General features: G+C 52.9%; 6 protein-coding genes and 2 non-coding genes across 8 annotated transcripts in view; 2 read left to right on the top strand and 6 right to left on the bottom strand.

Annotated features, from left to right (window-relative positions):
• The window catches only part of CRX (cone-rod homeobox), a 3,399-nt gene extending 3,152 nt beyond the window's left edge, over positions 1–247 (bottom strand). Inside the window, exon 1 of the mRNA XM_068992851.1 lies at positions 148–247. Coding sequence (XP_068848952.1) covers positions 148–247 — 100 coding nt within the window. The remainder of the gene's footprint in view (positions 1–147) is intronic.
• A 25,943-nt stretch (positions 248–26,190) lies between these two features.
• Positions 26,191–27,701, top strand: LOC138096847 (tetrapeptide repeat homeobox protein 2-like). The gene is given in 4 exon segments (XM_068993100.1): positions 26,191–26,215; positions 26,671–26,840; positions 27,316–27,429; positions 27,432–27,701. Coding segments are annotated over 4 exon segments (579 nt in total).
• A 10,718-nt stretch (positions 27,702–38,419) lies between these two features.
• On the bottom strand, positions 38,420–42,410 carry SELENOW (selenoprotein W). Its single transcript, XM_068992800.1, has 6 exons — positions 42,326–42,410; positions 40,564–40,588; positions 40,392–40,445; positions 40,130–40,204; positions 39,929–40,027; positions 38,420–38,781 (listed from the first exon to the last, which is right to left on the bottom strand). Exons 1-5 carry the CDS (start codon positions 42,352–42,354, stop codon positions 39,947–39,949), a joined length of 264 nt encoding a protein of 87 aa, XP_068848901.1. The 5' UTR covers positions 42,355–42,410; the 3' UTR covers positions 38,420–38,781; positions 39,929–39,946.
• Positions 42,411–54,736: 12,326 nt separating this feature from the next.
• On the top strand, positions 54,737–54,808 carry TRNAM-CAU (transfer RNA methionine (anticodon CAU)). The gene has a single exon. It is a non-coding gene; the product is annotated as a tRNA-Met (tRNA).
• A 5,254-nt stretch (positions 54,809–60,062) lies between these two features.
• NOP53 (NOP53 ribosome biogenesis factor) lies at positions 60,063–68,146 on the bottom strand. The gene is made up of 12 exons (XM_068992358.1): positions 67,923–68,146; positions 67,428–67,492; positions 65,712–65,820; positions 64,920–65,119; positions 64,481–64,551; positions 63,340–63,435; positions 62,096–62,200; positions 61,796–61,996; positions 61,279–61,454; positions 60,986–61,052; positions 60,215–60,291; positions 60,063–60,123 (listed from the first exon to the last, which is right to left on the bottom strand). The coding sequence occupies exons 1-12, from the start codon at positions 68,144–68,146 to the stop codon at positions 60,063–60,065; spliced, it is 1,452 nt and encodes a 483-aa protein (XP_068848459.1).
• LOC138097247 (small nucleolar RNA SNORD23) lies at positions 60,838–60,948 on the bottom strand. The gene has a single exon (XR_011146453.1). It is a non-coding gene; the product is annotated as a small nucleolar RNA SNORD23 (small nucleolar RNA).
• A 1,705-nt stretch (positions 68,147–69,851) lies between the features above and the next one.
• EHD2 (EH domain containing 2) lies at positions 69,852–88,475 on the bottom strand. The gene is made up of 6 exons (XM_068991917.1): positions 88,383–88,475; positions 85,713–86,171; positions 85,093–85,190; positions 80,254–80,666; positions 74,561–74,725; positions 69,852–71,627 (listed from the first exon to the last, which is right to left on the bottom strand). The coding sequence occupies exons 2-6, from the start codon at positions 86,114–86,116 to the stop codon at positions 71,076–71,078; spliced, it is 1,632 nt and encodes a 543-aa protein (XP_068848018.1). The 5' UTR covers positions 86,117–86,171; positions 88,383–88,475; the 3' UTR covers positions 69,852–71,075.
• A 5,486-nt stretch (positions 88,476–93,961) lies between these two features.
• On the bottom strand, positions 93,962–117,309 carry BICRA (BRD4 interacting chromatin remodeling complex associated protein). The gene is made up of 14 exons (XM_068992715.1): positions 117,255–117,309; positions 115,301–115,346; positions 115,162–115,204; positions 113,007–113,072; positions 109,173–111,137; positions 108,446–108,622; positions 99,959–100,609; positions 99,609–99,789; positions 99,199–99,308; positions 98,098–98,159; positions 96,860–97,008; positions 96,655–96,749; positions 96,343–96,445; positions 93,962–95,862 (listed from the first exon to the last, which is right to left on the bottom strand). Exons 2-14 carry the CDS (start codon positions 115,339–115,341, stop codon positions 94,742–94,744), a joined length of 4,764 nt encoding a protein of 1,587 aa, XP_068848816.1. The 5' UTR covers positions 115,342–115,346; positions 117,255–117,309; the 3' UTR covers positions 93,962–94,741.
• Positions 117,310–140,755: the final 23,446 nt, after the last annotated feature.

The raw sequence follows: 140,755 nt of genomic DNA, 5'->3' as shown, positions 1-140,755 counted from the left end.
CTTTGCATTTACAGATGAGCCCGTTTGGCCGGTGTATGGCCCTGATGTCACCCTTGTAAGTACCCATCCGCTTCCTGAGGGCAAGGGACCCCAGAAGGTGGGGGCCAGCTGGGGGTGGGGTGGGGCGGGGAGGACGACTGTACTCACTTGGGTAGGACACAGCTGGGTGCATCAGATCCACACTGGGGCCACTCAGGGCCAAGGCGTTGACGGAATAGTGGGGCCCCGGGTTCATATACGCCATCATGATCTTCGGGGATGCTGGGGCCCAGGTCAGGGGGCCTGCGAGAAAAGGATGGGTGCTCACAAACTCCCCAGTTCATCACCGCCTCAGTCTCTTCCTAGATATGTTACCTTGGGCAACTTATCCCCCCAGTCTGTGCCTGGGTTTCCTCACCTATAAAACAGCCCTCTGCTTAAGGTCATCAAAGCGTCCCTGGGACTCTGTAAAGCCAAGATCAAAAGCTGTAAGGAGCATTCTAAATGTAAGCTCCTATTCCTACTCTATCCTTTGAAAGATCTTCTGACCAACTCCCTTGTCCAAGACCTTTCCCCCACCCTGTGTGTTAGTGTTAGTCACTCAGTCGTGTCCGGCTCTTCACAACACGTGGACTGTAGCCCTCCAAGCTCCTCTGTCCATGGGATTGTCCAGGCAAGAACACTAGAGCGGGTTGCCGTGGCCTTCTCCAGGGGATCTTCCCAACCCCTAGGACCTCAAAAAAGACGTTCAGCCTCACACAGAATCATGACAAGTAGGGAAACTGGTTGTCTCAGTCTGCCGGGGATGGAGAGCTTTCTAGGGATATGGGATTTCAGTGACAAATCTGAAAACTCCCAGACAAATCGGGATGGTTAGTGACCCCAAGGGAGTCACAGTCAAATGACAGCAAGTAATGATCTCCCATGACTATTTTTGACCCATCAAGTTGGCAAAGATCAAAGAGGCTTGGTAACTCCAGGGCTGGCCTCAGAATAGGCTTCTAGTGTCAGACGGGCGACAGTGTGGATGGAACAAACTGCAAACATTTATCAAAGAAAAACGCCGTCTCTCCTTGGTCCCAGGCATTCGCCTTCAAGGTGCCTCGGCCACCTCATCAGAAGATGGGAATGAACAATACGGCTTACATCTTTAGGTTGATGTGAGGGTCAAATGAATTATTGTGCATCTGATACTTAAAATAGCACCTGACGCGCAGCAAATGCTACAAGCCTGTGGCGGTGATCATTATCTGCAAGCAGACGTTTGCAGAGACTTTACGCTCGGATGCTTCTTATTGGAGTATAGTTCCCTTACAATGTCGTGTTAGTTTCTGGTACGCAGCAAAGTGATTCAGTTCTGTATTTCTTTCACGTTAGTTTTCACTACAGGTTATCACCAGAGCGTGAATAGAGTTCCCTGTGCCATACAGTAGGTCTTTGCTGTTTCTCTCCTTTATATATCATAGTGCGTTTCTGTCAATCCCAAACTCCTAATTTACCCCTCCCCACCCAAGCTAGGAGTTTTAATGCAGCATATTTATAATTGCCGCAATGTGGAAGCAACCCTATACGTCCACCAAAGGAGACATAGTAAGTAAGTTATGGAATTTAAGTAAGTTATGTTACGATTATGGCGCATCCGGGCAAGAGAGTACTATAAAGTCATTAAAAACTATAATTCTCTGTGAATGGACTTGAAGCGACCTCTAGTATATAGTTAAGGAAAGCTTATCCTGGGACTTCCCAGGGTGGTCCAGTGGTTAAGAATCCACCTTCCGATGCAGGGGATGTGGGTTCGATCCCTGGTCGGGGAACTAAGATCCCACATGCTGTGGGGCAGGGCAGCCTGAGCCCCTCAGCTACTGAGGTCACGTGCTCTGGAGCCAGTGGGCTGCAACTAAAACCCAGCACAGCCAAATAAACAAATTTTTAAAAAAGATTGCCCTAAACTTAGCAATGAGACAAATGGATGACAGCAAGTCGCTTCCTGGTTATCTAGACAACCAAGCCAAGCATTAGCTCCTTTTCTAGAGGACTGGACCCTTGTTCAGTTGATTCTTCACTACTGACTAGGATCCGGACACTGACAAGTTCAATGGCAACTTTCAGATGTTTGGTTGGCCATGATTTGTCTCTGGTTAGAAAGGATAACCTCAGGGCTAGTTTTGCTGCCTGTAGAACTTGGACTAGTTTTGTACCTAACCTGACCAGCTCTTTTCAGCACACGTTTTCTGAGTAACAGTATTAACCTCTCTTCCTTGAATTATCCGTGGAAACAGCCAGTTCAAGACTTAAATCTTTGTTTTTGGCTTATTACATGTGCCTAAGAGTCAGGTTTTTTAATTTTTTTATTACATTTTGGCAATATGGGGGTGTGTGTCTGTGTGTTAAATATCATATTTTACCAAGCTATGGGCTTCCCTGGTGACTCAGCGGTAAAAGAATCAGCCGGCTAATGCAGGAGACACAGGTTCAACCCCTGGGTGGGGAAGATCCCCTGGAGGAGGAAATGGCAGCCCACTCCAGTAATCTTGCCTGGAGAATCCCATGGACAGAGGAGCCTGGCGGGCTACGGTCCATGGGGTTGCAGAGAGTCGGACACGACTGAAGCAACTGAGCACAGCATATGTACATATATTTACGCATTCCTATTGCATAGAACATTCCCAAGAAGGACACAATATACAGTAACAGTGGCTGCCTCTGAGGAGCTGTGTTGTATCCATATCTTGTTTTACAGCTTGGATTACTTTTTAACCACGTGTGTGTAAATTGCCCTTTCAACAACAAAACCAACAATACCACCTATTTAAAAGAGAGAGAGACATTCTCCAGGGCTCCCTATCGCCCTAGTTAAGAAGACCTCAGGAGACCTCTCAGCCTCTCCAGAAACTTCCAATAACTGTTCTGGGCTAGGAATGCCTCTCTCTCAGCCCAAAACTCCCTCTCACCAGCGAACTAACCCCTTCTCCTCCTCCAGGACACAGCTCAAACATAATTTCCCAGGAGAGCCAGCCCACACCCTAAACAGGATGTCACACACACACACACACACACACACACACACACACACACACACACACACTTTCTCCTGATCTTCAGGAATCACACGTACTAAATACGACATATTTATAAGTATGTTTGCCTGTCTGTCTCCCCTGATCCAGCTACCTGAGGATGGAGACTAGGAACATTTTAGTCCCCAATAAATATTTGTAAAATAAATAAACGCTTACAGTTGGATAGTGTTTATGTGAGCGCCCACCTCATCCTTCTCTCACTGCCCTGTCCTTCTCAACCCTCATTTGCGAGAGTTTCATTTATCATAAATTGAAGCTCTGCTGTCCACTCAGCAAATATTTTCTGAAAATAAATCATGCTCTAAGGTCTAGGGAGACAATAAGAAATAAGACACACAGCATCTCTGCTCTCACGGGATTGAAATTTGAGGTTCTAATCAGGGAAACAAACATCGAACAAGGAAATAGGCTTTTCTTAAGAAACTCAAAATGCTTCCAGAGAGTTTCAAGAACTCCAAGGAAAATTAAATGGGGTAGTAAGAAATTAAAAGACGCTTGCTCCTTGGAAGGAAAGCTGTGACAAACCCAGACAGCGTGTTCAAAAGCAGAGACATCACTTTGCCAACGAAGGTCCACGTAGTCAAAGCTACGGATTTTCTGGCAGTTATGTACAGATGTGAGAGTTTGGGCCATAAAGAAGGCTGAGTTGCTTTCAAACTGTGTTGCTAGAGAAGATTCTTGAGAGTCCCTTGGACAGCAAGGAGATCAAATGAGTCAATCCTAAAGGGAATCAACCCTGAATATTCATTGAAAGAGCTAATGCTGAAGCTGAAGCTCCCATACTTTGGCCACCTGGTGAGAAGAACCAGCTCACTGGAAAAAACCCCGATGCTGGGAAAGATTGAAGGCAGGAGGAGAAAGGGAAGACAGAGAATGAGATGGTTGGATGGCATCACCGACTGTCATGAGTTTGAGCAAGCTCCATGAGATGGTGAAGGACAGGGAAGCCTGGCGTGCTGCAGTCCATGGGGCCACAAAGAATCAGACACGACTTAGTGATTGAACAACGAACAACAAAATAAGAGAGTGATGGGGTTTGAGGTGAGGGTGAGTCGCCTGATTTAGGTGAATGATCAGGGAAGTCAGATGTCAATCAGGGCTGCCGTCACTTGAAGGCTTGACTGAAGCTGCACAGTCAGATTCTTTGAGGTTCATTCCTATGGGTGTTAGCAGGAGGCTTCAGTTCTTGCCACACAGACCTCACCACAGGACTGCTCAAGCATGCTCTGGGGAAGCATGATCAGGGAAGACCTCTCTCTAAGGAGGCGACTTTGGGGCTGCAAAACGAAGGACTCTGCACCCGCTGTGAGAGGATCTCGGGGCAGAGGTCTCTAGGCAGAGGGAGCAGCAGGTGCAAAGGGCTGGAGGCTGGAATCGTTTCATCTCGTGGGAGGAGAACCAAGGTGTCCAGCGCTACTGGGGCAGAGTGATCGGGATGGAAAGTGGACTAAGAGCGGGTGGGACCTGATAGAAAGGTCTCGGGGATGCTCGGTGTTGATACTAATCATAAAAGTAGAAGTAACACATCAATCCTAAGAATCAAGAGGAGTCCTAGGTAATGACTGGTATTTACACCCTAGAGGTGTCCCTCCCACGGAGCAGGGCTGCGTGTGCAACCAATGAGATATTGCGGAGATGACAGTGTGACCTCTGAGGCCGGCCCTCTCTCTCTCTAGCAAAGCAGCTGTTGTGCCGAACATGCTTGCACAATCCTGTGGCGAGGTCTGTACGGCAAGAACTGAGGCCTCCTGCCGACAGCCGTGGGAATGAACCCCCAGGAATCTGACTGTCCAGCCTCAGTCAAGCCTTCAAGTGACGGCAGCCCTGATTGACATCCGACTACAACAGAAGGAGAGACCCTGAGCCGGAATCATCCAGTGATGCTGTCCCTGGATTCCTGTGACCTCAGAAACTTTTACCCATTGTTCAGTCACAGTTGTGTTCTACTCTTTGTGGCCCCATGGACTGTAGCACACCAGGCTTCCCTGTCCTTCACCATCTCCCAGAGATTGCTCGAACTCATGTCCATTGAGTCAGTGATGCCATCCAACCATCTCGTGCTCTGTCACCCCCTTTCTCCTCCTCCCTTCAATCTCTCCCAGCATCAGGGTCTTTTCCAGTGAGTCAGCTCTTCCCATCAGGTGGCCAAAGGACTGGAGCTTCAGCTTCAACATCAGTCCTTCCCATGAATAATCAAGGTTTATTTCCTTTAGGAAACTACACAACATCATAAGTATGTATTTGTTTTAAGCTGCTAGGTTTGGGGTTAACTCATTACACAGCCACAGATAACTAATACACAAGACTTCCCAATGCAACATGGCACTGAGTCCTCAGCCCAAGCCTGGGTCGTAGAGACAGTATTACTATTATGTTCATATTTTATCACTGAGAACATCTGCAGACTCAGGTGCTGGGACTTGCCTGGGTCACTCAGGCTGTGAGTGGGGACCACCCTCCTGGAGGCCCTGTTCTCCCAGTTCCCAGCCTGGGTCCCCTCTGCCACCTTCCTTTCCTCCAAGGACTGATGATATTTCATCAGACCCTCACGAGAAAAGGGAAACAGGGAGCCTGCTGAACTTGCCCTGTAGGGACAATTTGCAGAGCTTGGAACAAAAGCATCCATTTCTAGGGCTTCCCTGGTAGTACAGTTGGATAGCAATCTGCCTGCCAATGCAAGAGACACAGGTTCGATCCCTGATCTGGGAAGATTCTACATGCCTTGGAGCAATCAAGCCCGTGAGTCACAGCTACTGAGACTGCCTGCCCCAGAGCTTGTGCTTCAAATCAAGAGAAATCACTGCAGTGAGAAGCTCATGCATCTCTACAAAGAGTAGCCCCTGCTCACCGAAGCTAAAGAGAGCCTGCACAGCAAAGAAGACCAAGAGCAACCAAAAAGAAATAAGTAATTTTTTTTTAAAAATCCATTTCTACTGTCTTCACCAGGGAATCTGCATCGAGTTGCCCGGCTGATGGGTTGGTCTTCCAGGAAAGCCTTGATCTCTCTCCCTGGGAGGATCCCATTCTACAGGCAGGAAACCTGAGTCAAGCAGCTGATAATGATAATGACCTCCAAGGTCAAGGGTTTGCCCACTCTACAGATCATCCCATAAGCAAGCGTGTGGTGGACAAGATGGCAGCAAAGAATAGTAAGAACATAAGTGATGTCAGACACCCACTGAAGCCCTTCTCTGGGTTTGGCAGCTAGATGAGGCGGTCGATGATAGACCTTCCGGGATTTCTCTCCTCCAAACAGGCTTTGTGTGTCCAACCTCCAAGAGCACAGACAACAACCACAGTGTCCATCTTTCACTGAGAATTTGCAGTGAGCCTGACAGCAACCCTTTATCATCCTGCCAGGTGAATTTCAAGGCAGTGATGTTTCATAGTCCCAAATGGTAGAGCTGGGAAGATCACTGTTCTTGCCCTGGGGACCAACCAGTGGTGCCTGAGGCTGTTGCTCAGGGCTCCTGGGGTTCAGCAGCTCTGAGGCCAGACTCCCACCTGAGCAGGTGCTCGGACAGGTGAGGTCTGAAGGCTCACACCACCTTGTGGGTTGTCCTGAAGATAATCTATGGGTGGAGAAACCAACCAAGCCTTGGGGAAGGAAGGTGCCTGCCCCCGGACAGGCAGAAAGTCCTCCATCCATTAGGACCTCCAGTTGGAATCCCCAGCTGCTCTGGAACAAGATCTCCAGGAACAATAAGCCAGTGAAATTGTCCCACGGGGTAGGTCTTATTGTCACCTCCATTCCACAGAGGAGGACACCGAGGCTCCAAGAAGCAGAGTCCCGGGTCCCATCACACACGCCAGCAGCAGAAACAGCACCCTCCCCCCCAGCCTGTGCCCTCCCGACCACCAAGCTACACGACCTCAGGATGCTCCCCACAGCCCCCTGTGGAGCTCACATGCCCGTTTCTCAGATGAGGAAACTGAGGCTGAAGGGGGTTCTGTCCATTTCTGAGGACACACAGGGGTGAGTGGAACAGTCAGGAATAAAACCCAGATATCTTTGATCTCAGAGCATTGCCTTGTCCCCCAAAAAATGCTCAGGACCCCCCCAAAGTGGGATGAGGCCAGCCCTCTCCCCTGCACTCACAACAAGCCCAGGTCTGAGACATGAGCTTCCCATGGCTCATCTGACTGGATCACGACAATAACTTGTCATTGTCCCCACTTTGCAGATGAGGAAACTGAGGCTCCGAGTGACCTCACCACAGACCCACATGGCTCGACCTCAGTCTGAGCAAGACCTACACCCCAGCTTTGTTGGACCTCTGCAGCCCGCACTGGCTCGGTCACCCAAGAGACAAGGAGCTGACCTTGTTATGTGGCAGCCTGGATGGGAGGGGAGTTTGGCGGAGAACGGATACATGTGTGTGCAGGGCTGAGTCCCTTTGCTCTCCACCTGAAACTATCACAACATTGTTGATCAGCTATACTCCAATACAAAATAAAAAGTTTAAACATTAAAAAAGAGAGGAGAATCTGGGGGTTGTGCTCACCACCCAGGATTGGATGTGGGGAAAGCCAGAGCCTCAGGGGACAGCGAGGTCCCCAAATAATCAATTTGCCCCCATTTCATCCCCAAACTATCGCATCCCCAGCCCTCTGGGGTAGCCTCCTAGACTCCCCTTCCTCCTTCCTGCTGCAGCCACAAAACCTCACCGCTCGGTGTACGTGTCTCTCCGATTCTGTTTCACTCATCCATCCATCCATCTATTCCACAAATTCTCAGGCATCCCAACCACACGGCAGGCACTGGGAGGAAATCAGGGTTCACTGGGGGAGACGGGCGGTGAGTAGACGAACGCACACATGAAGAGGGAGTTTCAGGCTGTGCTAAGCTGCAAAGAACAAGGGGATGTACCAAGGAGTTGCCTTCAGGCTGTGAAAAGCACCCAACCCTGGGAGCTGGCGGGCTTGGTCATGTCACCTCCCCAACAAGCCGCCCCTGAAGGAGCCTGCGTGCCGTGGGCCAGCTTCTCCTGTCCACCCTCCTGCCCCCGGCTGCCATATTTCCCCAAACGTCAGGACAGACACTCTGATCCCTGTATGATCATCCAGCCAACATCATACACCCCAGCTCCTCAACCCTGGGCCAGACCCAGAAAACACAGCCATGAATAAAATTAACCCATGCCCTGAGCCCTCCTCTCCCCTCTCTCGCCCCCACTTCCTCCATCCCCTTTCCTCGGCTGCTCCTGCGGACACTCACCTTCAGAGAGTGGGGACGGGGCTCTCCTGGGGGGCCCGGGGATAGAGTCATCAGACAGCAGGGGCTGAAGGAAACGGGTCCCCTCACATGGGGAGATTTTAAGCCCTGGCTGGGAGTGATGTCATCTGCCGTGGCCTGGATCTCGGAGGGTAATCCTGGCCCCCGGTGGGGGGGACCCGACTGGGCGCCAGGAGGTGACATTGGCGGGGAGGGGGAGGGGCGCCCGTCTGCCTAATCCCCTCCCTTCCTCCCCCTCCCCGCCCCCCTCAACCATGACATCTTGGCAATTAGGGCTGATGGGGATGGGAGGCCCCAGCACTCTGGGACCAGGAGCCTGTACTCCTCAGGGAAGTCCTTCCTTAGGTCTAACTGGAGTCCCTCGAGCTTTGGCTGTTGTTCCATCAAAGAGGAAGGAGAGCAAGGTGGGGTGTTCTGAGAGATCATTTGAGAAATGAGGGGCGCGGGGCTTTCCGGCTCCCTCTCCTGGGTCGTCCTTTCTCTCCCCAGCAGTCTATCTGTCCACTAAGTCATCTCTGCATGGCCCCGTTGTTTCCTGCTCTGCCTCAATTTCCCTTTTTTCTTCTTTGCCTCGGCTTCCGTCACTTGTTGCTGTTCAGTTGCTCAGTCGTGTCTGACTCTTTGTGACCCCGTGGACCGCAGCATGCCAGGCTTCCCAGTTCTTCACCATCTCCCGGAGTTTGCTCAAACTCATGTCCATTGAGCCAGTGATGCCATCCAACCATCTCTACAGCTCTTTGATATCAACTTCTCCCATTTCCTCTCCCCCGACCCCCACTCTCTCTACCTGTATCATCTCCATCTCTATGTGTCCCTCCCTTCCTCCATGCCCTTCGTCTTTGCTTGGGATTTCCGTGCCTCCATTTCTTTTTGCTCTGACCCTCAAGGCTCCTGCCAGTCTGCCTTGAGTACCCGCTCTCTCAGTCTTCAGCGCTGGGGCCCTCTGGTCCTGTCTTCATTGATTCGTCTGTCTGTCTTGGGCCCTCTTGCCGTCTCTCTCATTCTCTCTCTCTGAGTCCCTGTTCCCATTTTGATTTTGGTCTCTGTCCTTGTCTCTGTGTCTACAAGCATATGGGCTTCCCGAGTGGCTCAGATGGGAAAGATTCTACCTGCAAGGCGGGAAACCCAGGTTCAATCCCTGGGTGGGAAAGATTCCCTGGAGAAAGGAATGGCAATCCACTGCAGTATTCTTGCCTGGAGAATTCCATGGACAGAGGAGCCTGGCTACAGTCCATGGGGTTGCAAAGAGTCAGACACGGCTGAGCAACACACACACACACACACACACACACACACACACACACACACACACACACACTTGCCTCTCTTGACTCCAGTCTCTCCCCCACCCCACCAGTACCTCTGTCCTTTATCCAACCTCTTAAACTTCAATTTCTGTTCTTGTTTCTCTCTCGTCCCTGTCTCTTCCTCTGATTCTTGCTTTCTTTCTCTCTAGTTCCCCCTCCATTTCTTTCTCCCTATCTTGATACCTTTCTTGATCTGTACTTCTGACTCTCCTCGTTTCTGCCTCTGAATTTTCTCCTCTCTGTCCTTTTCTGGGTGTGTGTGTGTGTGTGTGTGTGTGTGTGTCTCTCTCTCTGGATATAAATATCTCCCTGAGCTCCTGACCCCACGCAGGTCTGTTTTCCATCCCAATGTATTCCAGCACCTACCTATGTGCGTGCGTGAGATCTCAGTAATCCCGCCTTGTGGCTGGGTCATTGTGTCTCACCATAAGGGGCCCTTTCTTCCTTCACCCCCCCACCAACCCCCTGCCAGGAGAGATTAAGGCCAGCAGCCTGGCTGGGGAATCAGGACCCGTCTCATTAGCTTGAGCCAGGGGTGACAGGGAGAGAGGGAGGGGCCACCTGACCCTCACTGACCGGCTGAAAGGCTGCTGATGGGAGGACCCAGTCCTGTGACAGACCCTCCTGGCCCACCGGAGAGGAGAAAGAAAGCTGGTCATCAGAGAGAGGAAGAAAGAACAGGTCCTCGGGGACTGCCCTGGAGGTCCAGGGCTCAAGAATCTGTGCTTCCACCATAGGGGGCACATGTTCGATCCCTGGTCTGGGAACTAAGATCCCACACAAGGGGCTTCCCTGGTGATTCAGTGATGGAGAATCCACCTGTCAGTGCAGGAGACACAGTTCAATCCCTCGTCCGGGAAAATCCCGGAGCAACTAAGCCCATCCGCCACGACTACTGAGCCTGCGCTCGAGTTCACGCTCCACAGCAAGGGAAGTCCAAGCATGGCAACTAAAGAAAGGCCCTCGCAGCAACAGAGACCCAGCACAGCTCAATTAATTATTAGTTTTCTTTAAAGATCCCATATGGAAAAAAAAAAAAAAAGGAACAAGTCCTCAAAAGCCCCCAGGAGAAGGTGTCAGCTCCTTTTTATCACTTTCCCCAAATTTTCCCACCCAGAGTCCCACCAGGCTGGGTAGGTGTGGGCAGGTGGGTTTCAGGTCACGGAGGTGGTTCCGGGATGTCAATTAAGCTGAGTCTAAACCCAGGCTACTCCTCCCCTGAGGCAAATAGCTTTCTTTTCTCATCTACACCCAGAAGAAAACGTTGGCAATCAGCCTTGCCTTCTCCCTTTTTTCCTCAGCATACCCCTCCTCCTCACACACAGCTCAGATCCACCCATAAATCCTGTCATCTCTTCTTTCAACTAACTCTCCAGCTAAAAATTACAAAACACTGCTGGGAGAAAGGAAATAAGACTCAAGTCACTAGTGATATATGGGCTTCCCTAGTGGCTCAGATGGAGAAGGCAATGGCACCCCACTCCGGTACTCTTGCCTGGAAAATCCCATGGACGGAGGAGCCTGGTGGGCTGAGGTCCATGGGGTCGCTGAGGGTCGGAAACGACTGAGCGACTTCACTTTGACTTTTCACTTTCATGCATTGGAGAAGGAAATGGCAACCCACTCCAGTGTTCTTGCCTGGAGAATCACAGGGATGGGGGAGCCTGGTGGGCTGCCATCTATGGGGTCGCACAGAGTCGGACACGACTGGAGTGACTTAGCAGCAGCAGTGGCTCAAATGATAAAGAATCTGCCTGCAATGCAGAGGACCCAGGTTCGATCCCTGAGTTGGGAAGATCCCTGGGAGAGGGGGAATGGCAACCCCCTCCAGTATTCTTGCCTGGAGAATCTCACGGACAGAGAAGCCTGGTGGGCTACCCTCCATGGGGTCCCAAAGAGTTGGACACGACTAAGTGACTAACACACATGCCAGGAATCACAAAGATCAAAGATATATTTCTTGGGACTTACTTCTCTGGTGGTCCAGTGGCTATAGTCAGCCATATGGTCGACATATGGTGACATATAGTCTGCCCTCCTAGAAAAAAAGGAGAAATATTTTCTTGACCTCAAGAAGCAGGCAAAGATTTCTTGACTGGGACACGGACAGCAGTAACCATAGGGGTGGGAGAAGGGAGGGAGGTTCGAGAGGGAGGAAAGATGTACACCTGTGGTTGGTGGATGTATGGCAGAAACCAGCACAATATGGTAAAGCAGCTGTCTTCCAATTTAAAAAATCTTTTTAAAAATTAGACTTAATTAGAATGGGGAACTTCTACCCTTCAAAAAACTTCAAGTTAAAGAAAATCCTAGCTACAGTCTGTTAGAAGATATTTGCAAAACCTTATAGCTGGCAAAGAACGTGTATCCAGAATACATAAGGAAGATTCCAACTCAGTAATAAAATAGCTGAAAGAGATCCTGCACAAAATATATACAAATGGCCAATAAAGGCACAAAGATATTCTTTGTCATTGGAGAAACACACACACACACCTGGAGATGCTACACATAACCACCAAAATGGTAACAAAGAAAAAAGATCAACACCACAAATGTTGGTGAGGTTGGGGAACAACTGGGAACTCTTGTACTTTCTGGTGGGAATGGCATGGTCCCACATTGGAGTACGACTTAGCTGTTTTCTATAAAGATGAGTTATTTTAACCTCATAAGTAATTTTAACCTCATACCTCTTAAGAGGCATTTATCCAAAAGAATGAAAACATATGTCTACCATAAGACTTGTACAGAAGTGTTCATGGAAGCTTTTTTCATGTCCCAAGTCCCAAATGGAAAACAGCCAAATGCCTTACTGAGCTGTAAAAGAACAGAGTGTGACACAGCCATGCGATGGAATATTACTCAGCAATGAAAAAGGAACTATCTGCTACACGTACAACATCACCGATGATTCACAAACTCTTCTGTTGGGTGAAAGAAGCCAAACACAATATATGTATTTATTTGGCTGCACCTTATCTTATTATGGCACAAAGGATCTTTAATGGCTGCATACAAACTCTTAGTTGCAAGATCTAGTTCCCTAACCAGAAATCAAACCCCTGTCCCCTGGATTGGTAGTATAGAGTCTTAGCCACTGGACTACCAGGGAAATCCCCAAAATATATCCTTAACCTTTGTCATTCCTGGCATGTGTTAAGTCACTTCAGTTCAGTTCAGTTCAGTTCAGTCGCTCAGTTGTGTCCGACTCTTTGCGACCTCATGAATCCCAGCATGCCAGGCCTCCCTGTCCATCACCAACTCCCGGAGTTCACTCAAACTCATGTGCATCAAGTCAGTGATGCCACCCAGCCATCTCATCCTCTGTCGTCCCCTTCTCCTCCTGCCCACAATTCCTCCCAGCATCTGGGTCTTTTCCAATGAGTCAACTCTTCACATGAGGTGGCCAAAGTATTGGAGTTTCAGCCTTGGCATCAGTTCTTCCCATGAACACCCAGGACTGGTCTCCTTTAGGATGGACTGGTTGGATTTCCTTGCAGTCCAAGGGACTCTCAAGAGTCTCTCCAACACCACAGTTCAAAAGCATCAATTCTTCAGCGCTCAGCTTTCTTCACAGTCCAACTCTCACATCCATACATGACCACTGGAAAACCCATAGCCTTGACTAGATGGACCTTTGTTGGCAAAGTAATATCTCTGCTTTTTAATATGCTACCTAGGTTGGTCATAACTTTCCCTCCAAGGAATAAGTGTATTTTAATTTCATGGCTGCAGTCACAATCTGCAGTGATTTTGGAGCCCAGAAAATTAAAGTCTGACATTGTTTCCACTGTTTCCCCATCTATTTCCTATGAAATGATGGGACCAGATGCCATGATCTTAGTTTTCTGAATGTTGAGCTTATATGTTGAGCTTTATGTTGAGCTTTATGCCAACTTTTTCACTCTCCTCTTTCTCTTTCATCAAGAGGCTTTTTAGTTCCTCTTCATTTTCTGCCATAAGGGTGGTGTCATCTGCATATCTGAGATTATTGATATTTCTCCTGGCAATCTTGATTCCAGCTCATGTCCAACTCTTTGGGACCCCATGGAGTGTAGCCCACCAGGCTTGTCTGTCCGTGGGAATCTCCAGACAAGGATACTGGAGTGGGTTGCCATTCCCTTCTCCAAGGGATCTTCCCAACCCAGGGATCGAACCTGGGTCCTCTACATTGCAGGCAGATTTTTTACCATCTGAGTCACTAGGGAAGCCTATTCCCTGGAGCTCCTAAAACCTTTAGGATTTCTTGTGAGGAGATAAATCAATATGTCTTTTGTTATGTTAATGAGACACCCTTCAGAAAGCCTTAGGTGACTCAAGGATGGACTGATTGCCTGGGGAACCAATCTTGGGATTAAAGGATTAAAATTTCAGTCCCTTCCACCTCACTCCCACTCTCCACCCAACTACCCCCTCCTGGGAGGTAAAAAGAGCTAGAGATTGAGGTCAACTGCCAATGACCAAGGATTTCATCAATCATGCCTATATAATGAAACATCCATACAGCCCCACAGGATGGGGTTCCAAGAGCTTAACAGTTGGTGAACTAGGATACAACTTTGTGCTGCGAGAGTGAAAGTGTTAGTCCCTTCAGTCATGTCTGACTCTCTGAGACCCCATGGACTGTAGCCTGCCAGGTTCCTCTGTCCATGGAATTCTCCAGGCAAGAATACTGGAGTGGGTTGCCGTTGCCTTCTCCAAGGGATCTTCCCAGCCCAGGGATCAAACCTAGGTCTCCTGCATTGCAGGCAGATTCTTTACCTTTTGAGCCACCAGGGTTGCAGATTCCAAACCCCAGAATACAGAGGACAGAAGCTCCTGTGCTTGGGAGCCTTTGATCTCATCATCTGTCCAGTCATGGGCATGTCCAACTCTCTGTGATCCCGTGGACTACAGGCTCCTCTCTCTTCCACCATCTCCCGAAGTTTGCTCAAATTCACATCCATCGAGTTGGTGATGCTATCTAACTATCTCTTCCTTTACTGCATCTGGCCGTTAAAATCCTTTTATAATAAAGTGATAATTTAGCGAGTGTTTTCCAGGGTTCTGTGAGCCCACTCTAGCAAATTAATGAAATCCAAGGAGGGGATCATGGGAATATCCAATTTATGACTGGTTGGTCGGGGGCACAGGTGACTATCTGGACTTGAGATTGATGTCTGAAAGGAAGGAGGAGGGCAGCCCTGTGAGATGAGACTTAACCTCCGGCATCTGACCCTGTCTCTAGGTAAGTAGCGTCAGAACTGAGTTCCTTGCTTGGTAATGTTGGAAGACACACTCTGAGCTGTATAATTTCAAAGTTCAAGAACAAAATATCTGATTTTTAAAAAGAAGAATAAAATTGAATTGCCAGGAGACTTATGAAGAACAAAAACTGAAACAAAAAATTCATTATCATTTAGTCATTAAGGAAATTAACCCTAAAATCACAGTTGCTACTGCTACTGCTAAGTCACTTCAGTCGTGTCCGACTCTGTGCGACGCCTTAAATGGCAGCCTACCAGGCTCCCCCGTCCCTGGGATTCTCCAGGCAAGAACACTGGAGTGAGTTGCCATTTCCTTCTCCAATGCATAAAAGTGAAAAGTCAAAGTGAAGTCGCTCAGTCGTGTCCAACCCTCAGTGACCCCATGGACTGCAGCCTACCAGGCTCCTCCGTCCATGGGATTTTCCAAGCAAGAGTACTGGAGTAGGGTGCCATTGCCTTCTCCGAAAATCACAATAAACGACCAATAATCCTTCCCCAAAAAGAGAGAAAAAACAAAAAAAATTTTTTTTTATCAGAAAATCACTTCCAGGGCTGGCACATGTGTGGATAGAGAATGGAGAGTGACTGGTTCGTGGACACAGACAGGATTTCTTCGGGGGATGATTAAAACATTCTGAAATTAGATCATGGTGATGGTTGCACAATCTTGAGAAAATTCTATAGAAACACCACTAACGTGTATGCTCTCAATGGGAATTTTATGGTATGTAAATTTGATCTCAAATTTTTTTAAAAAAAGCAGAAAAAGCAGTTGCCTGGAGAGGAAGCACTGATGGCAAACTGGCCTGAGGAAACTTTGGGGAGGCTACAGACGTTCTACATCGTGACAGCAAGCCAAGAGTAAGCCTTTGTCAAAATCTGTCAAGCTAATCACTTAAAATATATGCATTTTCTTGTACGTGCATTGTGCCTTGGGACTTCCCTGGCGGTCCAGTGGCTAAGACTCTGCTCTCCCAGTGCAGGGGACCCAGGTTCAATCCCTGGTCAGAGAACTAAGATCCCGCATGCCGCAAAGAAGACTGAAGATCCCCTGTGCCACAACCAATACCCAGTGGAGCCACAAAAATGTGCACGTGTGTTTAGTCGCTCAGCCATGTCCGACTCTTTCCCACCCCATGGACTGTAGCCCACCAGGCTCCTCTGCCCATGGGTTCTCCAGGCAAGAATACTGGAGTGGGTTGCCAAGCCCTCCTCCAGGGGATCTTCCCAACCCAGGGATCGAACCCAGGCCTTTTGCATTGCAGGTGATTTTTTTACCATCTAAGCCACCAGGGAAGCCCAATAATTTTTTAAATTGTGACTTGACTTAAAAAAAATTAATAATATTGGAGGGAAATAGTATCTCCAATCTAACTTTTTCTCACTACGTGGACTACTTGTAGCCTAGACAAGGAAGACTGCAGAAGCTTCTTTTTGCAGCCCTATAGCCCCAGCCTCCATCAGTTCTCTGCTCAGGATCACTATTAGAAGACAATCCACCCTGTGCCCATCTCTGTGTGGACAGGCTCCTAACCACTCACTGCCCCCCACCTCCACCCTCCCTGGCTATTCTTTCTGTCCTTGCAGTTAGCCAAGCACAAGGAAGGAGCCCAGAAGGCGAGAGGGGCACCCACGAGAGACAGGGTCTCAGGACAGCTGGCGGTGAAGAGCAAGTTCAGTTCAGTCGCTCAGTCGTGCCCGACCCCATGAACCACAGCACACCAGGCCTCCCTGTCCATCACCAACTCCCGGAGTCCACAGAGAAGCTGAGGGAGAGTAAAGGACTGAGAGATACAGCGAGATAGAGGAGAGCTACAAAGAGGGAATAAATATCCACTCATGACAATGATGGAACGACCAAGACAGAGAGACACGAAAGAGGAAGAATCTTGGTGTTTGTCAAGGAACGTCAAGGGCCCAGGGCTGCAGTGGGAGGGAAGAGGTTAGACCGTGGGGGTGGCCCCAGGTCGTGTGAGACGCTGCAGGACCCTTGCTTCAGGTCACTGATGGGTTTCAGCCTTGGCTCAACCACACGCCTGAGGGCTCCTCACACCTGCATCCCTTTAGCTGCCTAACACATTCAGGCCACTTTATTTCCTGCAAAACTCTTACCACTGCCTTTGGGTGTAGTACTTCCTGCCTGTCCAGGGGCAGGCGCCTTCCCCCGCCCCCCGCCCCCAGGCTTGGTTTCTCCAGCTGTAGATCATCTCCAGGACAACCCACAAGATGGGTGTGAGCCTCCAGACCTCACCTGTCCAAGCACCTGCTCAGGTGGGAGCCTGGACCCAGAGCTGCTGAACCGCAGGAGCCCCAAGCAACAGCCTCAGCCTCAGCTGGTTGGTCCCCAGGGCAAGGACGGTGATCTCCCTGGCTCCACTATTTGGGACTATGAAACATCATTGCCTTGAATTTCACCCAGGTTGCAGAAGACTTAGACAGGCACTTCAAAAATGAACTAGCAAACGGCTCGTGAACTCACTACACAGGGAGATGGAAATTAACACCTCACCATGATGCCTCTATGTCCCCTCAGGATGGCTAAAAGGGAAAGCTGACAATAATGTGTGTTAAATAAAGACATATATGAGTGTACTATTACATATATCATAATTCTACATTATAGATCACTTGAGATAGTAAAAATACACTTATACATTTGCATGTGTGTGTATGCACATATGTGTGTGCGTGTATATATATGTATATAAAATATTCTTTGGGCCCAATAGTGATGGCAGAGCTTGTGCTGCTGGACTAGGTCCTAAGGACATTAACTCTGTTATGAGTAGACCATAAGGATACCCAAGGCTCCCAAACGATGGGACCCCAGAGGAACATAGGAAAAGGGCTCAATCAACCCAGTTTTCTCAGGACTGTCCCAGTTTAGAAGGCTCAGTGGTAGAGAACCCACCTGTCAATGCAGAAGACCTGGGTTCCACCCCTGAGTTGGGAAGACCCCCGGAGAAGGAAATGGCAACCCGCTCTAGTATCCTTGCCTAGAGAATCCCATGGACAGAGGAGCCTGGTGGGCTACAGTCCTTGGGATCGCAAAGAGCTGGACATGACTGAGCGCACATGCAGTTTAACATGGGAAGCCCCACATACTGGGAACCCGAGCCCAGTCAAATGGGGAGGACTGCTCCCCTCACCGACCAAACTCTTTGGATAGACGAGCTGGACTCTCCATACTGGCGTGTACACTGGACAGACTGTCAGCTTCAGAGATGAGAATTATCAACTTAGGTCTTCAGAGGAGGAAACCTGAGATGCAGAGGAGAGACTTGTCCGGAGACACACAGCTAATAGTGAAGCAAAACAATATTTGGGCCAAGGTTTCTTTGCCCATCGAAACCAATGCCCTTGAGTGCATTGCTACCCCTGACTCATTCTCAACGGGATGTTCAAGAGGAAACAGACACGACCCACGACCTCACCAGCTTTTCAAAGTTACCGAGGACTCAGGAAGCTTGGTTATATCAGTTGCTATTTATTGTATTCAAAGTTAAAATGGAGGTATTTTTTTAATATTTCTAATTTTTAAAAATGTATTTTAAATTCCGTATTTTTTTTTTTAATTGAATGCTTTCCTTGAAAAATCCCAACACTACAAGGTACCTCGTGTCTTGAGGTGAACCTCAGGGCTCTGCAGAAAACTGCTGGCAGGTGAGACCCTTCCAGAACATTGTCTGATCAGGAGCCCTAGGTCATCTCGGAGAGCCCTGGTCAGACACACCCAGAGTCCCTCACTTGCACTTCCTTTCCCCATCTCTAGAACTCCCTGTGACTCCCAGGGGGACAGAGAGGAGAAAGAGGGTAGGAAATCAGAAGTTGCAAGATAAATTTTTTCCATCAACCAAGTTGGCCCCCTCCTAACCCTTTCGATGCTGTTGCCCAAACAGCCAGGGAGTGCGCATGCGCGCGCCGGCCGGCTCACCCCTTCTCTCCAGGGGGCTCCTCGGCGCCTCTGACGCCCTCCTGCGGCCGCCCTGGCCCCTAGGTCTCCCCACAGCTGGTCCTCTGACCCTGGCCTGGTCCCATTGGAGCATTAGCAAATGCTCCAATCCTCTTAAGGCCAGGCCGGCCTCAGCAGAGCCGAGAGAGAATTAGATCAAATTTGCGGGGGGAGTGGACCTTCATGTGATGGGCTGGGGGGAGGGGAGTGCACAGACCGTAGGGATAGAGAGAACAGTCCTGCTTGTTTCAGCTTCCGCGAGGAGGTCTGAGGCGTCTCACACACTGAGAGCCCCCGCAAGAGGAGACTCGGGTGTGGGGGAGCGGGGGTTTGGGGGGACAGAGGGACGGGGCAGGGGCACCTGGGAGCCGAGGTATCTTACTCCCCACGCCCGGAAGAGCCTGACGCTTCTGTCTGCGTCTTCACGCCATCTCGCCTCTCTTTAAGGATTTTAGTGTCTCTTCTGGAATCCTTAATTCTTGGCACGTGTGTTTTTACGGGACAGATATTGACAGCCTTTGGGCTGCCCTCAGACGCTCCCCACCACCACCTCCCCAGCCTCCCACCCCCACCCCCAGTGCCCGCCTTCGCGTTCCAGCCGGAGGGACAATGGTTAGACTCACAAGGTTTTCCAGAACAGGGCAGCAGGCAGCCCCTGAGGGCAAGCCCTTTCTCCTTTAGCATCTGATGAACACTCTGGGCTTCCTTCCCGAGGCTACCAAGCTGCAGACAGCCCCAGGAGCTCACGGGTTCCATACCCCCTATTCTTTCCAGAACCTTCTGAATGGGGCAAGGATGAGACCTCCTGGGGGGAACAGAAACAGTGGAGGCAGAAACCTGCCTGGTCAAGGAGCCAATGTCAGGTTCCACTCTTCCCAGATGCTTGACACTTGGCTGGGAATTGTCACAACCCTCCCCCCACCAGATTAGACCCCAGGCTTGTTATGCCTGCCGGCTCCCTCCCTTCCAAGCTCTGAGCTCACAGGTGACTTCTTTTGCTATGATTCTTTGAGTAGTTCTGCCTTGTAAAGCCACTTCAAACAGGGAATGCTCCCATTCAACTCTGCTTTCAGGTTTCTTGGAACCTCTGCCTGCCTTTCCATCAGTCAGTATGTCCCCCTGTTTCATGTATGTTTCACGTGTTTCTGTTTAAGGACATGTACAGTTGATTCTTGCACACTGAGCACACAGCCAGCAGCTCTGTAATTTACACGGGAAGGAAGCTTACCTCGAACATGTATTTGCTCAGCGGGACACGTCACTGCCTTCCGGAAAGGAACAGAAAACAATTCAGCACTGTGCTTGGGAGTATTTTAAACAGTAAGATCGGGACTTCCCTGATGGTCCAGTGGTTAAGACTCCTCGCTTCCAATGCAAGGGGTACGGGTTCAGTCCCCAGTTGGGTAACTAAGATCCCACATGCTTTGTGTCACAGCAAAAAAGTAAATAAATGGAAAAATAAATGGTGAAATCACCAACAAAAAGCACCAAAGTACCATATGACTCAGCAATTCCGCTCCTAGGTATATATCCAAAAGAACTGAGAGCAAAGACTTAAACATCGTGTCCTTAGTTCAAGCACTCTTTACAAGAGCCAAGCGCTAGAAACAACCCAAGGGCCCGTCAACAGATGAGTGGAGAAACAGAATGCAACACATACATGTATATAATGGAATATTATCCAGCCATAAGAAGGAATACAATTCTGATACACACCACAACATAACAGAACCCCGAAGACAGTCTGCTTAGTGAAATGAGCCAGACACAGAAGGAAAAAATAGTGTACAATTCCACTTAGAGGAGGTAACTGGAGCTTTCAGAGAGAGGCAAAGTACTGCAAAGGTCACCAGAGGCTGGGGGAAGGGGGAGAGTGTGTGTTTAATGGGTCCAGAGTCTCTGTCATGATGATATAGGTATAGGGAGTAGTGATGGTTACACACTGTGAATGTGTTTACTGAACTCTGTACTTGTGCTGTGCTGTGCTAGGTCGCTCAGTCATGTCCAACTCTTTGCAGTCCCATGGACTGCAGCTGCCAGGCTCCTCTGTCCATGCGGATTCTCCAGGCAAGAATACTGGAGTGGGTTGCCATGCCCTCCTCCAGGGGATCTTCCCAACCCAGGGATTGAACCCAGGTCTCCCGCATTGCAGGCAGATTCTTTACCATCTGAGCCACCAGAAAAGCCCAATGGAATGGGTAGCCTATCCCTCCTCCAGAGGATCTTCCCGACCCAGGAGTCGAACTGGGGTTTCCTGCATTGCAGGCCAATTCTTTACCAGCTGAGCTACCAGGGAAGTCCAGACTACATGCTTACAAATGGTTAAAACAATATTATATTATAAAATCTTACCATGATTTTTAAAAGCACCAAAATATTCCCCCCAACGCGGCCCAAACAGACCTCAAAAAGGGCACTTGTTTATAGCACAAGAGCTGAGACAAGAAGGCAGAGTGTCCCTGTATTCCTGGTCAGCTGCGAGCACGTGAGGGTGGCTCCTTGAATTTTTCACAGCTCTGCGCTTGTCTGCAAATAACTAGAAACACGCTGGACTCCTCCTTTGGCTGTTGCGAAGCAATTTTACCCAGTAGGCAAACTGGCAAATAGGGAATCTGCAAATAGTGAGGATGGACTGTATTTCAAAAATGAAAGAAGAGGCAGAGAGCAATGTTTAGAGAAGTTCTAGAAGGTAGAGATCAAAACCCTGGCCCCCATCTCTCCATCTCCCCAGCCTTGTCCTCCAAGCCCAGATTGCTCTTTTAATGTTGCCTTAAGTGGCGCTAGGAGTAAAGAACCTGCCTGCCAAGCAGGAGACATAAGAGACTTGGGTTCCATCCCTGGGTTGGGAAGATGCCCTGGAGGAGGGTGTGGCAACCCACTCCAGTATTCTTGCCTAGAGAATCCCATGGACACAGGAGCCGGGCGGGTTACAGTTCATAGGATCACAAAGAGTCGGACACGACTGAAGTGACTTAGCATGCGCTCATTGCAGAGAGCCGGAGAGGTCTCTCAATGAGCGTCTCTCGGGCAGGAGGCAGAGATGGAGCAACCCTACAGGAAGGGCCAGAAGCACGGCTCATCCAGAAAGGGGGCTGCAGAGATCAAGAAACTGATGGATGGGGAGAGAGCCATTGTTTCGGTTCTGATTGGACCAAAAATGAAAGTAATAACTTTTCCCTCTTAGCACCAATGTTTACCGACTCCTTTCCCATCTCTGTCTCTTCCGTCCAAGGAGGAACCTTCAGGAACGCTTCCTTCCTCCAGCTGTTCCTGGATGGGCTCTGCCCTCTGGGCTTCCATCCAGCCCAGAGATAAATGAGGTCAGAGAAACAGAAGGCAAGGCATCCACGTGGCCTGAGGCAGCACCCAGAGCCAGAAACTAGCCTTGTTTCCCTGCTTGCCAATTAAAAAATAAGAGCCATTAAGAAGTAGAAAAGAGAAAAAAATGAACACAGCCTCTGGATACTTGATTTTGCTGTGTTTTGGGGGTTTTTTTGCTTTTGGCCACCTCATGCGAAAAGTTAACTCATTGGAAAAGACTGATGCTAGGAGGGATTGGGGGCAGGAGAAAGGGATGACAGAGGATGAGATGGCTGGATGGCATCACTGACTCAACGGACATGAGTTTGGGTGAACTCTGGGAGTTGGTGATGGACAGGGAGGCCTGGCGTGCTGCAATTCATGGGGTCGCAAAGAGTCGGACACGACTGAGCTACTGAACTGAACTGAACTGAATGCAAATATATTATGGATATATATATAGTATGTGCTTATTGAATGTATACATTCTCAGAAGTGAACAGTGTGCTGAGACATCGCGTGCATGCTCAGTAGTTCAGTCGTGTCCGACTCTTTGCAACCCCATGGACTGTAGTCCACCAGGCTCCTCTGTCCATTGGATTTTTCAGGCAAGAAATAGGGTGGGTTGCCATTTCCTCCTCCAGGGGCTCTTCCTGACCCAGGTATCGAACCAGAGTCTCCTGTGCCTTCTGCATTGGCAAGCAGATTCTTTACCACTGAAGCACCTGGGAAGGCCCTCTGAGACGTTACTCCACGTCAAAAGCTGCATACTCATCCAGATCGCTCAGGACATTATTAGTCACCAACTTTTGAGTTTTTCTCATTCTAGACTAGGAGATTTGGGATGTTTCGGACACATTTATTTTGACAAAAGAGATACACCAGGCAAACAAAGCAAAAACTACACTGAAAATCATCAATTGTTATTAAAGGTTCTAAGCCTCATTTCTTCTGTTAATTAGCATTCCACAATCTAAAGTTACCGAGAATTATTTATTCATTCTCTTTTTCAAGGACACAAGTTGATCCAATTTGTTCAGCTGATTGATAGCTCAAGTAAACTTTTTCACGCTTGTTCACAGCTGTCAAGCACTCTCCCAGACTAGGACTGCCCTGGCGGTCCAGGGGTTAAGATTCCATGCTTCCATTGCAAGGGGTGGGCATTTGACCCCTGGTCTGGAAACTAAGATCCCACATCCCTCCCGTGGCCAAGAAAAAAATAATTCTCCCAGGAATAAATCCTTTTTGATTAAAAAAAAAAAAGAGTATTATACTCATTTGCTCCTGTTCAGTTTCACCAATTCGGTCTCCAAAATCTCCAAAAATCTTTTACCAACCTTCATTCCAGCAGCAATGAGAAAAGGCCACATTCCCCATCCCTATGTCCCACCAACTTGATCAGGCTAGTAGGCAGTAACGTTAGCATTGCATTCATGACTATATTTTTACTGATAGGTATTCACACAACATAAAATTTACCCATACAATTCAGGGTTTCTTAATTTATTCACAGAGTTGCCCATTCATCACCATAATCCGTTTCAGAACGTTTTCACCACCCGAAATAGACCAGTTAGTCCTCATTTCCCCTTCTCCCAAGTTCCTGGAAGGTGCTAATCCACCTTCTGGCCCCACGGCTTGTCTCTTCTGGACATTTCCTGTAGGTGAAACCATGCAACACGTGAGCTTTTGTGTCTGGCTTCTTTCTGAGCCGAATGTTTTCAAGGTTCATCCACGCTGTAGTATGAATCAGTACCTCATTCCTCTTTGTGGTTAAAACAATATTCCACAGTATGAATAAATGACGTTTTGTGTATTCCTCCACCGATAGATGGACATGTTTGTTTCATTTCCGCCTTTTGGTTTTTGTGAATAGGGCTTGCCATGAACATTTTCACATTCAGTGCATACATTTTCCTGAAACAGTGTCGGTGAGTTAGTCCATCTAGTTGTACTTTTATTGGCCAAATAAACTGCCACACTAGAAAATCTTTGAGGGCAGGGAAATTACTCTTCTCATCACTCCTGCTTTCCCATCACATTTGTTAGGCTTGACAGGGAAGAGTTGACAGATGACGGAACTTTTCTGTATCTAACACTAAGTAGCAATTCAAAACAATGAACTTGACCTATAATAACATTTCTGTTTTATTTATTTTTATTTTTTATTTTTTGGCACTACAGCTTGCAGGAGTCTTAGTTCCCCAACCAGGGATCAAACTCTCGCCCCCATGCAGTGGAAGGGCAGAGTCTTAACCCCTAGACGGCCAGGGAAGTCCTTGTTATATTTAATTTTGAATGTAATCTCCCATATATTTCTAGCATCCCAGACTGTGAGCCTTGTCAGTCATGTTCTCCCTTGACCCTTGACCCCTGAACTCATGAGGGTACCGCCAAAAGAGGATGGAATCACCCACTCAGGTCTCTGGACAGAACAGATGTACCATCACTGTCCACCTGATGGTCTTTGACTGAGGGTATTGGCAGCGATCACCAAGTCTGTCTCAGATGCCAACCTACACTCCCAAAGCATGGGAAAGCCCGATTCTGGTAGAAAGCTACCAGTCCCCGGCATGGTGTCTCTTCTCAGTCACTGCTCATCTAAACATCACGACGTTCCATTTCTTACCTTGAAAAAGTAGAGAGAAGGTGGCCTCCGGTTACATCCTATAGACCAAGGACATTACCACGTTTGCCCCTATTGACAGCAGCAGCAGTCTTGCTGACTAGCGTGTTCCCAGCTGCCCAAGAAGCAGAAAAGATGTCCAATTATGGCAAAAGGCTGGCGGAAAGGGAGCAGAGTAAATGTCCACTGATGGCAAAATGCCCCCATGAGCATCAAAGAGTGACATAAATCGAGAAACAAGATCTCTTTGCTTTGTTTCATGTCATATTTGATCACTTATCTGTCGCCTACCCACGATGACAATGAAAGTCCCAGGGGATGAGCATCATGAGCTGTGTTCTCCCCTGCCGACGGTCCCCCGGAGATCCAGGCACAAGCCAGAAACTCAGTATGATGCTTAGATCCAGGCCTACGCAGCCTCAGTTCAGTTTAGTCGTTCACTCGCTCCAACTCATTGCAACCCCATGGGCTGCAGCACGCCAGGCCTCCCTGTCCATCACCAACTCCCAGAGTTTACTCAAACTCATGTCCGTTGAGTCGGTGATGCCATCCAGCCATCTCATCCTCTGTCATCTCGGTTCTCCTCCTGCCCTCAGTCTCTCCCAGCATCAGGGTCTTTTCCAGAATCAGCTCTTCGCATCAGGTGGCCAAAGTATTGGAGCTTCCGCTTCAGCATCAGTCCTTCCAATGAATAGTCAGAGTTGATTTCCTTTAGGATTGACTGATTTGATCTTCTTGCTGTCCAAGGGACTCTCAATAGCCTTTTATTATTGAGCAGCTGCAAGTGAGTCCTGTCCTGGGAGGCACCAGGAACCCTCTGTATTAAGACAGCTTGGGGCCTGCTCTTCATGGATGAATGAACTGGGTCTGGTTTCCCTGTTGCATTCAGGAGCTTGGGTCCCAGGAGCCCGATTTCACACTTCTGTGGTGTTGGAGAAGACTCTTGAGAGTCCCTTGGACTGCAAGGAGATCCAATCAGTCCATCCTAAAGGAAATCAACCCTCAACATTCATTGGAAGGACTGATACTGAAGCTGAAGCTCCAATACTTTGGCCACCTGATGTGAAGAGCTGACTCACTGGAAAAGACCCAGATGCTGGGAGAGATTGAGGGCAGAGGAGAACCGGGATGACAGAGGACGAGATGGCTGGATGGCATAGATTCAATGGACATGAGTTTGAGCAAACTCTGGAGATAGTGCAGGACAGGGAAGCCTGGCAAACTGCCATCCATGGGATCTCAGAGTTGGACACGATTGAGTGACTGAACGACAACATCAAATAAAAGGATTAACCAATTATTAATGACTCTCTTGCAAGGCAGGGAGGCTGAGGGTGGGGCAAGAGAGGGTGGGTTTCAGGACCCTTAGGGTGTGCCTAAGGTGGGCATGGCATAAAACCGGGATGTCTGTCCCAGGCCTGTGAGCAGAGCCTCAGACTCCGACGGCAGAACAGCAGGAGGATGCAAGCACCCGAGTCCATCATGAGTGAGTCTGGCCTCCTGGGACTTAGTGGAGTTTGGGGGTGGAACCACATTACTGAGGGAGGGGAGCAGGGAGCCTGGTCCTCGGGGGTCCCCTGTCAGGGTGGCTCCCCCTTGGTTGGGAGACGGTAGGGGGTTGGGGAGAGCACCAAGGGTCACCAAGGAGCCTGTCCTGCCTGCCTTCCCAGGGCAGGCCCTGGAATAAGTACTCCATGGGCTGAGATCAAGCCCATTTCCAAGCTGTGCTCACTGAGCCCCAGAGAGGTGCAGGGGTTAGGGCTGGAGGGCAGACAGCCAGGCTCTGACCAACAACCTCACTCCGGATGCCCCAGGCTTCTCCTCCCGCCCTCGGGCCTGAGTCCCACCCGCTCACCTGGGTCTGGTCCAGGGAGGGGGAGGGCACCAGGCAGGCTGGGGGCTGTTCCTGGGCTGATGGGACCCTGTTTCCCCCTTGGTCAGGCCCCACGCGGAGGTCCGCGCCCCCAAACAGGAAGCGGCGGGAGCGCACAGTGTACAGCAAAGAGCAGTTGGAGGAGCTCAAAGAAGCCTTCCTGAAGAACGAGTACCCGAGCTACCAGGACCGCCTGCGCCTGGCGGCCAGGCTCCACCTGGACGAGCACAGAGTGCAGGTCTGAGCCCGCCCGCCCCGGGGCCACCCCTCCGCCCTCCCGGAGCCACCGCTGGGGACCGCGAGGCCAGAGGGGCCTGGGCTGCCCCGGGTCCCGCAGCAAGCAAGGGGTCTCCCTGCTGCGGACCCAGGGCTGGACCCCGGGTCAACCGTGTGCTGTATCACCGCGCCAGCCGCATCCGGCCTGCCTGACGCCCCCCACCGCCCCGGGTGTCCCGGTGCCCAGCCCTCAGGGCCTCTGACCCCGCGGAGCCTCTCGGGCAGACCCCTTCCTGCCCCGTGGGTGCCCAAGCCCTGCCCCTGCCCTCTGTGCCCCTTCCCGCTGCCTCCTGAACCCCAGGAGCCTCTAATTGGGTCTGGGGGGCGGAGGGAGAGGGGAGGCAGGATTCTCAGCTGGACAGCCTCACCCCTCCACCTCCCGAGCAGAGACTCACCTCTCACACCCCCTCCTCCTGGTCCCGTCTGCCCCCTCCCAGGTGTGGTTCAAGAACCGCCGGGCCCAGCGCTCCCGTCTGGAACGACAACAGGCCCAGGGTGGATACCAGAGGGCCGGCCATGCGCCCACGGACCCCGGAGCCCCCCGGACCCCCGCCCCCGCCCCGGAATCTGCTGCCGCAGCTGCGAGCCCCAGTTTCCCAGACAGCCCGGGACTCTACAGCTGCCTTCCTCCCCCCAGCCCCGCGGGGGTGCTCCCAGCGCCCGAGCCCGGCGTCTCCAGCCACCAGCCGGCCATGTGGGTCCCGGCACAGGGCGTCCACGTGTACGGCCCGGCTGCTCCAAGCCCGGCCCCGGCCCCGGCCCCGGGCTGGCCTCAGGACCCCGACGCCCCGAACTACTGCCCAGATCCTCTTCTGGTTCCTGACTGTGCCCTGATGTTCTCATCCCAGGAGCACTTTTCCGAACCCTCCTCTCCCTTGAATTCTGTGTCCCCTGTGGATGAGGACGATTTCGGCTCCCAACGGTTCACGGATTTATAGGGTCGTGGTCATCTGTCCCCGCAAAGTCCCGCAGACCCCGAGCGGCCAGAGGACGAGGGCGCTGTGAGCCTGCACGTGGCGCCCCCACGTCCGGGAAGGTGCGATGGTTTGGTCTTCACAGCTCCTTACTCTGTGCACCTCCCTTGATCCAGCCTGGGGAGGGGGTGTTTCTGTGTCACTGTGAGGCCTGAAGATCCCGGGTGGTTATTTGGGGCGCTCCTGGGAACTGCTGTCCATGGAATCGCTGCTGGCAGTTCGTGTGTGTTCCGGCTTCGTGGATGCTGCAGAACTTTCTGTGCAAGCTAGACCAACATCATTCACCCAGCCCCCCGAATGCTGAGGATTTGAGACATTTTCATCTTTGCTGATCTGCCCTCTTTCGGCTTCTTTGTAGTTTTAATACTGATCCCTCCAATGGTGCAGAAGTTAAGTAAGCTCTTCTCAGGTGTTAATTGGACATTAGGAATACTTGTAAATTGTCCTCCCCGCCCCGTCCATTTTTCTCAATTTGTTTGAATTTATATATCTATCTCTTTTGGTGGCTAAACATTTTTCCCATGTGTATTTTCTATAAGTAGAATTTTCTTGATTTTAATATTGTGTGTTTCAGTGCCCCTCGTTATCTTTCGTGATGAATTCGTGTTTTTGTTTACATCAATGGCAGACTGATACGCTGAAAAAAAATAGAATAAAAAATTTTTAAATAAATTTAAAATGATTTTTTACAAGATGGGCCCCCGTTTTCAAGTTGACATAAAAGTTTATAAACGCTGACTATTCGGGGTTTCTCTGGTGGTCCAGTGGTTAAGAATCCACCTTGCAATGCCAGGGACACCAGTCCAATACCTGGTCCAGGAAGATCCCACACGCCACAGCTACTAAGACCTGCACATCTTAGAGTTTGGTCTCTGTAACAGGAGAAGCCACCTCAATAAACTAGAGAAAGCTTACGCAGCAATGAAGACCCAGCACAGTCAAAAATAATTTTTTAAAAAACTTGACATTCAAGGCCTATGTTTTGTCAAAAGCTGAAAACAGTTTACAGAGAACAGTCTGAGATCCCCAGTCTGCTGTTTCCAGTATAGCTCAGGGGTTTCAAATGGCAACCCATTCCAGTATTCTTGCCTTGGAGAATCCCACGGACAGAGGAGTCTGGCAGGCTACAGTCCATGGGGTTGCAAAGAGTGGGATATGGATGAACGACCAACACGGGGGTTTCTGGGACAGGGGTGTGGAGGGAGGAGTTGCTCTTTTCTTCTCTAGCATTACTGCTTTTTAAAAAGTATTTGGCTGCATCCGGTCTTAGTTGGGCCATGTGGGTATTTGGCTGCATCTGGCCTTAGTTGGGCCATGTGGGTATTTGGCTGCGTCTGGTCTTAGTTGGGCCATGTGGGTATTTGGCTGCGTCTGGTCTTAGTTGGGCCATGTGGGTATTTGGCTGCACCTGGTCTTAGTTGGGCCATGTGGGTATTTGGCTGCACCTGGTCTTAGTTGGGCCATGTGGGATCGTCGCTGCTTCCTTGCAGCCATTGTAGCATGAAGGCTCAGTATTCATGGCATGCAGACTTAATTGCTTTGCAACATGTGAGGTCTTAATTTCCCAGCCAGGAATGGAACCCAAGTCCCCTGCATGTCAAGGAGGATTCTTAGCCACTGGACCACCAGGGAAGTCCCTACTGCTCTTCTCTTTCCTCTTGTTTAAGATATCTTTCATTATCACGTAAAGATAATGTCTTCTTCCCTAAAATCATAACAGTTTTAACTCCCATATTTAGGTCTTAAAACAACTAGAACTGATTGTGGATGTATGGTGTGAGGTAGGGGTTTCTTTTTTTTTTTTTCCTCATGGAATTTCATCCCAGGGGGCTCAGTGGTAAAGAACCTATCTGCCAATGCAGGAGACGCAGGTTCAGTCCCTGGGGCAGAAAGATCCCCGGGAGAAGGAAATGGCAAGCCACTCCAGTATTCTTGCCTGGGAAATCCCATGGACAGAGGAGCCTGAGGGGCTACCATCCACGGAGTCGCAAAGAGCTGGACACGACTGAGCACGCACATGGATTTTCAGTGGTCGTTTTTTGGAGAGATTGGTTAATTTGTCCTCAGTCAAGGGTCCAATCACAGATGGATTGACATCCACAAAGCCTGCATTTGGGGTCCTCGATCTCTGTAACTTTGTGCCAATTACCTGTCCCCTCTGTCTCCAGTTTCTCTGCTGCTCATCCTGACCCCTAGGTCTCCCCACAGCCAATTTTCGGGCCCCATCCTGGTCCCCTTTAGCAAATGCTCCAATCCTCTTAGGACAGGCCAGCCTCAGCAAAATAGAGTGAGAATTAGCAGGGATTTAGAGGTCCACGTGACAGACTGTGGTTTCGGGGGGGAGAGAGACAGTTGCGAGGATAGAAGGAGACCGTGTTTATCAGAGAGGCCCTGGTAGGAATGGAGATAAACACACACACACACACACACACACACAGGCCCCACAAGGAGACTGAGGGACACAGGAGAGAGATTGGAGCCAGAGGAGACATACAGAGAGGCAGAGAGGGAGAGTTAGGGGGTGGGGCAGAAAGGGAAGGGAACTGAGGCACCCCAGCCCTACTCCCTAAAAGAAAACAGACAAGGTCCCACCCACACGTGTCACTTTCCATGTGACAGCTGCTGTCCTCCATGCTCTAATATCCTTACGAAAGGTCCTTCAAGGTCAGCAACCTAATCCCTTACCTACAGGAGGTCACACCAAACATCAGAGCCTTCAACTGCCTTTCTGAGAAGACGGCGGGCGTCTAAGCTGAGCGTGAACCAGGCTGCCCAGCTGAGGACCTCAGTCCTTAACCCCTCTACTCTCTTGAGTTTTACCAAGTTTATCTGCTTCTTGGACCACTCAGAGAAAGCCATGTGGACAGCTGGACCTCTGTGAGACTTTGGGTAACAGTCATCACTGGGGGTGGGTGTGAATTACACGGAGTGTGCAATTGACACACTGGACACTAATTTACAGGAAGTGCTGAGTAAATGGGTGGTCTTATCCTACCGGGCTTCCCAGGTGGTTCTAGAGGTAAAGAATCTGCCTGCCAATGCAGGAGACTTAAGAGATTTGGGTTCCATCCTTGGATCGGGGAAGATTCCCTTGGAGGAAGACATGGTAACCCACTCCAGTATTCTTGCCTGGAGAATCCCACGGACAGCGGATCCTGGTGGGCTACAGTCCGTAGGGTCAAAAGGAGTCAGACACAACTGAAGCGAGTTAGCATGCATGCGGGCATTATTCTACCACTGAGACAGCCCCCTGACCCCCATCTCCATCTTTTCCCTCCTCTGACTCACCCATCTCCGGTCTCTCTGCCCTGTGTGCTGCCCTTCCTTCTCCCTCTCTCTGGCCTCTCTCCCACCCCTTCAGGTCCCTGGACTTCTCCCCAGCAGCTTTCCTTGGCTTTGACCTAGTCTGATTCACCACGTGCCCCAACCTCTTAGGCCAGTCAGGCCAGCATCTGCAGAATAAGGGCACAGGCACGATCAGAGGTGAGCTGAAGGGGACATGGGACTCACTGGCAGATGAAGATCAAAACTTTCTCAACCCCCGACTCACATCTTCCCGTGTTTCCTTGGTGACCAGGAGACTTCCGTTTCGGCAGTTGGTGCTGTTGGGGTCTCCGGCATTCCCCTCCCCATCGTAAGTCCCAGGGAGATGATCTCAGGAAGCAAAGATGCTGCCCAATCTCCTCTAGCCCTGATTTATCTGCCGTGACTCGGGCAGTGGACGGAGCACAGTGTAGATCACAGACATACTTGGTTGCACTTGCATTTTTATTCAAAATTTCGCTACACTTATATCCAAACTCATTCAGCTGAATATATTAAATATATACAGTTTTTGGAATGAGGTTCGTGACATTGTATGGGAGACAGGGATCAAGACCATCCCCATGGAAAAGAAATGGAAAAAAGCAAAATGGCTGTCTGGGGAGGCCTTACAAATAGCTGTGAAAAGAAGAGAAGCGAAAAGCCAAGGAGAAAAGGAAAGAGATAAGCATCTGAATGCAGAGTTCCAAAGAATAGCAAGAAGAGATAAGAAAGCCTTCTTCAGCGATCAATGCAAAGAAATAGAGGAAAACAACAGAATGGGAAAGACTAGAGAGCGCTTCAAGAAAATTAGAGATACCAAGGGAACATTTCATGCAAAGATGGGCTCGAAAAAGGACAGAAATGGTCTGGACCTAATAGAAGCAGAAGATATTAAGAAGAGGTGGCAAGAATACACAGAAGAACTGTACAAAAAAAATCTTCAGGACCAAGATAATCATGATGATGTGATCACTAATATAGAGCCAGACATCTTGGAATGTGAAGTCAAGTGGGCCTTAGAAAGCATCACTATGAACAAAGCTAGTGGAGGTGATGACATTCCAGTTGAGCTGTTTCAGATCCTGAAAGATGATGTTGTGAAAGTGCTACACTCAATATGCCAGCAAATTTGGAAAACTCAGCAGTGGCCACAGGACTGGAAAAGGTCAGTTTTCATTCCAATCCCAAAGAAAGGCAATGCCAAAGAATGCTCAAACTATCACACAATTGCACTCATCTCACATGCTAGTAAAGTAATGCTCAAAATTCTCCAAGCCAGGCTTCAGCAATACATGAACCGCGAACTCCCTGATGTTCAAGCTGGTTTTAGAAAAGGCAAAGGAATCAGAGATCAAATTGTCAACATCCGCTGGATCATGGAAAAAGCAAGAGAGTTCCAGAAAAACATCTATTTCTGCTTTGTTGACTATGCCAAAGCCTTTGACTGTGAGGATCACAATAAACTGTGGAAAATTCTGAAAGAGATGGGAATACCAGACCACCTAACCTGCCTTTTGAGAAATCTGTATGCAGGTCAGGAAGCAACAGTTAGAACTGGACATGGAACAACAGACTGGTTCCAAATAGGAAAAGGAGTACATCAAGGCTGTATATTGTCACCCTGCTTATTTAACTTACATGCAGAGTACATCATGAGAAACACCGGGTTGGAAGAAACACAAGCTGGAATCAAGATTGCCAGGAGAAATATCAATAACCTCAGATATGCAGATGGCACCACCCTTATGGCAGAAAGTGAAGAGGAACTCAAAAGCCTCTTGATGAAAGTGAAAGAGGAGAGTGAAAAAGTTGGCTTAAAGCTCAACATTCAGAAAACGAAGATCATGGCATCTGGTCCCATCATTTCATGGGAAATAGATGGGGAAACAGTGGAAACAGTGTCAGGCTTTGCTTTTTTGGGCTCCAAAATCACTGCAGATGGTGACTGCAGCCATGAAATTAAAAGACGCTTACTCCTTGGAAGAAAAGTTATGACCAACCTAGATAGTATATTCAAAAGCAGAGACATTACTTTGCCGACTAAAGTCTGTCTAGTCAAGGCTATGGTTTTTCCTGTGGTCACGTATGGATGTGAGAGTTGGACTGTGAAGAAAGCTGAGCGCCGAAGAATTGATGCTTTTAAACTGTGGTGTTGGAGAAGACTCTTGAGAGTCCCTTGGACTGCAAGGAGATCCAACCAGTCCATTCCGAAGGAGATCAGCCCTGGGATTTCTTTGGAAGGAATGATGCTAAAGCTGAAGCTCCAGTACTTTGGCCACCTCATGCGAAGAGTTGACTCATTGGAAAAGACTTTGATGCTGGGAGGGATTGGGGGCAGGAGGAGAAGGGGAGGACAGAGGATGAGATGGCTGGATGGCATCACTGACTCGATGGACGTGAGTCTGAGTGAACTCGGGAGTTGGTGATGGACAGGGAGGCCTGGCGTGCTGCTATTCATGGGGTCGCAGAGAGTCAGACACGACTGAGCGACTGAACTGAACTGGGCTGAAACAGGTTTATGAGGAGCTGATGGAATCCTAGTCCTTTGCACAGTGACTAGCGCGTACTGCTTAAAACTCTGGACAATGTTTCTTTTCTCTCTCAGTCCCTCCATACCCCTCTTGCTCACACCCTCTTCGTTTATAGCTTATCTTATTTATTCTTTAAATATGCCGCTGGTGACCATGCAAAGGGCTTCCCAGGTGGCGCTAGTAGTAAAGAGCCTGCCTGCCAATGCAGGAGACTGGGGTTCGATCCCTGGGTCAGGAAGATGCCCTGGAGGAGGCCGTGGCAACCCACTCCAGTATTCTTGCCTGGAGAATCCGCATGGACAGAGGAGCCTGGCGGGCTACCGTCCCTGGGGGGTCGCAGAGTCTGACATGACTTAGCACGCATGCATGCACAACCATGCAAATACTGCTAACCATCACAGCCAGGGAGCATGTCCTCCCTCTTAAAACGTTCCCTCTCCCTCTGTTTCTTCCCATCTCAGGTGGGAGCATCACTCACCTCTCTTTCCAGCTCCCTCTTCCTCTACCGCCCCCTACCGCCCTCCTGAGGCCGTCCTGGCCCCTGAGTCTCCCCCACAGCCGGTCCTCTGACCCTGTCCTGGTCCCATTTAGCAAATGCTCCAATCCTCTTATGCTGGGCCGGCCTCAGGAGAGCAGAGAGAGAAATTAGATCAAATTGGAGAGAGAGGGAAAGGAGTCATGTGACAGGTGACGGAGGTTGGGGAGGGGGGTTGGACAGACATGACAGGATGGACAGCTCTGGGGGCTGCCAAGATGTAACAGAAGCTCCTCCTGCTTATCTAACAGACCCTGTTAGGGACTGATGCAGAAGGACACTAAAGAAACAGGGGCAGAGGAGCGAGACCCAGAGGCAGAAGCACTGTTGATTGGAATGAGTTTCTCCCACTCATAGACATGGAGCGTCTTGACCCCTGAGGGCCTGGAGACTTTGATATCTCTCTAGATTGCTAGGAGCACAGATTATCATCTCTAAATGTCATTTCCCTCTGGGAGTAACCCGAGTTTTGGCATAAAGACTGGATCCAGGTCTGAGGCCGGAAAAATGAAGGTGAGCTGAGACCATCTTGTCACAGCAAAAGCACAAAAATGCTCTCAGAGATGATGGGGTTTCTGTCCAAACGCTGAAGAAACCCAAGGTGGGACCATTAAAGCTTCAAAAGAAGAACGTCGGCAAGCAGGTTGAAAGATGTCAAATATGTAAAAACCCATAGGTTCATAATGGTCCTCAAAAATAGAGAAAAAAGAGAGAGAGAGAGAAATTGGTTGAGGCTCTGATTTAAACATTGCCATCTTGCTACCATGAGGCATAAACCAAGCACATGAACACCCAACAAGCTAAAGAAAGGAAAACATGAAAATACAGAAAAGTTCTGGGAGACTTCCCTCGTGGTCCAGTGACTCCACTTTGCAATGCAAAGGACACCGGTTTGTCCACTGCTCCGCAAAGATCCCATATGCCACTGAGCAACAAAGCCCAAGCGCCACAACTACGGAAGCCTGTGCGCCTAGAGCCCGGGGCTCCGCAGCAAGAGAAGCCTCTGCATTGAAAAGCCCCCGTGTGCTGCAGCTAGAGAAAGCCCACCCAAAGCAAGGAAAACCCACCACAACCAATAAATAAATGCATCTTTTAAATAATAATAAAAGACTATACGTTTTCAATTCAGGGAGTGTGGGCCTGATCCCTGGTCTGGGAACTAAGATCCTGCATGCCATATGGCAAAAGAAAAAAAAGTATCAAATCACCAAGCCTAAGATGGTGATTCACTTTACAGCAAATCTCAAGGAAATGATTCTATAGTGTGCATACGGATTTCTGGTGATCCGAGGGGATGTGGGCAGCTGCAGTTCTCCAAAATGGCCACACGGTGTCGCTGTTGGAAAAGAATTCAGTGTTTCTCCCAGTTCAGGCTTCCACTGACGACCCTGCTGAATTCTTCTTGAAGACGTGAATTGTTTTGGTTAAGACATAATAGGGTCATGGTATTTTCTGTTTCTCCTCCACGCATAGGTAAAATCAAAAGGAGCCTGGTAGATATTTCCAGCGCTTACCATTTTTTCGGGCTCCCCTTCCTTTCCTGACCACCGTTCCCAGGTGGGTTCTACAGGTGGGTGCAGCCTTGTGACCATTCTAGCCAATGGGCTGCGACTAGAACTGAGACGCGTGTCACTTCCCGCCTAAGGTCTTTAAGAGCTAGTGCGTGTTTCTTTTCCCAGCCGTGCGGACTGAGGAGAAGAGAATCTCTGTCTATCTAGATCTGCACTGTCCAATAAGATAGCCACATGCCACACTTGCCACGAATTTCAATGTCAGTTGAAATAAAGTAAAATAAAAATTCCTAGTTCCAGACTTGCCTGGTGGTCCAGTGGCTAAGAATATGCCTGCCAATGCAGGGGACACAGGTTTGATCCCTGGTTCGGGAGGAGTTCACGTGCCTCGGGGCAACTAAGTCTGTGGGCCACGACTACTGCTGCTGCTGCTGCTAAGTCCTTCAGTCATGTCCGACTCTGTGCGACCCCACAGACGGCAGGACTGCTGATGCCTGCATGCCTAAAGCCCGTGCACTGCAACCAGAGAAGTAAGCGCAATGGGAAGCCTGTGCCCCACAAATGGGGAGTAGCCCCCACTCGTCACAACTAGAGAGAGCTGGAGCACAGCTATGAAGACAGCACAGCCAGAAATAAACGAATTAATTAAAAATTCAGTTCCTCAGTCACATCCACCTCCTTTCAAGCTCTGCATAACACCATGTGGCCTGTGCCCAGTGGCCACGGTGCTGGACAGATACAGAAAAATCCCATCATCACAACGTCCTACTGGATAAATGCTGCTCTAGGTCACTGACTGGGCGCAGGGAGGGCACCTGCCCTGAAGAGGGCTTTGCATGTGCCGGGTTTAACCCATTGAGATTTGCGTTTGTTTTTGTGTGTTTCCACAGAAGCATAACCCAGCCTAGCCTGACCCACTAGATTTCTTGCTTAAACAAAGGACTCGAGAGTCTTGTGTTAAATTACCCACTGGTGGCACGATGCGACGTGGCTAAACCAACGGGAGAGCTGAGGGTACCACCACGCAGGCTCCAGCAGGGTTAAGATCAAGCTTCCTGGAGTCCCAGTCCACCTACCTGGTTCAGGTCTAAACTGCCAGAATGTACTGAATTGTCAGAGTTGTTACCAGTGAAGATGAGGGAGGGCTTTCCTTCTCGTTGGTACTACTGATGGTTGTCAGGGGAGATTTTCCCAGATGACACTGGGTATGGATCCATGGAGCACAGGCGCGATCTCACGGGTCAGCATTTGGCTTAGGGGAGAAATGACTTCATTTCTGTGACTCAAGGTTTGAGAGTTCATTGGGTTAGAATTATATTTGAAATAAGTGCAGACTTTATGGCCACCAAAAGCATTCAGTTTCTTGAGGGAATTTTCTGGTGGCCCAGTGGCTACAACTTTGCGCTGCGAATGCAGGGGGCCCTGGTTTGATCCTTGGTGAGGGAACTAGATCCCACATGCTGCAACTAAGACCCGGTGCAGCCAAATAAACAATTTAAAAAAAAAAAAAAGAGTTCTTGAAAGAAAAAAAAAGTTCCTCAATTCTGAGAAAATCTAATGGTCTTCATATGACCTTCTGCCAGGAAAGTTCTTTTAAAAATCATTGCTGTTGACCCAGCTGTTCCACTCCTAGTTATCTGCCCAAAGGACCTGAGAACTGGTGCTTAAACAAAAACTTGGACACGGAAGTCCACAGAAGCACTGTTCACAGTAGCCAAGGAGTACAAACAACCTAAACGTTCAACCTAAATGTGAAATGGTGGCCCACAGAGTGCAAAATTATTCAGCCATAAAAAGGAATGATGTTCTGCTGTGTGCCAATACTCATCATGGACGCACCTTGAGAACATTATGCCAAGCGAAAGGAGCCACAGACCACACACACTGTATGGTTCCACTTTTGTGAAATCTCCCAATAGGGAAATCTACAGAAAGTGGATTAGTGGCTGCTCCAGGGCAGAGGCGGGGGGTGGGGGGGGGGTGGTGCTGGGGACCAAAGGGGTGCGTGCTCAGGACTGGAGGGGTGCTCTATAGTATAAGGGTTTCTCCTTGAGGTGGTGAAAACGTTCCAAAGTTGACCATGGTGGGACTTCCTCAAAATAAACTGAGGATTGTACAGAAGGCCATCAGTGGCCAGACTCCCCATCACTTTTACCATCTTGCCACATGATTTAAGAACGGAGCCTGTGAGACTGCCAGGCCCTCCTCAGTGTCCTGACACTGGCAGGACCACCGGGCCTCCGAAGGCCCAGGCTCAGACCTGGCGTGGTTACGTCTGCCTCACTCCACTGGCCAAAGCAAGTCATGGGATCAAACTCAGAGCTAGGAGGTGAGGACAGCTCGTCTCCAGTGCAAGGACGGTAAAGGGGGCAGGCAGGCGAGAGGAGGGGTGAGCCAGCCTAACATGCCACCCGGCACTTTCCTCCAGTCGCTGCCAGGTTACCTCCAAATGCGGGAACCAGGAACCTGCCTCACCCTGCAGGATGTACACCCGTGGCGGCTCTAGGGGGCACCCAGAGCCCACCTCCACCTTGGCTTGAGGGACCACTGGAAAGTTCAGCCCTGAGTTGGTCCTAGCTCCGCACTACCAAGCCACTAATTTCCCGGGGCGGAGACCCGCGGGAGGCCGCTGCAGGGGAAAATGGACACACGCAGACACAGGCCTGTTAACCTCATCACCATTTATTGAGTTGTGAGCTGTTGCCATCACTGCTGAAATCTGAGACTCACTCATCCTGATCCTCCTCTCGGCTTCCCCTTGAAAAGGAAGCCTGGAGCAGGACCACCCCAGACACCACAGGGTAGAAGGGAGACATGGAGGGGCGGTGGAGAAGCAGGGAGATGAGGGATGGGGAAGGCACCAGGACCAGCATGCAGGGACACACACGCACTCACACACACACGCACAGGCAAAGACCAGGGGTGTCCATCTCTGCTCCAACCGGCGGCCGTGAGAACATCAGGGAAGGACCAGGCGTCCAAGAGACATTTCAGTCCTTCCTGTCATGAAGCGTCTGCCGAGAGGGGCTGGGCCACGGGTACTGGTCTGTGTGGAGAAGAAGCAGGGAGGGGGGGGTTCAGAGGCTGGATGAAAGCGAGGTGCTTCCCTGCCTTTCATCTCTTAAGCTTTTCCTGTAATAAACTGTAACCAGGAGTGGAACAGCTCTGGTGTGTTCTGAGTCCTGCAAGAATCGCTGAGCCTGACGGGGGTTTTCGGGACTCCTGAAATTGCACTCAACTTGTGAACAAGAGTCACTCCTTCCCCTCTCTCTTTTGTATGAATCCCATCTTGGCTTATCTTAGATAAAATCATCATTGGTGGACTTCTCTAGAATCCAAGCCAACCTCATGCTGGTTTAAGCAAATGCATTTGAGTGACTGACAGTCTGGAGGTGGCAAATGGTGTGTTTCTGCAAGGGATGTGCTCCATTTAAGAATTCAAGTCCCCCCCAAAGGGGCACCCCTCCCTCCTGACAGCAACAGCCCACACATAGCCAGCTCATGCAGCCTGGGAATTATGGAATTCTTTTTTTTTCCTTTATCTTTGCCCATCTTTTTTCTCTTTTTTTTGGAATTATGCAATTCTTGGTGGGTTTTTTTTTTTTTTTTTGGTAATTTGGGGAGACTCCCTCCTTTTCAGACCTGCATAGGAAGCAAGACATTCAGATTTTTGTACTGCATTGATTCAAATTGTACTGCAGGTCCAAATTCCCACTGAAAGCAGCCTCATTCTGCTCCAGTGAGGATGATGAGAAACAGAACTCGAGGTCAAAGCATTTGAGAACCAGGTTGCTGGTGCAAAGCATGCTGGGGGCAGGGGGCTGGGTCCACAGGCTCCTGGGACAGACACTCAGTTCTAGCACACGTTGGGCAGGAACTGGCACTCAAGCTTAGAGGGAGAGTAGAAACTGCTTCCAGGATCTCAAAAGCCAGGAGCCAGAGCTTGGTTACAGACTAGGTTAGTGACCAGGACCCAGATGTAGAGTAGGCTCGGTCTGGGGCTCATCTGGAACACAGAAGCTCGAACATTGAAAATCAGGCTCAGCAGATGCTGAAAAGCAGTGCTATGGTCCAGAGAACAAAGTGGAAATTGCAACCAGTGGAATGTACTGGGCTGGAAACTAGTCCTCAGGTTTGGAGTCCATTGGGAACCAGGGATCAGTTCTGTGGCCTCGGGGCGGGGCCCCCCTCACCTCTGCCTTCAGGGCACATCAGGCCTGAGCCAAAGCGGCTTTGATGGCGGCCACCAGCTTCAGAAACTTGCTCTCCGTGTCCACGTAGCCATCGCCTCCCTGGAGGAGGGAGGACCAGGGGAGGGATGGGCTGGGACCAAGACGCCAACCCCAGTCCCAACCCCCCACTGGCCCCCAGTGACGCAGGATGGAGAGACATACCTTCTTGGAGTGGACCAGCTTTCCCGCTACGAACACTTCAAAGAAGCCGGTGACCTGGGGAGTCCCCTCGCCGCACTAGGGAGAAGGAGAGATGCTGGAGGGGCGGAGATGCCCCCTTGCGGACACCTGCTCCTTCCCAGGGAAGGGAGAACACAGTGGGGGGGGGGGGGGTAGGGGGCTGACCCAAACCACCCCCACTGCCACCAGGACTGAGGGACAGACAGGACCCAAGTCTGACTGCTTCCCCCTCCCCGAGACTCACGATGTCCAAACAGCTAGGGAACTCATCTTCTAACTTCTTCTTGAGCTGAAGATACTGGAAAGGGGTGGGTGGTCACACCAGGGTCCACAGAAGCCACATAGGTGGGCCCCCACCAAGGGCTAACCCCCCTCCCCCACTTTCCAGGGCAGCCTCTTGGGACCACATGGCTTACCTTGGGCTTGTAGCCTCAAGCGCCACTGGTGGGAGCGTGTCCGAGAGAGTGGGTCCCGGGAGAGGAGGAGGGGGACAGTGGAGATCCGGGGAGGGGAGAGAGGGGACAGTGGGGATCCGGGGAGGGGAGGGGAGAGGCAAGGCAGGCAAGGAGACAGAGGCAAATGGCGGGGAGGAAGCAGGGAGAGATGAAGAGGGACACGGATGATAGAAGGAGACAGACACTCTCAAAAGAGAGGAAAGACACGGGGCACACGGGGGCGGGGTGCAGCACAGAGATGGAGGCACACGAAGGGAGCCAGCCACACAGGAACACAGAGCAAGGGAGACAAGAGGCAGAGCGTGGGGGGCGGTGCACAGAACCGGGGGCGACGAGGAGAGAGCACACGCGCGAGGCAGAGGGGAGAGGGAGGCAAAACGGAGAGAGCCAGGTCAGGATGAGAGCTGCCCAACGACAGCAGCCCCACCCACAGCCGGTACCCAGGCCTCAGGGCAACCATTACTGCAGGATTCCCAAGGCCCTCCCATGCCTGAGGGTGAAGGATAACCGCCTCCCCGCCCGCCCTGCCCCCCCCCCCCCCCCCCCCCGCCGACTATTTCGGGACCGGAGTCTGGTGCACCGGCAAAGCGGGGGAGGGGAAGGGGAGGCGCCTCAAAATGTCACTCTACCCTCTGCTTGACTCAGCGGGCACGGACACTAACTAACGCAGTGACAGGTCTGAACCTTTCAAACCCCCAGGCAGGGACCCTCCTCCCCCGCCCAAGTGGACAGCCAGCAGACCCAGGTGCGGTACCCCTGTGATCCGCCCGTGGCCCACTCCCAGCCTCGGTTTCCGCACTTGTAGAATGGAGCTAAAACCCCTGCCCAGGGGGTTTCTGGGGAAGGAAATTCAGGGAACACGTATTTATTGAGCGCCCACAGGCCAGCATGCCTGTGCAGGCCAGTACAGTCCAAGGCGCCAGGGCTGTGACACCGCCTACGGGACAGACACTTCCTGCCGAGCACACGTTTTCACCCTTAAAGCGGGCAATTAGACCAAATGTGTAACACCCTACACACCGCACTCCCTCCGCCATAACCATTAAGACGACAACCTAGCGGGGGGGGGGGGTTCAAGAGGGAGCGGACATAGGTACACCTACGGCCAATTCACGTTGACATATGGCAGAAACCAACACAATATGGGAAAGCAATGATGCCACAATCAAAAATAAGTTTTAAAAAAATCACTCCCTCTACGGATGGGAAAAGTGGGGTAAGAAAACGAGGAGGGTTAACAGCAAAAAAGCATCCACCGTCTGGGTTTAAGTCCTTGCCCAACACAGGCCGGGACGATCTGGAACCTCCTGACTCTGGCCGGCCCCACCCGACGACCGGTCCTGGGGGAGGGGAGACCGAACCGCCCAGAGAGGTTCCTCCTGCATTACAAACCGACCCCCACCTGTTCCCCACCCTGAGCCCGGGAATCGGGGTGGGGGTGGGGGTTAAAACGACACACACGTGTCTCAGTTCTACCTTTTAGGACCTGAGACGTCTAGAATGTCACAAATTGGGGAGGGGGAGGCCAAGAAATCAACATCCTCGTTTTCCGCCTCCTCCCACGCCCACCGCACCCGCACGGAACCCTCTCCCCAGTGCAAGGCTCCCCAAGGGTCCTGCCCCCTCCCCCGCGCACCCCCGACTCCCCCAGAGCCCAGCTCCGCCGGGACAGGGCGGGGCCCGAGCGGAATTCGAAGAGGGCACCTCTGGCCCGCGTGCTCACCAATAAACTACTCGGACGACGACCGCCATAGCTCCGGACCCCGGTGCCCGCTGCAGCGCGGACTCGCGATCCGAACCCGGGCGAAGCAGGGCGAGGTCTGCGCCCCGGGCGGGGCGTGTGCACACAGGCCTAGCTCTTGGCGTTCCGCAGCGCGGACCATGCCAGGAGAGGGGGGAATGAGGAGAGGCCTCCAGAGTGGAGGCGAGAGGCACCCTGAAGCCCACCGCCCTGAGCCCCCGACGCAAATCTTACCCCAAGCTCCCTGGGAGGCCAGGGAAAACCCCGGCAGAGGGGGTCCTCAAAAGAGTCCTCTGCGCACCCCGCTCCCGGACCCCCCCTTCTCCGAGCCAGAATGGTACGGTCTCAAGGGGCGGGGGTTCAGGGCCAACAGCTGCTGGTTGCAAACGGAATTGCAACTGACCTTGCTCGTTTCGCTGGGAGGACCTTGAGGGCGGCTTGAGGGGGAAAGGGGGCCGAGTTCGTAAGGATTCGGGGTACACATGGGCGGCCCCTGAAGCTGTTTTTTTTCAATGAGCGGTCCGGGGGACCCGCTGCCTTATTAAATAAAGCCTGGCATACAAACCTGGGCGCCGCCTGATCGGCACTGAAGTTCCCCCCCCACCCCGCCCTCTCCCCGCCCCCGCCCTCTCCCCCCGCCCCCGCCCCCGCCCCCGCCCGGACCAACTCACCCACCCTTTTGCGCCTTCCAGACCTTTTTGAGGCAAGGGGGTCATGGAAAGTGCTAGAAGTTGGCAGCTGAGGTATAAGGGCTTTAGAAAGCCGATGCATCTCTCAGCCTCAGTTTTCCTCTTCCGGGCATAAATGCCTCCAGAGAATGATTACCCATTTAACAAATACCTATTGGGTACCTTGCTGCAGTCATAGGTTCTGAAGATACAGCTAAGTTCAGTCGCTCAGTCGTGTCCGACTCTTTGCAACCCCATGGACTGCAGCAGGCCAGGCTTCCCAGTCCATCACCATCTCCCAGAGCTTGTTCAAACTCATGTCCATCCATTCGGTGATGCCATCGGAAGATTCAGCAATGAAAAAATAGCCAAAGTCCCTGACCGAGGTCTTCCCGCCCCAGCTTCCGTCTCTGACCCCGTGATGCTCACCTGCCATGATCCTGATGTCTCGGGGCTCCTGGCAGACTAGGTTCAATTCCCACCCCCCATTGCTGCCAGCTGTGTGATCTCAGTGGTCTTGGGCAGGTATCAATATAACCAGCCTGTGATGCAGAGCGGTTAACATGCAGCCGGGCGTAATCAGTGTCCCATAATCAGGTGTCTTTCAGGCTCCCAGGGTGCTTAGAACAAAAACCCAAGCCTTGGGAAGTCCCTGGTGGTCCAGCGATTAGAATTCCAGGCTTTTACCGTGGTGGCAAAGGTTCAGTCCCTGGTGGGGAAACGGGGATCTCCTAAGGGGAAGCTAACATCGTGGCATCTGATCCCATCCCTTCATGGCAAATAGATGGGGAAACAGTGGAAATAGTGACAGACTTTAGTTTTTGCATGCTCCAAAATCACTGCAGATGGTGAGTGCAGCCATGAAATTAAGACGCTTGCTCCTAGGAAGAAAAGTTATGACCAACCTAGATAGCATGTTGAAAAGCAGAGATATTACTTTGCCAACAAAGGTCCATCTAGTAAAACCTATGGTTTTTCCAATAGTCATGTATGAATGTGAGAGTTGGACTATAAAGAAAGCTGAGTGCCAAAGAATTGAGGCTTTTGAACTGTGGTGCTGGAGAAGATTCTTGAGAGTCCCTTGGACAGCAAGAATATCCAACTAGTTCACCCTAAGGGAAATCAGTCTTGAATGTTCACTGGAACATTCAGACTGATGCTGAAGCTGAAACTCCAGTACTCTGGCCACCTGATGCGAAGAACTGACTCATTGGAAAAGACCCTGATGCTGGGAAAGATTGAAGGTGGGAGGAGAAGGGGGCAACAGAGGACGAGATGGTTGGATGGCATCACCGACTCAATGGACATGAGTTTGAGTAGACTCCAGGAGTTGGTGATGGATAGGGAAGACTGGCGTGCTGCAGTCCATGGGGTCGCAAAGAGTTGGACATGACTGAGCAACTGAACTGAACTGAAGGGGAAGCTTGGCCCGAAAGAAAAAGGAAAACAAAAGTGCAACAAGATAAGCCAAGACTTAGCATGCCCCGCCCCTGATTGGCCCCATTGTTCCCTTCTGGTCCCTCTCAGTGCGCTAGCCACATGGAGTCAAGATTCCACTCACCCGCCTCTGGGCCTTTGCACAGCTATTTCGACCCTTCCCTGCTGCCTAATCCTGCTCATCCTCCAGGAATCAGTTCCAACAACATATTGTAGGAGAATTTTTGTATCTTGGTAAACTGTGGCTTCTCCACATTATTAATACATCTGTTGCTGTCATTCAATCGCTAAGTCATGTGGTCAGTGTTTGTGATCCCATGGGCTGCAGCACACCAGGCTTCCCTGTCCTTCACTATCTCCCAGAATTTGCTCAAACTCATGTCCATGGAGTCGGTGATGCATCCAACCATCTGGTCGTCTGTCGCCCCCTTCTCCTGCCTTCAATCTTTCCCAGCATCAGAGTCTTTTCCACTGAGTTGGTTCATCATATCAGGTGGCCAAAGTACTGGAGCTTCAGCTTCAGCATCAGTCTTTCCAATGAATATTCAGGGTTGATTTCCTTTAGGACTGACTGGTTTGATTTCCTTGCTCTCCAAGGGACTCTCAAGAGTCTTCTCCAGCACCACAGTTCGGAAGCTTCAATCCTTCGGCGCTCTCTTTATGGTCCCTCTTTTGACCGTCTTTATGGTCCAACTCTCACATCCCTACAGGACTACTGGTCTTAGTTTGCTAATCATCACTAACATCGCTAAGCACCAGAAACTTAGTGACTTAAACCACAGACATTTATCTCATGGTTCTAGAGGCCGGAAGTCAGCAGTCAAGGTGTCAGCAGGGTTGTTTCCTCCTGAGTGCTGTGGGAAAGAATCTGCTCCCTGCTTCTCCCCTAGTTTCTGGTGTCTGACTGGCAATCTTTGGGGTTCCTTGGCTTATAAGCACATCCTCCAGTTTCTGCCTGCACGTTCACCTGACACGCTCCCGGTGCGCATGTCTGGGTCCAAGTTTCTCCAGTTTACAAGACCCAGTCATTTTAGGTTAAGGCCCGCCCTATGCCAGATGACCTCCTCGTCACTCATTACATCTGCAACAACCCTGTTTCCAAACAAGGTCACATTCTGAGCTGCTGCGGCTTAGGACTTCACAGACGAATTCTGGGTGGGAGATAATTCCAACTGTAACCAATCATTCAGAGTTACCTGACTCTATGGAGTCTGTTTTACAACTCTATAAACTGTAGGTAAGTGAAGGCAACACAAGATACATCTTCTGTTTTTGTTTGCTGGTTCGTGTTTTTTTTTTGGTGGGGAGGGGGGTTGCTGTGCCATGCAGCATGTGGGATCTTAGTCTTCCAACCAGGATGGAACTCGCGCCTCCTGCATTGGAAATTCACGGTCTCAACCACTTGATCGCCAAGGAAATTCCACGATGAATCTTCTGTAGAGGTATGCACATAAATTCTGTCTGGAAGGAAAACCCTACCTCCCTTAGGCCATTTGGTTGTTATGACGGAATACTACAGCATATATGCTTATAAACAACAGATATGTATTGCTCCCAGTTATGGAGGCTGGGAGTCCAAGATTAAGGTGCCAGCATGGTTGAATGAGGGCCTTCTCGTGTTCATGGCTGGCCCCTTCTCGCTGTGAGCTCACCAGGTGGAAGGGACTGGGGATGCCCCTGGAGCCTGTTTTCTAACAGCACTAATCCCACTCACGAGGGCTCCACCTTCATGACTTCAGCCCTTCCCAAAGACCCCACCTCCTCATACCATCATCTTTGGGGAGTAGAATTTCAACATATGAATTTGGGGGAAACACAAATTTTGAGACCATAAGACTCCCCCCCAAATGTTTTGCCTCTACTTGCATTTTTGATGCACTATCTCTGATCTATAAATGCAACTGTTTTTTTTTAATCTTTTTATTTTTTGGCCACACCCCACAGCACATGGGATCTTAGTTCCCCATCCAGGAATCGAACCTGCACCCCCTGCACTGGAGGTGCGGAGTCTTAACCACTGGACTTCTAGGGAAGTCAGTGTGTCTGTTCTTTGAGTCTCCTCTGAACCAGCTGTAACACTTCACAGGGTTAAGTGAAATCTTTAACACGTGTTCACTTTTAGATCTGTTTGAGTCTTGGTTTCCCCAAAGTCTCTCTCCCCAAAATTATCTTCTAACAATGCTGTCCTCAAGGAAGCCCAGCCACACCCCTCAGGCTGGCCAGGGTCCCTGTAGGGCTCCCCATCACTACCCCAACCACTCTGGTTGTCCCAGGTCTGACGCTCTCAAACACGCAGCAAGTGGCTGCGCACAGGGCAAATGCCCAGAGGCTGTTTTGTCGACCAGACTTGAGGCTGAGAATTTGCCAGGGGCCTGAAGAATGAAGCACCCTCTTTATGCCACCGAGAACAAAAAGGTCTCTGTCGCCAAGAAGTGGGGGATGCTGGAGGCATTAGTCATGGTTCTGGGGCTGGGAAACCATTCCTTTCATGCTCACTCTCCCTCACACACACGTGTACCCACACATACACACGCACACAAATGGTAACACACAGCGCTCACCCTCATCTGGCTAAACCACTGCACATCCAGACAAACCACAGCCCAACCAGAGACACAACACAACTCAGCACGTACCTCTATTCTGCTACACAACGACACAAAAACACCCTTCACTCTCAATACACAACAGCCCAGCCCATACCCAGCTGGGATCACATCAACACCTCCAAATGCACAACTCACAGTGACTGCCGCCTCTCCTCGGCCATGTGGTGGAACACACAACTGTACCCTGGACACACAATGACACAACACACCCATGTCCAGCCAGAGACTCAACAGCCCACTCTGAGATCCTGCTCACTGGGACCCACGATTGTATGCAGAGCACACACCACTGGCTTTGGTCATGGACGTTGATACACAACCGCACAGCTGCACACACAGGATCATTAATGCCCCCTGACGTAGGTACACGGCAACAGACAACTCCACCTGCTCCCAAGAGACAAAGGCACACAATTACACAGTAATACCATGATACACATCACCATGGCAGGGACAAGACACACAATGAGACTATACAACCACAGTGCTACCCTGGGAGGCAGACCCCGGCACACAGCAATACAACCACACACACACACGACATTAACTAACACAGTAACCCAGCCAGACTCTCACTGGGATGCATCGCGACTTGAACACCATTGCACAACCACACACCAGCCCAGGGACACACTCAGGCAGAGACACTGCAGCCCAATTACACACACACAGAAGCTCCCCCCACAGCCTTGCAGTGACCCGCACCCAAGCTCCACAGGCCTGGGGTCACAGAGTAAGCAGATGTGGTCCCCGCCTTCTGGGACTCACCTTATGGTCAAGCAGACAGACACGGGAAAACAGAAACAAACAGATTTCGAGAGGCTGTCCCGAGTGCTGGGAAGAAAAATAAAGCCAGGAAGGATGGTGGGGGGTTCTGTAAACAGATCAGGGAAGGCAGCTCTGTTACTAATAAGAGCAGCCAGCCCTTGAATATACAGTGACATAAAAGCCTCCTTCGGGCCCTAAAAGGCAGGAACTGTGATCATCCCATTTTACAGATGGGCAAACCGAGGTACTTGGCTGAGGTCACACCAGGCCTTGTCTGACTGTGGAGCCTGTGCTCTGGACCAGCTTCCTGTCAGCATGATGGATAAAAGCGGGGTGGGGAGGTGGGGCGGGGTGGGGTGGGGTGGGGACTTGTCAGGGACCTCGAAAGCTTCCCTGCTGGCTCACATGGTAAAGAAAGAATATGCCTGCAATGCTTCAGACATGGTTTCCATGCCTGAGTCCAAAAGTCCCCTGGAAAAGGGAATGGCTACCCACTCCAGTATTCTTGCCTAGAGAATCCCAAGGACAGAGGAGCCTGGCGGGTTAGTCTATGAGGTCACAAAGATGACTGAGCAACTGACACGGAAAGCTCCAAGGGGGTGAAGGAGGCCTGGACTTCTGAAAAGCCAGGAGATCCAGCCTCTGCCTCATCCCTGTCGCAGGGAAGATGCTACCCGAGGCTCTGTGTCAGGGAGGGCTTCCTGCAGGAGGAGACTTCTGAGACATAGAGGAGGGAACCTGGCAGTGGGAAGAGCAGAATCTCCCACACCCAGACCCAGCAGGGCGTCGTGCTGCACCCCACCTGCGTCTTCGCCAACAGCCCCGAGGTGCTGCACACGCAGGAGCAGGCGGCCAGTGGCAGCGACGGGAGCCGAGGTACCGGGAGCCCCGGCGGGGGTGGGGAGAAGCCCTCCATCAGGGGTGTGAGGGGGCACAGTGATCTCGGGGTGCCGCTCGCCGTCGGGGGTTACCCCCTCACACCTCCCACACTCCACCTTCCCTGGGGCTGCTGATCTGGGACCCGCAGGTCCCTGGAGCCACACCTGGCTGGGTGGCCTTGGGGGGGTTCACCCCCCTCCCCACATGGTGCTGGCTGCCCTGAGCCTGGAGCCTGGAGCCTGGAGCCTGGAGCCTGTCCCACAGCCTGAAGTATTAGCTGCTCAGTCGTGTCCGACTCTTTGCCACCCTTATGGACTGTAGCCCGCCAGGCTCCTCTAAAATCCCAGTTCATGGGATTCTCCAGGCAAGAATACCAGGGTGAGTGGCTATTTCCTTCTCCAGGGGATCTTCCAGACCCAGGGACTGAATCTGTGTCTTGCGTCTCCTGCATTGGCAGGCGGATTCTTTACCACTTGCGCCAGCTGGGAAGCCCAGCAAGCTGCCCTAGCTGTTCACAAACAAAGCTGCTCTGTACTTTCGTGTATGCACATCTTTGCATGGCCATAGGCTTTCCTCAGGAGGGGTGGTGGTGAGGAGATACCCCTCGTCCAAGGTAAGGAGCAGCGGCTGTGCTTTGCTGGAGCAGGCGTGAAGAGATACCCCACACCCAAGGTAAGAGAAACCCAAGTAAGACGGTAGGTGTTGCAAGAGGGCATCAGAGGGCAGACACGCTGAAACCATACTCACAGAAAACTATTCAATCTAATCACACTAGGACCACAGCCTTGTCTAACTCAATGAAACTAAGCCATGCCGTGGGACCACCCAAGACAGGCGGGTCATGGTGGAGAGGTCTGACAGAATGTGGTCCACTGGAGAAGGGAATGGCAAACCACTTCAGTATTCTTGCCTTGAGAACCCCATGAACAGTATGAAAAGGCAAAATGATAGGATACTGAAAGAGGAACTCCCCAGGTCAGTAGGTGCCCAATATGCTACTAGAGATCAGTGGAGAAATAACTCCAGAAAGAATGAAGGGATGGAGCCAAAGCAAAAACAATACCCAGCTGTGGATGCGACTGGTGATAGAAGCAAGGTCTGATGCTGTAAAGAGCAATATTGCCTAGGAACCTGGAATGTCAGGTCCGTGAACTGAGGCAAATTGGAAGTGGTCAAACAGGAGATGGCAAGAGTGAATGTCAAAATTCTAGGAATCAGAGAACTAAAATGGACTGGAATGGGTGGATTTAACTCAGATGACCATTATATCTACTACTGCGGGCAGGAATCCCTTAGAAGAAATGGAGTAGCCATCATGGTCAACAAAAGCATCCGAAATGCAGTACTTGGATGCAGTCTCAAAAATGACAGAATGATCTCTGTTCGTTTCCAAGGCAAACCATTCAATGTCACAGTAATCCAAGTCTATGCCCCAACCAGTAACGCTGAAGAAGCTGAAGTTGAACAGTTCTATGAAGACCTACAAGACCTTTTAGAACTAACAAACACCCCTAAAAGATATCCTTTTCATTATAGGGGACTGGAATGCAAAAGTAGGAAGTCAAGAAACACCTGGAGTAACAGGCAAATTTGGCCTTGGAATGCGGAATGAAGCAGGGCAAAGACTAATAGAGTTTTGCCAAGAAAATGCACTGGTCATAGCAAACACCCTCTTCCAACAACACAAGAGAAGACTCTACACATGGACATCACCAGATGGTCAACACTGAAATCAGATTGATCATATTCTTTGCAGCCAAAGATGGAGAAGCTCTATACAGTCAACAAAAACAAGACCAGGAGCTGACTGTGGCTCAGATCATGAATTCCTTATTGCCAAATTCAGACTTAAATTGAAGAAAGTAGGGAAAACCACTAGACCATTCAGGTATGACCTAAATCAAATCCCTTATGATTATACAGTGGAAGTGAGAAATAGATTTAAGGGACTAGATCTGATAGATAGAGTGCCTGATGAATTATGGACGGAGGTTCGTGACATTGTACAGGAGACAGGGATCAAGACCATCCCCATGCAAAGAAATGCAAAAAAAGCAAAATGGCTGTCTGGGGAGGCCTTACAAATAGCTGTGAAAAGAAGAGAAGCGAAAAGCAAAGGAGAAAAGGAAAGATATAAGCATCTGAATGCAGAGTTCCAAAGAATAGCAAGAAGAGATAAGAAAACCTTCTTCAGCAATCAATGCAAAGAAATAGAGGAAAACAAGAGAATGGGAAAGACTAGAGAGCGCTTCAAGAAAATTAGAGATACCAAGGGAACATTTCATCCAAAGAAGGGCTCAATAAAGGACAGAAATGGTATGGACCTAACAGAAGCAGAAGATATTAAGAAGAGGTGGCAAGAATACACAGAGGAACTGTACAAAAAAGATCTTCATGACACAGATAATCACGATGGTGTGATCACTCACCTAGAGCCAGACATCCTGGAATGTGAAGTAAGTGGGCCTTTAGAAAGCATCACTATGAACAAAGCTAGTGGAGGTGATGGCATTCCAGTTGAGCTATTTCAAATCCTGAAAGATGATGCTGTGAAAGTGCTGCACTCAATATGCCAGCAAATTTGGAAAACTCAGCAGTGGCCACAGGACTGGAAAAGGTCAGCTTTCATTCCAATCCCAAAGAAAGGCAATGCCAAAAAATGCTCAAACTACCACACAATTGCACTCATCTCACACTCTAGTAAAGTAATGCTCAAAATTCTCCAAGCCAGGCTTCAGCAATACTTGAACCGTGAACTTCCTGATGTTCAAGCTGATTAAATTGCCAACATCTGCTGAATCATGGAAAAAGCAAGAGAGTTCCAGAAAAACATCTATTTCTGCTTTGTTGACTATGCCAAAGCTTTTGACTGTGTGGATCACAATAAACTGTGGAAAATTCTGAAAGAGATGGGAATACCAGACCACCTGACCTGTCTCTTGAGAAACCTATATGCAGGTCAGGAAGCAACAGTTAGAACTGGACATGGAACAACAGACTGGTTCCAAATAGGAAAAGGAGTACGTCAAGGCTGTATATTGTCACCCTGCTTATTTAACTTCTATGCAGAGTACATCATGAGAAACACTGGGTTGGAAGAAACACAAGCTGGAATCAAGATTGCTGGGAGAAATATCAATAACCTCGATATGCAGATGACACCACCCTTATGGCAGAAAGTGAAGAGGAACTCAAAAGCCTCTTGATGAAAGTGAAAGAGGAGAGTGAAAAAGTTGGCTTAAAGCTCAACATTCAGAAAACGAAGATCATGGCATCTGGTCCCATCATTTCATGGGAAATAGATGGGGAAACAGTGGAAACAGTGGAAACAGTGTCAGGCTTTGCTTTTTTGGGCTCCAAAATCACTGCAGATGGTGACTGCAGCCATGAAATTAAAAGACGCTTACTCCTTGGAAGAAAAGTTATGACCAACCTAGATAGCATGTTGAAAAGCGGAGACATTACTTTGCTGACAAAGGTGCATCTAGTCACGGCTATGGTTTTTCCTGTGATCATGAATGGATGTGAGAGTTGGACTGTGAAGAAGGCTGAGTGCTGAAGAATTGATACTTTTGAACTGTGGTGTTGGAGAAGACTCTTGAGAGTCCCTGGACTGCAAGGAGATCCAAGCAGTCCATTCTGAAGGAGATCAGCCCTGGGATTTCTTTGGCAGGAATGATGCTGAAGCTGAAACTCCAGTACTTTGACCACCTCATATGAAGAGTTGACTCATTGGAAAAGACTCTGATGCTGGGAGGGATTGGGGGCAGGAGGAGAAGGGGACAACAGAGGATGAGATGGCTGGATGACATCACAGACTCGATGGACGTGAGTCTGAGTGAACTCCGGGAGTTGGTGATGGACAGGGAGGCCTGGTGTGCTGCAATTCATGGGGTTGCAAAGAGTTGGACATGACTGAGCAACTGAACTTAACTGAACTGATCTGAGGCTTTCCTCTGTCTGGCATAAATACCTAGGTGTGAAATTCCTGGGTCATAGAGGGGTATATGGTTCATTTTTTAAGGAAGCTGCCAAACTGTTGTCCATGGAGGTTGCAACATTTCATATTCCTACAAGCCGGGTGCCAGAGTTCTGGTTGCTTCATCCCCATCCTCATCCTCACCAGCATTTGGAAGACTCAGTTTTTTTTTCATTTCAACATTCCAATGGGCCTGGGGAACTATCTCATTGTGTTAATTTTGCACTTGTCGGGACTTGTCTGGTGGTTCAGTGGCTATAATTTTGAGCTCCCGATACAGGGGGCTTGTGCTTCATCCCTGGTCAGGGAACCAGGTTCCATCTGCCACATGTAACAGCTCACCTGCCACGACTAAAGATCCCCATGCCACAGTGAAGATCGAAGATCCTGCAGGTGCAACTAAGACTCGGTGCAGTCAAATAAATATAATTTTTTTTAAAGAAATGCTTTAAAAATTAAAATAAAATTGCATTTCCCCAAAGATTAATGAAGACTTTTCATGCCCTTTGTTGCCAGTCTTTTCTGATGAAGTGTCTACTTCCTCACATCTTTGGCCCATTTTTTATCGAGCTATTTCTCTTCTTATTAGATTGTAAGGATTCTTCATAGATTCCAGATACAAGTTTTTTGTCAGCTATCTGTCTTGGAAATATTTTCCCGGTCTGTGGCTTGCCTATTCACTTTTGCAACAGTGTCTTCTGAAGAGCAAAAGATTTTCATTTTGATGAAGTCCAAGGTACGTTTTTCTTTCATTATACTTCATGATTTGTGGTTATATAAGGTGTTTATCGGAGAAGGCAATGGCACCCCACTCCAGTACTCTTGCCTGGAAAATCCCATGGATGGAGGAGTCTGGCAGGCTACAGTCCATGGGGTCGCTAAGAGTCGGACACGAGTGAGCGAGTTCACTTTCACTTTTCACTTTCATGCCTTGGAGAAGGAAATGGCAACCCACTCCAGTGTTCTTGCCTGGAGAATCCCAGGGACAGAGGAACCCGGTGGGCTTCCGTCTATGGGGTCGCATAGAGTCGGACACGACTGAAGCGACTTAGCAGCAGCAAGGTCTTTATATCAAACCTATGTGTGTGCGCTCAGTCGTGTTTGACTCTTTTTGGAGTGGGTTGCCATTGTCCTCCTCCAGGGGATCTTCGCCAACCCAGGGATCAAACCGGCGTCTTCTGAGTCTCCTGCTTTGGCAGGCGGATTCTTAACCCATGAGCCTACATTTTCTTAAAGATTAATGGTTTTAGCTCTGCTTTGGGGACTTAGGCTTTCTTTTTCTTATCTGGTTTCTTGTCTCGTTATCACTGCTAGTTGGAGAGATACAGATTCAGCCTGACAGCCAGCGTCAAGGGCGGGAGGTGGGGGCAGCTGGGTCACCAGAAATAATTACTAGCATTAGAAAGGACTGCAGGCAAGATCCGCCCTCCCCTTAGATCAGGGAAACTGACTGATTTTCCTCCCCTAACCCAAAACGTTCCTAAAGCTAGGAACTGCTCTCTCTGCCTAGACTTACAAAGCAGTATGGTTTAAGCTGCTGGTGTCTGCTTCCTTTCTGGAAGTCTGGAATTTAGGTACATGCTGGGTAGACTGTGCCTATATGAACAGCCTCCCCCAAATTTTCGGGTGGGTCCTGAGTCTCTAAGGCGCTTCTCCGCGCGGAAACTTTGAATACAAGTGGCCGCATTTTCGTTGCTAGGGAAACGTGCCGGGGCAGCCCTGCTGGGAGAAGCCAGAGGCAGGAAGCTCCTCAGTGGATGCCCCGGGATTCTCCCCTTTGATCCGCTGCGTGTCCTGCTACATCTCTACGGTATCGACTATACTGTATCAACTCTATATTGACCCCTGTAGGACCTCCTAGCAAGTCGCTGAACACGGGGGTGGTTTGGAGACCCTGACTCAACTGATAACCCTGGGTCAGACCCAGATGGAGAGGGGGCGGTGCCTGAAAAAAAGTCTAAAATGCAAACTACACCATGCTGTTCGCTGTTCCATTGTGTGTGGGCTGCCAGGAATTGCTTTATTAAATTTAAATTCTAGTGCACGAAATGTTAGCAGAGTGGCGCAGCGGAAGCGTGCTGGGCCCATAACCCAGAGGTCGATGGATCGAAACCATTCTCTGCTAGCTGCAATGTTTTGGGGCTTCCCTGGTAGCTCAGCTAGCTGGTAAGGAATCTGCCTGCAGTGCAGGAAACCCCACTTGGATTCCTGGGTCGGGAAGATCCTCTGGACGAGGGATAGGCTAACCACTCCAATATTCTTGGGCTTCTCTGGTGCCTCCGTTGGTAAAGGACCCTGCCTGCAATGTGGGAGACCTGGGTTCGAACCCTCGGTTGGGAAGATCCCCTGGAGGAGGGCAGGACAACCCACTCCAGTGTTCTTGCCTGGAGAATCCCCATGGACAGAGGAGCCTGGCGGGCTGCAGTCCATGGGGTTCGCAAAGCAGTAAGTAGGGAGAGATTGGGCATTTATGGGTATTGATATAATTAATGCAGATTCCAAATGCATATTTCTAGCCCTTGAATGCTAGATTTTTATATCCAACTGCCTACTCGACACAGCCAACTGAGCGTCTAACGGGCACCAGCAATCTGAGTTTCTGATTCGCCCACACCACCTCTGGGCCCCTCTCTCTCCCGTCTTCCCCCATCTTGAAATGACAACTCCAGACCAGGCAAAAGTCCATTGGCTTCTTTGTAGGTCAGCCATTGATGGTGGATTCACTCTCAAAATGTATCCTGGGTGCACCCACCCCTCTGCACCCCGACCTGCCGGCGCTGATGGAGCCACCTCCGGGCGGGGCTCAGGGAGGCCTTGCTTTCCCTGTCTGTTCCCCACACGGCCACCAGGGGACGCCAGTCCGCACCAGCGGCCGCTCACGCCTGGCTTCCTCACCCACAGTCACCGGCGTGGACCACAGTAACTGATGTTCTGACTCCCGCTTACCTTCTGATCTTACACCCTCCTCAAGACGCTCCAACTACACTGCGCTCCTTGCTTTTCCCGGAACACGACCGACACACTGCCTCTTCAGAGGTTTTCTTTTGGGGAGGAGGGGGTTGTGGGGTTTTCCCCTTTTTCAAAAAATTGAGGTTAAATTCACATCTCATAAAACTAACCATCTTAGGCTGTAGGATTCAGTGACATTTGGTACATTCCAGATATTCTTTTTGAAACAATGATCTTGTCATCATTTGTTACGCGAAAGAATGGCGATGGGACTTATGTTTAAACTGTGGTAAAACACACCCTAATCTAACCTTCACCCTTAGAGTTAGGAAGACTTCCCTAGTGGTCGAGTGGCCAAGCTTCTGCTCTCCAATGCAGGGGGCCACGGTTCCAACCCGAGTCAGGGAACTAGATCCCACATGCCCCAACTAAGACCCTGTGCAGCCAAAGACAAATACCGTAAAAATAAATAAACTGGTCAGAGTCATACTGTGTTCTTCCCTATTTTAACAGTTCTCTTAGACCTCGAGTATATTCCCCTGATCATTAAAAATTCTCCCCAAAGACGGTGTTCTCTTAAATGGTGATGAAATATCCTATTGTGTAGACATCCCACTTGTAAAGACCCTTTCTATTGCCTACATTTGGACAGTCTAATTTCAACTGTTCCCAGTCTTCCAAACAGCACAATGACTGACATCTCTGCATTCATCAAGGCATCTTTGTCCACAATCTGAATTCCTTTGGGAAAAAAAAAATGTGGAAAAGCTGGAAAAAGTCTTAAGAAGGAAGAAGAATCCCCTGGAATCCCCCACCCAAGAGACTCTGGGGTTAGTTCAGTGAACCGCAGCGTGGATGTGGGCAGATCCTGTTTGCTTTATTCCACAAAAGAACAGAACACAAACACATCCCGGTTATTACACACGCTTCCGATCCTGGTAACGGCTGCAGAGGCTGGCCTCCCTCCCCCGAGTGGCCCGCCCACCCCACAGCCATTACCACGCTTCCTTCCATTCTGCACAGCCCTCTGACCAACCTGTCTCTACATTATGTTTTTCCCCCAAATTTCCGGCTGTTTCCTTCGGGCATGTTCCCAAGAGTGCAATCAGTGGGTCAAAAGGTAAGAACATGTATGAGCAGTCTTTGGCACGGATTGCAAGTTTCCATCCTTTTTTTTCCCTAACCATTTTTGTTTCTTCCCTAACATTATAATAGCCAACACTCCTCTAGGGCTTACTCTGTCCCAGGCCCTTTTTCTGAGCACTTTTAAGTACAGATTCCACCCTTGGAATAACCCACACTTGGAGACAAGGACTCTGGGGCACAGAGAGGTGAAGTAACCTTCACAAGGTCACACAGCTAGTAGGTAAGGGAGCTGGGATATAAAATCAGAAACTGGCTCCCAAGTCCACACTCCTAACCAGTTTAAGGCTCCTGCCTACAGGTGTTTTTTTTTTTTTTTTTTTGGCCGCACTGTCTTAGTTGCAGCATGCAAACTGTGGCATGCGGGATCTAGTTCCTGGACCCGGAACCGAAACCACGCCCCCTGTGTTGGCAGCGCAGACTCTAACCTAGGGAACCACCGCCAGCAGGTAGTGGTAAAGGATGGAGGGAAGCCCCTAGTAGCTGAAGCTTTAGAAGGCCACCTCACGGTCACTCAGCAGTATCAGTGTACTATCATTGATTCAGTCATCACCCAGCTGGTAGGTTAACTCCACTTTTATACCACAATCAGGCAGATACAGGTTCTGTGGTGCTGGAAGCTTTTTCAACCAGGGGGGCTCACTGTAGGAGAAATACCAAGTTACAAGTTCAAAAGGAGGTGTAGGGTCTTGAAGGGACTAGTGCAATTGGCCTCGAACCTAAGCTTCACCAGCATCATGCTAAATCCTAATGTACTTTCCCCCAATAACTATTAGGAAGATTTTCAGACAGTAAAGCCAAGAGTTTTCCTGGGACTGCCACCTAGATTCTACCATCACAGTTCCGAGCTTGTCTGAAGTCGAGTCTAGGTATCTATCCCTCTCTGACCTGTCCCCCGTTCCCCCTATTTATTTCAAAAGAAGTTGCAGAACACGGGGGTATCACTGCAGCTTGCAAATCGTTTAACTAGAGTTCAGCATTTTCTTTTAATGTAAAGACCGGAAGTGAAAATGTGCAGGAAGACCCACGAATGTCATCACCGACCCCCAGTTTTTGTTATTCCACACAGGTACACACACATTCCCCCAGGGCCATTAAACAGCACTTCCTGAGGACTCAGCATGTGCCCTCCGGTAGCTGGGACGACCCCATCCCCCAGGTGTCCTCATGTCTAGCAGATGCTCTGCTGGCCATCTATGGACATTAACCACCTCCTCCCTTCTTCCAGAAGTTTAGCTTCCTTCAGACTCCCTCCCCAGGATGGATTACTGGGTCAAAAGGCTGAGGCTTAAGGCTTTACCAGATGTGGCTTTCATTTTCACTTCAACTTACCCTCTTCTGACCCCTCCTGTATATACACGCAGAGTTGTTTTCTTGTCTGTACAACACTCTTTTCTATTTTTAAGATGGCAGAAGGGGAGGAACAGCAGAAACCCTTAAATCATGATGTGGGGGGAAGGGGAGGCTCTGACGTTAGTCTCTCCCTTCAGCCATTTGTTTTATAAATTGCCTGCTCTATTTTTATAAACATCTTGTCCTGGGGCAATCCACCTAAAGGCTATGGTTTAAAAAAAAAAAAAAAACAGACGAAGACTCAACACTTCTGGCAAGATACCATGCGTGTATCTTGTAAAAACGAAGAGCCTGGGAGAAATGTCTGTGGCATGTATGATATCTTCAGGTCCGTAATAAGCAGCTACTACAAATAAACAACAGTCCACGAGGAAAACAGTCCAAAGGTTTGGAGAAGCATGGAAGAAACTGCGAGTGATCACCTGAAACGATGCTCAACCTCAGTGGTAATCACACAACAAACTTTAAAAATTCATGAGGCCATACAGTAGTTAGTAGTAGCAGTGTTCTCGCCTGGAGAATCTCAGGGATGGCGGAGCCTGGTGGGCTGTCGTCTATGGGGTCGCACAGTCAGACACGACTGAAGCGACTTAGCAGCATATTTACCAGCAGCAGCAGGCAGTAGGAGAGCTATGAGCAAGCAAGGGGGCGCCTTGGCTGCTGGAGGGCACACATCAGCACAGCCCACGCAGAGAGCAATTTGGCTGAATCCAAACGACCCTTTAGACACTTTCCCTGTAGCCCAGAGATCCCCTTCCAGGTACCTGTCCTACAAACTCATGTGAAATGGCACAGGTACACAGCCATCCCCTTGCAGCTTCACCAGGAGTAATATGGGCCTGGGTGAGTGGAATTCCACGCAGCTGTGGAAAACAATAAAGATGCAGCCCACACAGACGCAGAAAATTCCCCAACATGCGCGACAGGGCAAATTATAGAGCCACATTAATATGACCCTATCCAAAACGCAGAAAAGTGAAAAGACTTCTATTTTCTGACGCCCGTGTATATAATTTAATAGACCCACACAGGGTACGATGGAGCCACTCACAGGAAACTGCAGACAGCTACCTGTGCAGAGAGGTTTGGAATGGAGGGCAAAGGTCAAGGGTGATATTCACCCTTTCTCTGGTACATTTATGAACCATAGTGACGACTTACAGTGAGACCACAGCACTTTACTACTTAGAGAAAAGTCCTTTATGGTGGGGGGAGTGAGGATTAACTCCTACTAATGAGCATCAGTTTCCTCACTTTTGAAAGGGGGACAGATCATTCCTGCCTCCTGAACCAATGGCTGGACAAGGCGGGACGGGCAGGTGGCGGACGTCAGGGGCTGCTCCGGCCCTGTGACGGGGTGCTCTCAAGGGCTGCCTCCCCACCGCTGGATAGCCACCCCCGCAACAGAAACCCAAGCGCACGCAGCCCACACCGCAGGCCTGTCTCCTCCGCCCAGGCCTCTGCCGGCCGGCCCTGGCTTCCCACCAGGCTTCGGTGGAGAGGAGGTCCCGGCACCCACATCCCTGTGTGCTCAGCAGGGCGGCAGGGGGAGCAGCTGCCCCCGGGAGGGAGACGAGCCACGAGTCACGCTCAGCGAGGCCAGAAGTGTTGGTCAGGAGCTGCTTTATTGGGGGGTGGGGGCTCCGGCGTCTCTTGGCAGCTACAACCTGGGGACAGAGGAGAGGCTGAGGGAAGACCAGGGGAGGGGGCCCGACATCCTGTATCCTGTCCAGGTGACACCCTTCTTCTGGCGGGGGGCCCCCCACATCCCCTGGGGCGCGCTCCCTGGCCCGACCCTGGGGACTGATGGCTCTGGTGGGCTGAGCCTCTCCTGGGCTCGGCCAAGGCAGCATCGCTCCGCCCCCGGCCACCGCGACTGGGTCTGGGAAGGGCCCCGGGACCTGCTGCACACCCCTGGGGAGAAGGGTAGCCACTCACTGGATCTCCCGGAACGCACGCTTCTCCACCAATTTCACCTTGTACTTGCGCTTGAACCTGGAGGAGGGAGGAGACAGCAGTCAGGACCACCAGCCCACCCCCTCAGGAAGGTCCCGGAGGCCCGCCCCCGCCGTGGCCCCGCCCTTACTTGGCTCGCTCCCGAGGCTCGATCAGGTTCCTCCTCTGGAAGCTCTTGAACCGGTCACGGAGGATGTTGCCCTCGGGCTGCGGGACACGGAGAGGCCTCAGCGGGCGCCTGGCAGAAACCCTCAGGCCCTGACTTCTCCACGGGGGCCAGTGGGGGGTCAGCCTTGCAGTCCCCCCGTGAACCAAGGCGCCCAGTCCGGCCTCGTGTACACCAGGGACTCGGCCTGGTCCTGAGCTCGTGGGGTGACAGGTACTGACCCGTGGACCAGCCCTGAGGCGGCAGCTGGAGAAGTGGGAACAGGCGGGGCCAGCAGTGGGGCTTGGAGGGTCAGAGGGAGAAGGGTGCACGGTGGCCCGCTGCTCGGACCCCCGAGGCAGGCAGGACTACACAGGGCCCACGGCCGTGCAGGGAGCTGGGTTTTCTCCTGGGGGCACCGGGGAACCACAGCAGCTTCTGAGCGAGGGAAGAACAGGCTTTGCTCTGAGCTTTAGGGAGACCCCTCTGGGACCAAAGACACAGAGGGTGGGGCTGGGGGACCAGGGACAGCACAGGAGAAAAGACCTTCTGGGGGGTCCCAGGCTCCAGCCATCGCATCACCCAGCCCATCACCCTGGGGGACCCCGTGCCCTCAGCCCCCAGGCATTAGCCCCACTGGCCCCGCCTGGGGGTAGCCGTGGTGTCGCCCACAGTCCCTGGCGGACACGGGGAGCAAGGATGGGTGTCATCACTGGGCACAGGCGCCTCCCCTTCAGCGCCCGGTGGGACAATTACCTTCAGAGTCCTGAGTGAGTCAGAGAGCTCTGAGCTGAGCTGCACGTCGATGTCAGGGTCCTGATACCTAGAGGACACGGGGCGGGGTGTCCCGGGGGTCAGCCCAGCCTGGCACACAGGACCTGGGGCTGCTCCCGGGAACCGCAGGCCCAGCAGCGAGGGTTTGAGAACCTGGGATGTTGGGGAGAGAGGGTCTCCCGGGAGGAGCCCAGGCTGAGCAAAGGTAAGAGGGTGCCCGCTGTGGGGTGGGGACCCCTCCCGGCCTCCCGGGGAGCCCCCAGGCCGGGCCTCACTTGAGCCGCCCCAGCCGCCGGGGTTTGTCCGCCTCCGCCAGCCGCTTTGCCTTCCGCTGCTCCCGCCGCCGGGCCAGCTCCGCCAGGCGCCGCGCCACCTGTGCCTTGATCCCGCGCAGCCTGAAGAGCTCCTGGTGCCGGAGGCGGGCGGCCCGCACGGCAGCTTGCTGCGTCCTCTGCGGGGACAGCAGGGTCAGGGGCCCGGCCAGACGCCACCCCGCCCTGGCCACCTGCTGCCAGGTCACAGGCATGTCCCCACGGTGACTGTTTGCGGAGCCCACCTTCCTGACCCCGACTCTGACCCATTTGTCTCTACAGTCCACACACCCTTCCCCAGCCCTCACCCCCAACATCAGCCCCACGGTGGCAGGGGCTTGACCTAGAATGTTCCCCACTGTGTCCTCAGAGAGGAGGTCGGGAACTAGTCCTCCGCTGACCAAGCGGCTTCAGGGATCCCAAACAGCCCCGAAAGACAGGCTGAGCCTGGGAGAAGCAAGCCGGGGCCCACGGCGCTCACCAGCATCCTGGCGGCCTTCTCCCGCCGCCGCTGCTGCTCCGTCTTCTTCTCCAGGGCAGCCGGGCGGCCGGGCGCGGGCGAGGCCTCCCCTCTTGCGGCTGGGTCTCCCGCCTCGGGCCCCTCGTCCGGGCCCTCGCCCGGCTCGCCCTCCCCGTCAGACTCCTCTAGCAGCCCCTGGCACATCTCCCGGAAGGCAGACTCCTGGGGAGAGGGGGCGGGTCAGGCGCGGGCAGGGGGCAGGGCAGGGGGCGGGGCAGGGGCGGGGCGGGCGCCGAGGGCGGGTCTGCGCTCCCCGCTCACCTGGGTAGCGGCCTGCTCCGAGGCCGGCAGGGCCAGCTGCCGCTCCAGCTTCTCGGCCGCCTTCTCCCGCTGCAGCTCCACCTCGTGGGCCGCCCAGAGCAGGTTCTGGGAGGGGACGGGGACGCAGGTGAGGACCCAGACCCGGGGCGCCCTCTCCTCGAGTCACAGACCTGGCCCTCCCACCTCTGAACTGCGCCCCCACCCTGGCCTCCCTGCAGTAGCCAAGGGGCTTCGAATTCTTAACCTCACCCGTTCTGCCCTTTCTCTTAAAAGACGGTCTACTCTGCCCCAGTACATGGAAATTCCTCAGACAGGGTGGAGCGGGGGCTGTCCAAGACCAGGGAAGTGGGGGGTGACCGCTGACTGGCATGAGCCTTCTTTCTGGGCGACGAGAATGGTATAAAGCTGACTGTGCGATGGCTGCCCGACTCTGGATATACCTTGCGCCACTGAACCATGCCCTCTAAGTGGGCAAATCACAGCGGCCTGGGAATCAGATCTCTATCTGATTTTTTAAAAAGAGAAAGACTATCTGACCTCTCCGTGAGTAACAGCCTTAGTGAGCAGCCGTGTCCTCTCCGAGTTCAGCATGGGTTTGCCCCCAGAGACACCACTCCCCAGGTGAGGGTCGCGGCCCCCGCCCAACTGGCTAGGAATCCATCCCCCAGTAAACGACCCTGGTGGGCATTCACGGAGCACCTGTGTCCACTAGTGATCTGGGTTTCTCTTAGGAAATCTGTGCCCCCAACGGCGGGGGTTCATCCTCTTTGCTCGTGACATCGGTGCCTAACAGACACCTATGAGACGAACAGCGACCCTCGCCACCAGTTTCTCCGGCTGCTAAACTACCTTTGCCAACCTGCAAGGCTCACGCGGTCACGTGGTTTGTTGCTCACAGTTGAAGGCCTCTTGCATTTATGTCTGAAACATGCCACGGTCTCCCCCACCTCTGGGCCTTTGCAGATGCTGCTCCCTCTCTCTGAAGCACCCCAGCCTCTCTTACCATAGCAAACCGCCCCCAGTCCCAGTGCTGATGCCGCCTCCTTCAGGAAGCCCTCCGATTCCCAAGGCTGGATCTGACGCTCCCTCCATGCCCCTCCACCCCAGCCCTGCCCACTGTGGGACATCACGGTCCAGGAAGAGGTCTGTCTGCCCGACAGGACTGTGATCCCTGGGAGAACATGCTGACACACTGGCCAAGCACCAACCAAAGAGAGGCCTGGCGGGGCAGGCGGCCGGCGTACCTGGTGGTCCTCAAAGGTTGGGTTGTACGAGGCTCCTGCGGGTGTCACCTCCACAGCAGGTGCCTGGGAGGGCTTGGTGTGCAGATGCTGCGGCCGCTGGAGAAAGACAAGACCAAGGCCGGGTGAGGCCCGGGAGTCCCACGACTCAAGCTCCCGCTGGCACCAGTGCTGGGACCCCAGGCTTGGGAGGCGGCAGAGGCCTCAGCACGGTCCACGGCCTTCAAGCTGGGAGGGGCCTGTGCATCTGAATGACGCAGAGAGGACCGGCACCCTGGGTACGGCGTCCCCAGGACACGCAAGGGCTCTGCTCGCCTTTCCTGAGAAGAGTCCCTGTCGTCCAAGTGGGGGACCCTTGCAAAACTGTGCGGCACAGTCACCAGGCCACCACTGCAAGCAGCAGCCGGGTCAGGCAGAGGGCACAGCCGACAAAGGGCCGACAGACCCTCAGAGCAGGCCCCCGGGAGCTTGTGACGGCACGGCTCCCGGCTCAGCTGAAACCCGCCCATGGGTTTCTAACCGCCCCCTGGGGACCCAAGCACTGGCTCAGCTCTGAGCAGCAACCCCCAGCCAGACCCCCCCCGTGTCCCTGCTCAGCTGGCTCCCACCCTAGCGAAAGCCTGGGGGTCACCAGGCTGCCCCTCCCCAGCCCCCACTGCCCGCCAGGCTGGGTGCTTCCGCCTGAGGACTTCTCCTGGGTCACCCCCCATTCCTCTCCATGCCGGGGTGCCTGCCCCACCACAACCCCACCTCCGCAGAGTGCCCCACAACACCACCGCCCTCCTGTGCAGAAGCACTTGAGATAAAGCTCACAGCCTGAGCTGGGGTCCCCACTGCCTTCTCCCCGCCAGCTAGCCCCACAGGCCTGCCCTCACCTGGAGGCTCCGTCCTTCCATCTCCAAAGGCTCACTCACTACCCCAGGGCTCCAACCCATTTGCAGCATCTTATTTCCCTGTGAAGGTTTCCCTCGTCTCCTTAAAAAATGTCCCACCACTCTGATTCCTCCCTCGGAGGCAGCAGATTCACGGCCTGGCTGCAGCCTGTGCGTTCGTAGTCCTAGGATGCTCGGGCTCTAACACGGCATCTCTATGGCCCCATCCTCTGACCCCTAGCTCCAAGGACGCCCTGCTGACGAACTCTCACCTTCACGCCTTTCTTCTTGGTCTGCTCCAGGAAAAACTCATCCTGGCCCTCCAAGGGCTGGTCCAGAGGGTCTGTGGAGGCAGCAAGGGGGCAGCTGTGGGACAACACCGTGGCCCTGAGGGGCCCCCTGCTATCCCTCCTCCCTTCAAAAAGATAGCACTGAAGTACTTATGCAAAGATAGCCAAGGAAGGACTGAAACTCAGACCCCAAAGAGCCTCGAACGCCAGGAAGAGAGCACATGAATAGGGTCCAGAAAGGAGAAAAGACCCAAGGCCAAGGCACAGGCATCAGTCCGTTCCGGAAAGCAGAGCAGGAACGAGGACAGGGAGCCACTTCAAGACACCTGACTGTGCCGAAGACCCTCAGTGACACCCGCAGGGTGCTCCCCGAGGTCACTCACAACCCAAAGGCCTGGGCCTGGCAGTCAGGGACACTCACTGCCTTTGGCCCAGAGGTCGTAGAAGGGCTGCTGGACGGTGTCCTGGGGCCCAGGCTTGGCTCTGGCCGCTGGGGGGTTGAGGAGCCGGGCCTGCGCTCTGCGCACGTCCCCGGGCAGCTTGCCCTGCTTCGCCAGCCTCTCCCATAGCTGCTCCTTCCGCCTGAGCTTCCGGGCGTTGGGAACCTGGTGGGCAAGGACGCTGGGTGGGGGAGAAGTGGCCCGGAGCGGTGGCTGAGTCGGTCGCTGCCTCTCAGACACCCCCAGCGTCTCCTCCCTCCTGGAGGCGCCTCCTCAGGTTCCTGCTACTCCTCACTCAGCAGCTTCAGAGCCTGCCTCCCACACCTGTCTCCCTGCTGAGCTCCAGACCTGACACCACCACGGCCTTGGGGGCCTCGCCCGGGAGGCCTCCAGGGAACTCACCAACCTCGGCCTCTCTCCACCCCCCACCCAGCCCCCTCGCACTCCTTCAGGATCAGTCAACCAAGCCCTGCCAGACCCTGCTCCCGATTGGGGCGCCCGCCCAGCCCTGCCCTCCGGCCCCAAAGCAGGTCTAGGCTCTTCTCTGCCTGCCCCAGCCTGGCCACAGCCTCACTGCCTCCAATGTGTCCTCCAAAGCCCCTAATCCGACCCCGTCTCCCCACCAGCACCCTTCACCTGTCACTCTCTTTCCCTACAATTCCTTTGGGACCAAGAAGGGAGTAGGGGCCCCACAGAAGGGCATGAGGCCAGACCTGCTGTGGGGGGGGAGTGGGGGAGGAGAGGACGGTCTGGGGGGGTCAGGGGACACTCACTCTTTGGGAGCTGGGACCTTGGAGGTGTTCTCTAGGATGAGGTCGCTCCGGAGGGGCTTCTTGAGAAGCAGTGACCTCTTCTGGCCTTTGGTCCTCTTCTTGTTCAGTTCTGGGGGTGGCAGAGAGCAGAGAGTCCATACTTCAGGCCTCCTCACTACCCAAGAGGGACTTCCTGCCCTTCCCAACCCCCACCCCCACCACTGGAGCCATCAGACCTGCAGGCCCCAGGCTCCCACCTGAGCAAAGAGGCCCCCAAGGGCAGGGCCCAAGCTGTGACCACCCACCACACCCATTTCCTGGGCCAGCTGGAGGCAGCCCTGCGCTGGGGACTGAGACCCACAGCCCTGCAGACAAGGGGCTTCCTGAGGCAGCAGAGAAGTGGCCACAGAACCTTCAATACTAAAAATAAAAAAGTGATGAGGTGACACAAGGCCCAGGGAGCTGGACTCAGGACGGACCCAAGACCATTGATTCTCAGCACCGGGCCATTTCCCACCTTTATTTCTAAAGCATAGTAAGAACTCCAGGACAAAACAAGCTGAGACAGAATCTGTATCCTTCCATTGGCTACGAAACCTGACGGAAGTGACTTTGCTCCTATGCAGCCAAAACAAGAATGTTTAATGCCTACCCTAGAGATCAGATATGATTACAACTGACCACTGAACAACACGGGTTGGAACTCATACCCGACTTGCTTCAATACTAAATACTACGAGAATCCACAGGTATAACACCAAGGATAGAGAGCTGATCACAAATTATATGCGAATCTTCAACCATGTGGGAAGGTCAGTGCCCTGAACCCCTGTACTGTTCGAGGGTCCGTTGCCTTCCAAGATCCCACAGCAGTGATCACCCGAGAAAGCATGCAATCGCTGCCATTGTTTAAAAAAGAAAAAAAAAAACTAAGACAGAATCTATAACTACTTCTTCTTCTATAACTACAGAACAAATCTCACTTCTGTAAAAGCCGATCTCTTTAATAACCCTGTCTTACCTGCTCAAAGACTCCACCCACCCACCAAAGAGGATCCTTCATTTTCCTTAGACCAGATCCCCTGACTGATCTCATAAACGTTCATAAAGGGTACGCTCCTGTAACAGCAGCCTGGTGTTTTGCTTATTAAAGCTACTGGTTTTCCGATTAAAACGCATCTCTTGGCTTTTCTATCCTCTCCTTAAAGAAGGCCGCTTATTCTCTATCTTTCTACGTATTGAGAGTAAACCCTATTATTCACTGAAGGAAACCCTAACTTGCTTCTCCTCCGTTTGTTTGGGCAGGTCCCAACCCTGTACTTTGACAAGTTAAAGCAAGCAGGCCAAGACAAGTTTCTTACCAACTCATTCGAGTTGATCCTTTTGCTCTCATTAAAGCACATCTTAGTGACTAAAAAAGGGCTGTTTCCTGACTAGTCCTTAGTTTGCTTTTCTGCAAATTAACGGAGACCTCCTAAGCTATGTCGTTATCTACCCATCAAGGCAGACCCCTACTGGCTTCTTCTCTAGGCACTGAGATCTCTCTGAAACTTCAGAAAGAAAAGGAGTTATTTAGGTTAGTCATTAGCTTGCTTTCTGCTCCTTTCAGGTCCTCTTGTTTATAGCAGAGACCCTTTTCTGATGGTGTCTGCCATCCAAGCCACGCCGTGTTTTGGAGGCCGAGGTGGCCTAGGTAACGACTAATCGCCATACACCGCCACTGAAACCCCTCCTCACCTTTATCCTTGAAGCCAGTGTCCACGAAGAAAAGTTTCTCATCGGGGGCCTCTGATATCAAGCCACTGGGAGATGGAAATGCAGAATGTCAGCCATAGATGGGAGGGGGCTGCGGAAGGAGCGGGTTTAACCTCTCAGGGGCAGGTTTTCTTATGATGGTCATTCAACCACGCACTAACCGCCTGGAGCCCCCTCCAGGCCAGGGTCCCTCCGTCCAATTTGCAGAATTTAACACGTAAAACGCACTAAACTACAGTGGGTCACTGGACGCACCGACATCAGGAAAACTAGTCGCGGTTTACCTGGGAGTCTCGTATCTGGTAACCTGATCAAGTCTCCCAGCCTCTGGCCCAGAGTCCCCGGCCCACCTGCTGGGTTTCTTCGGCTGTGCCCCAACAGGCGCTCCCAGCCCGCCGGAACTAACCCCAGGCAGCACGGCCTCCCACCTCACTACACAGAACCTGGTCCTGCTGCCGGAAGTCCGGACCTACGCACCCGCTCGTGCGCTCCTGCAGCCGCACGTCCTCCAAGAACTGATCGACCTCCAGTCCCAGAGGCTCTTGAGCGAGCCGCCGCCAGCCTCGCTTCTTATTTCTTGGGCCTCGCCGCCGCTTCCTCAGCGCTGGATCGACTGACGTGGGCCGCAGCCCCAAGAAGCCGGTATCGGTCTCGCTTTTCGAGCACTGCCCGCCACCACCACCATTACTTCCTGCCGCCATCTTGTTAAAGAAAGAACCAGGCCGTCGGCACCCGGAAATCCGGTTTGGGGCATGCGCGCGCCGAAGTCCTTCCCCTTCTCGTGACGTACTTCCTCTGGCCGCCATCTTGGTAGGGTGGCCGGAGCCACAAAGAGGCGTGAAGGCCGCCGTCTTGGTAAAGGATAAATGGCTCCTTCCTCTTCTACAGATTCGGGCCGGGCCTGGCTCGTAGGTTCCGGGTTCTAGCCCTAGGCGAAATACCTTTCCCGACAGTCTAGAAGTACTTTTTAAATCTGAATATTTTTAATTTGCTCAATTTTTTTTTTAAGTCTAGTTTTCTTAAAAAAGTAAAGTTAGATGGGACGTCCCTGGCTGTCCAGTGGTTAAGACTCTGCGCTTCCACTGCGGGATGTAGTGGGGAACTTAAGATACCCCACATGCCCTACTGTGCAGCCAAAAAAAAAGAACTGTCAGGGCAGATTCGGCACCAGGCACATTCCAATCTCAGAACGTTTGACCTGTCAATGTTCCAATCATATAATCTTGGAAATTAAAGAGCTTTCAGAAGTCGAGGTTGGGAGCACAGAAAGTTATGTATGCATGCCGTACGCCAAATGTTAGCAACATAAAATATTAGAACCCTAGAAGCGCAGGCTTAGAATACTGAGCCTCATAGGTTATTCTGGAGATTAAACAAAGTAATATATACAAAGTCCTCAAGATGGAGCTAAACGTTAGCTATTGTTACTGCCTTGCCCCTTGAGATTACATCTTATAACAAATCTAGTCTGTTTACAAATAAGGAAGGAAGCTCAGAGGCCCTGGGGCCCTGGCAAGCGTCCATACGGATCCAGAGCCTCATAAACGCACAGAGAGGGAAAACGCCACTCGGGGATTCACAACGCAGAATTCGGCATGGGAATGGTGATGGGGCCCCGGGTTGTGGCCCTGGAGACCCGCTTACCCATCATCTGGGACTGGGCCAGGGGCGGGCAGTGTGAGAAGTAGGGGGTGTGGTCACCGACTCGCCAGCCTAGCTCTCGAGCGTCCACCAGGGGGCGCCAGGAGCCGAACCACTGGGCGCGCGTGGGCGGGGAAGGCGCGAGGACAGCGTGTCCCCGGGCGCCGTGGGTGTGGCCTGGGTGTGAGTTCGCGGAACCAGGAGCTGGGTCCGCTGCGTTGCGGAGGCCAGAGCCCCCCGAGTGTGAGCCAGCGCGTGCGCACACTTGGTGTTCTTGATGGGCAGCATCACCGCCTCTCCTCCGGGAGCCCGCTGGTGTTACATGTCAAGCTGTGTACCCAGGTTGTGTGGGTGGACGTTGGAGGAGAGGGAGGGGGGCAGCGGTGTACACACACACACACACACACACACACACACACAACCCTACGCCCCAGGGCTTGGTTCCCAGGCTCCCACGGCAGGAGGTAGGAGGGAGGGATGTCCCAGAGGGAGGGCCCCAGAGTAACTTTTGTACGGAAAATATGTCGGTCTGGCCCCCAGCCCAGGCCTGAGTCATCAGGCTCCCGATGCATTGAGTCATGGCCTCCGCCTCCGCCCCTGAGAGCTTGGAGGGACCCCCCTCCACTCCCCGCCGTGAAGTCCTGCCCAGGGTCATCCTTCCCCAGGGGGTTTGGGCGGAGAGCGATCCCTGCCCTCACCCCATCCCAAGACAGCCAGACTCGCACTGGGAAAGAAGCCTTGGCTTTATTTGCACTCTGGGAACGTTATTCCGTTCACAGTCCCCTCCGGGGCACGGGGTGAGGGGTGATGGGCGTGGAAATCCCAGCGAGCTCCCTGGAGGGGGCGTCATCCCCATCTATTTCGCTCCCCCCCCCCATCTTTTCCGTGGGCTCCTCCACCAGGGTCAAGCACTAATGTGAAGGCAGGGAAAGGTGTGTAGTGGGGGGTGAGAGTTCCTTTTAGGGGAGGGGAGGGAGGGCTGTAGCACCAAGAACCCCTCCCCCCACGACGTCCCTGCAAAGGGGACTAAAATGACGTCCTGGGGCTTTCCTATCTGGCAGGGGCTCCACTTAAATATGGGCTGTGGGCGGAGAGGCCGTGCCCCCCGCCGTCTAAAATGCAGATCATCACTTGTGGGGAGCCTGGGGTGCGCGAGGGTGGGGCGGGCAGCAGGCCAGGCTTTCAGTCCAGAGCAGGTGAGCCGTGGAGGACAGGCCTCAGAGTGTGCGCCGGTCTGGCAGGAGCAGGCGTGGAGGGGGCTTTTCGTCCACCGAGGATCCTTAGTCAAGAAAGGGGTGTGGCCGGAACTGGGGGGCGGGGCTAAGAGGGACCCCGCGGAGGGAGTAGGAGGTTGCATCTCCCCGCTCTGAGCCCCGGGTGGTCCCTAGGCCTGAGGACCCGATGGGGTGGAGGGGCCTTGCCCTCATGGCAAGAGGAAGTGGGGCGGTGGGGCCCCTGTGTTAGTCATTTCAACCAAGCGGCGGCTCACTTATGGGGCTAGGCGAGAGGTCTCGCTCAGAACCAGGGATCAGACTGGTTGGGGCTGGGTGTATGTCTGAGTGTGAGTGACCCTTGGGCGTGCTCTCTCCTGAGAATGTCAGCTCCATGAGAGCCGCAGACAAATGTGTCTGTTTTACTCCCCAGTGTCTAGAAGGAGCCCTGAACATCGAAGGCGCTCAATAAATACGAGAACGAATGAGGCACGCATGGGCGCTTCTGTGTGTTAGTGTCGGAATGATGTGCTAAGTGTAACGCGAGTGTAGAGGTGTGGAGGGTGGGCAGAGAAGCCTTGCCCCTCCCCTGGTCCCCACTGTTTGACGGTGGGGAGTGGGGGCAGAGGGACCCCCATCCTTACAGCTGGGAGAGTGGGCAGGGAGCGCGGTTGTGGGCCAGGGGTGGAGATGTGTGTGCAGCCATCCGGAGCTGGGGAGCCACAGCAGGGCAAGAGGGAGGGAGAACGGGCAGGCGAGGGTGGGGCGGGGGGCTGGCTCACTCGGCCGAGCCCTTGTGACGCCGCTTGGAGGGTGGCACCAGGCGGCGGGGCAGGTTGGTGGGCAGCCCGTGGCCCTCGAGCTTGGCTTCGATGAGGTGGCTGGCCAGGGCGAACTCCTCGTCGTCCAGCATGCCGTCGCGGTCGACATCGCTCAGCTTCCAGATGCGACCCAGCACGGAGTTGGGGAGCTTGGTGCCCACCATCCAGGTCTTGACCTTGGTGCCGCTCAGCTTGCCGTCGGCCGGCGCCAGGTTGTAGAAGATCTCGTCGTATTTGGACTTGTCCTTGGTCACCACCCACTCGGCGTCGTCATCCGAGCCCTCCTCGCCGTCCTCCAGGGCCTCGTCGGGCCCCCGCTCTACAAAGGGACCCATGTGGGTGCCCTCGAAAGCGCCCCCCTGCACACCCACATCCGTGCTCTCCAGCTCCTCCTGCCGGAGCAGGGGCATGAGCTTGGCAATGTCGTGGGTCAGCATCTCATCCAGGGCCTCCAGCAGCTTCGGCTTCAACGAGTGGAACTTGGTGAAGTCGTGAGCCATCAGCAGCTCCTGGTTGCAGGGAGGTTGGATGGGGGGGACAGAGAAGTCAGGAGGCACCATCCCCAGGCCCCCCAGGCCCATGCTGGCTCCAGGACACTTGGCCAGCTCTTGATGGAGATGGGCAGAAGTATCTGATTATGGGGGAACACCCCAATTCACCTGGGTACCCACCACTCAGTACAGACTTGGCAGCAAGCTCCCACTGCCCCGTGACTCACTGGACAGGAGGGAGAACAGGGACCTCTGAGTCAGAGCAGCAGCCGTCCGCCAGCCAGGGGAGGAGGATTTCAACATGGTGACGTGAACTTTACCAGAACGCAGCCCTCAGCCCTGCCCACCCGCTACAGCCTCCCCGACCATCATGCAAGTTAAGAAAATGCAATTCCTGCCACCCTGCTGGCTCTGTTACCCCACCACACAGAAAGGGCTAAGTGGCTTGCTCCCTATTTGGTGGTTAGGTTTGGGATGGACAAGTCATCAGGAGATCCTGGGACGGGCCCCACCACCCCACCCCACCCCCAATCCTGGCCCCAGGCAAGAAGTCATCTGGTGCAAGAGCTGAGCCGCTGCTGGGCGGAGTCTGTGATCACCCTGCTTCTCACATGCGCCATTGCTAAGCCAGCTGCACCAGGACAGTCGCTGCAAAGACTAATCCACGTTCTGGCACCACGTTAAATTCCCACAGCCAAGGCATAAAGATCGTGAGACCATAAATAGGCAAGGGTGTGGGGGCTTCCCCGGTGGGCTCAGTGGTAAATAATCTGTCTGCCAATGCCGGAGTCACGGGTTTGATCCCTGATCTGAGATGATCCCACGTGCCTCGGAGCACCTAAGCCCGAGTGCCACGCTGCTGGGCCTGTGCTCTAGAGACTGAGAACCGCAACTACTGAGCCCAGGTGCCGCAACTGCGGACGCCAACATGCCCCAGAGCCTGTGCTCCGAAACAAGAGAAGCCACCGCAGGGAGAAGCCCAATCGCCACAACCAGAGAAAAACCTGAGCGGCAACGAAGGCCCAGCCCAGCCTGAAAAAAAATCATAACAGAAAAGTGACAGGGGTGTGATGGTTGTGAGGGAGGAGCACTCCAAGGCCAGACTGCCCAGGTTCCAACCCAGCTGTCACCTGGGAGCTGTGCACCCTCAGGAAAGTGACTTCACCTCTCTGGTTTCCCTGTCCGTTTTCAGATTTGTAAAACAGGTTGAGAACTAGCACCCCCCTCATTGGGAGGTGGCAAAGTCTAAATGAATTTATCTGGATCAAGTGCTCAGGAAACGTCAGTGTAATCTTCACAGCTGCTCTTTATCAAGTCCAGTGGCTCTCAGCCAGGGATGCTGGTATCCCCCAGGGGACAGTGGGCACTATCTGGAGATGTTTTTGATTGCCGTAATTTGGGAGTGCTACTAACATCTAGTGAGTAGAGCCCAGGGATGCTGCTAAGCACAGGGGGCTGCAATGCACAAGACAGCCCCCTACAGTCCCAAACGTCAGTAGCTCAGAGGCTGAGAAACCTTGATCCAGCCCAAACTCAGTGCTAGATACTGTCCTAAGGAAGTCACTGAAAGTGACAGTGAAGTCACTCAGTCGTGTCGGACTCTTTGCGACCCTATGGACTGTAGCCTACCAGGCTCTTCTGTCCGTGGGATTAGTACTGGCAATAGTACTGGAGTGGATTGCCGTTTCCTTCTCCAGGGGATCTTCCCAACCCAGGGATTGAACCCGGGTCTCCCACATTGTAGACAGACGCTTTACCGTCTGAGCCACCACTAACACCAGTCAATTCAGCATTCAGGGTAGATATACAATCAGGATGATGCCCATTTTCCAGGTGAAGAAACTGAGGCTCAGGAAAGGTGAGTGCCTTGCACAGGTTCACGGAGCTAGTCAGTGGCCAAGAGGAATTTCACTGAACTATAATTCCTCAGTCTTGGAGTAGAAACATCGGAGACCCAAAGGTCACAGGCTTTGAGTATCACCCCAACACAGCCTCAAAGCAGAGCCTGGGGAAGGGGCTAGTCCTCACCTCCATGCCTGAGCTCGGACCTCTGTCCCCATGCCCACTGGTTGCTCCTACCCCGGCCCACCTCCAGTGGCGCTTCATGTACCCCAGGCTGCCACCCTCAGACCCAGTGCTTTCCATGTCACTGGTTAATCCTAGGCCTGAAAATGGGAGGAGCCTTCAGTGATCCCCCAATATCCATCTTCCCTTCCTCCTCAGTATAGAGTCCCCAAATGTTACCTAGGCACCTAGAGGAAAAACTACACTTCTAGCTTCCCTTGCAGCACTGTGGCCATGTGACTACGTTCTGGCCAACCGGAAGTCAGCGCAAGTTGCACTTGCAACTATAGAATTACCCTGTTCAATATTGTAGCCACATATGGTTATTTAAATTAGTTAAAACCTAAAATTTCAGGTTTAATGTGGCAAGTGCCTAGTACATTGGACAGCACAGCACAGAACATTTCCATCATCATAGCAGTATTGGACAGCACTCCTCTAAAAAGTGTTCTTAGAGAACTTGTACCATTAACACCCCCCTCCCCCACTTCTTGCTGGCTGGAATGCAGACACAATGGCTGGAGTTTCCACAGCCATTTTGTACCATGAGGAGTTCTTGGGCCTGGAGGCCAGGCATGGAGGAGAATAGGCCAGGCATGGACAGAAGAGAACTAGTTCTGTAAAGCACAAAACCAGCCCTGGACCATCTTCCAGGATACTTATGAAGGAGAGAAATAAACTTCTATCCTAATTAGGCCACCATTACTTTGGGATTTTGCTTCACTCCCTTATCCTAACTCACACAACCATACTCTCATGGAACCATTTGTGGGAGGTGCTTTCAGGAACCTGCCATCCATCCCTCTAGTTTTCGAGGCCCCATCCTCAGCCTACAGAAGTTGACCTTCCCATCACCCCTTGCCCATCCCTCCTCGGCGTCCACCCACCTGCATCTTCTGGCAGTCCGGGAAGTCGCCGGGAGATATGTGATGCTCCAACTGAATCTTGGCGAAGATGACAGGCAGCTTGAGGATCAGCTGCTTCTTCTTGTTCTCCTTCCCAAACACAGAGGGCATCTCCTTCTTCAGGTAGCTGATGATGTAGGCATGAACCTGTAGGGAGGTGAGTTCTTGCCTGAGCCTGCCTCTGTCACCTGGGAGGCTCCTTAAAACATGGGTTGGCTGGAGTTTCCGAGTCACCAGTTCCAGCGTGGGGCCTGAGAGTGTGAATTTCTAACAGTTACAGGTGAGCTGCTGCTGCTGTGGGTACAGGGGCTCTCCCCTCTCCTCTAGGTCATCCCAGCCCCTCCCGTGGCTTCGACATCCCTCCACGTCCACTGCCAAGTCGACATACCAGCCTTGGCCTCTCCCTGGAGCTCGACTCAGAGCTGATTGCCTTGTCAACATTCCTGGACAGCTCCATCTTGGGGACACCCGCGGTGGAATTCAGGCCCCGCCCGGCCGGGTCACCCTCAGCTGTGCCCATCTCCAGAGGCAAATGGCACCCACCCCCCGCCTCTGTCTGCCCAGTGGAGCCCAGAGATCTGGAAATTACTCCTGATTTGATCCGCCCTCCTCATTGGTCACATCCACGTCATCAGTCGTTCCTTTGAACTCCTTTGAACTCTCTCCCACTTTTCCATTTCTCTCCACCTCACCATCTCTTGCCTGGTGGGGGACACACCTGTCACCCCACTGGACTCCTGGCTCACCCTCTGGCCCCTTCAATCCTTTCCCCATGAAGCAGCAGCTGGAGTTTGTTTTTTTTTTTCAGGAACAAGTGCCAGACCATGAGACACTGCTCCCAAGTTTCAATTTGCTTCTTATCCAAGTGCAGAATTCCTCCCACAGCCGCCAAGGCCTTATGGCAGCAATTCTCCAAGTGTGGTCCAGGGAATCCCCAGGGGGTCCCCAAGACTCTTTAAGGGGGTTGCACACTCAAAACTGCTTTCACAAGAATGCTGAGGGGCTATTTGTCTTTTTTACCTTCATTCCCTCCTGAGTGAATCGTGGAATTTTTAAAGGCTAAAAGATACTGCAACTATCTGAATGTAGAAACAGATGTTCGAATCCAGATGTCACCTTTGAAGCCAGACATTAAAGAGATTTGCAAACATGCAAAACAGGGCCACTGTCCTCTCTACGTTGTTTTTTGGAGGGTTCTGGAAAACAGTTAATTTTCATAAAACCTCTGCTGTGTGTTTCTGTGCTTACTCGCTCAGTCGTGTCCGACTCTGTAACCCCACGGGCTATAGCCCACCAGGCTCCTCTGTCCATGGGATTCTCCAGGCAAGAATACTGGAGTGGGTTGCCATTTCCTTCTACAGGGGATCTTCCCGACCCAGAGATCAAACCCAGGTCTCCTGCATTGCAGGCAGATTCTTTATCATCTCAGCCACCAGGGAAGCCCAAAACATCTGTTACTTAGGTTAACAGGCAATAGGTTTTTCTTGCTATTTTAAATGATTTGATAAGACTATCAATATCTGTTAATATATATTGGCATGATCAACAATGTATTGATAACATTTATAATCAGTTGTTATCTACTATTAAGTATGTAAGTATTGTTTGGGAATCCCCAGTGGTCCAGTGGTTAGGACTCTACACTTTCACTGCCAAGGGCTCAGGTTCAATCCCTGGTCGGGGAAGTAAGATCCTACAAGCCTCTTGGTGAGGCTGATATAAGTATTGCTGGTTAATTAATATTATGAGAGAAAGTGCAACGTTTCTTAGTTTTAACTTTTTCCTTTTAGGGCTGCGCCACGAGGCTTGTGGGATCTTAACCAGGGACTGAACTCAGGTCATGGCAGTGAAAGCCTGAAGTGTTAACCTCTGGACCACCAGGGAATTCCCTCAGTTTCCTAATACGGTTAATATAGAAAGATCTAATCTGTGTATATACAAACTCTTTGGGGTCTTCAATAATGTTTAAGAGTGTAATGAGGTCCTGAGATGGAAAGGTTTGAGAAGCATGGCTCGACATGCCTTGCCCCCTGCCCCTATCTGCTCAAGCTTCCTCAACAGCCTTCCTTTTTTATATTAAATCAGCCTGCAAAACTCTCCTACATCAAGGCCTTTGCACATGCTACCCTCTGCCTGGAATTCCGCCCTGGTCTTCCAACAACTGAGTCCTTCAGCTTCCTTTTTCTTTTTTGGCTGTACCAGGCTACATGTGGATCTTAGTTCTTAGTTCCCCAACCAGGGGTTGAGCTCATGCCCCCTGCACTGGAAGGCAGAGGCTTAACAGCCGGCCCACTAGGGAAATCCCACCCTTCAGCTTCCTTCTGATGTCACCTCCTCACAGAGACCATCCTGTGGGAAGCAGGTGCCCCAAGCACCACCATCCAATTTCTCTCTCTCTTTACTTTCATTGTTTCATTCACAGCACTTATCGCAATCTGTCATTCTTATTCTGTGTTCTTTCATCCTAATGTGCGCTCCAGGAGGGCTCGGACCTTTTCTGTCTCCTCTGTCCCCAGCGCTGGCATAGTGTGCAGAGAAAAGACTCAAGAAATATTTGGGAAGTAAACCAGTGAACTTGAAAACCTCTGAGCCACAATCTCATATGTTATCAAAAAGTAAACGAGGAGAGAAAACCAGCATTCATACGTCCTGTTTTCAAATGTGCTGTGCTTAGTTGCTCAGTTGTGTCCAACTCTGTGACCCCATGAACTGTAGCCCGCTGGGCTCCTCTGTCCATGGGATTCTCCAGGCAAGAATACTGGAGTGGGTTGCCATGCCCTCCTCCAGGGGATCTTCCTGACCCAGGGATGGAACCCAGGTCTCCCGCATTGCAGGCCGATTCTTTGGCATCTGAGCCACCAGGGAAGCCCTATTTTTAAATAGGAAGCTCAATAATTAAATGGATATGCTTAAGTAAAAATAGAATGTATCTGGAAAAAGACAGAAGAAACTATTCCTGTGGGTTGTCTGCGGGAAAGAGAACCTGAGGGCTGTCGGAGTCAGGGGTGGGAGGGGGCACCTTTGACAGTACATGAGTGCCTTCCCATGAGATGGTCTTAAATGTTCAATTAAAAACATTCATTAAAAATTCCTTTTAGTGAGTCATAGGTTTAGAATGCTAAACATTCTGGTGACACCTTGGCTGGCTTTGAATCCTCATATCCTTTCACCATCCTGTCTCCTCCAGCCACCCTGGGCTCCATATTCAAGCATGTCCTGGTTTCAGGGCCTTTGCACTTGCTGTTCCCTCTGCCTGGGTACCGTTTCCCTCATCTCTCCACTATGCTCACCCCTTCCCCTCCGCTAGTTCTCTGCTCGAGAATCATTTCCTCCAGGAGACCCTCCTTGATGACCCTAGTCCCTTAAATAGCCACCAGTCTCTCCTCTGCTTCATGTTTCTTCACATTCAGTGTATCAGGGCTGAATTTGTTTAATACTCACTTCCCCATTAAAAAGCAATTCTACAAGAAAAGAAACTATCTGCTTTTGTTTCCTGTGGCATCCCCAGGGTTTAGAACAGTACAGGAGCCCAGTGTCGGCCCTCAGTCACTGTGGAATGAAAGCTACTGGGCTGCCTCAGAGAGCTCTGTAGGAAGGCTCAGGGCACCCTGGCCTCTTTAGAATTAGAACCTCCCAAGACCCTGCCCATCAGGGGTCTTGACCTGTGCTCAAGTGTCACACAGCCCATGGAAATCGCCCCTTCTAACAGCAGCTGTCGCTTCAAGCAAAGGGCAGAGCCAGAGGGCTCACCCACGTCCTAAATCGTTACAGACAGGGAAACTGAGGCATAGAGGGGTAGTTACCAAGAGTGAGGAGAGGCTTTGTACTGTCGGGGGAAAGCATGTGGGGAGGTGAATCGTGTGGGCTGTTGTTTGATGGCTGGACCAGGTGTGGCAGAATCCCACGTGGGGGATGAGCGGGTGACACAGGGCAGGGGAAGGGCACCGAGGCTTGGTCACAGTAGACCCCGTATCTTGAGGGGCACTGGGGGCCACAGAAGAGCTGCAGGAGCAAGGCGGGAGGCGTGGGTGCCAAGGCGGGAGGTCTGAGGGGACCAATCGGGGCAGGGGTGTGGCCAGGCGGGCGGGTGGGGCCTGCGAGAGCGGGCCAATGGGGAGAGGGGGCGGGGCCTAAGGGCCGCTCTTCTGGAGCCCAGAAGACACGAGGCGGGGGGGGCGCGCTAATGGCTTTTCCAGAGAGGAAGCGGGGGAAGGTGCCAGGAAGAGATAAGGTGGGTGGGCGGGCTGAGCCTGGGCGCGGGTCCGGGACTCCGGGGTTTGTCTGGGTTTCCGGAGCCGCCTCCTGCGTGGTGGGGGCACCAGGTGTCCGGCTCCACCCTGCCCCTCGGTCCCACGGACCCTGGGGTTCCAGCTCCTGCTGCTGCGGGAGCAGCTTCCCCGAGGGGCCTGCGGGACCGGGTCCGTGCGGGAAGCGGGTGAACCAGGCGGAGACCGAGGGAGGGAGAGGATGGAGAGAGGAGAAAAAGAGAAAAGAGAATGACGAGGGAAAAAATAATAAGAGAAAAAAACAGAAAGAGGTAGAAATGAGGAGATCTAGAGAGAGAACTTTCCTGGAGAATCCCAGGGACGGGGGAGCCTGGTAGGCTGCCGTCTATGGGGTCGCACGGAGTCGGACACGACTGAAGCGACTTAGCAGCAGACAGAGAGACAGAGACAGTCCAGGGCATGGGCAGAGGAGCGAAAGGTGTTTTCTGGAGGCTTCAGGAGCTGACCGCACTGGGCCGCTCCCTCCTAAGGAGGATTCCTGGGGTGGGGGGTGGGGGCTCTGACTCACCCCCTCTGCTGCTCCTTAAATCAACACCTCAGGCTCCACCACCCCCCATAACCTTACAGGCCTCCTTGGCTGCTCAGCTTCCTGCCCCACCTCCAGCCTGGCTGGCAGCCTCCCCTGTGAAACCATTCGGCCTCCAGAAACGCTCTTAAATCAGTGCTCCCCTCCCCTTCCCCAAAGCTATGTCCTGATGATCCAGGCTCCTCCTTGTTCCTCGGTCCCCCAGCCTCCTCCCTAGTCTGGGAACCCAGTCTTACTGCCCTTGAATCCACCCTCCAGAAGGCAGCGAGGGTCTGACTCTGTCCCTCCCCTACCCTGAGTCCTTCCATGGCTCCCCAGTGCCCTTGGGACAAAGCACAGGTTCCAGACCACAGTCCCGGGTGATCTGACTCTCACCCAGCCCACCCCAGCCCACCCCCACCCCTCAGATGCAGTTACTCCCACCATCTACACTGGCTTCAACACTGGCATTTCCCCTCTTCCTTGAACTGGCCATGTTCTCATTGCCAGTCCATGCACTTGCTGGCCCCATTTTCTAGAATCCTTTCCCGTCCTCATCCTCATAATCCTCCAGTTTGCAGCTCAGATGCCCTTTCCTCCAAGAAGTTCTCCAGGATTTCTCCTGGGCCCCCAAGTTCTCAGCCTTGACCATGCTGGATGGTAACTCTGGGGATGAAACGGTCTTCTCCCCTGGACTGCCGTGGTCAGAGCTCCCTTCCCAGTACCACCTGGCAGAGGGCCAGGCACAACAGTAGAACTTTCTCAGATTAGTGAACTAATTCATCAGATAGCTGATGCCAGATCAGGGACCAGCAGCCAAGTAGAGGAGGATCAGAGGGAAGGCAAGAGCGGCTGCTGCCTCCCCATCCCCCATCACTGCTCACCCGCACCAGCCGGGCTCTCTTCACCAGATCATTGAGCTTGCGCAGCGCCGCATGGCGCGGCAGGCCCTGGATGTCGCGGAAAAGGTCTTGTTCCTCCAGCTCAAAGAGGCGCCGGTTGTCAGGTACCAGCAGGGGCTGGGACCAGAAGGAGCCGATATAGACGCGCAGCACCTCGGGCGTGCCCACCACCTTGCCCAGCGCCCACATGAGCGCCCCGTAGACACGCATCAGCTGCTGCGTCTCCACCATGTCGGCCTTGTTGAGCACCACGCGAATCTTGTCTTCATGGCCTCTCAGGGCGCCGATGGCCTCCGAGAACTCGTCAGAGATCTCCAGCTTGTGAGCATCAAAGAGCAGTATGATGAGGTCCACGCGCTCCGCGAACCAGCGCAGCACAGCTGGGAAGTCGTAGCCTGCAGGGGAAGGGTGGTACAGGGGCGTGTGCCTGCGTGTTCACTTCAGTCATGTCCGACTCTGCGACCCCAGACTCTGTAGCCGCCTAGGCTCCTCTGTCCATGGGGTTCTCCAGGCAAGAATACTGGAGTGGGTTGCCATGCCCTCCTCCAGGGGATCTTCCCCACCCAGGGATCCAACCGTCCCTTGCGTCTCCTGCACTGCTGGCGGATTCTTTACTGCTGAGTCACAGGAGCTCCAGTCCCCCAAAGCAGAGGTCAGCCCCAAGCCTTCAGCCACTGGGACACATTCATTGCTTTGGGCTCAAACTGGACTGTACAGATGTTCAGGTTGTTAACCACTGAAAATTTTGTCTGTGGGAAATAGGTCCAGGCCCCCAGCCTCCAGAGTTTCCCCGTCACTCTGGCCCTCTAGCCATCCGACTACAGAGGACAATCACCCCCCTCACCTTTCCATTCATTCTTTGGGCAAATATTAGCAGCTTGCATCGGTCCCCTTATTAAAACAGTGAAATGTTTACTAATAGACTCCTTATCCTTCTATGGACCTCCGAGTCCGCCAGATGCCACCATCAACCCCAACTCCTCCCCAGGAAGTGTTTGATCACCCTACCATCCAGCAACTGAAAATTTTACTTGGGCCTTTGTTAGAGTCTTGCCATAGCAGATGTTAAATATTCTAAATTTATTCACAATAAATTACCGAGAGTCTCCTGTGTGCTGGGCCCTGTCCTGGACACTGGGGATCCCACAGAGAACATACAAAGTCTTTCCCTTCGTAGGGCACCTATCCCACCAACAGCTGGCTCCTGGGCCCCATTCATTCATTCCTTTCACTATGCATTTCTTCGTTCACTCATTCATTCAGCAGCAAGCAATGCCTGGGAGAGCAGAGAGGAGCCGTTGAGACCCCCTGACTTGGCAGTTGGGACGGCCTGGGTTTGAATGCCGACTCTGCTTCCATCAGCTAGGTGACCTTAAGGAAGCAAGTAATCTCTCTCAACTTCTGTTTCCTCTTTGGTAAAGTCATAGAACCTACCTCCTGGGACTGTGTGAAGATGGCAAGAATACACATGAGCTAAGCTGTATGAAGAGCTTAAACAGTGCCTGGCTCTGAACTATACACTTAAAAGGCGTGTGCTTTAGGCATGTAAATTTTACAATAAAACTTTAAAAAACAAAAACAAGGACTTCCCTGGTGGTCCAGTGGTTAAGAATTTACCGTGCAAAGCAGGGGACGCAGGTTCGATCCCTGGTGGGGGAACTAAGATCCCACACGCTGTAGAACTAAATGCCCACACACTGCAGCCACTGAGCTGCATGCTCTGGAGCCCACCTGCTGCAGCGAAGACCCGATGCCACCAAACGAACAAAGAAGCATTAAACCAAAAAAACCCACGGAGCTAGGCACACGGCGAGCAATCCACAAGAGTTCCTCATGACGCCCGCGAGACACTGCGGTGGAGCCGTCAAGGAGCCGCCCTCAGAACAGCCTGCTCTGTGCTGGGCACGCAGGGTGGCTCAGACAGCCCCAGTTCTGTCTTTACTGGGCTTACCATCCAGAGTGGTCAGGCTGGGATGGGAAAACCCGTGAAGCCGCAGGAGCCCGGGGGCAGGGGGCGCCGGGTGGTCAGGGAGGGCTTCCCGGAGGAGGAAACTCTGAGTGGTGATCTAGGGGGTGAGGAGTTAACTGGCGGGACAGAGAGCCATCGCTGATTCACCAGAAGTCACCTCATGCCCTCCCCGATTCAACTCATCGAATCTTCAAAATGACTCCAGGAGACAGGCACTCTTAGGACCCCTATTTTCCAAAAGGGGAAACTGAGGAACCGAGTGGTTAAGGAATCCACTGGTTCATTTGCTCCAGACACAGAAGCACAGAGCCGCAGCCCTGGGGGTCTCCACGCTCTGCTGGGGAGCTGGTGCCGGGCCCATCCTGCCTGAGCGGAAGTGGGTTCCTGTAGCCACAGGGAACTGGACGGGATGGGATGGGGTGGTGGACGCTGTTTTTTGGGGGAGGGAGGGCCAGGTCAACAGAGGGACCAAAGCTAGGGCCCCTCCTGTCCCCAATGTTTACACACACACACACACACACACACACACACACACACACACGTCCAGATTTGGAAAGTGTGTCTCATGCAGGGAGGGAGGCAGGGAGGTTGAGTCAGCATGGGAATGGGAGACGTGGCAGGCAGACACCCAGGTGCAGAATGACAGCCTCACAGAGGAAAAGCAGTCATCACAGGACCTTCCCTAGCTCCTCCTGGGGGCCACACACTGCCCTAAGTGCCTCACACACTTTGACTCTTTTTTTTTTGGCCTCGCCACGGGGCATGCAGGCTACAGGATCTTGGCCCCCCGCTGGGGCTGAACCCGCACCGCTGCGATGGAAGCATGGAGTCCTAACCACTGGACCACCAGGAAAATCAGCAAGGTATGGCGTGAGACTATCATGTTCCCATTTTACAGGTGAGAAAACTAAGGCACGGAGAGGTTAAGTGGCTCGGGCAACGTCTCAGTGTAGAAGGAGCAGAGGCCAGATTGGAACCCCGCCAGAAGGCTCCACTCTGCCACAATCACACACGTGTACATTCAGATATACTACACAGAGGCCACATGCTTCATCAATGCACACACACGTGCACATACAAACTTGTGCACCCTAGAGCAAGCAGACACCTGGACACCATCTGAGTCACACTACAAGGTGCAGACCCTCGCACACACCCTCGCCAGCAATCTGGAACCTACATAGACAACCAGGGTCACACAATGGCAAAGATGTTTGAGAGCCACACAAAGTAACAAATAGCAGGCACACAAGGAGCCTGTGCGCACCAGCACACCCGCCAAACAAGAGATGCAATCATATAGTTACACAAAAGATACACCCATGCGCACACACACACCCCCTCACTTGTACAGCCCAAGAGCACAATTGTATACAGACATGCGGTTATACTCTATCTAACAAAATCACCTCAGTCCTACAGGGCCACACACAGGTACAACCACGAGCACAGCGCTGACACCTCAGAGTCACACCCACAGTGACACGGACACAATCCGCCAGGCTCCTCTGTCCATGGGATCCTCCAGGCAAGGATACTGGAGTGGGCTGCCGATTCCTCCCCCAGGGGACCTTCCCGACCCAGGGTCGAGCCCGCATCTCCTGCACTGGCAGGCGGGCTCTGTGCCACTGAGCTGCCTGGGAATCCCGCACACCTTCCGAGACACACACTAAATGATCCACACAGTCACATAAAAGTTCCCCTGCACAACACACCAACCACACGTTTCACAATACAGCTACCTACAGAGACACGGTGAGTCACACTCACACACAATCGCACAAGCGCCCCGCCCCCAGGCCCTTGGAGCTGCCCAAAGTCACACCTAGCCACCCACATGGGCACAGACGCTCATACACACACTCACCCTCAAGACAGACAGACAGACACAACTCTCCTCTTCCTCTACTCCCGAGGCCACAGAGAGACCCCCGTTCTCTCCCCCATGGCACCCCCGCCATGGCTGGGAGTTGCCCCCCTCCCTCTCTCCCGAGGGACCCCCCCAGCCCCCTGCCTCCCCCATGGGGCTGGCAGCTCACCTCCCCCCTCCCCGATCTCCTCTGCAGCTGTCTCCTGCCTCTCTCCCAGGGGACAGGTTCCAGCTGGGCAGCGGCCAGGGACACCGGTAACCCTCCGCGCCCTCGCCCGAACGAGGCCCAGCCTCCCTGCCTCCTCGCCATCGCCTCCGGGTCCCCTCTGCCCCACACTGCAACCTCCTTTGCCCCAGTTTCTGGCCTCCGAGGCCTCACGGGGCAGGGGTAGAAGGGACAGAAATGCGGGGAGGTGGGGATGGGGGGGGCGGCGCGGAGACTGAGCCAGGCAGGGCAGGGGTGGGGGCCGGGCTCACCCAGAGGCCCCGCTGGAATTCACCCCTCCCCCCGCCTCTCTCCCTGCACAGCTGTTTATAAATTCCTGGCCGCCCTTGGCCCCTGCCCAGACTCCCCGTCCCGGGCCCTCCTCAGCCCCATCCGTGGCCCAGAGCTGGAGCCAGGCGCTGACAGCGGCCCAGGGCCTCCCCGCCCAGCTCTGCCTTCTCGCTGGGTCTCCCACTCTCCGGATCCTCTCTCTGGATCCCGGCCTCGCCCTCTGAATCTCTGTCCACCTTGGAGTCTCCCTCTCTCTTGGTCTCTCCCCGCTCCATCCTTTGGACCCGCCCAGACATGCAGCCGCAGCGGGTTCACACGTGTTCATCCACACGCCTCCCCCACCCTTCAGCGCGCGCCAGCTCGGAGGAGTCACAGCCTTCCACCAGCTCCCCTCAGCTACGCAGCCAGCTCAGGGCCGGCCTCACACAGCCCCAGCAGCAACCCTGGGCCTTCCTCCCTCAGACCCAGGAGCCCAGCCTCACTCACCACGGCTCACTCTCTGCTTGGCCCCCGACAGGATGCCCGGGGTGTCGATGATGCTAATGCTCTCCAGGACCTGATTGGGGAGCTGGGCGCACATGAACCTGGGGCAGAGGGAAGGTCAGGGGTCAATGCAGGGAGAAGTAGGCGAGGGGACACAGGAGAAGGGAACCCAGGACTTGCACGGAGGAGAATCAGGTTCGGAGAGGGAAAGAATCTTGGAAGAGAAAAGGGAGATTAGGACAAAGAATAAGAACTATTAAAAAAAAAATCAGAGCTGATGTTAATTGAGCACTTACTTTGTGCGGGGTGCTGTTCTAAGCACTTTGTATGTTTTCATTCATTTAGTCCCCACAACAGCCCTATGGAGGAAGGACTGTGGTTATCCCCATTTTCCAGATGAGGATAAGAAACAGAGAGGTTAAGTTGCTTGCCCAAAGTCACCCAGCTAGACAGGAGTCGAACTCAGGTGTCACTGGCTTAACTGCTCCCCGAGAGAAGGCAAGAAGAGGAAGGCTCTAGTAGAGAGAAGGGGATTAGGCCTGAAAAGGAGAGAGACACAGGAGGGGATGGGACAAAGACGGGGGCCAGGGACAGGAGGACCCTCCGGGCTGCTGGCTGCGCACCTGTTGAGGAAGGTATTCCCGAAGGGGTTGAGTTTACGGAAGGGCTTGTCTGGGTCAACGACGAGGGCATTGCCAGGCACGGTGCCCTCGGTGTCACCGTGCATGACAGCCACGAAGCAGTCGGTGGTGGGCTCAGGCCCCACCCGGGAGCCGGGCACCTCCTGCTCCAGCAGGTACTGAATGAAGCTGGTCTTGCCCGTGCTGTACTGGCCGGCCACCAGCACCATGGGCTTGCCGTCGAAGTCAGCGTCCTCTAGGGCCGGAGAATGGAAGGTCCCGAAGCGGTAGTGCTCCTCCAAGGGCAGCAGCTTTTCGCGGTACAGCTCCTTGAGGGCCGAGGTCACCGTGCGGATGGCCTCCGGCTGCTGGCCCCGAGCCCCGCCCCGCTTCAGCCAGCTGAACATGGTGGCTCCACACTGCCCACTGAGCTCTGACGGAGATGCACAGCGCGAGGGCTACCTGTGGAAGGAGAGGATGTTGATGGGGGACTGCCTGGAGGAGGAGGTGGAGAAGAAAGGGAGCCAGAAGGTAGACTCGATGGAGAAGGCTGGTGGGATGGGTTGCGGGGGAGAGCTGAGAGCACTGAGGGTGGATGGCGGGAGCTGACAGCTGAAGGAGGAAGAAGGTGATTATTCCAGCTGGAGGAAGAGAGAGAGAGAGACAATGGCATGCTGGAAGAAGCGAGATTGGTGGTGGAAGCCCAAGAGATAAACAAGGGGAAGGAGGCAGAAACTGATCCAAAGAAAAGGATTCCTCCATCTTTTTCTTTCTCCGTCCCCACCCCTTCCATTATTTGGCAATTTTCACTGAAATCGCACCATGTGTCAAGAGGTATGGATCCAAAAATAGAGCAGAGACCGGTCCCCACACTCTCAGAGCCTCCAGTGTGGAGAGAACCGGGGCACGGAGCAGTCAGAGAGGCCTGGGCAAAGCTGGGTGGTGGACTTGTAGGCACCAGAGGGGGACAGGGTGAACCAGTCACAGGATTAGGAAAGCTCTGGCTGGGCTGACTTTTCTTTTCACGTTTATTATTTATTTGGCTGTACCAGATCTTAGTTGTGTCCTGTAGAATCTTTTCCCACACATACTCTCCAGGCCAGAATACTGGAGTGGGTAGCTGTTCCCTTCTCCAGGAGATCTTGCCATCCCAGGGATCGAACCCAGGTCTCCTGCATTGTAGGCAGATTCTTTACCAGCTGAGCCACAGGGGAATCCCCCTGGGCTGACTTCTGAGCTGCTCCCTGAAGAGTGACAAGGGCATTTAGGCAGAGAGGATGGTGGGTTTCATGACCTGGAACTGTAAAATGGATGGACAGAGTGGCTGAACACGTGGGCACAAAGATGAGAAATGAGTCTCAATACTGCCTGGGTCCCCCCCCCCCCCAAGAGCATGATGTTATCATTCACAAGAATAATAACATTTGTGATCACTGCATGCCAGAAACTGCTCTAACTCATTTAATCTTCACAACAACCTTGTAAGGTAAGGCTATTATTACCCCCACTTTTCTGATCAGGAAATTGAGGTTCAGGAAGATAGTATAACTTCCCTGAGATCATTTTGCTAGGAAGTGCTCAAGCTGGGACTCCAGATAACCTGACCTCAGAGCCAACACTCCTATCCCAGATCTACGGAGTTAGGGAGAGAATGAATTGCCAGCCCAGCAGCAACCAGCACCCCCAGCACCTAGACTGGTCACTACATCCTCTTACTAGCCTTTCATTCACTGCAGGATCCATAGTGACGTCCCTCCTCCCCCTTTCATTCTCAATTATCACTCATTTGTGTCTTTGCTTGCTTTCTCCCCCCGCCCCGCCTTGATCAGTCTAAGTGGATGCTTATAATTTTACTGATCTCTGCACAGAAACGACTTTTGGTCAGATTGGGGTCTCTAAATACCATTTTCCACTAGAAGAGAAACTGAGGCTTCTGGGAGAAATGGCTAATTCCAGGGCTGAGGCAGGGAAAGAACAAGTGAGTCTGGGTCAGATAGTGGGGAAGTGCTCAGACTGGGATGGGGCACGTCACAGGGACAGAGTCCTGGCTCGACAGGACTCCCACTGGCCAAAGATGGGACACTTTGAGCACCCAAACTAACTGCACATCCAATCTGTTACAATCCATAAAATCATTGCCACGCTTAAAAAAAAAAAAAAAGTGTGCGTGTGTGGGAGGGGGAGAATTCAGGGAGGGTGCGCCAGAAAGGTGAAGGAGAGGCTGGAGCCAGACCTGGGAAGTTGGCAGAGGGAGGGGGCCCTGGGCGGTGTCCTACCCGGGGAGGGACCTGGGGGACATCTTAGTGAGCACGCTGTGGGTGGTTGGACAGGCAGCGGGGTTGGTGAGGTAGGAGAGGAGCTTTGGGGGTGGGAGGAGGAATGGAGCAGAGGTGGATGAAGGCGATGGAGGGAGACTCCAAGGAAGGCCGCGGGACGGGAGGAGGAGAGTGGGGAACACTGCTGCAGACTGAAGGGGCCGCCGGGGGGTCGGGGCAGTGAGGGAGATAGAGAGGTTTCCGAGGGGCTGCGGAGAACTGAGAGACCCCCTACACACTGCCTGCGGTGGGGACTGAGGGTCTTTGGCGAGCAGGGGAATGACCCAGAGCCAGGGCAGGCTCGAGGGCTCCGCGGGCGGAGGCTGGGAGGCCACAGCCTCAGTTGGGGGTCACTCACCAAGGGGGCGCGCAGACTGCAGGACCGGGCAGGGAGAACTGGGCGGGGGTCCCGCGGGGATCGGAGGCGCCCGCGGAGCGGCCTGTGCTCGCGGTCCCGTCCGGAGCCGTCTGAGCCGGGTGGGGCCCAGAACCGGGAGGAGGGACCGGAGGGGCAGAGAAGGGGGGGGCGGGACGAGGCGCCCCCCCATCCCCAAACCGGGCGCCCGGCCTCTGGCGCCCTCTGGTGGGGACAGGCACAGTGCCTTTGCGAAATGGGTGCGCGCGCGGGTTCCCAGTCCTGCCTTCAAACTCCACCCGTCTCCCTTCCTGACATGGGAACAGCAATAATAAAACAGTAACACCACCAACAATATTAATTTTAATTATAAGTAATCATAATAATTTTTTCAACGGAAACGAGTGTATGAAAACTCCTCTGTTCACAGTCCTCCATGGTTCTTCTTTCACTCAAAGCAGAAGCCAAAGCCCTCAGTGGACCGCAAGGCCCTGAAAGATCCGCAGGCTCCCTCTGCCGTCTCCTCCCTCTCTCCCCCTCGATCACTCAGCTCCAGCCGCACTGGCCTCTCCACTGTTCCTCAGACAACCCTCTTTTCAGGGACCTTTGCACTTGCCCTTCCTCCACCTGGAAAGTCCCATCCTGGCTCCCACCCTTCCCTCCCTCCAGTCTCCACCCAAATGTCACCTCTTCCGAGAAGCCCGCCCTAATCTCCCTGTTTAATGCAGTACCCACCATCCATCCATTCTCACGGCTTTATTCTTCTCCGCAGCCTTTCTCACCATATTTTACATTTTTCTGTTTCAGGGAGGGTCTCCCTCACGAGAACATGAGTCCTGTGAGAGCAAAGATTTCAGACCGTCGTCAAGAGGAATCTTCGATGTCCTCACACTGCGTTTGGAATTTCCAGTGATTGCTTACTCATCACTAATTAGACCCACTGCGAGCTAGCTTTCTAATCGCGCACTGGTACACCAGACCCTATTATCATACCACAGCCTTGTCGATTTCAAAAAATACTGATAACTGCATTTCAGTACAATTGGCTCCCTTGTGATCCTGAGGGTTACATTTTGTGCATTAAAGATAATATTCTAGGAAGGAGTCAGTGGAGTGAAAAAGCTCCACGCTGACGTATTCAGCTCCATTAAATACCCTTTGAGCCCTTAATAACCACGGTGGCTGTCGCATCTTGCTACCTGCTGACCTCACAATCAGGGAGTCTCTGACATCTATCCCCAGTGTCATCCAGTTTCCTTGATGCCTTTGCAGCCTCTGGAGTCCCCACTGCAAAGCACAAGCTCGGATGTTCTTTTCTCTGCCCCCACCCCATCTGTCAAAACTGAAAAGAGAAACTGACATATTCTATGACACGAATGAAGATGTTCGGTTGAATGAAACAAGCCACTCACAAAAGAACAAATATTGTGATTCCACTCCCACAAGGGTAGTCTGATTCAGAGACAGAAAGTGGAATGGTGGTCGTGGGGGAGCTGGGTGGAGGGGGAGGGGGGACAGGATCATGGTTTCATGGGCACAGAGCTTCAATTCTGCAAGATGAAATGTTCCTGACTTCCAGGCTGACCACCAGCTCGCTGGTCCAATGGCTAAGACTCTGAGATCCCATTGCAGGCAGCCCAGGTTGGATCCCTGGTCAGGAAACTATGAAGCCACATGCTGCAATTAAACAAACAGACAAACAAAAAAATCCTTCACGTTGCAACTAAGAGCCAGCCAAGTTAAAAAAGAAACGATGAGACGAGTTCTGAAGATTGATGGTTGCACAATGTAAATATCTTAATGCTGATGTGATTACGAAGGTAAATTTTACGTGAAGGGTATTTTTTCACAATTAAAAAAAAAATGGAGAAAGCAGCCAGTGAGCTTGTTCACTTGGGACACTGGTCAGTCTTGGATTCCAGTCGTGCTCCGTGTCCAGGTGATTTGGGTCCAGAGGCAGTCGTTTCTGGCTTCTTTTTCCGGATGGCTCAGCTGTAGAAAGGGGCTTCCCAGGTGGCACAGTGGTAAAGAATCCACCTGCCAATACAGGAGATGCAAGGGACTCGGTTTCGATCCCTGGGTCAAGAAGATACCCTGGAGGAGGAAAAGGCAATCCACTCCAGTGTTCTTGCCTGGGAAATCCCAAAGACAAAGGAGCTTGGCAGGTTACAGTCCATGGGGTCGCAAAGGGTTGGACACGACTGAGCGACTGAACACTCTCCAGATGCCCACTCTGCAGTACCTAGCATCTAAGAGCGAGTATGCCAAAGGCTAACTGTAGAAGCTAAGGTCAGTTTAGGTCTCATACCCCGGGGCTTGGGGAGGAGGCTGTCTCTGCCTTTGCACAGCAGATTTACCAAGGCCTTGTATACAGGACTTCCCTGGTGACTCAGACGGTAAAGCGTCTGTCTACAATGAGGGAGACCCGGGTTCGATCCCTGGGTTGGGAAGATCCACTGGAGAGGGAAATGGCAATCCACTCCAGTACTATTGTCTGGAAAATCCCATGGACAGAGGAGCCTGGTAGGCTACAGTCCATGGGGTCGCAAAGAGTCCGACATGACTAAGCGACTTCACTTCACTTGTTGCTGTATACACCCCTCCCCCCAGGCTGGGTGTGCACAGGGGAAGATTGCAAGCTCCTAGCCAGACCGCCTGGCTTGCAGCCCAGTCTGCTACTTACTACATCCCTTGGGGCCTCAGTTTCCTCATCTGCAAGATGGGGTTATTAATTCCCACACGGCAGCTTCTGTGAGCACCAAATAAGATATTCTGGGTGAAGAGCTGGGAGCAATGCCCAAGGCGAGTGTTCTGGAAACATTAGCCATCATGTCCCTCTGTCGGGCTGCGTTCAGCTAGCCTTCCAGTGTTCAGTTCAGTTCAGTCGCTCAGTCGTGTCCGACTCTTTGCAACCCCATGAATCGCAGCACGCCAGGCCTCCCTGTCCATCACCAGGTCCCGGAGTTCATTCAGACTCACATCCATCGAGTTCATGATGCCATCCAGCCATCTCATCCTCTGTCATCACCTTCTCCTCTTGCCCCCAATCCCTCCCAGCATCAGAGTCTTTTCCAATGAGTCAACTCTTCGCATGAGGTGGCCAAAGTACTGGAGCTTCAGCTTTAGCATCATTCCTTCCAAAGAAATCCCAGGGTTGATCTCCTTCAGAATGGACTTCCAATGTTAGCCGGTGGAAATGACCGGCAAATTTCTTTCCATGGCCACATGGGGTCTTCCAGGAGCGGGCGGGGATTCAAGGATGTTGAGCACCGCTGTTCTCCTTTAGATCTTTATTACATACGCGGGGGAAGTAGGTCTAGAGCTAGGAAGGAGGGGGCGGTCTCTCTCTTGGAGATCCCATGTATCTGCTTGTCCCCTCCCATACACCCCCAGGAGCCTGCCGAGGAACGGGGTGGATCACCCTAGTCCAGCCGCCGTCACACCCACCTGACTGTGGCCGTTGCCTCGTGCCCTGTAGCTTGCATACGTGGCCGCCAGAGGGCGCCTAGGAAAACGAAGTCAGCTCACAGCCCTCTGCGCAGAACCTGCCGGTGGTTCCTGCCTCATTCTTAGAGTAAAAGCGTGGAGCTATAGGATCCTACAGGCTCGGCGCCCTTTGTTCCCACTGATCTCACCTCTTGTCTGCACCCCGTTCTTCCCCAGGTTCCAGTCATAGACCCATTTGGCGGTTTTACATTCTGTCCACGCTCCTGCCTCAGGGCCTTTGCACGGGCTGTTCTTGATGCCTTGGGTGCTCGCTTCCCGTGGTCCCCTCCCTTCTTTCATGCAGTTCTCTGTTCAGATGTCACCTCCTCAAAGAAGTCGTTCCTTCCCACTTGATCCTGAGGGCCTTCATGTGCGGTTGCACAGGTTGTTCACTGCACAAAGCACTGGCTTGATTGAAAGGGGCTGGAATCCGGGTCATGTGCTGCTCTCCAAATCCCCAGAGGAAGGGGGGTGCTGTTTCTAGTTCACACAAAAGGGTTCTAGGAACGAGCAGCTGCTGTGTCCTATTGAGCTGCGTCTCCCCAAGAGATATGCCAGTATCCTAACCCCGAGTGAATTACCTGTGAATTTGTGATCTTCTTTGGAAACGGGGTCTTTGCAGATGTCATCTAGTTAAGACCAGCACATACTGGAGTAGGGTAGGCTCAAATCCAATATGGCTGGTGTCCTCATAAGAGAAGACACACCCATGCAGAGGGGAAATGGCTCAGAAGGAGAGAAGGGAGGGATGTGGCTACAAGCCAGAGGAGACCCGGGATGACGAGATTGGAGAATGGAAGGAAGGACCCTCCCCTTGTCTCTAGGGGAACTGTGGTCCTGACCACACTTTCGATTTGGAACTTCGAGCCTCTGGAACTGAGAGAATAAATTTCTTTTAAGCCACCCACCCAATTGGGTGTTTTTTTTTTTTTTTTCCATATAAAGTGATTTTGTTTATTGGCTGCACCACGTGGCATGTGGGATCTTAGTTCAGCCATCAGGGATGGAACCCATACCCCCTACACTGGCAGCGTGTTTTAACCACTGGACCGTGAGGGAAGTTCCCGGAGGTAACGTTTTTTTCGTATCCACGGGAAGCTAACATATCCTGCTTGATTGCCCCCACATCTCTGACACTCTACACATTTAGTCAATCCTATCAGCAGGTACCCTGCTTGTGAGTTCATCTACTTGTTGGAACTTTTGCCTGTTGCCAAAAACCCGTGCTACTTCCACGGACATGCGCAGAGTGGCGAAAACGTGGAGTCGCCCAGCAGGCATGTTTCCGACTGAGTGCTGAATCGGTGAGGACACTCTCCTACTTGAAATGAAGCACCCTTTTGCGAGTGTTTTCACATTTTGGCGCTTTTGTGGATTTCACTGTTTTAAATGGCTCCCGGGGTTCTTGAGTTCTTAAGCCCAAGGAGGCTAGGATGTGCCTTACAGAGAAAACACCGTGCTACAGAAGCTTCATTCAGGCACGAGTTAATGCTGCTGACTGTGTGATCAGTGTTAATGAATCAACACTATATATTAAGTGAAGGGTCTTTAAAGAGAAAACACACATACAGTGATGAGTTGAGGGTTTGACAAAAATGTGATCAGAGGCTGGCCGGAAGCTAGCCGTGTATTTTTCCCCAGGAGGGATGGTTACATATTGACGAATTCCGAGCTCCCGGAGACCACAGAACCCCACCAGGAACGATACAAAAACACCTGGCTGATTGAGTTTGTCACTGTCTGCCCCCTCCACTAAGAAGTCAGGCCTCCCAGAACAGGCACTTCCATCATACTCAGCTGCACCCTTGTGCCTAGAATAGGACCTGGCCCCCAGCAGGGGCTCACAAATGAATGTGTAGTTAAGTCCCCACAATCCCCCTCTCCACCCACCTGTCGCCCCAACCCGCAGACTCCAAACAAGTTCCCGAAAACCCCAAAGCAATGCGGGCCGGGGGAGGGGGCGTCAGTACAGTTTTAAAAAAAGGATCGCTTTTTAATTTACAAGAGTTCTAAATGTACAGAATTCTCCTTTTAAAAAAATCGTTATACACAATAAATACAGTACAAAAAAATTTATCTTACAGTACTAGTTTTGTCTCCAAGATTTCAAAATCTGGCGCGGGTGGCTGGCGGCAGGAAGAACAGAGGGGAAGACTGCCTGGGGAAGGGGGTGGAAGGAAGATCCCGGTGTTATTTGGGAGGTGCTCGGATTTCAGTCGAGGGACTGGAGGCTTTGAAATCTTTCTCACTCGAGCACATACAGAGGGACATAGAACACACACACACACACACACACACACACACACAAGGATGCGACACGGGTGCCCGCAGGCACGCACTGCCAGGTGGGGGTCCCGGGAGGCAGGCTCACGCCGCCCTTTCCCTGCGTTTCCTGTCTCGGCCTGTGGGGGGCATTGGAGAGACGCGGACCCTGCCAGCGATGGGCGCAGGGACAGATTGAAGCCACGAGGGCAAACCGGGTACCTGGATGCGTGTGAGCGGTGGGGAGCGCCAGGGAGCCCTCCTCCCTGGCCAGTGCGCACGTGTCCCCCCTGGCGGAGGGGCGGAGCGTGGCTGGAAATGGGAAGAAATAGGAAATGACACACCAGGATTACCCCCTCCTTTGGCAGGGGGGACCTTGTACATTAGAGCCTCCCCTCCCAGAAATCCACGACCCCCACCCAACCACCCGGCTGAAGCAGGAGGTGGGTGGGACGAGGCCTTTGTGACTCAAATAACTTAGGCAAGAAAAACTCAAGGGGTCCCCGGCTCGTGTCCCCCAGGAGGCTGAGGTCAGACCCCCGGCTGTCCCCCTCCCCGCTCCCCGCTGCGTCCCTGCGGAGCGAGCGGACAGGGAAGGGAAGTCCAGCCCGGTGTTATCTGTTCAACGTCCTGGTACCGAGGCCACCGTTGTGACTGGAGGGCGGGTAGGCCTCCGGCCTGTGCAGGGGCGTCGGGGAGGTGGGCGTGACGGCCGCCGGGGCGGCATGGGGGTACGGGGGTGCGGGCGTCCGGCCGGGGGCTTGTTGGAGGTTCAAGATGCTGTCGATGGCGCTCTGCAGGTGTTCCGTGAGCGTGTCGTCCTGTGGACTGTCGCTGGAAAAGCTGGCCTGGTCCACGTCGGGCGACTCGGACTTGCGCCGCTTGGCGGGGGGCAGCGAGGGTGCCTCCCAGCCGGACTCCCGGCTGCCGCTGCCCTGCCCGGTGCCCGCCGCAGGCTCGGCCGGCCCGGCCTTCAGCATCCGCTGGTACAGCTCGTCCTCCACTGCCGCCAGCTCGCGGATGAGCCCACTGGTGGCCTCGTCCACTTTGGTGGGCAGCGGGGCCGGGCTGCCGCCCCGGGCTCTGCCCACGGCCGCCGCCACCGCCCCCTCAGTCGCCCCGACACCCGGGGCCTCCACATTCTCGCGGTAGGTCTTGCGGAGGGGTAGGCGGGGGCAGTGCGGGGCCGGCGGTGGCGGCTTGCGGTCAGCGGCAGCCGGCGGCGGCGGCGGGTGGTCCACCGTACCGTTCATCTGGCCGGGGGCAGGGGGCGGCGGTGGGGGCCGGGGCGGGGGCTCGGCCGCCTTGAGGGAGGTGGGGGGCGGCGGCGGCGTTTGGTGCACCGGGTCCAAGGCCGTGTTGTGGACGACCTTGCTGAGCCCGGCTTCCTGTTTGATCTTGAGCTTGAGCCCGATGCGGCTCCGGGCCTCGTAGGTCTTGATGGGCGGCCGGTTGCGGGAGGGCATGGGACCATCCTCGTCGGCGTCCAGGGAGGAGGCGGCGGAGGACGAGGAGGACGAAGACAGGGAGGATGAGGAGGCCCGCGCCCAGGTCACGGAGGGGGAGCCACCCACGCCGCCGTGTCGGATCACCAGCTTGGTGGGTAGGTGCAGAGGGGGCTGGGCTGGGGCCCCGGACGCCGAGGACGGGGACGGGCCGTGGCCGGGCAGCCGGTGTCCCTCGGAAGAAGCGGCGACGGGGAGGCCGAGAGTGCGGGAGGAAGACACGTACTCATCTGTAGAAGGGGGCCAAGAAAACCCCGGGGGTTAGCCAAGGCAGGAGGCCCCTGCAGAGCTGAGGAGCCAGTGTCCACTGAGTACCGACCATCTGCCGGGCCCGGGGCTAAACCCTTCACTCACGAGGACACTGTTAGGCAAGACCCTTCCCCAAGTCCCCATAATATGCCAGCAGCCCTCGGCACCACACAGAGGATACCACCTAACTTCTGCAACCCACCAACTTCTGCTGGCTTCACCCCAGTCCTGGCTCTGCTCTCCCGCTTTTCTGTGCCGCCGGGGGTGGCAGAACGTTCCCTCCCTCCAGGGCCAGGATTGAAGGGGGCGAAATGGACACAGGACGGTGGGACGAGCAGGAAGCGGAGGTCCACTCTTAGGGCTTTCAGGCTGGGCTCGGGCGCCGCCCAGTGGCGGAGTGAGGGAAAGCGCCGCAGCCGGCGGAGGCGGCGGGGACCCCGGCTCCTTCTGCTCTCATCTACCTGGCTTCTCCTTGGCCAGCTGCTTGTCCAAGGCCAGCGTGGTCTTCTCCTCTTGAATGAACATTCGGTCGATCATTACCATCTCCGCGGAGGGGCTCACCCTCTGGGGGCAGGGAGGGGGAGACGCGATTAGATGAGCCAGTGAAGAAGCGAGGTGTAGGAGGCGACGCGATCGCCAGGGATGGATGGGCACAGGTTCCCAACTATCCTTCTTGTGATCTGATCCACCCTCCCTCCTTGCGGCGGCGGGGTGGGGGTGGGGATGGGGGAAGGGCAGGGTCCCCCAGGGAGAAAGGTGACAGGCCACCCTACCCGGGACTCCTCCAGCAGCAGGAGGCGGTATTTATTGAGCATGGCCTGGGTGCGTTTCAGCAGCTGCGTGGAGACCGTCTCGAACTCCTCGTCCACTGCGGAGGAAGAGGTCCAGAGACCCAGATGTTGGGGAGGACCCGTAGTCAAGGGCGCCTGCACCTTGTTGGTCTTCACCACCCGCCTCCACACCCAGGGGAGGCCTCACCTTTGTGGTAGTCGTTGGGGGAGGGGAGGGCACCCTGGTAGACATGATAGGGCAGGAGGCGGTGCAGGGCATCCTCGAAGGAGGGGAAGGCCGTCTTGCAGTCAGGGTGCAGGACAGAGCCCTGATGTTTGTGCAAATGCTCCAGGAAGCTGGGGGGTCGGGGGAAGGACCACACACACAGATAACTCATGGTGAGGCCAGGAGACAGCAGAACCAGACCCTGAGCCCTCAAGCCACAAGGCAGACAACGGGGAGGGAAGGAACGTTGCAGAAGTATGTGTGAACGTGTGCCTGGCCTGCCTCTCTGTATCTCTGGGGACAACCAATGGCAGGAAGTGCTATCCTTATGCCCATTTTACAGATGAGGAAACTGAGGCCTGCAAAGATGAAGTCACTGATCCAAAGCAGCTAGAGGCAGCACTGGGAGTTAGATGCCAGACCGAGCAACTCACCTTCCATGCAATACCATCTCCTGCCACTTGGGGTCAGCATGTCCCTGCTCTACCTGGAACTCAGCAGCAGGCTTGGGGAGGCGGGCAGAGAGGTTGGGCCCTTGGGTGGTTGGTTGATAAGATCTGCTTTCTCACTGGGCAGTAGACTATCGCCTACTATGTATGGCTGTCTCTCCCATCAGACATGCTTGCTTGTCTGTACCCAGTGCTGAAGGCCAGCAGCCCTCACACACGGTGGATGCGGGACCTGGTCTGTCCAGTGTTTACAGAGTCCAGCACAGGACTGGGCACCCGATGAAGATCTGACCAACACGCTCAGGGGACGGAGGGCAGGAGAGAGGGACAGAACCGCAAGCATCCAACACTTACCTGCCCACCCGCCTAAACAGCCATCCGTCCAGCCACGCACCTGCCTGAGTAGCGTGCATCCATCCATCCATTCACCCTGGCCCCCAGGCATCCCTGCGTCCACCTGAACACGCACCCCCCACCCCCAGACAGGAGCCACTGCCTGCCAGCCTGGTCTGAGGTGCTCGGGGTACTGCGGTGACCAAGCCACACCAAATATCCACCCCTGCTCACTTGAAGCCACCAGCCTAGCTGCCCCATGAATGCTGCTAACACAGCCACACAGAATTCTCGTCATTCACCCTATAATCACTACTATTCACACCCCCCTCCCTAGAGGGGGAGGCAGAGAGATCAATGGCACTTCTTGAACCCACAGCGGGGGACGACGCCCACAGCGGGGACGGCGCCAGGAGGGGAGGCACCCACGGAGCTCACCAGGCTTCTTTGCTGGGCTGAAGCACAGGCAGTTTCTTCAGGCTGCCCAGCTTGCTCTCATACTGCAGGGGAAAGAGAAGCCAGTGAGGGGGGTTTCATGACAGAGGAGGCTTCCCTTGGCACCTGAGCCTCTGGGGCTGATGTCACCCGAGATGGGGTCCCAGTCCTAGCTGCAGGATTCCCCACCCAGCACACTCAACCTGCGGGGAGACTGGGGCTGGATCCGGCGGGGGACACGGCGAGGAGAGGGTGATACGCAGGCTCAAGCCCCAGGCATCCGCGTGGGCCGCCTCCTCTAGCCCCTTCTCAGGCCTGGGTCTCTCAGCTTCCGCCTGGTGCCTCCCTCCCTGCCCATCGAAAGGCCCATAAACCCCCCCTCGTTGTCTAGCACCTGATGGGCACGGCCTCTCTCCTCCTAGCCTGCCTAAATCTCTACCTTGACTTCCCTTGTCCTGCCTATTCTTCCCTTTCAGGCTCTCTCGAATCCTGTCTCTGCCTCAGTCTCCTCCACCCTCCCGGCCTATGCCCCTCTGGCCTGGGTGCTGCCATCCTAGCTCTCCTGACCACCCCCCCACCCCAATCGCCCCCTTCTCTCTTTTTTCTCTGGCTGCACTGCAAGGCATGTGGGATCTCAGTTCCCCGACCAGGGACTGAACCCGTGACCCTGCACTGGAAGTACGGAGTCTTAACCGCCGAGGCGGTCCCTCTGCCATCTCTGACTCAGTGTCTCACTGGCCACCCTGCCCTATCCTTCCTTTTAGGGTCTCCCCACCGCCTGTCCTGAGCCAACACAGTCCCTCCTCCCACAGCCTCCATCTCTCATCTGCTCACGCCCCCAGTGACCGCCTGGGATCTCTCTCAGGCCGTCTCTCCCATCCTCATTCTGTTGTTTTGGTGTTTGGGGGTGGATCTCCGTCCAACCGTCTTGGTTTCCCACATGCCCCGGCCTGGACTGGCCTGGTGGCCTGCCCCCACCTGGCTGTGTCTCTGCCCATCTCTACTTTCCTGACTGCCTGCCGGCCTCCCCTACCCCTCCAGCCCCATCCCAGTTCCCCAACGACCGGGCCTGGGCCCTAGCCCACCATTCTGGGTGCCCCTTACCTGCAGCCCGGAGGACTTCGCTGGCCCGGAAGGGGCGGCCTTCGCCACGGTCAGAGTTGGGAGGTTGCTGGCAAAGGCTTTGCTCTCGGCAGGAAGCAGAGGAGGCAGGCCTGGGGTGGGGGTGTGGGCAGACAGGGCTCAGGGGTCACGGGCACAAAGGCCCCCCAGAGACCCTGCACCCCATACTGCTCTGGTTCTTGGGCCTCGGTGGCTGTGGTGGCCCCGGAGTGAGTGCCCCTGGAGGGGACCTGGGGTGTACAGCCTGACCCCCTCCACCGTCCCTGTCCCTGGAGATCTAGGCGACCCTTGGGCTCTGGTGCCCACAGTTCTGGCCCACCCGTCCTCCTCGTCACTCCCACCCACCCGCTTCGGGCCCCCCATGGCTCCGTTGCGGGCTCCCTCTCCCTTACCTGCGGTGGCCATGGGCGCTGGGGCGGGGGGATGGCTGGGGGTGGTGGGGGTCCCGGATGGAGCCTGCCCACTGACCAGCACCGGAGCAGTGGGGCTGGCGAGGGGTCCCAGGCTGGCGGAGGACTGTGGGGCGGTGGGGGCCCCCACGGCCTTGCTCTGGAGAATGATCCCGGACGGCACCTGAGGAGGGGGACAGGTGGTTTTGGGGGGGACACACGCTAGCAGCAGGGGCAGCCAGGAACCAGGACCGGGGGTGAAGAGAAAGCCAGAAAGCAGTGGGAGGGAATCGGATCGGCGGGGAGGGCGGGGCTGCGACGTGGGCGGTGGGCCGGCCCCTGCCTCCAATTACCTGGTGAAATCTTTCGAGAAGAGCCTTCGGCTGGGGCAGCGCCGGGAATGGGGTGGTCACCATCTGGAAGGTCCGAGGAGGCGGTGGGGGGGGCGCTGCGGGCTCAGGGACCAGGTGGAGGGTCGGAGGGGGCGTGGGGGACTTGTGGGGCCCCTGGCTGGGCGGGTACTGCAGCTGGAAGTCAGGCGGCGTGGGGGCTGACAGCCGGGAAGACGTCTCGGAGGAGGAGGAGGAGGCGGAGGCGGCCCCGACAGTGGAGGTGGAGGCCGGAGGAAGGTGGGGGGCAGGGGCCAGTGGCCCCTCCAGGGGCTGGGATGGGGGTCGCAGCGGAGGCTGGGGCGGCCCTGGGGCGGTGGGGGCCGGGGTGTTTGCAGCGGGGGCGCCGCCCAGCTGGTTCTGGATGACAAAGATGCCAGGCAGGGTAGGGGGGGCCTGGGGAGGAGGACAAGGGTGCAGGGCGGGCTCTGAGGGGGGGCGGGACAAGCTCTGCGGCTGGGAGGGAGGGCGGGAGTGGGGGCGGGACGGGGGGCGGGAGGGGGGCCGGGCCGGGTGAGGGGACGGCAGATGGGGGCTGTCCCCCAGGGGGGCCTGGTGAGGTAGTGACGGGGAGGAGGAGGGGCCAGGGCCCTTCAGCGGAGCTGCCGCGGGGATCTGGGCAGGGGAGGGAGGGAGAGGGGAGGGGGCGGGGGTCAGAACCAACCTTGGCTCTCCTGGCCCCAAGACGCTGGGGACCCCTGCCGCTCCCACCCGGAAGCCCCGCCCCCTTCTGGGCCACCCCTTGTCCTGATCCCCGCCGCCACCATCCTTCTCATCACCCCACCTCCGTCCCCAACCCTGCACCTGCCCCCCACCCCCTACCTGTCCACCTACCTCGTTCCCTCAACCTGTCCCTTCTCGACCCACCCATCTGCCCCCCCCAACTCCGTACCTCTGCCTTCTGATCTCCCCTCTGCCCCCCAGACCCCCCTCCCCGCCCCAGAGGAAGGCGAGCTCTGCAGGCTTTGGGGGCAGCAGCGGAGGAAGCAGTGGCTGCGGGAGCACCACGCCAGCGGCCAGCGGCAGGTCGGCAGAGGGGGCCAGGGAGCAGAGCGCAGCAGCAAGTGCGGGGGGCGGGGGCGCCGGGCCGGCTGACCCAGGAGAACAGACATCAGCAGGGAGACCAGGCTGCTGCCAACTGGGGGTGGGGGTGGGGACCGCCGGCTGAGGAGGGCACGCTGGGGACGGGGGAGCCAGGGATGGGGACGGAAACCAAGGGTCAAGGTCAGGGTCTGGTCCCCCTGGACGCCAGCACATGAGTTACGAGTCCCCTTCTAAGTGTCCATGACCTGTACCTGTGGGGTCATGGCTGCATGCCTACCTGGGGGTCGTGGGAACCTACAGGTACGGGTGTGTGCGCGTGCATGCGTGTGTGTGTGTGTGTGTGTGTGTGTGTGTGTATCAGGCTTGCATATGCAATCTAAGCACTAGTCTGTAACACACCTCAGTCAGGGCATCCTTCTCCCCCTGAAGGTCACCTAAAGGTGACCTCTCCAAGAACCTCAAACCTCAGCAGCTGCTATTGAACCATGGGCAACAGCTGGGCACCCAATGCTGAACTGGCACCTCTCTGCTCTGGGTCACAGAATCCACCCCCCCACCGACAGCACCCACTGACCCAGTGCTTGCAGCTGGGAACGTGTACCCACTCATGGGCTCTCTCCATGGTCCTGAGAACTGTGATCATATCCGACCCACTTCACAGATGAGACATTGAGGCCAGGGAACCAAAATGACCAGTCCAAATGATACAGATGAACTTACAACACAGAAAGAGACCCATAGACTTAAAAACCTAACCTACTGTTTCCTGGGGGGTGGGGGGCAGGGGGAAGGGGATTGGGAGGAGTTTGGGAAGGTCATGTACACACTGCTATATTCAAAACAGATAAACAACAAGGACCTATTGTAGAGCACAGGGAACTCTGCTCAGTGATATGTGGCCGCCTGCATGAGAGGGGAGTTTGGGGGAGAAGAGATGCATGTACATGTATGGCTGCTCACCTGAAACTATCACTGAGTTGTTAATCGGCTATACTCCAATACAAAATAAAAAGTTTAAAGTTTGGAAATAAATAAATGAATTCGTGATCAGGAACATTCAGGCTGTTGCTCACAGGGCTGGCCACCGTGGGACTATTTACAACAGAGAAAACCAGAGAAGAAAGCTGGTGGGAGCCGCAGGCGAAGAGCTGACAGTGAGGACCAAGGGAACTGTCCCGCTTGGCACTCTCCCCTCCTAAGCACAGACTTCAGAGGGCACGGTGAAGTGGCAACAGACCCGATGCTGAGTGAGAGAAGGACAGCGATCCACGACGTGATTGCTAGACAGCGGGCTGCACCGCATTATGGATGGTGGATTTGATAACAGGATTGTCGCAACGCGAGATGCACTGGATCTGATGACTGCGGTGGTTGAGTGAGAGGATGCTCTTATTCTCAAAGACAGAAATAATCAGATCAAAATATGAAGGGGGTGCAGAAGCATGATGTCTGCAATTGACTCTCAAATGATTCAGGAAAAGAAAAAAGGATACATGTTGAGAGGGCCATGGCTAAAGCTAATGTGGCCAAATATTTACAGTGGTTAAATCTGGGGTGGCCCCCAGCGATCCCCGGCTCCCTGTTTTCAGGCTCCAATCAGGGGTGGCCCCCAGCAATCCCCGCCTCCCTGTTTTCAGGCTCCAATCAGGGGTGGCCCCCAACAATCCCCGCCCCCCTGTTTTCAGGCTCCAATCAGGGGTGGCCCTCAGCAATCCCCGCCTCCCTGTTTTCAGGCTCCTCCCCCACTATACCAGGGTTGGTCTCCGCAGCCATAGGAACTCAGCAGAAGTGATCATGTGTCACTTCCACGATTAAGTTATAAAAAAGACTGGCTTCTCTCCTGGGCAGCTCCCTTGCTCTTTTTCTAGTCGATTATGCGCTCAGGGGAAGCCGACTGTGGATCATGTTGTGAGCTGCCCTTCGGGGAGGCCTCAGTTTCTCTCTACGTAGGCCCTCTCTCCCACCAGCAGCCCTACCAGTGCACCATCTTTGTAGTTGTTACTCTGGCTGCGCAGTGCGGTATGCGGAATCCTAGTTCCCTGACCAGGGATCGAACCCTCACCCCCTGCAGCAGAAACACAGAGCCTTAACCACTGGGCCACCAGGGAAGTCCCACGAGTGCAGCATCTTGGAAGCAGACTGTCCAGCCTGGTCAAGCCTTCAGATGACAGACAGCCCTGGCCGATACCTTGACTATAATCTCCCAAAAGATGACAAACCAGAACTCCCAGTTAATCTGCTTCCAGATTCCTGATACTTAGAAATCATGTGAGGTAAGTTAATGTTTGTTGTTTCAAGCCACTCAGTTTAACAACAGGTAACTAAAACATCTGATTATAGTAAAGAATTCACATGGGTATTATACCCACATTCTAGTCTTACAACTTTGCTATATATTTGAAACGACCTAAAAATGAAAAGCTTAAAAATAACCCAAAAATTGAAAAATATTTTTAAAAATTCTCATCCTCAATAAAAATACAGGGACAAATACTCACACACTCCCCCCAAACCAAGTCAAGAAGCAAATGACATACTGGGGGAAATAGTGAGAGTCCCTTGGAAACTGGTCAATCCTAAAGGAAATCAACCCTGAATATTCATTGGAAGGACTGATCCTGTAGCTGGAACTCCAATACTTAGGACACCTGATGCGAAGAACCCATTCATTAGAAAAGACCCTGACACTGGGAAAGATTAAAGGCAGGAGAAGGGGACGACAGAGGATGAGATGGTGGATGGGATCACTGACTCGACAGACATGTGTTTGAGCAAGCTCTAGGAGACGGGGAAGGACAGGGAAGTCTGGTGTGCTGCAGTCCATGGGGTCGCAAAGAGTCAGACACGAGTTAGTGACTGAACAACAACATAGCCTAGACAAAGCTCATCTCTCTCATATAAAAAGAGGCTCTGGAAATCACTAAGAATAACAAGCAGTGAGAAAAATGGGGGCAGAGGATATGATCAGACACAGTGTAGAAAAAACAACACAAGAGGCTTAAATACGTCAAGAGATGCTCAACCTCCCTTGTAATAAGAGAGATGCAGATCAAAGGTGCCCTATGGAGCCAAGTTCAGGCACACATTACAAACAAGTCATATGTCTCATAAAGGCACTCGCACGTTGCCCATGCGAGTCTAAACTGGCACCATTTACTACAGCCTCAGAGGAATGCAATTCAGCAGCTGCTGTGCAAATTCTAAGTGCTCCTGTGCTTTGATCCAGCAAACAGGCTTCTGGGAAGTGACCAGAGAGATACACGTACACGAGATGACGGATGTTTACTGCAGCTCTGTGTGAAGGACCAAAGCCTCGACGTGGTCTAAGGGCATCAGGACAGCATGTCCGAGGATGAAAGCCCGTCCAGCCCCATCTACACAAAGGAATACTTCTCCACTGTAACAAAGGACCAAGGAAATGCTACCCAAGTACATGGATAATGTGCTACCTGCTGGGTAGAGAGAAATATTAACCTATACTTGCACAAGGTTATATATGCACAGAGCTGGAAGAAAATACAAAAAATAAGTGCTGAGGCTATGGGGAGGGGTTGGGAATAAAGGATGGGGTGGGGTACTTCCCCTCATACTTCAAAAATCCTTTTTGGAACTTCCCTGGCTGTCCAGTGGTTAAGACTCTGGGCTTCCACTGCAGCAGGTTCAATCCCTGGTCAGGGAACTAAGATCCCACACACCACAGATAAAAAGAAAAAAAGATTAAAAAAAAAAAAAGCTTTTTCATGATTGAACCATGTGAATATACTACCTAATGTCAAAAGGGACAAATGTTTGAAATGGATGAGAAGAAGAAAAGCAAGGCTAAAAGACTTCATACCAAAAATGTTGCCAGCAGCTTCTGCACGCTGGTATTTTGGGTGATTTGTTTTTCTTCTTAGTTCTTTTCTGTATTTTTTAAATCCTCTAGAGAAGCATGAAATTATTTTTATAATTACATTTTTTTTAAGCTCCCACATGAGTGGACTGTTTACTGAGAGATTCCAACTGCCCGTGGGGAGATGGGAAGACATTCGAATCAAGCAGAATTTGAAAGCACAGGAGTGGGGGGGCATGCATTTTCCCCTGTGGCAGGCAATGAGTGGGTCGCTGATCTAGGGTTGAGGAGGCTGACAGAGGCCTTTACCAGCAGGAACCTCATGAAGGAGCAGCTGGATTGGTCCATAACATGCTTGGGCAGTGCGTACTGTCAACCCTCCACATCCACAGGGGCTCACCCCATCAGATACCAAAATCCAAGGATGCTCAAGTCTTTTATACCAATGGTGCAGTATTTGCATATAACCTACGCACAACCTTTCGTATATTTTAAATCACCTCTAGATTACCTACGATACCTAATAAATGGCGCTAGTGGTAAAGAACCCACCTGCCCATGCCAGAAACATAAGTGACATGCATTCAATCCCTGGGTTGGGAAGATCCCCTGGAGGAGGGCATGGCTACCCACTCCAGTATTCTTGCCTGAAGAATGCCATGGACAGAGGAGCCTGGCGGGCTACAATCTATGGGGTCGCAGAGTCGGACATGACTGACGTGACTTAGCACGCGTGCACACACGCACAATGCCAATGCTATGGAAGTAGTTGTCTGCATATTCAAATGGTGCTTTTTGGAACTTTCTGGAATATTTTCCCCCGAATATTTTCCATCCACTGGTGGTTGAATCCAGCGGAGCAGAATCTGCAGATTCGGAGGGGCAACTGGATACCCTCCGATGCAGCAATTCTATTTTTAGACATTCACCCTATGGGCATTCTCACGCACGTGCAAAGCCCGGTATGAGAATATGGACGGGAATGTTTGTTAGCGATTCCGTGGGACTGGATACCTTAAGTGTTCACCAATAGGGGACTGAATAAGTGAAGTCTTGCACATCTACATAATAATAAAATAAAGATCTCAAAAGGTTTGGCAGACTAAGGCCCAGAAGCCAAATGTGGCCTGCTGCCCGCTTGGCCCGACCATTTTGGACGGCCCGCAAGCTAAGAATAGTTTTACACTTTTAAATGGTTGAAAAGAAGTCAGAGAAGAAGAATATTCTTTGACTCGGGACACTGATAGGAGATTCAAATTTCAGGCTTTATGGGAGCCCACCCACGTTCATTCATTCATCTAGAGCCATTTCCAGGGTATAGTGACCGTCCTGCAAAGCCTAAAACCTTTACTACTAGCCCTTCACGGAAAGTTCGCCGGGCTTCTCTCTCACGCTCCGGGACTTCCGACATGTTGGCCCTGTTGAAGCACTTTACATACACTGATTCATTTACTCCTCACAACAGCCACTGTCCTCAAACCCAATTGTCAGGTCAGGAAGTTGAGGCCCAGGGAGGTTAAGGGGCTTGGGGGAGGTACCATCTTGGTACTGTTGGTCACCCAAGGAGCGAGTCCAGACAAGCACCTGCAGGGTGTGTGTAGATCACATACAGGCCTTGCCCTGGCTCTCAACCACAGCACTCAGAAGAAGGGCTCCTACCAGCCCCGAGTTCCAGCTGAGGATGGAAGGCTGGGAGAGGGGACTGCCCTTGCCCCAGGGACCCAGGCCCACGTCTGACCACCCTAGAAACAGTACTTTCAACCTGAGTCTCTCACAGTCCAGGCGGCCCCTGGCCCCTGCCCTTCCTTCCTGTGTAGAGATGACCTGAGGAAATCTTGGCCCCCTGTCCCTCTGGACTGACCCGCTCCTGATGCCACAAACACAACAGCTAAAACAAGCGTTTGTTGTTGAGTCGCTGAGCCACGTCCAACTCTTTTGTGATCCCCATGGACTGAAGCCCGCCAGGTTCCTCTCTGTCCACGGGATTTCCCAGACAAGAATACTGGAGTTGGTTGTCATCTCCTTCTTCAGAGGCTCTTCCTGACCTAGGGATCGAACTCGCCTCTCCTGCACTGGCAGGCAGGTTCTTTACCACCGAGCCACTCAGGAAGTCCCCAGGTAATAATAACAATAGCAAATATTTTTGGACTGCTTATTCTGTGCAAAGCACATAGCAACTCGGTTACTCGTCCTAGTAGATGTATAAAGAAACTACTATCCCCATTTTCCAGATGAGGAAACTGAGGTTCAGCAGTTACAGGGACTTGCCCAGGATTAGCACAAGGCCTGGCACATACTTAGCGTTCTCTTTTCCCTAAACAACAGTTGACGGAATGAAGAAGCTGGTTGCTTCCAGTCACGTGGTAAGTAGCAGAGTCTGAGAGTGAAATCACGGCTACTGACGGCCAAAGTGCAGCGGATTTCTGCCTGCCTGGCCCTCATTCATCTTATTTCCTCCTCTTCTGCCTGTCCTAATCTACCTACCCATGGATCCTTTCTGAACAAGTGCAACATCTATACCTCCAGAATAAAAGGGGCCCATCCTAACCTCTCATATGCTGATGCGCTGATGACTCATAGGAGACAAAGTCTATTTCTCTAATATGTAAAGAGTTTCTACAAACCAACAAGAAAATGACCAGCAACTCAAATTTGAAAATGGCCACGTGTATGAACAGATAACTCCACAGAAAACACAAATAACTCTAAAACTCTAAATCTATAAAAACCTGCCCTCATTTACAGTAAAAGAAATACAAATTAGAACAAGATACTGTTTTTTACTTACCCACGTGGCCAAGTTCAATATCACTTGAGGGTGGGGGCAAACAACCAGAGATCATATACTGATCAGCCACAGATAATCCATTAACCCAATTTATACTCTACAGGGAGCAATTTGGCAATATTTGCCACAATTATAAATGCATATGCTCTCAGACCTAGCGATGTCCTTTTAGAATTTATCCTACAAAGAGACATATGTACAGAGTTGTACTTTGCAGCCTTGCTCATCTGACAGCTAAAGACCGAAAGTGACCTAAATTCCCAACAACAATATCTGGTTACATAAAGAGCACCCACACACAATGGAATACTACGCAGTCATGTAAAAGAGTGGCGTACAGCCCAAGATGAACTTCTAAACGATAAAAGGTGCAGAATGCATGTAGAGTATTGCTTTCATTTTCGTAAAAATGGAAGGAAAAGAACTCCGTTGTCTTTTTGTTTGTCTCTTCGTGGGAAAAGAGTGAAAAAAACCCTCTTGGGGAGGGAAAAGCCAGGCTTGAATCTAGACCTCTTAGTGTCTTCCTCGAAATGTGAGCTACTTATCCAGACAGAAAAATGATCATTCTAGGACCTAACTATGCGTCCCTGACTAGAGTGTGGTCTCAAGCATCCACGGCCCTCGGGAAACATCTGGGGAGCCAAGGAGAGCACTGCTTCCCAAGCCAGCGAAACAGAGAGGCAGGCAGGACAGCCAGAGAGCGCGTGGAGGGCGGGGGGGGGGGGGGAGGCAGGGCGAGGGGCAGGGCTGGTCTGCGCTGGGACAGAGGCTGCTGGGGTTCGTCTACCTGGGGGGCCGGCACCGGGGAGGCCTGGCTGTCGGGGGCCTGAGGGCCAAGGCCAGTTCCTTTGGCGACAGGGGTGGTCGGGGCTGGGTCTTGGGCGGGAGGCGGGGCGCTGACTATGACCGAGGCGGGCACGGAGAGGTGGGGGCCCTCTGTGGAGAGGGGCTGCTGGCTCCTCTCCTGCAACGGGCAGCCCACAGTGGGTCAGAGGCCACCCCCACAGACCCGAGGCCTCCACACCCCGACTTCCAGCCCCCGCAGGTGCTTCGGAGAAGAGGGTGGTGGGAATCAGTTGGGAGGCACCCAGAGACTAGACGCTGAAGTCAGGGGATTGGGAGCCCCAGGGTCCAGAGGGCATGACCTGGGGTAGCTCAGTCCCCTCAGTTCTGTGAGTCATCTTCAGGCTCCACCCCAGCATCCATCTCTCCCGCCCCGTCTGTCTGTCTGTCCATCCGTGTATCGCCCACTCTCTCTCTTGGACCCTTCTCCAACCCTCCAGCAAGAGGGCAGCCTTTCTCTCTGTCCCTCCCCTTGTCTCTCTGTCCTGGTCAGTCAGCTGGGCCCTGTCCCCCCGGGACCTCCTCTGAGCGACCTGAGGCAGGGGTGGCAGCTCTGGGCACCCTTCCTGACCCCCGGGCCCCTCCCCACTTGCTGCTTCAACCACATCCGGTTCCAGCTCCAGGCCCCCCTCCACGCGGGCCCCTTCCCCTGCCCCGGCGGCCCTGGTTACCTGGGGCAGAAACATCTGCAGGGAGTCCTGAGTGAGGACGGCCGTGGGGGCAGCAGAGGGAGGCTGCCCCAGGACAATCTTCTCTGGGCTGGACGCCAGGCCCGGGCTGGGCTGCGGGGTGGTGGCCTGAGCTGGGGCGGCGGCCTGTGGGGTCGGGGCCTGTGGTGGCGGCGGCTGCTGTTGTTGCTGCGGCTGCTGGAGGCCCAGAGGCAGTGGTGTGCTGGCCGTGGGGGGCGCCTGGGGCGCTGTCTGCACCGTGAGGACAGGTGTGGCCTCCCCGGCGGCTGGGGTGGCGGGCTGCACCAGACCATCTGAGGTGTTGAGCATGGCCACGGCGCTGGGGGGCAGAGTGACCCCCTGGAGGACGGTGGTGGCGGCCGGCCCGGCGGCGGCCGGCTGACTCTGCGTGGGCAGGCTGCCAGCGGCCAGCGACACGGGCATCTGGAAGAGCGCCGGCTGGCCCACCTGGATGGGGGCGGCCGAGAGAATGTGGGCGGCGCTGTGGGCCCCCGAGTGGGGGGCCAGCACGGGGCCCAGGCTCAGCGGGCCCGCCAGGTTCTGGTTGGTGAGGATGGGGTTGGCGATGAGCTGTCCGCCCGCATGGGGGGCCGCGGCTGCCAGGATCTGCCCGCCCACGTTGGCCGGCAGGGCCGAGAGCGGCTGGGGGAGCTGGACCGCCGACGTGCCAGGCAGCAGGAACTGGTTCTGGCCTGGAAGCATGTGCTGGGCGGGGATGACGATGCTGCTGCCTTGGTTTAGGAGGTGCACGCTCATGGGCTTGCTCAGCGTCCCGGGGGGCTGCGGGGGGGCCGCCCCCGTGGTGGTGGCCGGAGGCGGCTTGAAGACGTTGGCCTGCAGGGCAGGTGCCGGGAAGCCTGACAGCACCACGTTCTGGCCAGCCTTGCCCGCCGCCATGAAAGTCAGGTTCTGGGGAGCCTTGGGTGGCTGCGGGAGGGCCCCAGCCTCACCCTGGATGGTGAGCGTGGCGCCCGCAGGGGCGAACGGCTTGGGGGTCAGCTGGTAGAGCTTGGGGGGCAGCACGCCAGCAGGCTTGGGCTGGATGGGCGTGGGCGTGCGGTGCAGAATGACATTGGGCGCTTGAACCAGCGGCGATGTGCCCAGGCCGGGGGCCACTGCCAGCGGCTGTCCTGAGGGCGCCCCACTGGCCACCGCCGGGGCAGCTCCCGCTCCTCCGAACACCGAGTTCCCATTGAGTGTGGTGGCCACAGCGGCAGGGAGGTTCTTCTGGAGGACCAGGCCGGCCCCCTGGGGTGAGACGCCGGCTGATGCCAGGGTCACTGGCTCCGAAGGGCCGGCCGCTGAGGCCAGGTAGCCGCTGACGGGCACCTGCTTGGCCAGGAGCTGGGAGGTGGGTGGGTTGAGAGCCATGACGGGTTGGCCGACCACCTGGATGGGGGCCAGGCCGAGCGTGGCTGCTGCGGCACCCCCAGGGCTGCCGTTGGGCAGGCCCTGGAGGCCCGGGATGGGCTGCAGGGTCACGTTGCCCAGGCCCACAGGCTGCAGGAAGGGCTGGACGCTCAAGGCTTTGCTGACCACGTCCTGCGGTGGCACCAGGGCCTGGTGGGTTAGCACGGTGGGCGGGGCCTGCAGCCCCAGCAGGTCGGCACCCCCCGAGAAGAGTGCCTGGGGTCCTGTGGCCACGGCAGCAGCCCCTCCAGCCCCCGCCGGGCCGGCTCCACTGTCCGCGGGCTGCAGGGTGGGCAGCTGGAAGGGGCCCAGGTCCAGCTCGGCCTCAGCCTCAAGTGTCTGCTCGGTGATGTTGGCCTCCTGGAGGCTCTGCTGGAGAATGTCGCAGGGCTGGTCGGCACCCCCCGCGCCCCCGCCGCCGCCCCCGGCCGCGGGCGAGTCCAGGATGTCATCTTCCAGGAAGTCGAGGTCCACACTGGGGGCCGGCTGGCTGGGCTCTGGGTTCAAATGGTTGCCAGAGGCTTCTTGCACATGGAGCTGGAGACGGGGAAGGTGAGGGAGGAGAGAGCCCACGTTAGCAAGGGGCCAGGCCCAGGACACAGCTGAAGCCAAGGGTACCTGATGTCAGGGCAGCAGGGAAAGAAAGAACCTTCTACAAGAAGTGGCTGGACCCGGGTTCAAATCCCAGCTTCGCCAGGGCTGAGCTGGGCACCCCAGGGCTGGCTTAATCCGGCCTGTTTTTTCCCCCATCTGTGCACATCAGCAGAAGGTAACAAAAACCATTTTCTAAACAGCCATACAGGCCCATGATGCTCTTCTGCAGTTCCAAAACCCCAAAGGCTCTGAAAACCGTGAATGTTTTGAGAACTTTAGGCTGGAAAGCCCTGACCAGAATGCAACTGATGCTCAGAGGGAAAGGCGTCATTCAGTCACGCAACAGGACTCGCCCTCGGTGTGACCACAGAAAAGTGAGTGTGTTACGTTACACGCAGCACACACGTAGTCAGCACTGCCTTTCCAGCATCTGAAAAACCCCGAATCCCACAACAAGCCTGCCCCAAAAGTTTTGGATCAAGGATCATGGGTCTGTTAAGCGCAGGAGCAGCAGCAGCCTTGCCCGGTGCCAAGCACTGTGAGTCTGAGGTTTCTTAAGTGCTTTCCGGATGGTGATCCAGGTCACGAATGTACGATCAATACATGTATGCATTTTTGAGCAAATATTCCATAAGTAATGAGTACGCTAGCAGCATGGAATACCCACTGATAATGGGTCAAAACTATTGTTAAAAAGATTCTGAGTTCACTCCACGTGGACGGCTCAGAGCAGTACCTGGCACCCGAGAAACACCGTCTATCACTGCTGCTGGCATTACTATTACTGTCTAGGTCGCTGCTGTTAGTAACAGCCCAGGGAGGTGGGCACTGCTCCCTCCTTGCCCCCTAGACTGGGAGGGGGTCACCCCGCTGCCAAGCAGGGGGCATTGCCTGGCGAGACAGGCTACAGCTCAGCCCCCAAACAAAGACCAGGGGGTTCTGAGCTCCTAACTGCTAAATGGCTATAACCAAACCTGCCTCCTAGGACGGTTGTGACATTTACTGACATCATGCACGTGAGGTGCTAAGAACCTGACCAGGGTCCTTATAGGTTAAATTAAGACAGGGCGGTGTGGATAAGAATAACGCATACTCTAACCGATCTGTAAGTGTAATAACATGAGAGTACTATTATTTGCTGGGTTCTGGATTTAGGCATGTATGTTACGCCAGATCAATTGTTTGGAATGTGTTATTACGGTGGTTGTGAGGATTAAGTGAAAATTACCGTTAAGGGTCTAGCATATGATAAGTGTTCTGTAAATGACAGTTACGATGACGAGGGAGGGGGCGGGGTAGGGAGAGAAGAGGGGAAGGGAGAGGCCACAGAAGGGGAAGAGGACGGAGCGGCCTGGCACGCAGGAGGTGCTCAATAATGTAGATGCCCACTGCGTGCCCCGCTTTGGGCTTTGCTCATCACCCCTGCTCTCATCTTCAGGCAGAGACGGAGGTCTGTATCAGTGGATCCTCTTCCCCGGCTGAGCCAGGACAAGACCCCCAAGATGCCTCTGTCCCCATTCCTCAGGGGCCAGCCTCAGCCTCCATGCCAGCGCTATAGCAGCTGATCCCTAAGGCCAGGGACCCAGGAACCGCACCTCCTTCTCTGAGGCACAGCCTGGAGGCAGGGGAGGTATCTGGCAGCCTCGGCCTCACCTGCACCCCACTCTACTCTTAGTGACTACGCCCCAGCCCCTCACTGGAGGGGCAAAAAGTGCCTTAGGGAATAAGTGAGACACCCTCCAACCCTCCCCCACTGGCTGCTACCACGGGCGTCCTGCCCACCACCCTCTTCGAGCTCCCACGGCCACTTACCCCAGGACCTTCATAGAAGGCACTTTGGGCCTCCCCGGGATTATCCAGGAGGTCATCACTGTCGAGCTGCAACAAGACCCGCCCCCACCCAAGGTCAAAGGTCAGCTGGGCAGTGGGCCGGCCCACACGCTAGAACAAAAACCAATTTCGTGTTACACGGACACAAAGACAAAGACGAGGTGGGGGTGGGGGGGATGCAGGGGGTGGGGGAGGTTCGAGGGGTACGGGAAACTCCACCTCCAGAAAAGAGGCCCCAAAGGAAGGGGCTTGGCTGCAAGTTTAAATCCTAAGGAGCCCCCAGCACCACGTCCGAGGCTCCCCGCATGCCTGCCTGGAACTCTAGAATCCTGCCTCCGCACCTTCACCCAAGCAGCACCCCGGGCCTTCACCCTCTGCCTCTTTGGTAACACATCCTGCAGGGCCTGTCACACGTGCCTCCTCCTCCCGACACGTGCCCGTCTGTCCCTTCCTATGAAATCAGTCCTTCCTCTGCACAGCCGCGTTCCCTGGGCGCCGGATGTGTGAGCTGCTCCCATGTCTGGGAGGGCAGGGACCGGTCTCATTCCAGGAGTTATCCTCAATGCCGAGAACAGGCCTTAAGCGCCCACTGTCCACAGTCGAGCTCCCCAGTTTCTAGCTGATCCCCTTCTAGAACCCTAGACTGGTATGGGGTTGGCCAAAAACTTCATTCGGGTTTTCTCATTACATCTTACAGAAACATCCAAACCAACTTTTTTTGGCCAATTCAACATATCTAACTGCTGCCCTCGGACTTCTGGGGTCTGCTCCAAACTCCCAGTCTCAGGGAATGGTACAACCCATTTGGTTGCTCAGGTCAAGTCCAGGAGGCAGTCTGGACACTTCTTCACCATCTAATCCACTGTCAAGTTGAGTGACGCTGCCTTCCAGGCCGACCCCAAAGTTAGCGCCTGGCACCTCCTCCACCGCCTGCCTTGGGGCCCAGGCCGCCATCCTCCCATTGCACTTGCCTCGGCTCCACAAATTACTCGATACATCCCCTTGAGGAGTGGAGCTCTTTTCCCTCTCTGAGAGTGTGGGTGGGCATGGTGACTCGCTTCCAGTGAATGCAGTGTGACTTCGGAGACTAGGTCATAAGAGGGACTCAGCTTCCTCCTGGCTCTCTCCCCGGGGTCACTTGCTTGGGCAAACCAGCTGCCACGTCATGAGGATGCTCAAGCAATCCTCTGGAGAGGCCCATGTGGCGAGAAGCTGAGGCCTCCAGCTAACAGGCACAGGAGTGGAAGCAGGCCCCCCAGCCCCAGGCAAGCCCCCAGATGACAATGACTCCAACCAATATCCTGAGTGCTACTCAGGGGAGACTGCAAGATAGACACCCAGACTGCTCCTCCATTCCCAATCCCCAGAAACTGAGAGCTCTAACAAATGTTATTAGAAGTCAGTAGAAGCCACAACGCGTTGGGATAACTTGTTATGCAGCCCTAGGTAACTGATACAACCCCTTGTGGCTCAACAGATGTCCCCTCGTCCCCGCTGTGTTCCATTCTCCGGAGTGCAAATAGAATATGCCCATGTGGCTGCTTAATAAACTGTCAGAGCTGCCTGTCACATTCAGAATAAAGTCCAAACTCCCCAGTCAAGCTCCTCTAGGCTCTGCATGACCTGGGGATTTCTGTCCACTCCAGTCTCCCCACCTACTATTTACCTTTCATCCTGGCCCCACTGGCCTTCTTTCTGTTCCTGGAACGGGTCGGACTTTCCCGCCTTCCCACCTGCTCTCCCCCCGGTCAGAGCACAGTGGGTGCCTCCCTTTGGTCCTTCAGCTTCACCCTCAATGTCGCCTCTCCGCCCACTGCAGCTAACGGAGCCCCTGCCCTTGCCCCCCACCTCCCATTCATTTTCTTCGGATCCTCCTCTGTGGTGCAAAAGTGATGTTGCTATTTCTTCTGCTGCCCGGCGTGGTGCTTTCCACCACTGCCTTTATTAGTCACTGGTTGCTTGTTTACCCAGGAAATGTGTATGGCGTGAGGGCAGGGATTTGCCGTCTCTTTCCCTCTTCGCCGTGAGCTTGGGGCCTGGCTCCTGGAAGGCAGATGTCTACTCAGTGTGGTGGTGGGGGGCTTGACTCACAGCACCCTGCTGCCCTGGGGGATGCCTCGCCCTGCCCAGCACTCACCTTCTCGGATCCATGTAAGAAGTCATTGAGGGCCTGAGGGTCACTGAAAGAGAGAAGGGAGAGACACTTGAGGAGATGAGGGACAGGGGAGAGGAGGGAGAGTGAGGGGGGAAGGGGTGACGGGAATCCCACTACTCACCAAATCACGTCTAGTAAGCATCTCCCATCCTCATCATCCATCGCCACTGGATGGGGCAGGGCGGGAAGAGGGCGACAGGTTAGACGGTGGCAGCGGGCCAGGACCCTCCCCACAAGGACCATTTCTTGGGGGCCCAGACCCCTGGAGTCTGTGGGCATGGGCGGTGGGGGGGGCGAGGCAGGACCCTCCCCACCAGCAGCTCTGACCAGAGAGACACGGCTGCCTTTTCCTCCTCCCTCTGTCCCCCCAGCATCCGGTGATGACAACGATGACGTCAGTCCTGACTAAGTGAGCCCTAATCACGTGTGGGCCCCGTGCCAAGTGCTTCACGCACGCTAACGCAGTTAATCCCCAGGGAACCCCTCGAAGTGGGTCTTGCCGCCCCCCAGCTTCGCAGAGGAGTTAATGCAAGAGCAGAGGCTGTGGTTCTCCGTCTCCTGGCTCGCAGAGGTCTGGCCCCCGAGCTTGTGTCTGCCTCCTGAGGGCAGGGCTGGCCCAGCGCGGGCGTTGGGGGGCTTGTCCTACACGCGACTGGGTCGGGGGGAAGGCATGAAGGGGCTCAGGTTCTGGGTCCCCATGGAAGACACATGCAGTGCAGTTCTCACGGAGGGAAAGAGAGGGAGAGGGACCCAGAGGGTGGGCGCTTGGCGTCAGAGCAGCTGCCGGAGCCCGGCTGAGCCCATCAGAGTGATGAGGATGAGGACGGCTAACATTTGGCCCGTGCTTATCACGTGCCCACCAGGCACTGTCCCAAGCATTTCACTAATGTTAGCTTGTTCAATCCCCATGGGGAAGGGTACTGTGTGTCCCATTTTATAGCGAGAAAATTGGAGTTCTCTGTGTTTGCCATCCCCCCACCCCCACCCCTCACCTAAGCTCCCATTGCTCCAAACATCCCACCAGGCTTCCAAGTACCCATCTTGCCAAACTTCCGCCTCACAGTCCATCTCTCCTGTCTTCCAAACACATCCAACTGATCCATCCTTCCATCTGCCCACACATCCTTCCCTCCCAACGATGCAGACAGGACACGAGAAATCACACACAACCCCAGCCCAGAGCCGTGGACTTCTCACCCTCTCTTTTTTTTGTTTTGGTAGGGAGAGCAGGAGTGGTCCTGAACTCACTGAGGAGGATCTACCCCTCTCTACACCTCAAAACACACAAAATCTCACTTGTGCCCTCAGCTGGGTCATGATTCCTCACTCTGACAGATCCTCTGAACTTCCCAATCGCCACCCCAACCCCCAGTAACCTCAACGGCTCTGTGACAGCCTCGGGAGGATCCCCGCATCACTAGTTCAGGGTCTTCTCTGAACTGTGCCTTGGAGGGTCTGATGAAAGCAAAAAGACCCTCTGGCCAGAAACACGCATGTGGGCCAGATATGTTACCCATACTTCTGCATGGGACACGCACACACATATGCACACACGTACACACTTCACGGGCCCCAGATTACAAGGCCAGTCTAGAACAGAAACATCCATCTTCAGGGCCTCAAACGCCAGTCACCCTCCCCTCTAGAGCTGGCCCTGGGCACGGACCCCAGAGAGGCCTCTCCCTTCCAAGACTCTGGCTGCACCGGGCGTTGGTACAACATACTCTCTCTGGCCTCACATCCCCACCCCCACCCACGCTTCCTTCTTCCCACGCCACCAGCTCCGCGGCCAACGAGCCCCTGCCCTTCCCAACCAGCCCACAGTGGGCAAGGCCTGGCCGGGGAGCAACTGGCAAGATCTGCAGAGCACATGGAGAAGAGGGGGATGTGGGAGGGAGATCCTGCTTCTCCTGTAGATGGCGAGGAGGCAGGGGGCTGGCCCGAATGACCCCAGGGCCCCAGGTTGGGAAGGGTGGGGCTGAAGGTTGTGGCTAAGTCAAGGAGGACCATCCCTTCCGTGGAGGAGGTGGGGGACCACAGCCCCTCTGGGAATGAGCCGACGCTTGGCTGGTTACCTGCGCTACAAACGAATCATGAAGGGAAGGAGGGGGTGTCCACTCCAGGTCTACGCGGGGCCCCCAGCTGGGGACTTGGGGAGTGTCCTTTCGGGGGCCAGCTGTGGAGAGAGAGGGAGAGAAAGGCTGTGAGTGGGACCGTCAGTGAAAAGGAGAAAGATGCAGCCAGAGAGGAGAGGTCAAACCCAAGTGTACAAACCACAGGAAACAACACCGCACATGATCTCACGCATGGTAAGTGCAGACAAGACCGCCCTGTATCTACCCACACTGCATATGTACATATACGCACTCACGCAACAGCCTGCAACACCGTACGGCTTAATCCACCGGCTCTTCTGAGCCATCGGCCCTGAGGAAATACAGGGTTAGCTTCCTGCCAGCCTCTGGCCCCATTCTCATCAACCCAGCAACACACCACCTTGGCTATGTGTGTTTCTGTTTAAAGACACCTTGTTGAATATGAATCGGTGAATTGCTCACACTAGGCTTGTGGCCAACAGCGATGTAACTCAGCCTTCCTGCGCTTACGAGCACTGGGTGGCTTTTCACCTCTGTGCAGGAGGGGCCATGTTTAACAGCAAAACCACTTACAAAAAGCACAGAAGTACAAAGCAACAAGGGCCCTAAGGAGGATGCTTATTGACAGCTGAACTGAGAAGGCAGAGGGTCACCGTGTTCCACCTCCACTGGGGGGATGTGCACCGAGAGACTCAAACACTTCACGACTCTGCACGTGACTGGGAAAGCCCCATACTGATTTGGGGCTTACTGACGTCAGCGGGTGGGTGGATTAGCAAAATATGGAATCCACGAACACCGAGGGTTGACCTGACGTGGTGATGGTGATGACAGCTGCTGATTTTAAGTACTCTGCGTGTTTCCTCTGTGTCACCATCTTGGACTCCCTACGAGGCGGGTGCTCTGCTTAGCCCCATTCTGCAGATGAGGACAGCGAGGCTCCGAATGGTGAGCCATACGCCACCCCCAGATGCCTGCAGTGGTCAGCGGCCAGGCTGGGATCTGAGCCAAGGCATGCTGACTGCAGAGTCCCCGCCCTTAACCACAATCCCACAGACAGCCCTCTCATCATGCTGTTTCTCTTCAAAATGTGAAGCAAACATGGCCACAGTGTCAAGATAAGACAAAGCTGGGTGACAAGCCTTTGTTAGCACTTTGTGAATGCCTGGGATAGTTCAGATCCAAAGACGCGATAAAGGCGAGTGGATGGAACAGACAGGAGGGACGGGAACTGCTGCTCCTTTTGATGGAGAGTCCCAGACCCCTGGAAAGGTCTAGAAAGCCTCTGTCACAGGACCCTGGAACATGGAGTTCTGGCCCATCTAGGCTGCAGGGGCACTGCCCTGGCCCGGAAGTGATCCCAAGCGCCCGCAGCGGCTTCGTGAGAGCCGCCAGCTCCACGTGGGTCCCCCCCCCACCCCTCCTCCCTGTCCCGAGCTTCGGGTGTGGCCCAAGTTCTGCAAACCTCGGACCAGAAGGAGAGCCAGGAGGCGGGTATTTCCTGAACGGAGCTCTCCAAGTGGGACCTGCGGGTGAATGTCCAGCAGGAGGCGCCAGGCTGTGAGAATCTGTCATCTCCGCGTTTTCATTTTGATGGTGACAGCTGCGCAATGGGTGAGGGGGGCTTTCCGGGGAGAGGACAGATCCTGCACTGCGATGGGGCATCAGTTATATGGGAGTTAAAAATTTATAGCTCAGGGCTTCCCTGGTGGCTCAGTGGTAAAGAACCCGCCGGCCAGTGCAGGAGACGAGGGTTCGATCCCCGATCCAGGAAAACCCAGCATACCCCTGCAACCACTGAGCCTGGGCTCTAGAGACCGCAAGCTGCAACTCAGCACTGCAGCCTTTGCTAGAGCCCGTGCTCCGCAATGAGAAACCCACACACCCCAACTGGAGTAGCCCCTTGGCAGCAATGAAGACCAGCGAAGGAAGGAAGGAAAAGAAAGAAGGGATGGATTCTAGGTGTGTAACAATGGCATCGTATTCTCTTTCTTTTCACTTAAGAGTCTTTACCTTTCAGAAATACATCCTAAAATACGTAGAGGTGACATGATAAAACGACTGTGACTTAAGTTCAGAATAACCCAGCTGTGTGAATTCAGAGGCATATTGTCCCTATGCGGTTTAAAACAGTACCCAATTAGCCACACGTGACTACATACATTTAAGTTCAAGCTGCTGAAATGAAATTATGGCAAAGGACTAGAGTAGGTATTTGTCCCAAGACGACATACAAACGGTCATAAGCACACAAAAAGATGATCACCACCACCAAACATTGGGGCAATGCTATCGAAATCACAGATGCTGCCTCACGCCTATTAAAAGGTGACGAGCAAAAATTCAAAAATTGACAAGTGTCGCTGAGGACCTGGAGAAACTGGAACCCTTGCGCCCTGTTGGTGGGAACGTAAAATGATGCAGCTGCTGTGGAAAACACTTTGGTGGTTCCTCAAAAGATTAAAAATAGAATTAGCATATGACCCAGCAAGCCCACTTCTGGATATATATAACACAAAAGAATTGAAAGTGGGGTCTGGAAGGACATATTTATGCAGCCCTGTTCATGATTCCCAAGAGCCAAGAGGTACAACAACCCAGGTGTCCGTCAACAGATGAATGGATAAGCCAATCGTGGTATCTGTTTAAAACAGAATTATCATTCAGGGAGGAAAGGCTGAAGGGATGGCATGGATGACTTTGTGCCAAGTGAAGTCAGCCAGTGACAAAAAGACAAGGATACCATCTTATTCCACTCATGATGGAGAGACAGGAAGGAGAGTGCAGTTTGCCAGGGACTGGGGGGTGGGGTGGAGAGAAGGGAGGAATTGTTGCTTAGTGGGTATCCAGTTTCAGTTCTGGAAGATGCAGCGAGTTTGACAGAAGGATGGGGGTGATGGTTGCACCACCGTGCACACGCACTTGATGTCACTGACTTGTACACTTAGATATGGCTGCGATGGTCACTTTTGTTACGTGTGTTTTAACCACAATAAAAGGATGGAAAAAAGAGAGAACAATCAGGAATATGCAAGTTTTCAATAAAAGAGATTCACATTAAAAGTGCAAAGGAAATGAAAACACCGAGTCCACGGTCACCCCCGCCACATTTTGTGGGCTCAACTGCCACACGTGGCTGGTGGCTACCACGTGAAACAGCACAGATCTAGAACATTCCCGTGGTGGCAGGAAGCCCCCTTAGACAGGGCTGGTCTGTCAGAGTGGTGGAAGCTCGGTAAAGCGCTGGTTGATGCGGTTCAAGTTCTACTATTCTCTCTGCTTTGTGCACATTTGCAATTGTCCGCAACGAAAAATTTTTACTTTGAAAAACTTGAGCATCAAAAATCATATGACTCTCTGACTGTTTACTGTCTGTCCCCCCTACAAAAATGTCAATCCTCCAACTACAGGGATTTTTGTCTGTTTTGTTCCTTGTGGAATGCTCAGAGTCCACACAGGACACGGCACATGGAAGGAGCTCACTAAATATTTGTGGGATGAATGAATGAATTTGCAGGGACGGTTAAAACAAACCCATTCATTTATTTAAAGAGCAGCCTGGTGAAAAGGGCATTTATTCATTGCCCGTTCTGTGTCGGGGAGAACTGAGGATCCTGTAATGAGCAATGGGATCCTCCAGCCGTTCACCTTGGGGAAGATGATGCTTAGTGGTTCTTAACCAGGGATGACACTGGATGCCCAATGTCACACAGACACTCAAAAAGCTTTTTTAAAAAAAAGATCGGGAGACTGGGGCAGGGGACATACAATTAGCATGCAAAGCTGCAAACCCAAAATATCCACACAAGAGGACGTCTTCCACCCCTGCAGAACAGAAGCTTGAAAAGCCACTGTATGGTTCCACTTGAGTCCCAGCACGATGTAGACACATGGATAGGGCCACAGCCAACCCTCAAAGCTTGGACACATGAGCAAGAGAGGAGCATTCGCTGCTGTCAGCCACTGAGATCCGGGGCTCACTTGTTACTGCACATTACTCAGTCGAAGCTGACTGATATATCTTGGAAGAGCACCTCCCCAACCCCAGTGCTTCCTCGGTATCAGGCCTTGTGCTAACTCCATATAGACTCCTCCCAGTCTCCAGGGAGACAGGAGGAATGTTTCCCATTTCACAGCGCAGGAAACTGAGGCTCACAGGGGTCAGGACATTTGCCCCAAATCACACCGTGGGACCAGACTCTGAACCCAGGCCCTGTGATTCCGAAGAACCTCATTCTCCAGCATCGGGCTATAAAAAGCATGAGAAGCCAGGCCTGCAAAACCACAACCAGCTCAAGAGAACAGCCATGACGCAACAATGACAAAGTGTCCTTCCAGAAAATCGTGTGAATTCCTCCGGCACTTGGAATGCCTTCGGAGTTTTGCGTTGTCATCAGGAGCTGTGCTGAAGCCAGGGTGCTGAGCAGGACATAGAATGCAAAGTCCCCGTGAAGCTCCATAAACAGGCTTGTTTTAATTTCCTGATAGGAATGCTACTAACCCTCGGGTTATTTGCAAGTCATAAAAAGAAAGTCAATGGAACCCTATCATTTGCTGATGGGAAGTGATAGGCAGAGAAGAGGATATGGCAGTCTAGCTGTTGCTTTTCCAAACACCATTTCCCCAGCCCTCCTTGTCCTGCCCACGGAAGCCCAATCTCGGGGTAATACTTGCCAGCTCCAAGATGTAAACAAAGGCTGTTCTGAGTCAGTCTTTTTCAAACTACGGGTCACGCCTTTGAGGGTTGTGAAATCCAATTAGCAGGTTGTGACCAGGGATTGCTTTTAAGTTAAAGAGTATAGAACCAAATGGCTTGGGATAGAATAGAAAATATTAAGAGGCATCACACAGGGTTTCAATGGACACTGGTTTCAACTATGTGTGTGTGTGTGTGTGTGTGTACATATTTCCTACTGTAGGTTGTGGCCAAAACAGCTGCTATCCCTTTATGAGACATTCACTTTCCAAGGCTTCCTTGCAGCCAGAGTAGTCACAGTTTTGCAAATAAGTAAAAAGCAAAGTGTATAGAATTGGGTTCTGCTCAATGAGTCTTTCAGCGAAGACAGAATTTGAGAAAGTTTTTCTTCCAGAATATCAAGATAGAGCTTCTCTAGGGAGAAAGTCATTTCTCATTTTGAATATAGTTGAGAAGACTGGAGCTGTGGCAGCCATTTTGCTGCCACGAGGCAATAAACCTGAGGCTAATAAGCCTACGTGTAGAGAATAACCGATGAGAGGAGAGAAAAAGACTAGGTTTTTAAAAACTCCTCATGGCTTGCCTGCCTCTAGACTGCTTAATCCTAACAGTTTAAGCCACTATTAAGTTTCCATTGTTTGCAGTCAAACACAACCTAACACAAATGAGTTAGTACTTCTAGGTATCTTTGCAACCCATCACAAGGACTCTCGCAGCCTTCCATGAGTCAAGGACTGTACTCTGAATCCACTGAGAAGAGAGGCCCAGCAAAATGGGAGAGGGCTGATGGTAAGGGGATCAGAAAAAAATAAAGACTACTGTGGTTGACTGCAAAAGCAGCCAGAAACTTTTCTCCTCCTCGTCTTATCAGGGCCTCCTATCAAGAGATGGAGTCTATTAACCAACCCTTGACCTTGGGTTGGCCTTTTGGCTTGCCTTGGCCAACAGGATGTAGCGGAAGTGACGGTGTGTATTTCTGAGCCTATTCTTTGCCCAGCTGACATGTAAAGAAATCCAGGTTAGCCTTCTGGAGGACAAGAGACAAATGCCTTCACCGCCATGATTCCAGTTCACAGGCAGCCAAGCTGTCGAAGCAGAACCACCTAGCTGACCTACAGCTGACCACAGCGAAATAAGAGGGAAGTAACTAGAGGTGCCCAGGCCAAGTTCCAACCATTGGGATCACGGTTTTGTTTTGACCTACTGTGGCACATCGTGGTTTTCAAAGATGGCTGCAGTAATGTCTCCAATCCCTCATGATATTCCACCTTGTTAGTCCCCCTGAATTAAGCAAAGTTTGTGACTACTTCAACCAGGACAGTGAAATAGAAGTGCCACTATGTGACTTCTTAAAGCCAATTCACAGTTTCTGCTGTGTCCATCAGGACATTTACCCTAGAAGCCCTAAGCTACTTTGATGGAATTCTGGCTGCTCTGGGGAGGCCACGCTATGGGGAGGCCTAAGCTAGGCGCACGGAGAGACCACAAGTAGGTGCTCTGGTTGATAGCCGTATTTTCCAGTCATCCCAGCCCAGGCGCTAAGCATGTGTGTGAAGGAGCCTTCAGCCCCTAGCCTTTAGGTCTTCTCAGCTAAGAACTTAGACGTCTTGGAGCAGAGACTCACTATTCCTGGCCCATAAAACTCAAGAGCACAGTACAATTTTTCCCTTAAGCTTTGGGATAATTTGTTAAACAGCACTAACAACCTCTAAAGGTTGGGGGTTGTTTGTTACATGGCAGAGCTAACTGATACAGCCCTCTCTAGGGACAAAGGAACAGCCATGACCTCACACCTCCGACTCACCCAAGTCTTATCCATTCCGCCTCCCGAATCTCTCCACTCTATCTCCTCCTTTCCAAGGCCACTATTCCTGCCCAGATCTAAGTCTCATTGTCTCTCTTTCCATCTGTCCATCCAACCAGCCTGCTTTAACATGCAAGGTAACAGCTGGCTGCTCTGTTTTTAAAATATTCAAGCACTTCCTTACTGGTTGGTAACTAAATGCTGCCCCAACCCCCAGAACCTCACCTGCCTGCTCAGAACCACCTGAGATACCCCCATGGCCCAGCACAGCAGGGAGCCTGCAGGTCCCTCCCCTGGCACCATCCTGGACACTGCCTGCCTGGCATCCATGCTGCTTGTCGTGAACTCTAAATATCACCACTGCCTGCTGCATCCAGCCATTCACCCCCACTGATGGGCAATTGTCCCATATTCCTGGTTCAGGCTGGGTGCTGAGATACAGCTGTGGACAGAGATACACCTTCACAGAGGCAAGGCCACAGGTAAAGATGCCAATGAAACTACACACAGACGACCATATAGTACCCGCCTCCTCCACTGGCTAGGGTCTCACTGGCCTCTGCTCATGCGTGCCAGCCCCCATCTCACCAGCCACCAGCCCAACCTGCCCAACCACAAGACCAACCCCCTGCTAAGGAAACTTGCTCAGCTGGCTGAAGTCTGGAAGTTCAGGCGTTTGAGGTGGTGCAGGTCTGTGCCCTCTGCCCTCGGTCACCACCACTTCCTGCTTTGTTGTCCTCTTCGTCACCATGACCAAGGTTTGCCCAGGGTTCACCACGGGCCAGGTGCTGTTCTCAGTGCTTCATCTCACCTCACTGCAGCCTCAACAACAATCCTACACGGCAGGTGCCAGTGTCCTTGTACCCATTCCACAGCTGAGGAAACTGAGGCTCCAAAAAGGACTAGGTGACTTGCCCAAGGTTCGCCCAGGTACCAGGATGGCAGAGCTGGGATTTGAATCCAGGCTGACAGGCTCCTGAGATCGTGGGAACTACAGAGCGGTGGCTGCCTGGCTGGCTATCTCCTGTCCACCCTGCCATGGGTGTACTTCCTGCAATGTCTTCATAGGTCCCCCACCTTCCTCCAGGCACCCACTCGGGTGCTCTTCCCCGACACTTTCCTGAAACGCCACACAGAAGTCATAGCACTTTCCCCACACCTGGGTCACACACAGACTGGGTGATTCCCCGACGGGCATTCCACGCTGGACTCAACATACCACAATGCCGAGAGGTCATGCTCCTAGGATGCATTTTTTTTTTTTTTTTGACCATGCCACACAGCTCGTAAAATGTTTTAGCTCCCCAACCTGGGATGGAACCCAGGCCTTCAGCAGCAAGAGTGCAAGAGTCCTAACCACTGAACCACCAGAGAATTCCCTTAGGATGCATTTCTAAGGCATCTGTAGTGCACTGAATGGTAGTCCCCCTGAAAAGATATGTCCATGACCCCAAATCTGTGAAGGTGGCCTTCTTGATTTGGGAAGAAAAGGCTCTGTGATTAGGTGAAGGATCTCAAGACGAGATCATCCTAAATTATCTGTGAGCCCCGAATCCACCAACCGAAGACTGTTTTTGGCCGCGTTACGCAGCACTCGGGATCTTAGGTCCCCGACCAGGGGCTGAACCTGTGCCCCCGCTGTGGGAGCACAGAGTCCTAAGCACTGACGCATCAGGGACTTCCCAACCAGTGACCTTTGAACAGACGGAAGATACAGAAAGAGAATTTCCCCTGAATGTGGACGTAGAGAACAGAGTGATGCCGCCTCAAGCCCCAGACCACCCAGAGCCACCAGAAACAGGAAAAGACAAAGGATTCTTCCCCAGGGCCTTCAGAGAGAGCATGCCAATATCTTGATTTTGAACATCTGCCCTCCAGAACTGTGAGAATAAATTTCTGTTATTCTAACTTGTTATAAGATAGATGCTTGTCATCTGTAGGTATAGGATATGTATGCACCAACCACCATGTACAGTTGTGCAGGCTGTTCACTGCACAAAGGAGTCCAGTATGGGTACAAGTCGGGCCTGAAATCCAGCAGAGGCTCTGCTCACAGCAGTGAGACTCAGAGAAGAGCTACATCCACACTTGGACTCACTTTTCCTAATTCACTCAAGGGAGACTCTTGGGACTGTGCCCTTCCAGAAGAGACCTTTTGCAATTCCGTGCAAAGACCTAGTAAGAGAAAACTGGGCCCCAGATATGTAGCCAAGGGCATGCTGTGTCAATTTCAAAGCCAGAAAAGAAAAACAGGGAGGGGAAATGTTGATTCCTCACCTACTCCCACCCTTTTGGGGGGAGAGAAAGAAAGCTATTTGGAGAGCAATTAAAGTCGACACCAGCTTTATTTTCAGTGACCTTTAGAGTTCTCAAATCACTGAATGAGTTTAACAACATAAAAGCGCGCCCTATAAAACTTGGATTGCTCATAAAGCGACTGGTGTCTAGCTCCTAAAAGCCTCGTTTACACAGGTAGTTACACACTAGAAATGTTTTGTACATTCTTTCTTTTTCGTTTTGCTATTCACCGCTGTTCTAAATGCAGCTATATAGCTGCAGGCCTGCCAAGAAAATCAGGCATCTGAAAAGGTTTTTGCTTTTTTTTTCTTCTTAATACTAGTGTATAAAAAACAAGAGGAAACTCTGAGGAGGAATGGAACGGGCAATGGGGCAGGGTGGGGTGTGAAGGCAACACCAGCAGCGATTACCTTGACAGGACCAGGGTCACCCAGGGCATCAGGCAACTAGAGAAAGCTTCAAGCTCAGGCCAAAATGGAGCTAATAAAGGCGAAGGGGAAACAAGAGCCCCTGCAGCATCCAAACATGCTTTAGACCACTTGGTCCTCAACGTGTGCGCAGGCACCAGAACCACCCGGAAGGCTTTTAAAATAAAGACTGCATTTCAGAGGGGCTTCCCTGGTGGCTCAGTGGTAAAGAATCCGCCTGACAATGCAGGGGACACAGGTTCAATCCCTGATCCGGGAACGCCCAGGAAGGCCCAGGAAGGCCCCAGGTGTCTCGGAGCAATTAAGCCTGAGTTCTGCAACAAGAGAAGCCACCACAGTGAGAAGCCTGTGCACAACTAGAGAGGAGCCCCTGCCCTCCGCAGCTAGAGGAGAACCCACACAGCAGTGAGGACCCAGCATGGCCAAACAAATGAACAGAACTATTATTTTTTTAATGGATTTCAGAACCTGAAGGTTAGGGGCGGAGGACTGAAAATTTGCATTTCTAAGAAGCTCCCTCGTGATGCTGATGCTGCTGGTCCCAGGGTAATCACTGCTCTAGAAGCTTGAGTGTCTTTAGTTCTCCTTCTGGGGCTCTTGCTCTCGTACAGAACACAGGCCACCAGTTTCGGGCCAGTGTTCAGGCCCCTGACAAAGTGGCCTCACAGGGTCCTCTCCGAGGCTCAGGAGGATGCAACAGCCTGTCTCAGTCTGACAGCTTGGTGAACAGAACTTGAACTTGGTTCCATTCAGCAATGTACCTTCCCAAGAGAATGGCTCACAATGAGTGCAGGTCTTTTGTCCCTTTGCCAGAAACGTCCTTTCACAGCCTCATTTGCAGCTAAGTATGGACATGGGAAAGAGTTTTACATTTGGATTTTAAAAAAGCCTTATATTGGGAAGATTATTTGCCCCTACTCCTTCCTGCTTGAAAGGCTGATGTGAAGCATGGTGATAATGGCCGGTGCTAGCACAGCCATTTTGCACCCCTGAGGGGGAAAGGTCAAGCAAATCGGAGACAGATCCAGTGGCCAGGCAGTCCTGAGCTGCCAAATATCCCTGGAAAGGCCTTCCACTACATGTCTTGCTCCAGAAGAGAATTAAAAGCATTGATTAACTAAGGTTAAACACTTATTCTATAACCCAGCAATTCCAGTCCACGGCATTGACTAGGCGGATGTAAAAAGTATGTCTACAAAAACATTTGTACAAAAATTTTCCTAGCAGCCTTATTGACAAAAGCCCCAAATTGGAAACAGCACAGACGCCTGTTGACTGGTAGCTGGATAAACAAACTGTGTTATAACCCCGCAACGGAATATAGCTTATTAACGAAAGGGAATAAACTACTGATACAGGCAAGGTCATAGATGAATCTCAAATCCACCATGCTAAGCAGAGGAAGCCAAGCACAAAAGACGACCCACTGTGTGATCCTCTTTAAGTCTAGTTCTAGTGAAACTGACAGGAAAAAGATCGGGGTGCAGTTGCCTCAAGGGGGCGGGGTGAAGGGGGGCGGGCTAAGCACTGCCCAGGAAGATCCGCAAGGAAATATTCTGGGATGACGCAGATGGTCTACAGCTAGATCTGGGTTAGGGTTTCCCAGGTGATGTTTGCCGAAATTCATCAAGCAGTGCACGTAAGATCTGTACATTTTATTATATCTGATTTGTATCCCAGTAAAGCACAACTAGTGTGTTAAAATAATAAAGCCCACGCAATCAATTCTTGTTATTTGTGGTAGTTACATTCTACAGAGTTGCCACAACTACTGAATTGGAGAACAAGAAACTATTGCTCCGGAGAGAAATACAGGTTAAGAGCCTCTGGTCCCAAAATTTTCATCGACCGATCAATATATAACCTTGTTTTTACGAGTGCTTCTGTTTAGAGACACCTGATTTAATATATACTGCTGATTCATTCACACTGAACTCATAACCAGCGGCACTGTAACTCGCACCGGAATGAAGCTTATCTGAGACACACCACAGACTTCTGGAGCTTAGGACCACAAGCCAACACTTCAGCGCGATGCTTGGGGCATTTCAATGAAATGAATCACCAACGAAGAGCCCCCCAAATGTGAAAAACGTGGCCCTAAACAGATCAAGAAAAAGCCACTTCTCTGCGACAGAAGAGCTGAAACAAGAAGACAGTGTCGCCATGGTCTATCTCAGCTAGGAACAGGCATACGGGACAACTCAAGACTTTCATCTGCTCTGCACATGTCTGGAAGGGATCAGGAAAGCATTATGAGTGCTGATTTGGGGCTTACAAAGAAATTTCAGCAGGTAGATGAATTTGCAAAAACAGCACGAGGGAACAAGAATCGACCATATAGGGAAATAATTATCAAGGTTATAACACATTTACCCTTTACCCGGAGATGTCCCTCATGGGCCTGATCCTCTAGTAAAGCCTGATCCTCTAGCAAAAAACTAGGATGGGGGACCTGCAGATGGGGACAAATGGGAGGAGACATTCCGCTGCAAGTTTTTCAGAAATAATATTTGGTTTTTCAGCCAATGTCCTAATCATTTCAAAAAGGCAAATATTAAAAACTGGGTTAGGGACTTCCCTGATGGTCCAGTGGTTAAAAATCTGCCTTGCATTGGGACGTGGATTCAATCCCTGGTCAGGGAACTAAGATCCCAAACGCTGCAGAGCAGCTAAGCCCGCACACAGCTACAGAAGCTCGAGAGCCACTGCTAGAGAGCCCGGATGAAAAGTCCTGCATGATGCAACCAAGATCCCACGTGCCTCAACTGAGACCCGGCGACAGTAAATAAACAAAAAGAATGTTACAAAAATAAATTAAAAATGGGTAAAAGAAAACAAGAGGAATATTCCCACCATCGCTCGTCAGATCAACTGTCACTTGCAGCCGAATGCACACAAACTAAAAGCTATCCAGTGGTAACAGCAAGCGCTGGGGTGTGAACCCAGATTCTGTGGAAGCCTTGGACTGCCTTCCAGGACGTGGCCCTGCCCCATTTCCAGTGCCCGTGAAAACGCTGGGAATCTGGCCATCTGCTGGCATGACCTCCCTTCCTTTCCCCAGCAGAAACTCTTTTCTCCCCGAACTTGGAGGGACCCTTCCAAATCATGGCCTGATTTCTCCCACATGATGACTGAGGCAGAAATTCAGGAGAGTCCTGAGAAGGGCGAGCCAGAGGCCCACGCCAGGAAGGGACGGGGAGCCGGGAGGGCAGATCCTGAGCCAGCCACGAGTTTACAGTCCCGGCTTCAAGAAGCCACACTTCATCCTGTTTCTTAACAAATGTCTGCACCTTCCTCTGATGTTGTTGTTTAGTTGCTAAGTTGTGTCCGACTCTCTTCCGACCCTATGGACTGTAGCCCAGCGGGCTCCTCTGCCCATGGGATTTCCTAGACAAGAATTCTGGAGTGGGTTGCCATTTCCTCCTCCAAGGGATCGTCCCAACCCAGGCATCAAACCCAGGCATCTCCTGTGTCTCCTTTACTGGCAGGCTGATTCTTTACAGCTGAGTCACCAGGGAAGATCCCACCCTCCTCCAGGGCTTACTCAAAAGTAGCATCCCTCCAGGCAAGAACACTGGAGTAGGGCGCCACGCCCTCTTCCAGGAGATCTTCCCGACCCAGGGATCAAACTCCCATCTCTTCTGTCTCCTGCATTGGCAGGCGGGTTCCTTACCACCAGCGCCGCCTGGGAAGCCCACTCAGGCAGCATGGTCCCTCTAGCCCTGTCTGTGCTCACCGGCTGGAAGGCTGAACCAGCCTCAGTCTCCTGCTGCTTCCAGAGTCCCTTCTCAACTCAGCTCCCCACTCCAGGGCCAACAAGATGCATGCCCTGAGAGGTCACGTGGTTTCCCCCTCTCAGGATGCTCTACTACCCCTAACAAAGCGGTGCTGGGGAGACAGCAGCAGGGACAACAGACATCCCTGCTCTCCCGGCGTGGTTCAGGGCAGGAGCCAGACCACGAAACAGCGACACTGCACTGAATGGAGAAAAGCAAGGACGCAGGAGAAGGTGACCGGGGAGGGGGTGGGGGTGGGGGTGCATTTTTAGTGGTCAGGGGGTCCACCCGAGGGAGCGAGTCTGAGCTGATGTGCAGAAGAGTGAGGCAAATGGGGAAGGCGTTCTGGGCAGAAGGCAGAGCAGATGCAAAGGTCCTGTGGCAGAAATGTGCTGGGGACGCTCAAGCAACCGCAAGGAGCTGAAGCGAGGTCAAGGAGGTGGGGTCAGACAGGTGATGAGGACAAGCCATTGGAGGCCCTTGGGTTTTTATTCTGAGTAGGTCCAGGGAGGTGACTGGACTTGGGCTTTCACAGGATCCTTCTGGCTGCTGAGTGGAGACTGGATTGCAAGAGGGGAGGATGGGAGCAGGGAGCCCAGAGAGGAGAGAATGGTGACAGGTGGAAGTGTCAGTCGTTCAGACATGTCTGACTCTCTGCAACCCCATGGACTGTAGCCCGCCAGGCTCCTCTGTCCGTGGAATTCTCCAGGCAAGAATACTGGAGTGCATTGCCATGCCCTTCTCCAGGGGATCTTCCCGACCCAGGGATTGAACCCAGGGCCTCCTGCGTTGCAGCAGTTTCTTTACCACTGAGCCACCAGGGAAGAGAATGGTGACAGGGGAGGAGTTAAAAAGTGGTTGAATTCTGGAATGACGGCAAGGCAACAGGGTCTGCAGACGGACTGGCCAGGAGGTATAAGGGGACAAGCAGAGTCGGGGGCCCGCTGTTATCTGAGATGGATGGGAGGGTAGAGCAGCTGAAAGTGGGCAGCCAGTCAGGACGAGAAGCCCTCATACGCCCTCTTGTATCAGCTCTCTTGGTTGACCTAGCACCTTCCAGTTAAGGCCATTTCTCCTTAAGGGATTCTGATGGTCCCAAAGCTATTAATTATCTCATTAGCAGAGGGACTGACCTCCCACCTGGGGCAAAAGCAGGTGGGGCTGCTCAGTGTCTAGACAGAGAGGAATAGCTGAGACAAGCAAGACCTCCAAATCTTCCTCACCCAGCAGCTCTCTGTGTATCTTGTTTCAGAGTCTGCCCCTTCCCCAAAGTCTAAACTGAGATTCACAGTTTAGATCCGACTCTGAATCCTTAAACCACCTGGGGGTATATGGTGTGAGTTAGGGTGCTCAGTTGCTCGTGTCCGACTCTTTGCGACCCCTTGGACAGTAGCCCACCAGGCTCCTCTGTCCGTGGGATTCTCCAGGCAAGAATACCGGAGTAGGTTGCCATTTCTTTCTCCAAATGGACCCACCCCATTTCATCTCTTTCCAAATGAGCTTTTGGTCCCCAGCTTGGCTTATTAAGTCTCTTCTTTCCCATCAATGAGACCAGTGGCTACTCTGGCCTCACACCAGAGGTCCATACGTGGTCTGGCTCTCGACCTGGGCTCCGTTCTATTTCATCAGTAGAATGTCAATTTCAATTTATTTCCTAATCTCCGAGATAAAACATATTCAGCTGGACAGGTAATCAATACACAGATTGACACTGCGTAGGATGTAAGGGACAGTCCAGATAGCAAGACGCCTCGGAAGAGCACAAGGTGCCCAAAGCAGAGACTGTGATGCCCCTCTGCTGGACGACACATCCTTCAGTAAGCTGACGTATATCACACTGCCAACCTTTAACAAAACTATCCTCACAAAGAGACAGAAGGCATGAAAAAGTACTCACAAAGAAACCAGGAGATTGAAAATAATAATCTGTGGACACAGGTCACATATCGTATGATTCCACTGATATGAAATGTCCAGGTAAACCCATAAAGACAGAAAGCAAATTCCAACCAGTCCATCCTAAAGGAAATCAGTACTGAATATTCACTGGAAGGACTGAGGCTGAAGCTGAAACTCCAATACTTTGGACACCTGATGTGAAGAATCGACTCATTGAAAAAGACCCTGATGCTGAGAAAGATTGAAGGCGGGAAGAGACGGGGACGACAGAGGATGAGATGGTTGCATGGTATCGCCGATGCAATGGACATGAGTTTGAGTAAACTCCAGGAGTTGGTGATGGACAGGGAAGCCCGGCGTGCTGCAGTCCATGGGGTCGCAAAGAGTCAGACACGACTGAGCGACTGAACTGAACTGAGAAATGAGGATAAACTGCTTAATGGGCGTAGGGCTTCCTTTTGGGCAAGGGAAATTATCCTAGATAGATGGGTAGGCAGAAACTAGACAGTGACAAAGACTGTTTAACATTACTAGTGTAACTAAAAGCCACTGACTTTACAGTTTAAAAAATTCTTTTTTAATTGACATATAGCTGATTTACAATCTTGTTAGTTTCAGGTATACAGCAAAGTGATTCAGGTTTTTATATTTTCATAGATTATTTTTCTTCCCTTATAGGTTATTTCAAAATATTGACTATCGTTCCCTGTGTTGTACAAGTGGTCCTTGTTAATCTTTTATATATAGTAGTGTGTACATGTTAATCCCAAACTCCCAATTTATCTCTTTGTCCCCAAATTGCTAACTTCATGACATGTGAATATTAACTCAAAAAAGGCAAACAAAGTTAATGTAAGCAGTAAGTGGACGGTTCTGTTCCTACTATAAGCTCTTTCTGCGTGTGTGTGTGTGTGTGTGTGTGTGTGTGTGTGTGTGTGTGTCTCAGCTGTATCTGACTCTGCGACCATATGAACTGTATGTAGCCCGCCAGGCTCCTCTGTCCATGGAATTCTCCAGGACGTTCTCCAGGTTGCCATTCCCTTCTCCAGAGAAATCTTCCCAACCCAGGGATTAAACCCAAATCTCCTGCATTGCAGGCAGATTCTTCAACGTCTGAGCCACCAGGGAAGCCCTGTAAGCTTTTTCTAAACCACATTAATAATAAAATCAGTGATGTCTTTAGCAGAACTAACAAAAAGTTGACCAAAACTTTAATTATCAAGAACATTATTCAAAATACAGACTTTAGGTTATTTTGTTTTCAGACTTCAGTTTTTATCATTGGTTTTATCATTAGTGATGACTACTGATAAATAATAGCTGGAATCAAGATTGCTGGGAGAAATATCAATCACCTCAGATATGCAGATGACACCACCCTTATGGCAGAAAATGAAGAGGAACTCAAAAGCCTCTTGATGAAAGTGAAAGAGGAGAGTGAAAAAGTTGGCTTAAAGCTCAACATTCAGAAAACAAAGATCATGGCATCCGGTCCCATCACTTCATGGGAAATAGATGGGGAAACACTGGAAACAGTGTCAGACTTTATTTGTTTGGCTCCAAAATCACTGCAGATGGTGACTGCAGCCATGAAATTAAAAGATGCTTACTCCTTGGAAGGAAAGTTATGACCAACCTAGAGAGCATATTGAAAAGCAGAGACATTACTTTGCCAACAAAGGTCCATCTAGTCAAGGCTGTGGTTTTTCCTGTGGTCATGTATGGATGTGAGAGTTGGACTGTGAAGAAGGCTGAGCGCCGAAGAATTGATGTTTTTGAACTGTGGTGCTGAAGACTCTTGTGAGTCCCCTGGACTGCAAGGAGATCCAACCAGTCCATTCTGAAGGAGATCAGCCCTGGGATTTCTTTGGAAGGACTGATGCTAAAGCTGAAACTCCAGTACTTTGGCCACCTCATGCAAAAGAGTTGACTCATTGGAAAAGACTCTGATGCTGGGAGGGATTGGGGGCAGGAGGAGAAGGGGACGACCGAGGGTGAGACGGCTGGATGGCATCACGGACTCGATGGACGTGAGTCTGAGTGAACTCCGGGAGATGGTGATGGACAGGGAGGCCTGGCATGCTGCGATTCATGGGGTTGCAAAGAGTCAGACACGACTGAGCGACTGAACTGAACTGATAAATATAACATTATTTAACATGTTTGATTTTTTAAAAAATCTTCCTTACCTGTCTTAAGCAGGTGATACTTAAGAGCCTAGACTTTGGAACCAGACCCTCTGGGTTCAAATGCCACCTCTGCCACTTAACTGACCTGTGACCTCAGGCAAGTTACTTCAACCTCCCTGTTTTCTTTCCCTACAGTTTCTTTCCCTGTAAAATGAGATTAAAAGTAGTGCCCACATCAGAGAGTTGTGAGCCCTAAAATGAATGGACGCATGTAAATAGATATGCATAAGGCACACGCTTACCATTTTTACTGCCAAGAGTGTAGACTCAAAAGTTGTTGTGGCCTGGCCAGGCAATCAAGGTCAGCATCAACCTACTAAGTCAAGTTGATTGTATGTACCTTTGATGTGATAAGATGGGAAGGGCAAGGGCATTTCCTCTCTGCAGTCTTCTTCCTAAACCCCTAGGCCCTTGTGTAATCACAAGAATGTTGCTCAGGTGTGTCTGACTCTTTGTGACCCCATGGACTGCAGCCCGTCAGGCTCCAGGCAAGAATACTGGAGTAGGTTGCTGTTCCCAACCAAGGGATCGAACCTGGGTCTTCCTGCATTGCAGGCAGATTCTTTACCAGCTGAGCCAACAGGGAAGCTCAATCACGAGGAAGAAAACATCAGACAAATCCCTAGAGAGGCACATTCTCCAAAACTGACCAGCAGTCCCCCCAAATGTCAAGGTCACCAAAAGGAAGGAAAGTCTGTGAAACCGGCACAGCCAGGAGAGGCAGGTCTAAGGAGACATGAAGGACACGTAATGTCATCAGTGTAATGGGGTGTCCTGGGTGGAGTCCTGGGACGGAAGAAGAGCATCAGGGGAAAACTGAGGAAACTGGAATCAGTTCTGAAGTTGGGAATAGGAATGCTGCTCTCTTGGCTGTGACAAACTCTGACCAGGTCCCGTGCCCTCTGACCCCCGACTGTGCCCTGGTTCTCCTACAATCTCACCCCCACATGGCAGCCAAAGGGACCCCGTGCACTCACGCCGTCCTCTGCTTAGAGCCCTCCTGTGACGGCTGCCTCACTCAAAGTCTAAGTTCTTCCTGTGACCTTCTGCCTCCATCCTGCCTCTGGCCTCGCCTCCGCACCCTCTCTCTCCCACCTTCAGTCCCCTCCAGCCACATCAGTCTGCCCCACATCCCTCCAGGGCATCAGGCACACGCCTGCCTCTGGACCTTTGCACCAGATCAGAGATGCTCCGCAGTCTGTGGACAGCTGTGGGCCCCACCCCCTCAGCCAGCACTTCCACCTCCCTCTGCCCCGCTGTGCTCCGTCTTCAAAGCTCTGATCACTATCTCACGTGTGACTGTGATTGAGCTCATCTACGGCCTGACTCGGCTGGGAGGGATGAGCGCCAGCTGTTTTGTTCCTTCCGTGTAAACAGGGACTGAATGACAGACGGGGACGTTCTCAGGGGTCACAGCTGATGCTGCACAGAGGTGATGCGTGACCCGGTTTGGGGGAGGGCATGGTGGCGGGGGCAGCATACAGCCACAGGCAGACCAGGGACCTGTGGGGCTGGGCTCGGAATGGGGGACTGGCCACGGGGATGAGAGCAGGGACCCCGGGGGAACCTGTCAGTGGCAGATGGGAGGGGTGAAAGGTCACGGGTCAGGGAGGGGGGAAATTGAGCCTCAGCACAGAAAGCTGATCTGAGAAGGGGGAATTGAGCAGAGGGTATGATGGGGCCAGAGCTACAGAAAGCAGCTCAGCAAGAAAGAAAATGAGAGGGAGAGAGAGGGGAGCTGGGCGCCTCTCTCCAGGACAGGATCGCGGGGGCGGGGGGAAATGCTCCACAGGACTTCTCCACCTGCCCCCGCCCAGCACAGCAACCCAGGAGGCAAAATAATCCAGTCAGTCTACACCAGCGGCTTCTGCCCCAAATGCCAGGAGCCACCCCAACACAGAAGACAACAAAAAACTCCAGACAAGTGTGCAGAATGTGTGCAGACACCCTCCCTGACCCGTGACCTTTCACCCCTCCCATCTGCCACTGACAGGTTCCCTCTGGGTCCCTGCTCTCATCCCCGTGGCCAGTCCCCCATTCTGAGCCCAGCCCCACAGGTCCCTGGTCTGCCGGTGGCTGTATGCTGCCCCCGCCACCATGCCCTCCCCCAAACCCGATCACACATCGCCTCTGTTCAGGATGAACCCCGTCAAGCTGGTCAGGACGCCGTCCCCTAGGGCCAGACCCTCACGCATCTCCATGGACGTCGTGGACGGCTTGCTCATGGGCACTGTGGAAGAGGACATTCCTCCAGTCTGCAGAGCAAAGGGTGAAGAGCCACAGCAGCAGGGAGGTCTGCCAGGATGGGTTCCAGTCCTCACCTAGCAAGGAGGATGCTGCTGCTGCTGCTGCTGCTGCTAAGTCGCTTCAGTTGTGTCCGACTCTGTGCGACCCCATAGACGGCAGCCCGCCAGGCTCCCCAGTCCCTGGGATTCTCCAGGCAAGAATACTGGAGTGGATTGCCATTTCCTTCTCCAATGCATGAAAGTGAAAAGTGAAAGTGAAGTTGCTCAGTCGTGTCCGACTCTGTGCGACCCCACGGACGGCAGCCCACCAGGCTCCTCCGTCCATGGGATTTTCCAGGCGAGAGTACTGGAGTGGGGTGCCATTGCCTTCTCCAAGGAGGATGCTAGAACATATGATGTGGAGTACACTCTGTCAAGGGAGGAGAGCCTACAGACAATTTTCTACCTATCATCATATGAAGCCAGGGGCTAGTCTTAATTCCACCCTTGTGAATAATGGGACAGATATAGAACATTCTAGAATCTTCACACCACCCTCTAACTGGAAACAACCCAGATGCCCATCAATGGAAGAATGCATGAATATGCTGTGGTTCGTCCACACAATGGAATACTACACAGCAAGAAAAAAGGGTCAAACTGCTGGTACACAGAACATAGAAGCATCTCACAAACATTATGTGGAAAGAAAACACCACTGTATGGTTTCATATACAAAGTACACACCCATTCTAACTATGGAGTTGGAATCAGGATGGTGGTTCCCCAGGGGCTGGGGGGGGGGGGGGGGCGCGGTGAATGGAGGGACCAGAAAGGGCTGGGGCATCTTTGGGGAGGCTTCCCAGGTGGCTCAGTGGTAAAGAATCTGCCTGCCAATGCGGGAGAAGGGGGTTCGATCCCTGAGTCAGGAAGATCCCCTGGAGAAAGAACTGGCAACCCACTCTAGGAAATCCATGGACAGAGGAGCCTGGCGGGCTAGTCTGTGGGGCTGCAGGGTCGGACACGATTTAGTGACTACACCACCACCACACCACCACGTTCTGCTGTTTGTTTTTTATCTGGGGGCTGGTTATATGGGTGTGTCCAATGTGCAAAAACTCACCCAAATGCGCATTTAAAATGTGTGCACTTTTCTACATGTTGTAATGCAACAAAAGTTCCCGGTAAAGGGGAAGAAAACGATACACAAGAATAACTGTCCCCCTCATCTGCTCCTGGTATGATGTGACAACGCTGTGGTGGTACAGGAAACAGTCTGGCAACTCCCCAAAGGGTTAAACAGTTACTTTATAAGCCAGCAATTCCACTCCTGGGTACATTACCCAGAAAACCTGAAAACAAGGCCACATACGAACAGGTGTACAGATGTTCACAGGAGCATTATTCGTAACAGCCAAACAGTGAAAACAATCCAAATACCTGTCGCCTGGTGGATCGAGAAGCAAAATGTGGTCCAGCCAAGCAACGGAACATGACTCAGTCGTGAAAAGGAACGAGGCACTGACACGTTATGACGTGGATGAGCCAAGGAGCCATCATGCCAAGCGAAAGAAGCCAGGCACAAAAGACCATATACCGGACGATTCTCCTTACATGAGATGTCCAGAACAGACAAATCCATAGAGGCCGAAAGTAGAGCAGAGTGGGGGTGGATGGCGGTGGGGGGAAGGGTGATGGCCCAGGGGCACAGGGTTTATTTTGGGGGTGGTGAAAATGCTCCAAGTGGATTATGGTGAGGGTTACACATCTCTGCGAATGAGCTATAAACCAAAGAGTTGGACATTTTAAATGGGTAAACTGCATGGTGTGTGAACTGAAGCTCTATAAAGTTATTTTTAAAATATATATAACTTTATAGAGCTTGCTATCGTCTCATTGCTGGATGGAACACGTTTTCCACTTTTCTGTATGAACCCTCTATTTCGCAATTTAAAGAGAAAAGTAGGGACTTCCCTGGGAGTCCAGCGGTTAAGACTCGGCACTTCCACTGCAGCGGCCGTGGGTTCAGTCCCAGGTCAGGAACCAAGTAAGATCCCACGGGTGACCACACCCAGTCACTTGATTTTCCCCATTTTACAGAATGAACACTGAGGCAACGCCTCCCCCAGAACATGCCCCAGGTCACAGAGCAGGTCTGCCTGGAAGCCGGGCTTTGGGTTGTTCGAGGGCTGGGTCCTCAGGAGTCCCTGCTTGTTCTGGGAGGCAGAAAAGAGGTGAGACCAGACTGGTGGGGGAGGGGTGGCTGGGACAGACCTCCAGCCCTCTCCCCTGTGCCTGCGCCAGCAAAGACCGCCTGCTTCTTTGCCAAAAGCATTCCTTCATTCAATTCAAAATCAGTGACTATTCCCCAAACCCACAATATGCCTGAATTTCTTCAGTAGCCTCCTCATCAGTCTCCCTGCCCCCAACCCCAGTTCAGGGACCTGGTTTGAACCCAAATCACCTCCCGTACCCGCTCTCCTCAGAATCCAAGCAGAGTTTTGGTCTCATTCAAAGTAAAGTCCTCTCTGTGACCCACCAAGCCCCTCAGGACCTTCCCCTGCTCCCTCTGCCCACATCCCCTGCCCTCTCTCCTGTGTCCACTCAGCTCCGGCAACTCAGGCCTCCTCAACCTCAGGTCTCTCCATTCAAATGTCATCTCTGAGGTGACCTCACCGGCTCTGACCCCTGCCTTGGAAGTGCAGCCCCAACCTTCTGCACCCTGATCCCTCCTTCTCCTGCTTTATCTTTGTTAGGAAACTTACTGACACCTGACATAGTAAATCTTTTACTGACTTACTTGTTTGTCGTCTGTCTCTGAAGTAAACACTTGGGAAATACTGGCTAAACCTTGGCTAACCATGTACAGCAGTGTAGGTCGTACACTGCACAACCCTGCCCAGGGAGGGTGGGGCATTCCTATTTTAGGACACTGTAGATTCATGTATATATACATAAGGACAATTTTCTGAGAGATGGCAGTAAAGAGTCATAAGAAAGGGTGTCTGTTTTTAGTTCCACATAGGCTGGCGGGCTACAGTCCTTGGGGTTGCAAAGAGTCAGACAGGGCTGAGTGACTAAGCACACACACAGGCTTGTGGTGGCCACAGTTAAAGAAACGGGTGAGCTGTTTCTTCAGACGCGCCCAGACTGCCCAGGTTCAGATCCCACTCTGATTCTAAGCACCGCTGTGACCCTGGCCAAGTCATTTCTTCCTGCACCCCCGTTTCCACTTCTGAAGGGAACCGTAACACCTCCACGGTGTTGTATGAGGATTGAATGAATGAACGAGTGTAGAGTGCAAGCCTGGGGTGCGAGGCTGTCCTAGAGGAACATGCATTATCACTAGGAGTAACTACTATTCCCAAACCCCCAGGCTCAGGTTTCAAAGAATAAAACACAGGGGCTTCCCCGGCAGGCCAGTGGTTGAGAATCCCTGCTTCCACTGCAGAGGGCGCAGGTTTGATCCCTGGTCCAGGAACCAAGGTTCTTCATGCTGTGCAGCAACTAAGCCTGTGAGCCGCGAATACTGAAGCCTGTGGGCTCCAGAGCCCATGCTCCACACCAAGAGAAGCCACTGCAATGATATCGCAACTAGAGATTAGCCCCCCCGGCACCCCCCACAACTAGAGAAAGCCTGCACACAGCAAGCAAGGCCCAGCACAGCCAAACACAAAATGCATTAAAAAAAAAAAAGGGAATGATAATGTCTTCCCAGGTTGTTCTTAGCGTCATAAGATTGAAAAAATGAAAAAACTTAAAAACTGTTAAGTGTGATGCTACCAGCCTCATACATGTTCCGCTTTGGGTTTAGAGCATTCTTGAGGAGCCCTGGAGATCTAAGGGCAGTTCCAGCAGGGACGCAACGCTGCCTGCTCACCTCAAGGACACAGCCTCTGGGCCTCTCCCCTGGGAACAGCTCAGGGGGCACTAACTCCCAGTGCGCACGCCCCACTCATGAGACACCCACTTGGCCAGCTCCCCAAACACCCCTGCACTGAGTCTGACCTCCTGAAATTTGCTCTTGGCCTCAGCTCTCAAAATATGTCACTCCTGTAAACTGGGCAAGAATGACTGTCCCAAGGGCAAGAGGAAAAGCAGACTGATGGGGAGGAAAGGAGCCAAAACGTTAATAAGGCTTTTCTGCCCCAGGAGACAGAAC

The sequence above is a fragment of the Capricornis sumatraensis genome, chromosome 20 (assembly GCF_032405125.1).
Source record: "Capricornis sumatraensis isolate serow.1 chromosome 20, serow.2, whole genome shotgun sequence".
In the NCBI taxonomy this organism is placed as follows: Eukaryota; Metazoa; Chordata; class Mammalia; order Artiodactyla; family Bovidae; genus Capricornis; species Capricornis sumatraensis.
This window is presented reverse-complemented; position numbering and strand designations above follow the sequence as displayed.

Excerpts from the sequence above, each read along its gene's own strand:
- NOP53 (XM_068992358.1), bottom strand. The coding sequence starts at position 68,146 with ATGGCGGCAGGAAGTAATGGTGGTGGTGGCGGGCAGTGCTCGAAAAGC. Across the intron at positions 67,493-67,922 it reads CTGCAGGAGCGCACGAGCGG|TGGCTTGATATCAGAGGCCC; the intron begins GTGCGTAGGTCC and ends TCCATCTCCCAG. Across the intron at positions 63,436-64,480 it reads CCAAGAAGAAAGGCGTGAAG|CGGCCGCAGCATCTGCACAC; the intron begins GTGAGAGTTCGT and ends GTCTTTCTCCAG.
- EHD2 (XM_068991917.1), bottom strand. The coding sequence starts at position 86,116 with ATGTTCAGCTGGCTGAAGCGGGGCGGGGCTCGGGGCCAGCAGCCGGAG. Across the intron at positions 85,191-85,712 it reads GGGAATACCTTCCTCAACAG|GTTCATGTGCGCCCAGCTCC; the intron begins GTGCGCAGCCAG and ends CCTCTGCCCCAG. Across the intron at positions 80,667-85,092 it reads CAAGCAGAGAGTGAGCCGTG|GCTACGACTTCCCAGCTGTG; the intron begins GTGAGTGAGGCT and ends CTTCCCCTGCAG.
- BICRA (XM_068992715.1), bottom strand. The coding sequence starts at position 115,341 with ATGGATGATGAGGATGGGAGATGCTTACTAGACGTGATTTG. Across the intron at positions 100,610-108,445 it reads CCCCGGTGCCGGCCCCCCAG|ATCCCCGCGGCAGCTCCGCT; the intron begins GTAGACGAACCC and ends TCCCCTGCCCAG. Across the intron at positions 96,750-96,859 it reads CCCCAACGACTACCACAAAG|TGGACGAGGAGTTCGAGACG; the intron begins GTGAGGCCTCCC and ends CTTCCTCCGCAG.